The 144179-nt window shown below is 45.7% G+C and overlaps 1 protein-coding gene and 1 long non-coding RNA gene across 4 annotated transcripts; one reads left to right on the top strand and one right to left on the bottom strand.

The window, feature by feature from the left end:
• Positions 1-37248: 37248 nt before the first annotated feature.
• On the bottom strand, positions 37249-132425 carry LOC143934127 (branched-chain-amino-acid aminotransferase, mitochondrial-like). Of its 3 annotated transcripts, none has more exons than XM_077457454.1 (11): positions 132222-132425; positions 83348-83425; positions 79900-80100; positions 69698-69808; positions 67087-67206; positions 64232-64395; positions 62541-62683; positions 61495-61580; positions 54225-54365; positions 41355-41429; positions 37249-37759 (listed from the first exon to the last, which is right to left on the bottom strand). In XM_077457454.1, the coding sequence occupies exons 1-11, from the start codon at positions 132408-132410 to the stop codon at positions 37721-37723; spliced, it is 1347 nt and encodes a 448-aa protein (XP_077313580.1). In that variant the 5' UTR covers positions 132411-132425; the 3' UTR covers positions 37249-37720. The 3 variants fall into 3 exon arrangements, with proteins under 3 accessions (XP_077313580.1, XP_077313581.1, XP_077313582.1); XM_077457455.1 differs by lacking the exon at positions 132222-132425 and adding an exon at positions 131337-131499; XM_077457456.1 differs by lacking the exon at positions 132222-132425 and adding an exon at positions 131343-131499.
• Positions 85638-139636, top strand: LOC143934129 (uncharacterized). The gene is made up of 3 exons (XR_013263216.1): positions 85638-85817; positions 107445-107597; positions 139438-139636. It is a non-coding gene; the product is annotated as an uncharacterized LOC143934129 (long non-coding RNA).
• Positions 139637-144179: the final 4543 nt, after the last annotated feature.

Below are 144179 nucleotides of genomic sequence, written 5' to 3'. Positions count from 1 at the left end.
TCCCCCATGTGTTGCAATCATGCCCACTTCCGGTGTATCCAAGATGGCGGGCGGGCGTGCGTTCCACGCCTCCGTTTTTTGTGCGTTCCACCTATATGTCCAATGTATTTGGACATAAGAGGCATGATTGGGGATAATAGCGGCCCCACTTCCGGTTATAGTAAGATGGCGGCCTGGCGTGCGTTCCACGCCTCAATAACAATGCGTTCCACCCATTCCTACCAATGTAAAGAGGAAAGGGCAAAGGACTGCTGATGTAATAATACAATTACTGTAGAGGGGCCATCCGCCCTATATAAACTTTCGTTCGATAGACTTACCAGATGCATGTAAAAGCACGCCCGTCTCTCCATCAGGTCGCAACCCGAGACCGGAAGTGCGCATCTGCGATGGTACCGGAACCGGAAGTGAACGAACGTCACTTCCGGTACGGAACAGGAATGAGAACGAGGCCTGGGCATAGGATAAACATATTGCCTCCTCTCCAGTACTACCAGAAAGGGTGCTGCAATGACACCTAGTGGCCACAAATAGTGATGGACGAACTTCCGACGGGACGTTTCGCGAACGCGAAATGCGAACGGACCCAAACGTTCGCGAAACCGAACGTTCGCCGCGGGCCCCATTGACTTCAATGGGAGGCGAACTTTGCAAACCTTCATGTCGAATTTGCGGCCACGTGGTAATTATTAGGGGGTAAAACGTAGTCCCACCATCTGGACAATGACATAATACATGTATGAGGTGAATTTGGGATCGATAACTACAAGCATTTTTATTTTATTTGGGAAATTGTTCTAACAATTCAGGACTATGGAGCTAATGAAGGCAATGGAGGAGAGGGAAGGTCAGGGACCAGGGTAGGCAAAGAAGAGGGTGCAGGAGATGATCACCAGCAGCGTGACATACCGGAATGACACATGCACCGTGATAGAGGCATCTGACAGCAGCACCGTAATACAGAGCACTGACAGCAGCACCGTGACATACAGCGCTGACAGCAGCACCGTGACATACAGCGCTGACAGCAGCACCATGACATACAGCGCTGACAGCAGCACCGTGACATACAGCGCTGACAGCAGCACCGTGACATACAGCGCTGACAGCAGCACCGTGACATACAGCGCTGACAGCAGCACCGTGACATACAGCGCTGACAGCAGCACCGTGACATACAGCGCTGACAGCAGCACCGTGACATACAGCGCTGACAGCAGCACCGTGACATACAGCGCTGACAGCAGCACCGTGACATACAGCGCTGACAGCAGCACCGTGACATACAGCACTGACAGCAGCACCGTAAGCAGCCCCAGGAGGAAGTCAGCACAGCACAGGGATGGTGTGATCCCCTCATAATAAGAACCCCCAGGAGGAAGTCAGCACAGCACAGGGATAGTGTGATCCCTTCATAATAAGAACCCCCAGGAGGAAGTCAGCACAGCACAGGGATATCATAAGCAGCCCCAGTAGAAATATGACACCGCTCAACCTCTTCAAAGAGGAGGGTAGGGGCATATAGTACGGTGTGCTTTTTTGGGTCAAGGAAGTGAGCCAAATGAATTAAGAAGGTCTGTGTGCTTGATTAAAAAAATAGTTTATAGACATATACATGGTCTACTGGTCACATGTGTTGAATTCCTCCGAGATCCATGCCTCATTCATTTTTAGAAATGTGAGGTAGTTAACACTGTGGTGAGCTAGGCGAGTACGCTTATCGGTCACAATCCCCCCTGCTGCGCTGAACGTCCTTTCGGACAGGACACTGGATGAGGGGCAAGCCAACAGTTCGATTGCAAATTGGGCAAGCTCTGGCCAGAGGTCAAGCCTGCCCACCCAGTAGTCTAGGGGTTCATCACTCCTCAGAGCGTCCACATCGGCCGTTAACCCAATGTAGTCGGACACCTGACGGTCTAGGCGTTCCCTGATGCTGGATCCGGATGACACCTGTCGATGGGTCGGCTGAAAGAATGACCTCATATCCGAAGTCACCAACACATCTTCAAACCGGCCTCTTCTTGCAGGCGCTGTTGGATTGGTACCCGCAAATCCTTCTCTGGGAGTGGGAATTGCTCCTCTGCCAGCGCACGCAAAAGCAGAATGCAGCATTTCTCGAAGCAAGGCCTGGAAGTGCTGCATTCTGACAGCCCTCTGCGACGGCGGTAACATTTCCGCCATTTTGTGTTTGTACCGGGGGTCTAAGTACGTTGCCACCCAGTACTGGTCCTTGACCCTCATGCTTTTTATACGGGGGTCCCTATTAAAACACTGGAGCATGAAGGCCCCCATTTGCACTAAAGTGGAAGCGGTGTGGTGGCCTGGCTCCTGCTCATCATCCAGGATAATGTCGTCCTCTTCATTCTCCTCTCCCCATCCTCGCACAACAGGGATCCCAGAAAGGTTTAAAGCATGCTCTTCTTGCTCCTGCTCATCCGCCCCGGCACCATCCTCCTCTGACTCCTCATCAGACTCCTGTTGTTGACTTGTCTCAGATAGAGTAGCCCCCCCTGGGAATTCATCCAGCATTGCGACTTCCTCATCTTCCCGCTCCTGCTCCTCCACAGCCTGATCAATGACACGACGCAATGCACGCTCCAGAAAGAAGGCATAAGGTACCATGTCACTGATGGCGCCATGGCTGCGACTGACCAGTTTGGTGATCTCCTCAAATGGCCGCAGAAGTCTGCATGTGTCGCGCATGAGCAGCCACTGGCGCGGTGAAAAAAAACCCAGCTCCCCAGAACCGTTTCTTTCGCAGAGTTCATACAGGTAGACGTTAACTGCACGTTTCTGCTGGAGCAGCCTATCAAGCATATAGAAGGTTGAGTTCCATCGCGTCGGGCAATCGCAAATAAGACGTCTGACCGGCAGATGGTGTCGCCGCTGAATGTCAGCAAGGCGAGCCATGGCCGTGTAAGATCTTCTGAAATGGGCCGAGATTTTCCTTGCCTGCCGCAAGATGTCCTGGACCCCAGGGTATTTGACAAGGAATCGCTGCACGACCAAGTTTAAGACGTGTGCCATGCACGGCACGTGCGTGATTTTGCCCTGTTTCAATGCGCTAAGCAGATTGGCACCGTTGTCACACACCACTTTACCAACTGTCAAATTGAGCGGTGTTAGCCACTCATCTGCCTGTGAACGCAAAGCTGAAAGGAGTGCCGGGCCAGTGTGGCTCTTTGCTTCCAGGCACAACAGACGCAGCACGGCATGGCAACGTCTCACCTGGCATGTGGAATAGGTTCTGGGGAGCTTGGGCGGTGCAGTGGAAGAGACGCTAGCAGCGGAAAAGGAGGAGGCAGCTGAGGAGGAGAGGGAGGAGGATGGAGTAGGAGGAGGAGAAGAAGAGTCAGGCCTGCATGCAATCCGTGGCGGTAAAACCAAATCTACACGGGTGCCACGGGTTACATGCTTGACGGCCGTCAGAAGGTTCACCCAGTGGGCAGTAAAACTGATATACCTTCCCTGCCCGTGTTTGCTAGACCACGTGTCTGTGGTCAGATGTATCTTGGCACCGACACTGTGTGCCAGAGATACATTCACTTGCCGCTGAACATGGCCATATAGCTCTGGGATGCCCTTCTCTGAGAAATACTTCCTTCCTGGGACCTTCCATTGTGGTGTTCCAATGGCCACAAATTTGCGAAAGGCCTCCGAGTCCACCAGTTTATATGGCAGTAGTTGGCGGGCTATGAGTTCTGACAAGCCAGCCGCCAACCGTTGGGCAAGAGGGTTATCCGGCGTCATCATTTTTTTACGCTCAAACATTAGGCCCACGGAAGCCTGCCTTTTTGCAGAAAAATGTGAGCTTGGCGTGATGGAAGGTGGAGTGGAGGACAATTGTGAGGAGAGAGGAGAAGGAGAAGTAGAAGACGAGGCTGGACGGTGAGAGCCTGCAGTGTGGCTTTGTGTGTTCCGTTGCTCCCACTGGGCTCGGTGATGGCTGCTCATGTGCCTTCTTAAGGCGGTCGTCCCTAGGTGAGTATTGGGCTTACCGCGACTAACGCGTTGACTGCAAAGATTGCAGATGGCAACGCTATTGTCAGCAGCGGACACGTTAAAAAAAGCCCACACTGCGGAGCCATGTGCCGGTGTCCTGGGAGCGCCAGATGTGACCGTACATGGTCGATGACTCGCTCCTGATACATTTGCAGTCTGCTTTGTCCCTGCTGTGCAATGTAAGTCATTGCTGCTTCTCCTCCCTATCTGCTGGTCCATATCTCCCTCTGAACTCCCCTCCTCTTCCTCTCTTGTGGGCACCCACGTGACATCACTAGACACGTCATCATCAACGTCACCTTCCCCACCGCTATAAGTAGAGATCTCGGAGTAGGCAGCAACACCGGGGACCAACCTCCTCCTTGGGCTGATCTGGGTACTGGCGTCAGACTGCTGAGTAGCGCTTGTTGCTACCTCCTCTTCCTGATCCAATACCAAGAGTGGCTGCGCATCAGAAATGTCCTCTTGATATGGATCGGAAAATAATTCCAGTGACTCAAGCGGAAGGTATGTGGTGGTGGTGGTGGTGGTCGTGTTGTTGGTGGTAGTGTCTTTGGGGGTGCACATAGCAGAGAGTGAAGAAGAGGGTGCAGATCGAGAGGATGAGGAGGGTGCAGAAGAGTAAGGCTGAGCGAGCCACTCAACCAAGTCTGGTGCATCCTTTAAAGTAATTGAACGCACCTTCTGCAACTTCCCACTTTGGCTCAAGCCTGTTGCTCCTGCCCTACCCCTACCACCCCTGCGGAAGGGCCTGCCTCTTCCTCTGCCTGTCATTTTTTAAATGACCCTGTGACAAAACTCTTAGTCCCTATACCGATGAAGGACTGCTGCAGTATAGGGCAGCGGTCAGCAGTGGTGCACGTCAACCCTATCTATTGTGGACCGATAGCGGTCCTTACAGAACAGCAGACTGTACCGCACTCAAGCCTATGTACCGTAGCACCCTATACCAAGTTACCAGTCCTTATAAGAACTTTTGTGGACCAAGCAGGTTGTGTATTAGTGTTTAGCAGACTGTACGTCAGTCCCTATACCGCTGAAGGACTGCTGCAGTATAGGGCAGCGGTCAGCAGTGGTGCACGTCAACCCTATCTATTGTGGACCGATAGCGGTCCTTACAGAACAGCAGACTGTACCGCACTCAAGCCTATGTACCGTAGCACCCTATACCAAGTTACCAGTCCTTATAAGAACTTTTGTGGAACAAGCAGGTTGTGTATTAGTGTTTAGCAGACTGTACGTCAGTCCCTATACCGCTGAAGGACTGCTGCAGTATAGGGCAGCGGTCAGCAGTGGTGCACGTCAACCCTATCTATTGTGGACCGATAGCGGTCCTTACAGAACAGCAGACTGTACCGCACTCAAGCCTATGTACCGTAGCACCCTATACCAAGTTACCAGTCCTTATAAGAACTTTTGTGGAACAAGCAGGTTGTGTGTTAGTGATTAGCAGACTGTACGTCAGTCCCTATACCGCTGAAGGACTGCTGCAGTATAGGGCAGCGGTCAGCAGTGGTGCACGTCAACCCTATCTATTGTGGACCGATAGCGGTCCTTACAGAACAGCAGACTGTACCGCACTCAAGCCTATGTACCGTAGCACCCTATACCAAGTTACCAGTCCTTATAAGAACTTTTGTGGACCAAGCAGGTTGTGTATTAGTGTTTAGCAGACTGTACGTCAGTCCCTATACCGCTGAAGGACTGCTGCAGTATAGGGCAGCGGTCAGCAGTGGTGCACGTCAACCCTATCTATTGTGGACCGATAGCGGTCCTTACAGAACAGCAGACTGTACCGCACTCAAGCCTATGTACCGTAGCACCCTATACCAAGTTACCAGTCCTTATAAGAACTTTTGTGGACCAAGCAGGTTGTGTATTAGTGTTTAGCAGACTGTACGTCAGTCCCTATACCGCTGAAGGACTGCTGCAGTATAGGGCAGCGGTCAGCAGTGGTGCACGTCAACCCTATCTATTGTGGACCGATAGCGGTCCTTACAGAACAGCAGACTGTACCGCACTCAAGCCTATGTACCGTAGCACCCTATACCAAGTTACCAGTCCTTATAAGAACTTTTGTGGAACAAGCAGGTTGTGTGTTAGTGATTAGCAGACTGTACGTCAGTCCCTATACCGCTGAAGGACTGCTGCAGTATAGGGCAGCGGTCAGCAGTGGTGCACGTCAACCCTATCTATTGTGGACCGATAGCGGTCCTTACAGAACAGCAGACTGTACCGCACTCAAGCCTATGTACCGTAGCACCCTATACCAAGTTACCAGTCCTTATAAGAACTTTTGTGGACCAAGCAGGTTGTGTATTAGTGTTTAGCAGACTGTACGTCAGTCCCTATACCGCTGAAGGACTGCTGCAGTATAGGGCAGCGGTCAGCAGTGGTGCACGTCAACCCTATCTATTGTGGACCGATAGCGGTCCTTACAGAACAGCAGACTGTACCGCACTCAAGCCTATGTACCGTAGCACCCTATACCAAGTTACCAGTCCTTATAAGAACTTTTGTGGAACAAGCAGGTTGTGTGTTAGTGATTAGCAGACTGTACGTCAGTCCCTATACCGCTGAAGGACTGCTGCAGTATAGGGCAGCGGTCAGCAGTGGTGCACGTCAACCCTATCTATTGTGGACCGATAGCGGTCCTTACAGAACAGCAGACTGTACCGCACTCAAGCCTATGTACCGTAGCACCCTATACCAAGTTACCAGTCCTTATAAGAACTTTTGTGGACCAAGCAGGTTGTGTATTAGTGTTTAGCAGACTGTACGTCAGTCCCTATACCGCTGAAGGACTGCTGCAGTATAGGGCAGCGGTCAGCAGTGGTGCACGTCAACCCTATCTATTGTGGACCGATAGCGGTCCTTACAGAACAGCAGACTGTACCGCACTCAAGCCTATGTACCGTAGCACCCTATACCAAGTTACCAGTCCTTATAAGAACTTTTGTGGAACAAGCAGGTTGTGTGTTAGTGATTAGCAGACTGTACGTCAGTCCCTATACCGCTGAAGGACTGCTGCAGTATAGGTGAGCGGTCAGCAGTGGTGCACGTCAACCCTATCTATTGTGGACCTATAGCGGTCCTTACAGAACAGCAGACTGTACCGCACTCAAGCCTATGTACCGTAGCACCCTATACCAAGTTACCAGTCCTTATAAGAACTTTTGTGGACCAAGCAGGTTGTGTATTAGTGTTTAGCAGACTGTACGTCAGTCCCTATACCGCTGAAGGACTGCTGCAGTATAGGGCAGCGGTCAGCAGTGGTGCACGTCAACCCTATCTATTGTGGACCGATAGCGGTCCTTACAGAACAGCAGACTGTACCGCACTCAAGCCTATGTACCGTAGCACCCTATACCAAGTTACCAGTCCTTATAAGAACTTTTGTGGAACAAGCAGGTTGTGTGTTAGTGATTAGCAGACTGTACGTCAGTCCCTATACCGCTGAAGGACTGCTGCAGTATAGGGCAGCGGTCAGCAGTGGTGCACGTCAACCCTATCTATTGTGGACCGATAGCGGTCCTTACAGAACAGCAGACTGTACCGCACTCAAGCCTATGTACCGTAGCACCCTATACCAAGTTACCAGTCCTTATAAGAACTTTTGTGGACCAAGCAGGTTGTGTATTAGTGTTTAGCAGACTGTACGTCAGTCCCTATACCGCTGAAGGACTGCTGCAGTATAGGGCAGCGGTCAGCAGTGGTGCACGTCAACCCTATCTATTGTGGACCGATAGCGGTCCTTACAGAACAGCAGACTGTACCGCACTCAAGCCTATGTACCGTAGCACCCTATACCAAGTTACCAGTCCTTATAAGAACTTTTGTGGAACAAGCAGGTTGTGTGTTAGTGATTAGCAGACTGTACGTCAGTCCCTATACCGCTGAAGGACTGCTGCAGTATAGGTGAGCGGTCAGCAGTGGTGCACGTCAACCCTATCTATTGTGGACCTATAGTGGTCCTTACAGAACAGCAGACTGTACCGCACTCAAGCCTATGTACCGTAGCACCCTATACCAAGTTACCAGTCCTTATAAGAACTTTTGTGGACCAAGCAGGTTGTGTATTAGTGTTTAGCAGACTGTACGTCAGTCCCTATACCGCTGAAGGACTGCTGCAGTATAGGGCAGCGGTCAGCAGTGGTGCACGTCAACCCTATCTATTGTGGACCGATAGCGGTCCTTACAGAACAGCAGACTGTACCGCACTCAAGCCTATGTACCGTAGCACCCTATACCAAGTTACCAGTCCTTATAAGAACTTTTGTGGAACAAGCAGGTTGTGTGTTAGTGATTAGCAGACTGTACGTCAGTCCCTATACCGCTGAAGGACTGCTGCAGTATAGGGCAGCGGTCAGCAGTGGTGCACGTCAACCCTATCTATTGTGGACCGATAGCGGTCCTTACAGAACAGCAGACTGTACCGCACTCAAGCCTATGTACCGTAGCACCCTATACCAAGTTACCAGTCCTTATAAGAACTTTTGTGGACCAAGCAGGTTGTGTATTAGTGTTTAGCAGACTGTACGTCAGTCCCTATACCGCTGAAGGACTGCTGCAGTATAGGGCAGCGGTCAGCAGTGGTGCACGTCAACCCTATCTATTGTGGACCGATAGCGGTCCTTACAGAACAGCAGACTGTACCGCACTCAAGCCTATGTACCGTAGCACCCTATACCAAGTTACCAGTCCTTATAAGAACTTTTGTGGAACAAGCAGGTTGTGTGTTAGTGATTAGCAGACTGTACGTCAGTCCCTATACCGCTGAAGGACTGCTGCAGTATAGGTGAGCGGTCAGCAGTGGTGCACGTCAACCCTATCTATTGTGGACCGATAGCGGTCCTTACAGAACAGCAGACTGTACCGCACTCAAGCCTATGTACCGTAGCACCCTATACCAAGTTACCAGTCCTTATAAGAACTTTTGTGGAACAAGTGAGTTGTGAATGTTTAGCAGACTGCAGCAGAAGGGCAGCAGTCAAGTATAATATCCTTTCTATATTTGGAAGAAAGAATATTATACATGTACAAGCCTATTACTGTACCACTGATACCAGTCCTGAAAAGAACCTTTGTGGAACTAATAATAACAGCAAGTCTTTAAAATTACCCTCACTGCCTGACAACACTGCTTCCTTCCTGTCCCTATACAAATTGGCAAAAAAAGAGAACGATTAGTGGTTACTGGAACAGCTCTTTTGTGGACCTTGATAGTAACAGCTAATGATGATGATGATGATGATGATGATGAAAGACTAATCTGGCTGTCCCTGTAGCATACACCGTCCTTTCCCTTTCTCTAAACTAACAAAAGACACTCAGGCTGCTGCAAGAATCAGCAGCACAGCAAACCTATCAACACCTAACACCTATACCAGTCCTGAAAAGAACTTTTGTGTACCAAATAGCTAGTGGTTTATCTCTCCCTACTCCACACAGGAACCTGTCCCTATCGTAACAGAAGAAAGAATGTAAAATGGCCACCGGATCGGGTGTATTTATAGGTTAGGGGGAATGTACAAGTGTCCATGTGCTGTCATGTCTCAATTGGCTGTCCTGTATCACATGATAAACGTGTCACCAAAGGTTAAAGTTCTTGTATACATTAAACACGTAAGTCCGCCGCGGCGAACGACGGAAAAAGGCGTTCGAACGTGCGGACCGCGAATGTCGGAAATTCGCCGCGAAACGACCGCCGGGCGAACCGTTCGGCCATCACTAGCCACAAATAAGATAGTCTTAATAATAAGAGACAATGCATAAAATATATCATGTTATGGGTAATGTATATCACATAATTTAAAATTATTATTATATAATATAGATAAACTATCTTATTAAATAAAATAAAATAAAATTAGTATCAAAATGGTCATTAAGAACAAGCGTCTACCAGTGAAATAGACCTGCAGATATACTTATATGATACCAAACTACATATTGCAAATATAAAAAAAAAAAAAATCAAAAAAACTTGTCCAAACTTTTATGAATCATCAATGAAAGCATTAATGTCCCACTCCACATTCATACCAAATGGGGAGTGGGACTGAAGCTCATAGATCCAATAAGTCTCCAACCTGGAGACCCCTCGTGTGAGGGGCCCCCCTCTCCAGGGTGGAGTATATCTGTCTATCGCAACGAATTGTGTGCCCCGTAAATCATTATTGTGACATTCCCTATAATGTCTTGGCACCGTGTGTTTAGACAACTTACTTTTGATCAAGGAAATATGTTCACCAACCCTCGTGGAAAACGGTCTAGTGGTACGACCGACGTACTGCTTCCCACAAGGGCAGGTTATTAGATAGACCACGTATTTAGTTTTACAGGTGCAGAAAGATTTGATAGAATATCTTCTCCCTGTCACTGTGGATGTAAATTCCCAAATTTTTCGTTGTGTCAATGTATTGTGCTGACACACACTGCATTTTTTGCACGGGAAATAACCTACCAGGTTGTGAAAAAAAGTAGGCCGAATTGGGGGATTAATGATGTTGGGGGCTATTTTACTTTGCAAGGTTGGAGCGCCTCTAAACAAAACGTTCGCTTTTTCGGGGAGATTTGGACCCAACACAGGGTCTTTTTTTAGAACCCCCCAATATTTACTAAAGATCTTTTTTACTTGCCTATATTGCATGTTAAAGGTAGTTATTAAAGACCACTTGAATTTGTCGTTATCATTCCGGGGGGTTTTAGCCTGTAAAAGAGTACCCCTGTTTGTATGTAAGACCTCTTGTAGTTGTTTCTCTAGGGTAGGCGCATGGTATCCCTTGTCCAAGAACTGTTGCTTTAAATAATTCGCCTGATCTAAAAAGATACGGTCATCAGTACAGTTACGGCGTAATCTAATGAATTGACTACGAGGGACAGAGGTAAGCCAGCTTTTGTGGTGGCAGCTATCGATGGCAATATAGCTGTTGCGATCGGTAGACTTGAAGTGGGTTTTAAAGCTAAAACCCCCTGATGTAATTCCAATTTCCAAATCCAGGAATTGTATTTTATCAGTACTGGTCTGATAGGTTAATGAAATCCCCCTATCGTTGGTATTCAGACCTCTAAAAAATTCACAAAGCGTGTCGGGGGTGCCTCCCCATAGGAGGAGGATGTCGTCTATGTATCGGACCCACAAAATCAATGATGGGCTCCGCTGGGCATAGACGACATCCTCCTCCCATTTGGCCATGAAAAGATTGGCCAGACTGGGCGCAAATTTGGCCCCCATGGCCACACCCCTTTGTTGTGAGTAGTACTGGCCATCAAACCAAAAGTAACTATGGCTAGTAGCAAATTCTAATAGTTCGATGATATAGTCGCGTTGGCAGGAGACTAACGATTGTTCTCTATTCAGAAAACAACGCACCGCTTCGATTCCCTTCTCCTGTGGTATACAGGTGTATAGGGATGCAACATCTGCGGTGGCTATGATACATTGTCCATGAAACTGTATACCTTCCAATTTTTTGATGGTGTCGCCTGTATCCTGTATATATGAAGGCATTTTTCTAACAAGTGGTTGGAGATAGAAATCGATGTACCTGCCTATGCGTGCTGTGACGGAATTAATACCACTCACAATTGGTCTACCGGGGGGGGCCGTCAGACTCTTGTGGATTTTGGGCAGATAGTAAATAGTAGGTATTCTGGGGGATACCGGAACCAAAAATGCTCTTTCTTTTTTGTTCAAAATTTTTTGTTCAAAACCCTTATCAATAAGGGTTTTTAATTGTTTTTTGTAAATACTAGTGGGATTATTAGGTAATTTGCAATACGTGTCTGGCTCACTCAGAATATTCGCCATTTCTTCCTCATATTGTGTTTTATCAAGAATAACTATACCACCTCCCTTGTCCGCAGGGCGTATAATAACTTGTTTCTGGTCACAAAGAGACCTCAATGCTGCTTTTGGCAAGGAAGTAGGATAGTAATTTTTAACTGGTAATTTGGCTAGATCGCTGAGTACTAAATCTCTGAAGATTTTTACTGCAGGAGCAGTGGGTACTGGAGGAGAAAAGAGAGAGGGGTTAGATAACCCCGAATGGACAGTACCTGACGTACTGGCATGATAGTCTGTGCGGTACGGATTGGATGTGAGATATCTCTGGATATTCATCTTCCGTGTGAATTTATGTATATCTATAAATGTGGAAAATGTATTAAGTTTGTTAGGGGGTGCAAACTTCAGGCCCTTATCTAATATGGACATCTCTTCGGGCGTAAAAGATTTAGTGCTCAGGTTGAAAACACCCTGGCCTACCCTGGCCTATCAGAGCCTTCTTCGTTTTCCGCCTTTGTAACACAATGTTGGGTGGGTTAATGAGATGAAATTGATACCAATGTTCACTTTTTGTTGTAACGTGAAAAATAAACCAAAAAAATATTTTATTGAAAAAAATGACGTGCAACCTTTGCAAAATTCAGTATGTTGGACCATTTTTATGACATTACCAAGAAACATTCAATCAATGGAGCTAACCACTTCAATGATTGTCATGCAGGTGACCAGCTGTATCTGTACAGGGTGTAGAAAAAATCATAGTCCCCAGGAGAGCTGGTAATAAGTTCAGACTTCATTGTAAAAAGGAAGTTTTCTGGCTCTTTTGTCTGGGTACATGTAAACCTGTAGGGCCCAACCATGAATGGGATGTGTCACATTTTTACGAATGAATAAAGTGCATCCTAGGTTTTTGCTACTGGTGACGCCGATCGACATTTTTAAAAAACTTTTGTTACTGATGACCAGTGTTGGTCATCTTACTTTAAAAAAGTAATTAGTTAAGTTACAAATTACTTCTCCCAAAAAGTAATTGCGTTAGTAACTCAGTTACTACATTGGAAAAGTAATTAGTTACTCAGCAAAGTAACTGTGACTTTTTTAATATTCTAAGGGGAGGGTCTAGTATTACTGTAAGCAAGGGGCGTGTTCCCCCTGCATGTCTATTTCCCCTTTGTACCCCCCTGCACATCTATTTCCCCTCTGTACCCCCCTGCACGTCTGCCCCCCCCACACATACAGTATATATGTTCCCCCTCTGTACCCCACTACATGTCTTTCATCCCCTTCACACACATATATCTGTTTCCCCTCTGTACATCTGTCCCCCCCAAACTCACAAATCGGATCATTCCTCGGATCAGAGTCACGAATCGGATCATTTTTCGGATCAGCAAATAATAATTGAATTTGCAAAAACCTGTGAAAATTCCACCACCATATAGTCCCCACTGTAATATAAACTGTAATATACATCTTCCCCACTGTAATACTGGCCGAGTATGGCTGGGTATGGCTGAGCATGGCTGGGTACGTCTGGGTATCGCCGAGTATGGCTGGGTATTACCGAGTATTGCAGTGTATGGCTGGGTATTACCAAGTATTGCAGAGTATGGCAGAGTATGGTTGGGTATTACCGAGTATGGCAGAATATTGTCAGGGTATGGCAGAGTGTTGTCAGGTTATGGCAGAGTATTGTCAGGTTATGGCAGAGTATTGTCAGAGTATTGCAGGGTATTGGCAGGGTATTGCAGAGTATTGGTAGCGTATTGCAGAGTATTGAAAAGTATTGGCAGGGTATTGCAGAGTATTGGCAGGGTATTGCAGAGTATTGGCTGGGTATGGCAGAGTATTGGCTGGGAATGGCAGAGTATTGGCTGGGTATTGCAGAGTATTGTCAAGGTATTGCAGAGTATTGGCAGGGTATTGTGGAGTATTGCAGAGTATTGGCAGGGTATTGCAGGGTATTGCAGAGTATTGGCAGGGAATTGCAGAGTATTGGCAGGGTATGGAGGGATGGCTGTGACTGCAATTGTCACAGAGCAGAGCTGTGGACACTACAGATCAAGCCCACAGCGCTGCTGCCATCCGATCTCTCCCCTCCACTGTACAGATAAGTACACAGAGAGGAGAGAGGAACCGGCGTCATCATGACGCCGTTTTTTTTACAAGTGATCGCTCCGTCATTTGGCGGAGCAATCACATTGTAAACGGCCGGCGGGTGCACCAAGATGGCCGCCGCTCAGAAGCTGCGGCCGAAGCCGCGGCCTTTCCTAAGGCCGAGGCCGCGGAGTGCTCCGCGGATTGTGACAGGTGCGCCCCTAGTGGCATTAGATGTAATTGCAGCAACGCCACCCAAGTAATGGGAACGGCGTTACCATGAGGGGAAGAGTAATCAGTTAGATTACTCGTTACCCTCTAAAGTAATGGCGTTAAATAACGCTGTTTACTTTAACTCCGTTACAGTTACATCACTGCTGATGACTCCGATAGCCATTTTTTCAAATTTTTGCTACTAGTGACCCCATAGACATTTTTTCTAACTTTTTCTAAAAATTGGGCTCCATTTTTATTTTGTATTCAGTCTGTTCTTTAGATGATTCTTATTGTGTTTTAAACCTGTTTATATATGTTAGGGTGGTCATCTGACAATTATTGGCAGCTGCAAACCAATTGTTTCACACAGATTGTTTCAATCACAAGTAATTGTTGCATATATGTATATATACTGTATCTCTGTAGTCAACATTTGTATGTAAGCTATGACTCAACACTAAGGAAGTGTGAAACGCGTTAGCAGGTGATGCTGTGTGGTTTTGTAAAAGTTTTTATGGACTTTTATGGCTGAAATAAAGGTATTTTTACTGGATGTGCGGTCAACCAGAATTCTTTTTTGCTTAATGGAATCCGTGATGGATGGGGCCATCGCCTGGTCTGTGTGTTAGTGAAGGCGGAGATGGGGGGCTGACCTAGAGCTGTATTCACACACACACATCTACAGTGGTGTGAAAAAGTGTTTGCCCCCTTCCTCATTTCCTGTTCCTTTGCATGTTTGTCACACTTAAGTGTTTCGGAACATCAAACCAATTTAAACAATAGTCAAGGACAACACAAGTAAACACAAAATGCAATTTGTAAATGAAGGTGTTTATTATTAAAGGTGAAAAAAAATCCAAACCATCATGGCCCTGTGTGAAAAAGTGATTGCCCCCCTTGTTAAAACATACTATAACTGTGGTTGTCCACACCCGAGTTCAATTTCTCTAGCCACACCCAGGCCTGATTATTGCCACACCTGTTCACAATCAAGGCATCACTTAAATAGGAGCTGCTTGACACAGTAAGGTCCACCAGAAGATCCTTAAAAGCTACACATCATGCCGAGACCCAAAGAAATTCAGGAACAATTGAGAAAGAAAGTAATTGAGATCTATCAGTCTGGAAAGGGTTATAAAGCCATTTCCAAAGCTTTGGGAATCCAGCGAACCACAGTGAGAGCCATTATCCACAAATGGCGAAGACATGGAACAGTGGTGAACCTTCCCAGGAGTGGCCGGCCGCCCAAAATTACCCCAAGAGCGCAGCGACGACTCATCCAAGAGGTCACAAAAGACCCCACAACAACGTCCAAGGAACTGCAGGCCTCACTTGGCTCAGTTAAGGTCAGCGTTCATGCCTCCACCATCAGGAAAAGACTGGGCAAAAATGGCCTGCATGGCAGAGTTCCAAGGAGAAAACCACTGCTGAGCAAAAAGAACATCAAAGCTCGTCTCAATTTCTCCACAACACATCTTGATGATCCCCAAGACTTTTGGGACAACATTCTGTGGACCGATGAGACAAAAGTGGAACTCTTTGGAAGGTGTGTGTCCAAGTATATCTGGCGTAGAAGGAACACTGCATTTCATAAAAAGAACATTATACCAACAGTAAAATATGGTGGTGGTAGTGTGATGGTCTGGGGCTGTTTTGCTGCTTCAGGACCTGGAAGACTTGCCGTGATAAAAGGAACTATGAATTCTGCTGTCTACCAAGAGATCCTGAAGGAGAATGTCCGACCATCTGTTCGTGTACTCAAGCTGAAACGAACTTGGGTTCTGCAGCAGGACAATGATCCTAAACACACCAGCAAGTCCACCACCGAATGGCTGAATAAAAACAAAATGAAGACTTTGGAGTGGCCTAGCCAAAGTCCTGACCTGAATCCTATTGAGATGTTGTGGTATGACCTTAAAAAGGCCGTTCATGCTCGAAAACCCTCTAATGTAACTGAATTAGGACAATTCTGCAAAGATGAGTGGGCCAAAATTCCTCCAGGACGCTGTAAAAGCCTCATTGCACGTTATCGCAAACGCTTGGTTGCAGTTGTTGCTGCTAAGGGTGGCCCAACCAGTTATTAGGTTTAGGGGGCAATCACTTTTTCACACAGGGCCATGATGGTTTGGATTTTTTTTCACCTTTAATAATAAACACCTTCATTTACAAATTGCATTTTGTGTTTACTTGTGTTGTCCTTGACTATTGTTTAAATTGGTTTGATGTTCCGAAACACTTAAGTGTGACAAACATGCAAAGGAACAGGAAATGAGGAAGGGGGCAAACACTTTTTCACACCACTGTATGTTGGTGTGTGGTATTGTGCATTAATGCAACACACTAACACATTTTACTTTTGTTCATTTAGAATGGCACCTAAATGTGTAAATACAGTGGGGGGGTTGTAATGTATCATGCCATGTGTTGTGGTGTGCTGCATTCAAAAAGTGGTGCAGGTTCAGTTTTTCCCTCATTGCTGTACAGTGGCAGCTCATGAAGAGGATGCTTTAACACTAATAATTACATTTTTTTTGTAATTTTACAACTAATGTAAAAAATATCGCATTAATGTGCATGCACCCCAACAGATCTGAAGGGCCCACATTCAAATAGTATAATGCAACAGATTTCGTTTTTTTGTTCTTTTTAACCACTTCTAGACCACTGCACGGCGATGTATGTCCTAACTTTGAAGTGGAATATTGTTGTTATGGCAGCAGCTAGCTGCCATAACCCCTGGTATCCTCTTCTTCGGCCGGCGGTCTGGTTTCTGATAATAGTGGTCTCTGTGGCAGATTCACCGCAAGATCACTTTTAGCAGCGGCGGAAGAATTCCCCCTCAGATACCACCCCCCCCCCACCCTGCCACGCTCCAATGACTTTTATTTTTATTTATTTTTTATTGCATATTAGTGTAAATATGGGATTTGAGGTCTTTTTGACCCCAGATCTCATATTTAAGAGGTCCTGTCATTTTTTTTTCTATTACAAGGGATGTTTACATTCCTCATAATAGGAATAAAAGACACACAATTTTTTTTTAAAGAACAGTGTAAAAATAAAAATTAAAAGGTAAAATAAATAATAATAATAAAAAATGTAAACGCCCCGTCCCGCTGAGCTCGCATGCAGAAGCAAAGGTATACTTGAGTAGCGCCCGCATGTGAAAACAGTATTCAAATCACACATGTGAGGTATCGCCGTGATTGGTGGAGCGAGAGCAATAATTCTAGCCCTAGATTGTCACCATGCCACGAGCAGGTGCAATTTTGAAGCGTGACATGTTGGTTATCAATTTACTCAGTGTAACATTATCTTTTACTATATAAAAAACATTGGGCTAACTTTACCGTTGTCTAATTTTTTTAATTAAAAAAAGTGTATTTTTTCCAAAAAAGTGCGCTTGTAAGACAGCTGCGCAAATACAGTGTGACCGAAAGTATTGCAACAACTGCCATTTTATTCTCTAGGGTGTTAGAAAAAAAATGTATAATGTTTGGGGGTTCTAAGTAATTTTCTAGCAAAAAAAAAAAAGTTTTCAACTTGTAAATAACAAATCTCAGAAAGAGGCCTGGTCTTTAAGTGGTTAATTCACATTTGCTATCAAGGATAGCCATGTTATATAACCTATTCATCAAGTTCAACAAGTCAGATGTATGTCAAAAGAGTAAACAAAGCTGATGCAAATAAAGGCATACAGACCATCATCCATAAAACAAACAGAGCCATTGTACTCCTCACTGGAAGTCTACATAATGCTCAGTGATCTTGAATTCCTTGTTTAGAAGTTTAGGAGGAGCTCCGACATGTATAAATAAAAGGCTCTCCTATTGAACACTTTAATACATGATAGATCTGCTGACACACTAACAGAAGAAAGCTATTTATTTTTAAATACAAGTGCCCCATTACAAGGTTATACTGTATATGCTATGGAGAAATGCTGAATAATGCTACTAGATACAGATCCTGGCAAATATATTATACACTCTTTCCCCGGCCATTTCTTTGGCTGAGGTTTACGAGTGGTTATCAAAGGCCCAGGCCTTTAAATTGTGCTTTGCTTGCATTCAACCTTTCTGCTGTCTACAGTTCGCATATGTGCACTTACACATCGGGCTTTGTGGACGAATCCTTGCTATATTCAATGCTATGTACCACGGAATTCTTTATTTACAGCGTGCTTCAGTGTACATTATTTGCAGGACCCAAAAATGAATGAAAGCTCATGAAAGTATATCTACCATGTGAAAATCAATGAACACAGGCATCGATAATTTTACAAAATCACATAGCGAAAAGATACATAAAGTGCACACAGTTGTTAAATACAGTATGTTATTGTTATCTAGGTTCACACCTGTGGATGTGCTTTTTTAGACTTCCATAAAAGTCTACGGACCCAAAAATCTACCTTCCTGCATGGGAAAAAAGTCCCTGCACCTCTTCCAAAAACACACTGCAGGAAACGGCACCCATTCTTCATTGGTGGCGGATGTCAGTGAACATGTGTCTGATCCAAGAAAATCTGCTAAAAACAGATGTATGGCGATACATTTGCTATCCGTCCGGCGGATCAGATGACAATCGGATGGAAACTGACATGCAGTCCATTTTCATCCGACCACCCTATAGAGGAGAGTGGGCTGTGTCCATGTCTGCTTTGCATAGTGGAGTGGACTAGGACCTGTCACCTGCCTGCTCAGTGGGGATCAGAGGAGGGATCCCCCACTGAGCAGGTGGATCCTCTTGGAGGGATCCGCTTCGTTTGAAAGGAGCCTAATATGTTAATAAATATCTGGTATCTGCCTTCTCAGTGCAACACTGTTTTACCTTGTTATTTCACTGCAGCTGTTTTGTTAGAGTATGCACCTTACACAGTTTATTAAGCTTACTGGCCCCTTAATATTACAGGAACCTAGAAAACATTTCACAGAGCGCCGGCACATTTCAGCCTGTAAAGGTTTGGCCATTTTCCAGGCCTCTGGCGTCATTGTCCTTATTAATGTGTCTGGAAGCAGCTGAACCCTGATTCATTTTTTTTTTCCCAGTAAAACACTTGTGTATTCTTTGTAGTTCTACTTATGTGCAACAGCAGTTTTTACTAACGTGAACACGTTTTATAGATAGTGACTATAAATTGTATCACATCAGACATGTACAGTAATAGTGCAGGAATTAGGAATTACATATATCTTATTTGATATTTGTTCGCAGCATGAATGTTGGGCTGCAGGTCAGTCCACTTATCCGTGTCACTACATCTTCTTTTTCATCCCCATACCATGCTCCCTACTGTACCTATGCTTATTGTGCTCTCTTGAACACCTGATGTTGGTCTCTATTTCACCACTGACTCATCCTACATCCCAGTATGTGAATTTACAGTATTAAGGCTTTTGGTCAAGATAACAAATTGATTTTATATTTAAAACAGTGGCTATCAACTTCCAAGTTATAGGAGACCTTAAATGTGCACCCTGATATCACTAAAGGCCCACACATAGGGGCCTAATTATAAAAAAAATACCTCACATATTTCTATCTCCATCACAAATAATCCCCACGATTTGCCTAATACGCTTATTTCATATGATCGTTCTATCTAGTGGCCATAATGCTGCATTTTCCTGATTGCAGTACTTCAGGAAAATACAGTATTATGACCACTAGATGGAGCTGACAACCATAGGAAATACACATATTATACACCCTATAGGGTTAGTCTTGATGGCTGTGCAAATGCTGAGGCATTCACATAGTGAATTTTTTGATAAATATTCTGTCAAGAAAACAAGAGTTTTTGCCCATGCTTAAAGAAATGTACATGCACAAAGAATGGTCCACAGACCATTTGACCTCCAAGCAGTTAATTTTTTGGCATTAGAGGTGGTACCCCCTGATGTCAGGGGAGGCAACCGTGATAGAACGATACTTCAGAGGGAAGCCCTTTGGATTGAAAGAATAAATGCAGCGATACCACCAGGCTTGAATGAGGTTAATTCCAATCTACATTATTCTGTACTCCTCCTCCTGGACCTCTCTGCTGCCTTTGATACGGTTGACCACCCCCTCCTTCTCAAAAAACTCCACACCTGTCACGTACCTAGTTGTAGAGCCTAGAATGCAGGGATCGGCCTCTCGTATCCCCCTGGCTAATGAACCCCTGGAGATGGGGAACAGGTATTCAAAAGTTCAGGGGGCACAAGTGCCTGGCAGATGGAGACTGGTCCAGATGATCAGCTGGGCACCGACAGCGGGTTGGTAGAGCTGGTAGGATTGATCAGTAGCGGGCAGGCACCCGTGGATGGACCGCTGGGCAGGTAGTCGTCAGGAGGCACCAGGAACCCAATGGGTAAACAGGAGCGGGAGTATCGGGTACAGGCCGGGTCAGCAGGAGTCGGTCAGCGAGGTACAAGGGATGAGGCAGAGACGTGGTCAGGCAAGCAGAGGTCGTAGACAGGCAGCAATGGATCGGAGTCAAGGAACAGGCCGGGTATCAGGAAACCAGAGTAACGGGTACAGATTCAGACAACAAGATCACGGACACGCTGTAGACTGGACAGCACGGGTGGAAGGGAGCCAGTGACTAAAGAAGGCCTTAGGGCGCCAAACAGACGTACGACGGGTCAGCGCGTCCCCGCAAGGGAGCGTGTTCCCGTTCGTGACCCACGAGCGCGTGCACGTTCGTCCGGGTCGACGCGAGTGCGTTCGTCGGCTTTAGCGCGCGTCAAAGGGAAACGACGGCCTCTCCACGACGGAACTCTACAGGTAAGTCTCTTACATACGACCGAGGTGCCCGAGCGGTCGTGACATTGCCCCCCCCCAAGGGGCAGCCTCCGGATGCCTAACCGGGCCAACTTATTCGGGTGGTGCTTTTTTGAAGGCACGGATGAGTCTCTTGGCGTGGATATTGGCTTCTGGCTCCCAAGAGTTCTCCTCGGGTCCGTACCCCTTCCACTTGACCAAGAACTGAGTCTGGTTCTGCCTCTTTCTACAGTCCAGAATGGCCTCCACTTCAAACTCGATCTCCCCATCGACCAACACGGGCTCCGGAGGGCTGGAGATTCTGTCAGTGAAGGCGTCCATGACTGTGGGTTTGAGGAGTGATACATGAAAAACTGGATGGATACGGAAGGATCCAGGAAGTTTGAGTTCAAACGCCACATCGTTTAGCTTCCTCTTGATCGGGAAAGGACCTATGAATCTTGGGCCTAACTTCTTAGAAGGGCAGGAGAGCTTAAGATTCAAGGTGGACAGCCAGACCCGATCCCCAACCTTAAGGTCCAGTTCCCCTCTCCTCTTTCGGTCGAAGATTTCTTTACTGCGCTCCTGTGATCTGGTCAGAGTTTCCTGCAGAAGCTTGTTGTTTTCAACAAAGAAATTCAGGTTCTTTTGAACCGCTGGCACTGAGCACTCCGGAAGGTCGCCAGACAGGAACAACGGGTGGAATCCAAAGTTAGCATAGAAAGGAGATTGCTTGGTGGCCGAGTGAATAGTATTATTGTACGCAAACTCTGCCATTGGCAAAAGAGAGACCCAGTCGTCTTGAGAGAAGGACGAAAAACAACGAAGGTATTGTTCCAGTGTTTGATTCGTCCTTTCGGTCTGGCCGTTGGTCTGCGGATGGTAGGCTGAGGATAGGCGAAGGTCAATCTTCAATGCTTCGCAGAGTGCCCTCCAAAACCTTGAGGTGAACTGCACCCCCCTATCGGATGTAATGTTGGCAGGAATGCCATGGAGCCTCACAATTTCCTTTATAAAAACATTAGCTGTCTCCGCGGCTGAAGGGGTGCCCTTCATGGGCAAGAAGTGTGCCATCTTGGTAAGTCGGTCAACTACGACGAAAATCGTGGAGTGATTTTCGGAAGGGGGGAGTTCCACGATAAAGTCCATGGAGATCATCCTCCATGGCCTGTCGGGAACGGGTAATGGTCTTAGTAGACCCCAGGCTTTTAACTTGTTGCTTTTACTTCGGATGCAGGTGGTGCAAGCTTGTACGTAATTCTTGCAGTCGTCCTTCATCTGTGGCCACCAGAAGGTGCGCCTGAGCAATTCCAGGGACTTGAGTATCCCGAAGTGGCCAGCCAAGGGGTGGTCATGACAGGAGGCCAGAACCAGAGTCCGAGCTGCCTGGGGGACGAAAATCCTGTTCTCGTGCCATAGAAGGCCATCCCTGGAGGATAATGGGGTACCGGATGGAGGTATAGCGCCTATGGACGCCTGCTTAAGCTGAGACACCACGTCTCCCTGGAGAAGGAGGAAATTCCCAGCAGAGAGGATGGTATCAGTAGGTGGCAAGTTCTCCGGCTGACTGAACATGTGGGATAGAGCATCCGGCTTGGTATTTTTGGATCCGGGACGGTAGGTGACATGGAATACAAATCTTGAGAAGAAGAGGGCCCACCTGGCCTGACGAGGCTTAAGTCGCTTAGCTGTCTTCAGGTACTCTAAATTTTTGTGGTCTGTATAGACCAAGATTGGGTGGGTAGCCCCCTCCAGTAAGTAGCGCCACTCTTCGAGTGCGGACTTGATGGCTAATAACTCACGGTCTCCGACGTCATAATTTCTTTCGGCCTCTGATAGCTTGCGGGAGAAGAAGGCGACCGGGTGGAGTAAGGACTTGGGTCCCTGCCTCTGGGAGAGTATTGCTCCGACAGCTATTTCTGAGGCGTCAACCTCGAGGGTATATGGGAGAGCAGGATCGGGGTGTTTCAGGACCGAGGCTGAGACAAATAGATTCTTCAGGGACTGGAAGGCCTTTTGTGCTTCTGGAGTCCAATGAAACCTTCGGTTCTGTTTGGTCAGCTCGGTAATAGGAGCGATAATAGCAGAAAAACCCCTTATGAATTTGCGGTAAAAATTTGCAAAGCCTACAAATCGCTGGACTCCCTTTCTATCTGAGGGAGCAGGCCAATCTTGGATTGCCGAGACCTTCTGTGGATCCATCTCTACCCCTCTTACCGAGATGACCAAGCCGAGGAACTGTATGCTCTGCTGTTCAAAAATGCACTTTTCAGGTTTGGCGTACAAGCCGTGGAGACGGAGACGGGTCAGTACCTTCTTCACGTGTTCCCGATGATTGGCTAGGGTGGAAGAGAAAATTAAAATATCATCCAGGTAAATAATTACAAATAAATCTAGATAGTCCCTAAAAATGTCGTTAACAAAGTGCTGGAAAGTGGCCGGGGCATTACACAATCCAAATGGCATCACCAAATATTCGTAATGCCCGAAGCGGGTGCGGAAGGCAGTTTTCCACTCGTCTCCTCTCCTGATACGTACGAGGTTATATGCGCCTCGAAGATCCAACTTAGAGAAGAACTTAGCGGACCCCAGTCTTTGAAACAGTTTAGGTACCAGCGGCAGGGGGTAACGATTTTTAATTGTGATTTTATTCAGGGCCCGATAGTCCACACATGGGCGTAGGGAATGGTCTTTTTTTTCTACAAAGAAAATTCCGGCGCCCGCCGGGGAGGTGGAGGGCCGAATAAATCCCTTTGCTAGACTGTCATCTAGATATGACTTCAGGGCACTCAGTTCGGACTCGGAAAGAGGGAAGATCCTTCCAAAGGGAATTTCTGCCCCCGGGAGCAGTTCTATTGGGCAGTCATATGACCTATGGGGAGGAAGGGTCTCTGCCCCCTTTTTGCTGAAGACATCAAGGAAGGCGTGATATTCCTTGGGTACCGCTTGTCGGGTTTCGTCATCGGACTCTGAACAGAGAAGAACCGAAGAGTCCCCGTCGGGGTTCCGGCTGCAATGCTGGAGGCAGTAATCTGAAGAAAATTCGATGGTTCCAGTGATCCAATCTATCCGCGGGTTGTGTGCCTTCAGCCAAGGCATACCCAGGATGATTGGAAACAGGGGAGACTGAATGACGTCCAGGCACAAGAGTTCTCGGTGAGTTCCGGCAATGACAGCGGGTAGGGGACTAGTCTCCTGAATCACTGGTCCTGATCCCAAGGTAGACCCGTCAGCTAGGTATACTGAGAGTCCCTTCTCTCTTGGTCTGAGGGGAATGCTATTCCTTCGGGCGAAGGACGAGTCGATGAAGCCACTGCAAGCCCCGGAATCAATAACCGCGTGGGTTTGGATAGTCCTTCCTGGGAGCTGCAAAAGGACAGGAACAGCCAGATGAGAAGGGTTATCAGTCCATACAGATGAGGGGACAGGTGGTACAAGGAGACACTTACGTATCTTGGCTGGGCAGGAACGAACAAAGTGCCCTGGCTCCCCGCAGTACAGGCAGAGGTTGTTGACCCGGCGACGCTGGCGTTCTTCTGGGGTCAGAGACGGGCGAAGTAGTCCCAGCTGCATGGGTTCCGAGGTGTCCAATGTGGATGCGGGTGGAGCAGGAGGAGTTGGGTGACTAGGCACCCGTGGTAGCATCCAGATTGGACGAGTAGCTGCGGAAGAACGTTCCTGGCGGCGCTCCCTCAAACGCCTGTCAATTTGGATGGAGGTATCTATCAGGGCTTCTAATGTCTCGGGGATACCCACACGAGCCAACTCGTCTTTCAGGCCCTCGGAGAGACCCAAGCGGAACTGGTAGCGCAGGGCCGCGTTGTTCCACTCTGTGTCCGCGCTCCATCGCCGGAATTCTGATACATAGTCCTCCACAGGTCTACGACCTTGTTGCAGAGCACGTAGGGCTGCTTCTGCGGTTGCAGCGAGTTGGGGGTCCTCGTAGAGTCTGGACATTGCCTGGAAGAAGGTATCCACAGAGTCTAGAGATGGGTCTTTCCGCTCCAACAGACGGTGTGCCCAGGCCTGAGGTTCATCTGTCAGCAAGGAAATGATGAATCCCACCTTCGTCGCTTCAAGGGAGAAGGTCCGGGGTTGCAAAGCAAAGTAAAGTTCGCATGAGTTGCGGAAGGCCCTGAACTTGTTTCGGTCTCCCGAGAATCGTTCCGGGGTTGGAACCCTAGGTTCAGGTGGCAGCATGACTACTGAAGGTGGGGGAAGAGCCCCTGGAGCGGCTGGCGCTGCGGCAGATAGTGCCTGAACTTGTTCTTCCAGTCTTCCGTAGCCCTCCTGCAAACTCTTAACTGCTTGAGTAAGGCCGGCCAGATGATGGCAGAGCTCGTCCATGGGGGAGGCTCCCTGCGCAGGCTCGGACATGGCTGTCAGTACTGTCACGTACCTAGTTGTAGAGCCTGGAATGCAGGGATCGGCCTCTCGTATCCCCCTGGCTAATGAACCCCTGGAGATGGGGAACAGGTATTCAAAAGTTCAGGGGGCACAAGTGCCTGGCAGATGGAGACTGGTCCAGATGATCAGCTGGGCACCGACAGCGGGTTGGTAGAGCTGGTAGGATTGATCAGTAGCGGGCAGGCACCCGTGGATGGACCGCTGGGCAGGTAGTCGTCAGGAGGCACCAGGAACCCAATGGGTAAACAGGAGCGGGAGTATCGGGTACAGGCCGGGTCAGCAGGAGTCGGTCAGCGAGGTACAAGGGATGAGGCAGAGACGTGGTCAGGCAAGCAGAGGTCGTAGACAGGCAGCAATGGATCGGAGTCAAGGAACAGGCCGGGTATCAGGAAACCAGAGTAACGGGTACAGATTCAGACAACAAGATCACGGACACGCTGTAGACTGGACAGCACGGGTGGAAGGGAGCCAGTGACTAAAGAAGGCCTTAGGGCGCCAAACAGACGTACGACGGGTCAGCGCGTCCCCGCAAGGGAGCGTGTTCCCGTTCGTGACCCACGAGCGCGTGCACGTTCGTCCGGGTCGACGCGAGTGCGTTCGTCGGCTTTAGCGCGCGTCAAAGGGAAACGACGGCCTCTCCACGACGGAACTCTACAGGTAAGTCTCTTACATACGACCGAGGTGCCCGAGCGGTCGTGACAACACCTTTGGTCTCCGTGACTTTACTTTACGATGGTTCTCTTCCTACTTATCCAACCGCACCTTTAGCGTTTCTTACAACTCTACTTCCTCCTCTCCTCTTCCTTTCTCTGTTGGGGTCCCCCAAGGTTCTGTTCTTGGACTTCTCCTATTTTCAATCTATACCTCCTCCCTGGGTCAACTGATAGCCTCCCACGGCTTCCAATACCACCTCTATGCTGACGACACCCAAATCTATTTCTCTACCCCTCAGCTCACTCCCTCTGTCTCCTCACTCATCACTAATTTACTATCAGATATATCAGTCTGGATGTCACATCACTTCCTCAAAATCAATCTATCCAAAACGGAACTTATAATTTTTCCTCCCCCATATGCCCCTTCCCCTGATCTCACTGTCAAAACTGTCAAAACCATAAGCCCATCCCCTCACGCCAAGGTTCTAGGTGTAGTCCTGGACTCGGAACTCTCCTTCAAGCAACACATCCAATCACTGTCCAAATCCTGCCGCCTCAACCTCCGCAACATCTCCAAAATACGCCCCTTTCTAACCAATGACACAACAAAGCTCTTAATTCACTCGCTGGTCATCTCCCACCTCGACTACTGCAACTCCCTTCTCATTGGCTTACCTCTACATAGTCTATCACCTCTTCAATCCATCATGAATGCCGCTGCCAGACTCATCCACCTTACCAATCGCTCGGTGTCTGCTACTCCTCTCTGTCAATCCCTCCACTGGCTTCCGCTCAGCCAAAGAATTAAATCCAAAATGCTAACAACTACATACAAAGCCATCCACAACTCTGCCCCCAGCTACATCACTAGCTTAGTCTCTAAATACCAACCTACTCGTTCTCTTCGTTCCTCTCAAGACCTCCTGCTCCCTCATCACCTCCTCCCATACTCGCCTCCAGGACTTTTCCAAAGCCTCTCCAATCCTATGGAATGCCCTACCCCAATCTGTCCGCCTATCTCCTACTTTATTGGCTTTTAGACGATCCCTGAAAACACTTCTCTTCAGAGAAGCCTACCCCACCCACACATAAATGTATTTTAATTTTCTCCATCAGCTCATCCCCCCACAGTTATTACCTTGTGTTTCAACTTGACCCTCCCTTCTAGATTGTAAGCTCTAACGAGCAGGGCCCTCTGATCCCTCCTGTATTGATTTGTATTGTAAGTGTACTGTCTGCCCTCATATTGTAAAGCACTGCGCAAACTGTTGGCGCTATATAAATCCTGAATAATAATAATAATAATAATTCATTTAAATCTTTTTTATGAACTCCTCTGTCTGGCCTCACCCACCATTTTGCTGACAAGTTTTATTTGTAAATTGCTGTATTTTGTTCATGTTTTCTATGAATCAAAGAATACCATCATCAACCTTTGGATTAGTCATTCTCCCTGTATATGTCCAGTTCGCTCATGATTATTGTCCTATTGCTATACCTCATTGTTGAGGAATGTATTATATATATCCTCCATGTTATATTATGTATATAATATGTTTTGATCCATTGATTTAACATCTAATATTTTTTTGTAACACATAGATGTACTTTGTCATTGTTTATCATATGTGTTTGTTGCGGTGGGCCGCCTTCTCCTATCCTGGTAAGTGTCGTGGCCCTGGGCTTCCGGGATCACCTTTACGTGGCGACTGGTTGGGTCCCTGGGGGTTAAAGGGGAATTATCCCCTTTTCCCCTTGCATATGTTTCTAGCTCGCAATTTAGAGGCTATGGGGCATGTGCGCATGCGCCCGGGCATATAGTTGCGCATTGCGGGACCTATGACCCTGTGACATCGATGCCAGCATTTTGGCACCAATTCCATTCACAGGGTTGGAAGGCGCATATAAAATCAAGTATATTCCACTGTTCAGGAGGCTGATGGTGACCTGGAGAAGTCACGGGGTTTGTTGTTGTGGATGGTAAGCTCCCATTTACTTCTTCTTCTATTGTCTGAGATGGTTGTTATTCAACCTCCTTACAATTGTACCATAGGCACTTTATTTATATAGTCCCCTGTGTTTTATTACCCTAGGTATATCTCTTTTTGATTTCTTTGCATTGGGTTTGCACAACTGCCCTGTCTGTCCACCGTAAGATATGGACCTCTTGGTCCATTACCGGTAATGTGGTACCCCAACAATTGTACCCTCCTCTTCCTGGTCTTGTATATTATATGCATACCTTGCTAGGTGGGTAGTTATATGTGCCTATGGCTTTATTAATGCATGTTGAGATGATCTTCATTCACTTCATTATGATGGCTTAAACTCTATTTCATTTGCACTTCCACGTTCACATTCACTTTTTAGCATTGAGTCATTCATATAATTTTTAGCCTGGGGGAATCCCCCTGGCACTATAGTCACAACGGTTAGTGTCTTCCATCCATATTCATTACTTCGTTTATTCTGCTTAGCAATTTTTGTTTGTTGGTGGTTTGTATTCACTTCACCTTGTGTGTCCAAACAATTTTCAATCCTCATTTAAATAAAAACAAAAAAAAAACATTTTGTTTCCATGCACAACTGGTGTATATCATACTCTCTCATTGTCCCATGTGGATCAATTATCTGTTTTTTTTTCTGCCCACTGAGCATATGTTATTTATTTATTCCACCTAGACACCAGCTTCCTTGTTTCTGTGTTTGTGCCTTCCTCAGTAGCCACGGGAGGCTTTGCCGGTTGGCCTTTGGGCCCTGATGATGCCAGACTGGGGGGGGGGGGGGGAGCGGCCCTCAGCGGTAAAAAATACTTTGTCACTTTGTTCCCCACTCATACTGTTATCTAAATATATAAAGTTGTTTTTGTATTATCATGTAATATTTATATTTTTCCAGATGTATATACTGTATTTCCTGAAGAAGCTGTCTACAGCGAAACTAGTTGAAATACTATCTGCAATTTTAGATATCAATGTTGTTGTCTTTAAACTTTAACAATAAACTTTGTTATATATTTTTTTTATACATGTGTTGTACATATATATGTCTGTTTACATGCTTTACCTGTACCGAGATAGTCCACATGCTCCCTTTACTTTTGTTGGGTCTGGTTGGGGACCAGACTCTCAAACCTCTAGTCCACATATTTATGGTAAAAACATCCCAATAAGTGTATATTGATTATTTTACGCAAAAGTTATAGTGCCTACAAACCATGGGATATTTTTATGTATTTATTTTTTTTCTAGTAATGGCGGTGATCAGGACTGCGATATTGCAGCAGAAGATTGGACACTAATTGACACTTCTTGGGCACCCAATGACACTAATACAGTGATCAGTGCTAAAAAAAATATGCACTGCCACTATACTGACACTGGCTGGGAAGGGGTTAACATCAGGGCGATCAAAGGGTTAACTTTGTGCTTAGCCTGTGTTTTACTACAGTGTGGGAGGTGCTTTTACTAGGAGAGGACAGAAGAGCGACCTGCCTTGTTTGCAAACCGCCTTTCTGTCTTTACAGAATGATCGGCAGGTGCCAGTGGACATCGAGCCACAGGACCCGCTAATCGGCTTCCGCTATGTATAGTCACAGCGGGAGCCAGCCGCCGGCGGCACACATTGGCACCCGCTGCCCAGAAGAGCCGGATCACGTGTGTGTGTGTGTGTGTGTGTGTATGTGTATGTGCATGTATGTATGTATGTGTATATATATATATATATATATATATATATATATATATATATATATATATATACACACATACGTCATCTGGTGCACAATTGCGACCAGGTAGCAGTAAAACTGCTTTAGGGCAGTCAGCAAGTTCTGTCAGAGAGGAAGATGAAGATCTTGTGTTTCTGCTAAGCAGGACCACGGATCTCTATCTTCCCCCAGTCAAAGCACCTCCCACACAGTTAGAAAGTACTCACAGGGAAGACTTTTAACCCTTTGATCGCCCTTTCTTAATCCCTTCCCTGCCAGTGTCATTAGTACAGTGACAGAGCATATTTGTTTATCACTGATCAGTGTATTGGTGTCACTGGTCCCCAAAAAAGTGTCAAAAATGTCACTTTGTGTCCGATTTGTCTGCCGCAATCTCGCACTCCTGCTATAAGTCACTGATTGCTGCCATTACTAGTATAAAATAAACAAATAAAAATTCCATCAAAATATCCTATAGTTTGTAGACGCTATAACTTTTTTTGTGCAAACCAATCAATATACACTTATTGTGATATTGGTTTACCAAAGATATGTAGCAGAATACACATTGGCCCAAATTGATGTTAGAAAGAAATTCGATTTTTTTATTGGATATGCTTTATAGCAGAAAGTAAAAAAATACTTTTTTTTTTTCAAAATTGCTGCTTTTTTTGTTTAAAGTGCAAAAAAAGAAAAAAAAAAAAAAAAAAACGCAGAGGTGATCAAATACCACCAAAAGAAAGTCCTTTTTTTGGGACAAAAAAAAAAAAGGCATACAATTTATTTGGGTACAGCGTCACACGACTACACAATTGGCAGTTAAAGTATCGCAAAAAAATTGCCTTGTCGTGAAGGGGGGGGGGGAACCTTCCGGAGCTGAAGTGGTTAAATGAACAAGCTGATGTTAGAAGTTGGCTACCATTCACAGCTGCACCAGATTTTGCACTCTCCAATTTTAGTAACTGAACCCCTTAAAGTTTATTGTACCCTTATAAATCACCCAGATGAATTTAACCACTTGAATACTGGGCACTTATACACCTTCCTGCCCAGACCAATTTTCAGCTTTCAGCGCTGTTGCACTTTTAATGACAATTGCGCAGTCATGCTACACTGTACCCAAACAAGATTTTTATAATTTTGTTCCCACAAATAGAGCTTTCTTTTGGTGGTATTTGATCACCTATGGGGTTTTTTATTTTCTGCTAAACAAAGAAAAAATAGATCAAACTTTTTGAAAAAAAAAAATTTGTTTTTGTTTCTGTAACAAAACTTTGTAAATAAGTAATTTTTCTCCTTCACTGAGAGCCCATTCACACAGGGGCAACACGACTTGTAGGCGACTTGATCAGGCTACTTGGACACGACTTGACAGCGGCGACTTGGGACGACTTCAAAACGACTTGTGATGACTTCAAGCGCGACTTGGGACGACTTACAAGTCGCCCCAGGCCAGGCGACTTTTGCCGCGGCCAAGCAGAGAATGAGCTCAAGGGGAAACTCCACGGCAAATTTCTGAAAAAAAATTGGCGTGGGTTCCCCCTCCGAGAGCATACCAGGCCCTTAGGTCTGGTATGGATTCCAAGGGGAACCCCCTACGCCGAAAAAACGGCGTGGGGGTCCCCCCCAGATCCACACCAGACCCTTATCCGAGCACGCTACCCGGCCGGCCAGGAAAGGGGGTGGGGACGAGCGGGCGGCCCCCCCCCTCCTGAGCCGTACCAGGCCGCGTGCCCTCAACATGGGGGGGTGCCTTGGGGGAGGGGGGGCGTGCGGCCCCCCCACCCCAAAGCACCTTGTCCCCATGTTGATGAGGACAAGGGCCTCTTCCCGACAACCCTGGCTGTTGGTTGTCGGGGTCTGCGGGCGGGGGGCTTATCGGAATCCGGGAGCCCCCTTTAATAAGGGGGCCCCCGGATACCGGCCCCCCACCCTATGTGAATGAGTATGGGGTACAATGTACCCCTACCCATTCACCTGTGAAATAAAGTACAATAAAACACACAACACAGAGAAAAAGTATTTTATTGCACAGCCGGGGGTCTTCCGTCTTCGGGGGTCTTCTCGCCGGACTCCTCCGCTATGTGTGTGTAGCTCTTTTGCCAGCGGAGGAGTCCGGCTTTCTTCCTCCCCGCCGCCGGCCTCTTCTCCCGACTTCGGGGGTCTTGTCCCCCTCTTCGGTTCTTCTGCCGGGCCACCGCGCCTGGTCCGGTGGCCCGGTCTTCTGTCGCCGTCTTCCGTTCTTCTGTCGCCGCCTTCGGTTCTTCTGCCGGGCCACCGCGCCTTCTTATAGCTCTTTTACAGGCGGTGGCCCGGTCTTCCGTCGTCGCCGCCGCCGCCGCCGCCGCCTTCCGTTCTTCTCCTGGAGATGTTGACTCGACGAGCTCTCCGGCCACAATGCCAGGGACGCGCTCCGCTGCCTCTTATATAGGGACAATGGGGCGGTGTCACATGGGTTGATGTCACATGGGTTGGTCACATGGGTTGATGTCACATGGTAAGGGGGCGGGGTCACCATGTGACATCAACCCATGTGACCAACCCATGTGACATCAACCCATGTGACACCGCCCCATTGTCCCTATATAAGAGGCAGCGGAGCGCGTCCCTGGCATTGTGGCCGGAGAGCTCGTCGAGTCAACATCTCCAGGAGAAGAAGAAGGAGAAGAACGGAAGGCGGCGGCGGCGGCGGCGGCGGCGGCGGCGGCGACGGCGGCGGCGGCGACGGAAGACCGGGCCACCGCCTGTAAAAGAGCTATAAGAAGGCGCGGTGGCCCGGCAGAAGAACCGAAGGCGGCGACAGAAGAACGGAAGACGGCGACAGAAGACCGGGCCACCGGACCAGGCGCGGTGGCCCGGCAGAAGAACCGAAGAGGGGGACAAGACCCCCGAAGTCGGGAGAAGAGGCCGGCGGCGGGGAGGAAGAAAGCCGGACTCCTCCGCTGGCAAAAGAGCTACACACACATAGCGGAGGAGTCCGGCGAGAAGACCCCCGAAGACGGAAGACCCCCGGCTGTGCAATAAAATACTTTTTCTCTGTGTTGTGTGTTTTATTGTACTTTATTTCACAGGTGAATGGGTAGGGGTACATTGTACCCCATACTCATTCACATAGGGTGGGGGGCCGGTATCCGGGGGCCCCCTTATTAAAGGGGGCTCCCGGATTCCGATAAGCCCCCCGCCCGCAGACCCCGACAACCAACGGCCAGGGTTGTCGGGAAGAGGCCCTTGTCCTCATCAACATGGGGACAAGGTGCTTTGGGGTGGGGGGGCCGCACGCCCCCCCTCCCCCAAGGCACCCCCCCATGTTGAGGGCACGCGGCCTGGTACGGCTCAGGAGGGGGGGGGGCCGCCCGCTCGTCCCCACCCCCTTTCCTGGCCGGCTGGGTAGCGTGCTCGGATAAGGGTCTGGTGTGGATCTGGGGGGGACCCCCACGCCGTTTTTTCGGCGTAGGGGGTTCCCCTTGGAATCCATACCAGACCTAAGGGCCTGGTATGCTCTCGGAGGGGGAACCCACGCCAATTTTTTTTCAGAAATTTGCCGTGGAGTTCCCTCTTGAGAGCTGATAATTCTGTCAAAGTCGCCTCCGTATAGACGGAGATCCGACTTGGAGGCGACCTCCATTGAAATCAATGGGTACCGGTCGCCTACAAGTCGGATAGAAGTAGTACAGGAACCTTTTTTGAAGTCGGAGCGACTTCAGTAGCGTGCATTAAGACGGCTCTCATTCACTTACATTGCTTTTTAAATGTTGTCCGACCTGAGGCGACCTGAGGCGACTAGGGGCGACCTGAAGTCGGATCAGGAGTTGCCCCTGTGTGAATGGGCTCTGATGGGCACTGATAAGGCAGCACTGATGATGGGCACTAATATGCAGCACTGTACACTAATAAATGTTACTGATGGATGCCAAACAATAATGCCTAGCAATCAGTGATGCCCATTGTGGGCAATGATTGGGATCCATTCTGGGCACTGATTGGCAACCCTGGTGGCATCCCTGGTGGTCCAGTGTGGGCATCCTCCGGAGGACTACGCTAATAGATCAGGGCAGACCCCCCTGTCAGAGGAGCAGCTGATCAGCTCTCCTCTACTCGCGTCTGACAGGCACAAGTGAGGAAAAGTCGATCACTGGCTCTTCCTGTTTACACTGTGATCAGCCGTGATTGGACACAGCTGATCACATGGTAAAGAGTCTTCGTCAGATCGCCGATACACGTGCCCCCGGGGGCGCGCAGCATCTTGATATCCAGCCGGACTTCATACATCCGGTCAGGATACTAAACGGGAAGTGGTTCACTTTTTTTTTTACTCCAATACCTGGAAAATAACAAAATGTTGCAGACATTTCACAATTTCGGGAAGAGGAAGACACTACGGGTTTTACTCATTCCCAATTTCTAGCCTGCATCCTGATTGGCCAATACTGATTAAAAATGGCACCACACCGAGTCTGGTTTCCAATATAAATATTTATTGCTTTTGTGTGTCATTCTGTCTTGCTTTAAAATGACCTTGGTGCTACCTCTACTCATTTGAATTGCTTTAAAACCTGCTTACCTTTGTCCTTCAGCAGGACAGTACAAAACAACCAGGGTCTTTTGGGGACCCAAAGGTACCCCCCTTCATCAGGGCTTGAATATTACATAGAATTGGGAGGACTCAAAATGGCACAATCACCACAACTAATTTGTTTTGCTACTTCTAGGCAAAACTCCGGTCTCCAATGCCTCCCGAAACGGTCAGGCCCAAAGTACTGTCATACTGGAACCTTTTATTTGTTAAAGATAAGCTTCATAGCTGAAGTTAGAGTTGAGTTACACTTGGAGCCAGAGCTACTATTTAGCAGTGGCTCCTGTCAGTAATAATTCGCATGACTGACTTGATTTACAAGGCCGGTATACAATGAGTTTTGTTTTCAGTAATACAAGGAAACCGGAATTAAAAAAAATTCTCAGAGACTTGAATTGAGTTTTATTACAGTGTACTTTTACCTTTTGCCTACAGGTGATGTAATGTTATTGAGCACACAGGATCTCTGCAGAAGGAATGTATAAAAAGTTGACAGATCATGTGATCAAATGCCTAGGCTTTTGGACTCATGCTAACAGCATTTTCTCCAGGATATATCAGCCCTTCTATTACACTTTATTTTTAATAACAGAGGCACTGATAACATCACTACCTATACAATATTGTAGTACACCCCTGTAGGGGCTGCTAATGAACTTGGATCCCCCACTCCTGTACAGCCAGCCCCACAAAATTTTCACAGCACCCCAAAGTCCAGTGTGAAAACGCTCAGGCTCTGATACTGGGGCTGCAGGGGAGGCCTTTTTCAGGCACTATTTTTAGACCTTTAGCGCCTGAAAAACGCCTCAGTGTAAAAGTAGTTTTAGGGCAAACTCACACTGTAAAAACAGAAAATCGCAGAGCAGTCAGAACGATTTACTGCTCTGCTTTGCGGGCTTGCTAGGCAGTGTTGTGGGCGGTCCAGTGCACCACACGGCTACCTTTTTTTTTGCTTTGTTTTTAACAAACTTTACGTGAAGTGTACAAAACGTACACTTCATATACTGCAATGTCAGATGACGCGCTGTCCTGCCTGCTGTCCTGACTGCAGTGTAATTTCGGGCCGGTGTTCTGCAAAAAAAATGCAGCAGGTCTGTATTTTTAGCGTAGCACTATGCTGCATTGCAGTGTAAATGGGACACATAGGAAGCAATTGTTTCCTGCGTGTCCTTGAGGTGAGAAGGTATTACATTACAGTGAAATGTCTGTCACCACACATGGTGTGCATTGGCCCTTACTGTCTGGTGAAATGGTTGTCAGCAGGATAGGAAGTGAGAGTAAAATCTTTCTAATGAGCCCTGGATAGCCGTAACCCCAACAAGGGTTTTAACTTGACCCCACTCTATCCAAAACTAGATAAAAAATAAATTGGGTTGACATAAACATTAGTTTATTACATCCTATTGTGGATATTTTACAGCACACTTCACTGAAAACTAAAATACAGAAATTGTGTTTAAAGGTGCATTCACACTTGTGAATGCACCCTGGCTGCAATTCTATGCGACAAACACAGCGTAATTAGCTGCGAGTGGCTGCCCAATCTCAATTGAAAGCAATAGGAGCCTGGTGGAGGCTGCGTCCAGGACCAATCACTCGCATGAGCGATTACATGCGAGTATGCGCAATTAGCTGCAAGAGCCGGCAGCCTATAATTACCTTCAGTGGGACTGCCGACTTGCAGATAATCGCTGGAACCCCGCTGGGATTCTCGCATATAAATCGCAGCCAGGGTGCATTCACAAGTGTGTCGCTTTAACAGAAAATTGTGCGTTTGTACGACGCTTTACCCAAACAAAATCGAGCCCTTTTTTTCCCCACAAACAGAGCTTTCTTTTGGTGGCATTTGGTCACCTCTGCAGTTTTTATTGTTTGTTCTATAAACAAAGACAAACAATTTAGAAAAAAATTTTTTTTTTACTTTTATTGCTATAATAAATATCCAAAAAACAACAATTTGTTTCCTCAGTTTAGTCCAATATGTATTCTACATATTTTTGGTAAAAAAAAAAAAAATCAGTTAGCGTATATTGATTGCTTTGTGAAAAAGTTATTGCAAACACAGACATACAAAATAGGGGATATATTTATGGCATTTTTATTATTATTATTTTTTACCAGCAATGACAGTAAATTACAATTTTTAGCGGGACTGCGGCATTGTGGCAGACAGATCGGCCGCTTTTGACACTTTTTGGGGACCAGTGACATTTATACAGCGATCAGTGCTATATAAATGCACTGATTACTGTATAAATGACACTGGCGGGGAAGGTGTTAACACTAGGGGGTGATCAAAGGGTTAAATATTCCCTAGGGAGGTGCTTTCTAACTGTGGGGGGAGGGGACTGACAGGGAGTAGAGAAAGATTACTGTTTCTAATCACTAGGAACAGACAATTACTCTGTTCTCCCTTGACAGAACAGGTATCTGTTGGTTTACACTGGCAGATCCCTGTTCTGCCTCTGTGGGGAGTGACCATGGGTGGCCGGCGGACATAGAGTATGCCGGACCCGTTGATATGCTCCCCCGCTAGCGAATGGGCACGTGCTCACAGATCGCCATGTACACGCCCGATGTACAATGATGGTGATTCGCGCAGGAGAGCCAACCTGCCGCAGCACAACTGCGATGGCTGGTCCCTAAGTAGTTAAATACAAATTCTGCATTTTAGTTTTCAATGAATAATAATGTAACGTATCCACAATAAGATCACAGCTATTGTGTGTAAGTTGTCCTCATTTTCCCCATCCAAGTCATATTTGCAGCTGTTTTTTTTAACCAATTGGTATGCAGTTGCATGTGATTTGGGCTCCTTAGATTTCACAGAAGGCTGCAGGAAGGCCACATAATATCACCAGGGCCTGGGTAGTTTATTCCATGTCATTTAACTTATCCATTATAAAAGGAAAGTCACTAGATGTGTGAAATATGATATGAACAATTGCTCCCTCTACTGTTCATTGAGATGTTGCAGCTATCCATCCATGAGTCAAGAAAACACAACTGACACGGGATCATGAACATGTATGACACTGGACACATAAGCAAGTGATTTACACAGTTTAATAGTGGAGTGTCATTGAGAGTAATCTCATTTTGATTCATATTGCTGAGAAGACATGAAGTCTTGTGCAAAGCAGCGGCAGGAAGATCTGTTGGAGTTTCTATAGCACCGTTCAAGCACATAAATGTTCTACATTATTACAGGAGACAACGCCAGAACTACAATCACAGTCTTCACTCATCTACAGCTCTACTGGATTTCTAATCCATCCAAGTTCATAATCTCATTAACCATTCAAATACATTAAAATACAAGAGGCCACTTATCTGTCCTATTTGAGAACTATAAAAAATAACTGAAATAATCTGTTGCAGTATTGGAGGTAGACACTCTTGTTTTACTTTTAATGAGTCCTAAGACTGCACTCCTTGTAAAGTAAAAACGCTTTTAATAAAATCCAAGAGATTGTTGATTGTGATACTTTGGAATGGAAATCTGGACTCGAGTCACTTTACATTCATACCAGGAAGGCCCATTCACTGGGAGTTCGGCCATACTGTAGAAAGATATGGAAATGTTAGGAAGCATACACATAGGTAGATATATAAAAATCAAATTCCTACCAATCACATCTATTATATATCCAAGTAACAAGGGGAGAGTACTCCTTTAACAAATATGTGTGTATAGAAAAGCAGAGTCCGAATGCCTATGTGGGCATCTCTATGCCTACTGAACCGGGTACAGTCAGGTACATAGTACCTTTGTTGCTGGCTTTTCTTGGGCTGGGGAAACAATGGCCTACACCGGGGAAAATTATTATTTCATCTCCTGCAGATTTTGTAAGTTTTCCCACAAATGTTATAAACCGAGTTGCAGTTCAGTGAGTAAAATAAGTATTTGATCCCCAAGCAGAACAGTACTTAGTACTTGGTGGAGGAACCATGCTTGGCAAGCACAGAGGTAAAATGTTTCTTGTAGTTGGTGACCAGGTTTTCACACATCTCAGGAGGGATTTTGGTCCACTCTTCTTTACAGATCTTCTCTAAATCCTAAAATGTCTTGGCTGTCACTTGGAAACTTTTCGTTTCAGCTCCCTCCATAAATTTCCTATAGGATTAAAGGTCTGGAGACTGGCTAGGCCATTCTATGACCCTAATGTGCTTCTTCTTGAGCCACTAATTTGTTGCCTTGGCGGTATATTTGCATCGTTTTCATTCTGCAGGACCCATCTTCAGTGTCCTGGCTGAGGGAAGAAAGTTCTCATCCAAGATTTCACAATACATGGCCCTGTCCACTGACCCCTCAATGTGAGAAAGTCAGTCTGTACCTTTAGCAGAAAAACAGCCCCAAAGCATCACATTTCCACCTCTGTGCTTGACTGTAGGGATGGTGTTTTTGGAGTCATAGTCTGCATTTTTCTTCATCCAAACACGGGTCGAGTTAATGCCAAAGAACTTACATTTTGGTCTTGTCTGAACACAGCACTTTATCCCAATCCTTCTCTGAATCATTTAAATGTTCATTGACAAGCTTCAGATGGGCCTGTACATGTGCCATCTTAAGGAGGGGGACCATGTGGGCACTTCAGAACTTCAATCTGCGGCGACGTATTGTGTTACCAATGGTATGTTTGGAGACTGTGGTCCCAACTGCCTTGAGTTCATTCATAAGCTCCTCCTGTGTAGTTCTGGGCTGATCCCTTACTATTCTCATGATCATCCTTACTCCATGAAATAAAATCTTGCATGGAGCTACAGACCGAGGGTGATTGATGGTTATTTTGTATTTCTTCCATTTGCAAATAATCACTCCAACAGTTGTCTCCTTCTAACCAAGCTTCTTGCTGAAGGTCTTGAAGCCCATTCCAGCCTTGTGCAGGTCTACAATCTTGTCCCTGACTTCCTTCGACAGCTCCTTGGTCTTGCCTATGAGGGTGGGTTTGAATGGAAGAAAGATTCTATGGACAGATTTCTTTTATACACATAATAAGTTGTCATTAGGAGCACTTTTTTAAATTGGCAGGACTAATCTGTGTACCACTCTGTGGGCACCAGAATTACTGTTGGTTGGTAGGGGATCAAATACTTATTTTACTCACTGGACTGCAACTCAATTTATAACATTTGTATCGTGTTTTTTCTGGATTTTTGGTTGATATCCTGTCTCTATCATTTTAAATACCCCTATGATAAAAAAAAAAAAAAAAAAAAAAAAGAAGACAGACCCTTAATTTCTTTGTAAGTGGGCAAACTTACAAAATCTGCAGGGGATCAGATAATTATTTTACCCACTGTATATTATCCAATGCATCTGATTTCTATTTTCTAATAAACAAAGGATTATGTTGATATGAACAAGTAAATATGTGGATTTTGTTCGCCCAATGCTGGCAATGTATCCCGAATTCTTTTAAATGCATTTTACTGTTTTCTTGAAGATTAAAACTTTATCCAAAGCTTCTTTTTGGACAGGCTGATTCGGGGCTGAAATCTGTTAGGCTGTATGATCTTGGGAAGATGTCTCTTCTTTCTCATTCCCAGAAACTACAGAAAGCTGGGGTTGGACTCAATTGGTGTCAGGGAATTTCAAATGTGGCATCCGTATAGCTGAAAATCGAACTAAAGCTACAACTTTTTTTTAACTTCATACACCACATAATTATTACTAACAGATGATTCAACACTGATAATGGAGAAGGCTTTGGCCAGCCCAGGGCATTGTGGCTTGACTTAAAAATGCTTCCCTGTACCAACATAAGGCATGGTTGCCTCAGTTTAAGAGAAGATTATAAAGACATCAGAGCTGACCAAAGTCAAATAAGCTGAAATCCCAGACCCAGAACTGAATCCCAAATGTAGGAACATTGTCAGATTTCCCTAAAATCTTTAACCACTTCAATATCAGGCACTTAAACACCTTCCTGCCCAGACCAATTTTGAGCTTTCAGCGATGTCGCACTTTGAATGACAATTGCGCGGTCATGCTACGCTGTACCCAAATGAAATTTTTATATATATTTTCCCACAAATAGAGCTTTCTTTTGGTGGCATTTGATCACCTCTACGGTTTGTATTTTTTGCTAAACAAATAAAAAAATATACCGAAAATTTTGAAAAAAAAATATGTTTTTTTTTCCATTTCAGTTTCAAAACTTTGTAAATAAGTACGTTTTCTCCTTCACTGATGGGGCTACACTGATGGGCACTGATAAGGCGGCCCCGATGGGCACCAATGAAGTGGCACTGATGGGTGGCACTGATGGGTGGCACAAATTGGCACTGATAGCTGGCACGGATTGGCGGCATGGATAGGCGGCACAGGTGGGCACTGATAGGCGGCACATGTGGGCACTGATAGGCGGCACATGTGGGCACTGATAGGCGGCACATGTGGGCACTGATAGGCGGCACATGTGGGCACTGATAGGCAGCACATGTGGGCACTGATAGGCAGCATTGTATTATGTTACACTGTACTAATGGATGCCAATCAGTGCCAAACAATGCATGCCAGTGATGCCCATTGTGGGCACTGATTGGCATCCATTATGGGCACTGACTGGCATTGATTGTGGTCTAGGGAGGATTACCTTGTGCTGGGCATCCCTGGCGGTCCAGTGTGGGCATCCTCGGGGGGGCTGCGCTGATAATCAATCAGCACAGACCCCCCCTGTCAGAGGAACAGCCGATTGGCTCTCCTCTACTCGCGTCTGACAGACGCGAGTGAAGAAAAGCCGATCACTGGCTTTTCCTATTTACACTGTGATCAGCCATGATTGGACACGGCTGATCACGTGGTAAAGAGTCTCCATCTGAGATTCTTTACCGAGATCGTAGTTGCAGGGTGTCAGACTGACACCCCGCAACAACGATCGCCGCGATGCGTGCCCCCGGGGGCGCGCAGCTACTCAAAATCCTGATCACGTCATATGACGTCCAGTCAGGATTTTGAAACCACTATGCCGCCGTGCATCTGCTATAGGGCGGGCGGCAAGTGGTTAAAATAACAAATTAGGCTTGTTTGGGCCATATGTGATTATATTGTAACACAGGACATATAGGGGTAAATACAAGACAGCAGTCTTGTAAAAGTAATAATATTACTAAGCCTTATTGGAATCACTGGAATGGATAATACAGCTTTCATACCTGGATGTCTGTGAGCTCCTTCAAGAACCGTTTTGCAATCTCAGGTCCATTATCCATAGTGGGTATGTGGTAACTCTAAAAGTGACAAAAACAGCAGATAACCAAAATTATTACAAAAAATGACATGCAGAACATTGACTACTAAGGTATACATATTAAGTTAACATTGGATCAGGGCTTGACAAATTTGCTTGGAATCTAGGAGCCAGCAAAAAAATGTTAGGAGCCAGGGTTTTTTTTTTTTTTTTTTTTAACGACCGACAAAGCTTTATTTTCAATATAAAAATTAACCAATCTTAAACTTAAACAGAAAGATGACTAGAACCAAACATTATAATTCATTACACACACATATATAAATATATACACACATTTAACTTGTGTAGGTAATGATTATATTCTGATGCGACGCCAAGTGTTTAAATCATTAAACACTTGGCGTCACATCAGAATATATTCATTACCTACACAAGTTAAATGCCTATATATAATGTTTGGTTCTAGTCGTCTTTCTGTGGAAATTTAAGACTGGTTAATTTTTATAGGCAGGGGAAGCTCCATTAGCATTGCTGGATGTCATACCAACGGCCACCACAAGAGGGTACCAGATTCCAGAAGGAAGTAGCACTACAGAAGGCCGCAAAGCCGCGGCCTCGATTACCAGCCAGCGTGGCCCGAACGCGCACCGGTGGGGGGTCCGCACGGAGACAGGATACCCCAGCTGTGCCACCCCAGGTGCCAGGTCGCCAATTCTAGTTGCGAATGCGACCAGGCACTCAGGGTTTGTCGAGCCCTGCATTAGACTGTACATTAGATACTGTACTTGGTTCCCTCAGTAATGGTTTTAGTGTATTTTGAAAGGGTTGTATTTAAAGTGAATCACTACCCTTCTCTCCAATTTTCTTCTTTTTTGTTTTTTACCACTTAAGGACCGAGCCTCTTTATTGTTTACAAATCCTTTTAGTTCTTTAGAATGACGTCACTGAGCATGCCCAGATCTCCCCTGATTTACGGCACACTCTCTATGTGCTTGTCTATCTGTTATCAGGACTTCCTACGACACAACACAGATATCCCAGGAGGCTGCAGAATAATTCAGAGCTCCCTCCTACAAACCATGTGACATTACATGCAGTGTAAACCTGACCATTACTGCAGTCTTATCAGTTGAAACTGATAAGACTGACAAAAGGCAAACATTAGACAATCAGCACAAGTAAATACTATGAAATAAAACAAGTCAGCTATGAACAGGGAAGCAGGGTTGCCATAGAAACGTTGGATTGAGAAGGAGGCTTGGTTAACAGTACAGGAAGTGCTGTAAGGGCAGAAATACACTCCACTGCGGACTCAGAAAACAATACTTAAGATGACGCTGCCTAACCCCTGGAAACAAGTTTTATAAAGTTTCTTTAAACAGTAAGTAATATGTGATTTGGGCTGGATTACAGTGGCTATAGTTTGATAATTACTTATTATAATGGACTAAATGAAAAGAAGCATCAGAGCGAGAGAGTTTACTTCCTCTTTAAATATGAGATCTGGGGTCAAAAAGACCTCAGATCTCATATATTATATATATATATATATATATATATATATATATATATATATATATATATATATATATATATATATATATATATATATATATATATATATTTATGGTCCAGAGCCCTCAGACCGATACGGATAAGGATGACAAACAAGGTTAACATAAACTCGCTTCCTTGAAATGGACCTGAAAGTGTGCCCTGGTCTAACGTACGGTATGCCAAAATAAGGGGGCATACCTTAAAATGAAATGAATATGAAATGGGTGAAATGAGTACTCACTTGAGGAGTATGCTTAGAGAAATGCCCTGATAAAGGGGATGGGTGGGTGGGTATCGCGCACCGGAACCGACGAGGAAGACGGGCGGACGGCTGGTTAAATACTCCACCGGGCTCCTCCCATAATTTCAGGCCACCATACTGGCCTTTCTATTTATGGTCCAGAGCCCTCAGACCGATACGGATAAGGATGACAAACAAGGTTAACATAAACTCGCTTCCTTGAAATGGACCTGAAAGTGTGCCCTGGTCTAACGTACGGTATGCCAAAATAAGGGGGCAAAACATCCAGGTAGGGGTTGCACTTTATTGAGACAAGACTGTCACTGGGTGAGTTTGACAAAGGCCTGGGCCATCTCTATTTGCAGTTTGGGTATGTAACGGGCAAAACAGGAGGACTTCCATCTACCCAATTTCTTGATAACATGGACCGGGACCCCTTGGCGGGAGGCAGTAGAAGCTGCTTCGATACGGAATAAATGTCCGGAGTAGTGAGCAGGATTGATGTGAAGGATGCCCAGGAGTATCCTGACATGCTCCATGAACTGGGCTGCGTCGAGAGGTTTCGTGTGAAAAGGCAGAAGCGGGCCAGTTCCTGGTTGGTTGGCCAAAAGGGTCAACAAGCGGATGAGAACAGTGACCGGGCACCAGCGGTTGTTGGTTTTATAGAAGTGTATGTCCATACCCGAGCCAAGCTGCTGCGTCTTGGAGACTGCTAAGTGTAAGATGAAATGGTCTTCGTATCGGACCAGGTGGTGCTTGTACAGCATGCGTGCTGTGAGGCTACTACAAGTAAACTGGCTTGGCCGTAAGAAGCCGTAGAAGGCCAGGTGTATGGCTGCTTGTAAATGCCACTCATGTGGAGACCGAAAGGTGAAGTGGCCAGGATATCTGACATAGTTCTAGAACGTCTCCTGTGAAAGGCGGTGGTTTGGTGCCGGCCATCGGCTGGCGCTTCTGGACACTGCGCATAACAGCCCGAACGGTGTGGTAAGAAAATAAGGAGGGTATGGTAGGGTCCTGGAGGGACGTGAAATGTTGTACACCGGTCAGGTATAGCCGGATCGTATTAACGGATAACACCAACTGCGAGTGGCAGTAGGAAATGAAGGCTACGACTCGCTTGACACGGGACGTCACTGTGCTGTGATACGTGATGAAGCGGTTAAAGGCCCTCCAGGCTGACTGATAGGCCTTGAGGGTATTGCGGGAAAGGGAGTGATCGATAAGTTGGGTAGCCGCTAGGAGGTGAGGGGCTAATCCAGGGTTAGTTGAGACCAGTCCGGGATAGCTGCTGATGTTGGTCCGGCTCCGGGTACCTGATCGAAAAGAGACAAGGTTACAGCGGGAGAGGGCGTCCGCTGCCTGATTGAACTTACCGTGGATAAAGGAACAATAGATGTTGAACTGAAACAACAACAAGAGCTGGACCAGTTGACGTAGGAAGGACATAATCAACCGAGAGGACTCCTTGGCGCAGCCAGGAATTGCCAGTAACTGGGGAGGCCAGGGAGCTGCGAGCCGGAGGTGGCCAAAAAACAGCCGCAAGCCCGTGGAGGCCGCTGCGTCGGTCATCACCTGGGGCGAAAGGGAAGACACGGAGGGAATGAACAGGGAGACGCCATTCCCAGACGATAGGAATTCCTCCCGCATAGCAAGGACTGCTATTGCCGCGGGATCCAGGCTGAGGACTTGCTCTGGATCCTGTGAGAGGGACAGTAAAACCACTAAGTGTGACACAAGGCGCGACCCTGAGGGATGATGCGCATAGCGACTCAACATGCCGTGTAGGGACTGTAGGTGTCTTTTGGACGACTAGACTGGAGAATATGCGAGGATATAATATGCCCCTAAAGATGGCAGTTGTGATGGCGAGCGTTTGCCGTTGGCTATGGGCTGATGCCTCTGGATGCCCCGAGGTGGGGATCTTGCTGTATGGGCCGTAACGACAGATGGCTCTCCGTGCACTGTAAGGATAAGAAATGTTGAACGCTGGCTAGAAATAGCCTGGGCGTGCTACAGGAAGAAGCCAGTTGCGTGTGACAACATGATCCTGGTGCGGGACGGAAGCTGAACTCAACTGTCCTAAGGAAGAGACGGATAGACAGACAACAGTGAATGGTTTGTAAGAAAGCCACGGGAGACGAGAGGCCAATTAAGTGCTGCTGAAAATGACGTGTAGCCAGTTTGTGTGCCACTGAGAACGTGCTTGCCAATGAATGATTGCAAGAAGTTATGCTAAGTCATGAGCCTTGGCATGACTAAAGTAGTGTTTAAACATGTGCTTGCGACAATTGCCCGGGAGTTTGTCACTGGAGATGTATACGTAGTGACTGTGAGCCATTCGTGTTACCGCATGTGCACTGCGAAGACTACAGGAGTTGTGCTTGAACGCATGTTTGGATGCGTGCTTGTGATGATTGCAAGATGTTACCCAGGATGCGTGCTTGCCATGACTGCAAGATGTAATGCTAGGATGCGTGCCTGCAACTAATGCAAGGAGTTGTGCCAGGACTCGTGCCTGCAACGACTGCAAGGAATTATGGTAGGCTTCATGGGTAGCCAGGCCGGAAAAGACAGAAGTCCATCCGGTCCAACCAAATCAAAATAAATAAGGTATCACACAACCCGACACCCAATTCTACGCCCGCAGCTGATCCAGAGGAAGGCAAAAAAAACCCCAACAGAGCATAGGCCAATTTGCTACAGCCGGGGAAAATTCCTTCCTGACCCCTCGAGAGGCAATCGGATTTTTCCCTGGATCAACTACACCTATAAATATAAGTACCCCGTAATACAACGTACATTTAGGAAGGTATCCAGGTCTTCCCTAAAGCAATCTATTGAGCAAGCCAGAAGTGCCTGCCAGCAATGATTGCAACAAGTTGTGCCTGGACACCTGCTTGCAACGATTGCAAGAGGTCTATGCTCAAATGCGTGCTTGCCATGATTGCAAGAGAACTATGCTCGAATGCGTGCTTGTAATGAGTGCAAGAGGTCTATGCTCGAATGCGTGCTTGCAATGATCGCCAGAGGTCTATGCTCGAATGCCTGCATGCAACGATTGCAAGAGGTCTATGCTTGAATGCATGCTTGTAATGAGTGTAAGAGGTCTAAGCTCGAATGCGTAATTGTAATGACCGCGAGAGGTCTATGCTCGAATGCGTGCTTGCAGCGATTGCAAGAGGTCTATGCCCGAATGCGTGCTTGTAATGAATGCAAAAAGGTCTATGCTCGAATGCGTGCTTGCAACGATTGCAAGAGGTCTATGCTCGAATGCGTGCTTGTAATGACCGCGAGAGGTCTATGCTCGAATGCGTGCTTGCAGCGATTGCAAGAGGTCTATGCCCGAATGCGTGCTTGTAATGAATGCAAAAGGTCTATGCTCGACTGCGTGCTTGCAACGATTGCAAGAGGTCTATGCTCGAATGCGTGCTTGTAATGACCGCGAGAGGTCTATGCTCGAATGCGTGCTTGCAGCGATTGCAAGAGGTCTATGCCCGAATGCGTGCTTGCAACGATTGCAAGAGGTCTATGCTCGAATGCGTGCTAGTAATAAGTGCAAGAGATCAATGCTCGAATGCGTGCTTGTAACGATTGCGAGAAGTCTATGTCTGGATGCGTGCTTGCAACGATTGCAAGAAGTCTACGCTTGGATGTGTGTTTGCAACGATTGCAAGAAGTCTGCGCTTGTATGTGGAGAAAACAGCGAGACACGCCTAAACGAAGCTGTGTTTCCCTTTTGAAGGCAATCTATAATGAAATGAGGCCGAGGAGCAAGGCCCCCCGGCAGGCATCCAAACATTGAAGAATCAACTGGACCCAAGCCGGGAAGCGGTATGTGACAGTGAAATGAGAGAACCTGCCATGACAGAGATCCGGATCGCCATGCCACAACTTGCGACCGAGCACGAAACGGATTCTGGAGCATGTACTGAAATGAGGCCATTCCTGGGGCACGCCGAGACGAATTTGGTACACCGATGTGACTATTCGTACCGGAACGTGATAGGTGAAATGAAATGAAAAACCCATGACAAAGACAAGAATCAGAGGACGAGCCCTTGAACCAAACAGATGAATCCTGTCTTTGGAGCATGTACTGAAATGAGGCGTAGCAGCTGGGCACACCAGAACGAATCGGTGCATAAGGAATGCGACAGGATTCGAATTGGCGCGTAATAAGTGACAGAAATGATATGCCATGACAGAGACAAGATTCAACGACTGGACTGATGGTTACAACAAAGAATCCGTCTCTGGAGCATGTACTGAAATGAGGCGTAGCAGCTGGGCACACCGGGACGAATCGGAGCATAAATAAACGCAACAGGATTCGAATCGGAGCGTAATAAGTGACAGAAATGATATCCCATGACAGAGACAAGATTCAACGACTGGACTGATGGTAGCAATAAAGAACCCGTCTCTGGAGCATGTACTGAAATGAGGCGTAGCAGCTGGGCACACCAGAACGAATCGGTGCATAAAAAATGCGACAGGATTTGAATTGGAGTGTAATAAGTGACAGAAATGATGTCCCATGACAGAGACAGGATTCAACGACTGGACTGTAGGTTACAAAGAATCCGTCTCTGGAGCATGTACCGAAATGAGGCGTAGCCGCTGGGCACACCAGGACGAATCGGTGCATAGAGGAATGCGACAGGATTCGAATTGGAGCGTAATAAGTGACAGAAATTGTATGCCATGACAGAGACGAGAATCAGGGACCGTGCGTGAACCTGCGAGTGATTCAGTCTCTGGAGCATGTACAGAAATGAGGCCGAACCCTGGGGCACTTCAAAGCGAATCGGTGCACCAGAGGTGCGACAAGATTCGCGCCGGAGCGCGACTAGTGACAGAAATGATTTGAAACGGTAGAAATGACTGGGAGTGAAATGATTTGACATGAGATAAAATAAGATACATAACATAACTGCATGAATGAAGAGACATATATTCGAACTGGAGCAGACAAAGCGAAACGTGTGGACTGCTTGCCTTGTCGTAACAAGCAGTCGGCTGTGAGTCGAACGATTCGACCGATACTAATAGAAATGCTCGGGCAGACGAATGGTTTCGAATGCCGTACCTGCGAATGAATCGCCTGACGTGGCGTAATCGAACGTTTTGAAAAGTGATAACGACTACATCGAAAATAGAAAATAGTGACATGCGTACGAGGGCCACAGTAAAACATTCGATTTAAAAGAAGCGAGCGGGTCGAGAGTACAGGGAATGACGATGGTACATCGAAATACATAATTGAAAAGGGGATGCCGAAGCCAAACCTGCGACAGCCGGCCCAACGTGAAACGACAAATTCGATGGGTACGACGACACTCCGACGGCGAAACCCACGGACGCTGATGTACGGGAAGACGAGTTGTCAAGACGGAAACAAATAACGCGGGAACTCACGAACAGGCTCACTGCATCTGGTCTGGATAGTCGGCCCTTGATGTCTGACGTATCAGATATCGCGCACCGGAACCGACGAGGAAGACGGGCGGACGGCTGGTTAAATACTCCACCGGGCTCCTCCCATAATTTCAGGCCACCATACTGGCCTTATATATATATATATATATATATATTATATATTATATATTATATATACACACACACACACACTAAAATGCAAAAAAATAAAAATAAAATAAAAATAAAAAATTGTCATTTAAAAAAGGTCCTCTCCCTCTGCTGATAAAAGTGATCTTGCAGCAAATCCGCCGTAGAGACCACTTTTATCTGAAACCGGACCGCTCACTGAAGAAGAGGATACCGGGGCTATGGCAGCTAGCTGCTGCCATAACAACGATATCCCTCTTCAAACAGCTGACGTAAAACGCTGACGGTGGGCAGTCCGGAAGTGGTTAAACCCTGCTTACCGGGTGGTGTGTTCTGCACATTTCAGATACTCACCCAGCAGGTCCAACGTTTTCCTGCCGAGATCCTCTTCTCTTCTGCCATAGCTTGATCCCATACCACCATCTTACTGTGTGATGTTTTTGGGAGGCTGTTGGCTCTTCTGGGTTCAGCCGGTGGGAATTTCGATGATGCGCTGCTAGGCCCTTTACTGATTGAGAGACTATGTATGTGACATGCATATCCCAGGAGGCATAGGGAGCACAGTGCACATCAGTCGCCTAGGCGGGTGACCTGCGGGGGGGGGGGGTGCAGCCCAAAGACTTAAAAAAAAAAAAAAAAAAAAAAAAAAAGAGCACTGTCTGTGTGAAGGAAAGGAGGAGGGGTGGAGAGGACAGGTGATGGGTTTAAAGGTGAAGATCCACTTTAAAGCAACCTTGTTGCTATAATATTTAAGCCAAGGTATTTCTGTAAATACTTTGTTGCTGCCTGTGTCACTGGACTCCACCGCGATCCCAAATAATCCTGTAAGAAGTGAAGGTCGAAGGCAGGAAAACAGGGAGATTGCCCCTCCTAGAAATCTGAAAACTGTATTAAATACTTACTCATAATTTTTGTTTCCTAGTGCCAATCCATGGCAGCATACTACCACTGCATGTATGCTGCCATGTTGGCATCATGAAAAATGGAAAATTGTATCAAATACTTACCGTAATCTATTCTGGGCACCAATCCATGGCAGCATACATGTGGTGGTAGTATGGTGCCATGTTGGTGCCAGGAAATGTTAGTTTAGCAGCAGTGGAGGCAGCAGGAAAGGAAAGCCTTCTTTAACAAATATGTATTGGCTTGTTATATTTACTATAGCAATAGGGTTTCTATAAAATCCACTCTAGTGTATCCTGATGGTCTCATACCATGGTTGTACTAGAAGATTGGACTGAAGGAGGAGAGAGATGCAACACAGACTCAACCACTACTCGATTACCTTAGAAGGGCCATGGAAACATATATACTGTATAAAGCAGTGCACCTTAAAGCAGTATTAAACCCAAAGGTAAACATTTATTATACTGAAGCTTATGTGATTGCTGCATTCATTTTATTTTTTTATTTATTTGTTTTATTTCCTGAAAACTCATTTATTCAGGGAAGCCTATCCCATACCCACCCCCATCAAATCATTCTCTGCAGCTATTACCTTTTGTACCACCACCCCCTCCCTTTAGAATGTAAGCTCTACGAGCAGGGCTCTCCTGTACCTTTTGTATTGTACTGTAATTGTGTTGTCCCCCCCATACATTGTAAAGCAATGTGTAAACTGTTGGCGCTATATAAATTGTGTATGATAATAATAATATTTTTGAGGCTTTTATTTTTACCTGGTGATCCGGACAGTAACTTGTTTTTTTAAAAGAACAAGCTCTATGGCAGATTGTATCAGTCACAGGTATGAGAAACCATTTAAGACTGACAGGGGTGCTTACAATGATCAGCTTTTATGTAAAACCTTTATCCCAAAAAAGGTGAAAAAAACTGTTTGCTGTAAGACCCCTTTCACACCAGGGCGCTTTGCAGGCGCTATAGCGTTAGAAATAGCACCTGCAATCCGCCCTAAAAAAGCTGCACCATTGTTTGTAGTGTGAAAGCCCGAGGGCTTTCACACTACAGCGGTGCGCTGGCAGGACGTCAGGGAAAAGTCCTGCCAGCAGCTTCTTTGGAGCGGTGAGTTTACCGCTCCTCCACTGCTGCTCCCTATTGAAATCAATGGTGCAGCGCTGCAATACCGCCGGCAAAACGCCGCTATTGCAGGGAATTGCCGACGGTTTTAACCATTTCTCGTCCGCTAGCGGTAAAACGCCGCTATAAATATCAGCACGGGTCTAACTGATTATAAAGCATTAGCAGGAGTTTGGATTCAAGTTGTTAGTGTATTTAATTATTTTAAATATTACATCCATCACAACCCCCCCCCCCCATCCCAGAATAAGAATTCTGCTGTCCAAAGGTGCCCCCATGCTCCTTCATCCAGAGTTGGGGTACCTTAAAACAGGAGGTGTGTTAATGGCCAGATCACCAAATAAAAAACAGAGGGAAGAAAGCCCCAAAAAAAGGAAAACGAATGAAGCCATCACAGCGGTGATGCATTTTTGAGTTTATTGCTGCTTATGGGCTCATGCACACAGGACATTTTAAAAATGGCAGCATTACAGCAAAAACGCGTTTAGCCGTGTTTTTACATTAGCGTTATTGCTCATTTTGCCCACGTTTTCCGGCGTTAGCGTTTTTTCCATTTAAAAAACACTCCCTATAATGTAAAAATGGCTAAAAACCATCAAGCTTAAAAAAAAAAAAAAAAAAAAAACGCCCCTTTTGTTTCTACTGCTCCAGGAAGCACATGCTGTCATTTTTTTTCTACTGCCCTTAAACGCACATGCCTCCGAACCCCTCTGACAATTTATGGATACATAACATGGAAAAAAAAAAAAACGTTGAATGCTCCTAACAGCAGCCGTAAAAATCTCCAGTGTGCATGAGCCCTTAATGGTCCCAGAGGCAGGGCTTAAAGTAAACCTAAACCCAAAGTTTATCTGAGCAATACACAACTAGGGAGGCATTAGACAGGGTGGAAGCGAATTGATAGGGGGGTCCAGATTAAAAACAACTCTCACTGTCTGCCATTTACAAATACTGTGGTCTTCAAGAGCATTGTGTAAACTGCATTCATGCCATTGGAGTCGGTTGAGCCCAAACAGCGTTTTTAATATGAGTTTTTGATGATATGATACAAAGAGCTCCTACTCCAATGCTTTTTCCTCTTTCTCCCCCTTTTGCAGTTTCAAGCATATAAGAGTGTATTTATATATTTATAGATGTATTCATAACTGGCATTAGCAGGGTTTTGTACCTTGAGGCATCCTTATTTTTAGTTCTCTCTATTCACAGTCTCTAAAGAGTCTACTGAGGGTAGCACTCCGGGGCATGGCTGCCATGGCATTGCATGATGCAACCTGGAACTGGGGCTCTGTATCATATTTTCTTACTCCCAAAGCACACGTTTCTGCACAAATGGCTGCATCTTAGATTGGGTGCTGAAAGGACCAACGGCTAGAACCAACTGCAATCATGAGAAGGAAGTGTCATCAGCATAGCAGGATCTTCAAAATTGGGTCCAAAACTTTAATCACATAGTATCAAAAAATAAAAGCGACGTTTCGGAGCCACGCAGGACCCCTTCTTCTGGCATGTGCCTGAGGAAGGGGTCCTGCTCCGAAACTTTGCTTTTATTTTTTGATACTAATCTGATTAAAGTATTGGACCCAATTTTGGAGATCCTGGTGTGCTGGTGACACTACAGTCTCATCTTTTCTTATGATGGGCAAGTTTAAGTTGAGTCTAATCCCCTTACCCACCTTTCCTATTGAGTTTAAGTCTCATTTAACAAACACCTTTCAAAATGCATCTAAACCTTCAGAAGTGAAAAACCACAGGAGAGCAGGACTCAAATCATATTTTTGGTTATACTGGTTAAGGGTTAGAACCTATTTTATCTTTTCTTGCCCTCGGCTCCCACTGGGGAGTTTTTAATTCCTGCCTCAATGAAAAAAACAAAGACCTAACAGAAGCTATAATTTCTTCATTAATAAAAGTAGTTGTAGCGTGTGCACATTGTTCAAGAGATACTCCTCTTTCCCTGCTATCTCAATAACAGAAAAATAAATAAGGCAAAATATCCCCAGCAGAGACAAAAACCCAACAGAGGATCTATCCTTTGCTCAATAACAAAAGTAAAGCTCTCCTTGCAGTGCGAGGTTTATATTGAAGAAGATGATGCGACTTCAAAATCTTTTAGAGCACAAGCTTTGTATACAAAACCTAAATCGTAATTTAAAGTCCAAAGAACAGGAGCACAGACAGGGTTTCCCTTCCGTTCATAGCTACTGCATATTTCACTTGCGCCACCTGCTGGGAGATACTGCACATGTATTTCAGTTGCTGGACCTCACTCTGCAAGTACTGTAGAAACAAAAAGCTGGTGTTCCTACATCCTAAATAAGTTTCCTATACGGTACTTAAAGAGCTTGAGCCGTAATAAAGAGCCAGATACTACATCTTTAATAAGTTCCCTATACTTAATAAAGAGCTTGTTCCTACATCCTTAATAAGTTTCATATCCTTATTCTTGACAGGGGCTTTTCATGTTTCTTTGAAATGCCCTGTAAGTGGATCTATTATTTTATAATAAAAACGATACTGGAAAACAGTAGGTAAAGTAGACCTGGGTGCTTGTTTTTTTCAGCAATTACATAATTTTGTTTGCAAATTTAACCACTTGACCTCCAAGTTTACCCCCCTTCCTGACAAGGCCATTTTTTGCGATATGGCACTGCGTTAACTAACAATTGCACGGTCATGTGACACTGTACCCAAATAAAATGTATGTTCTTTTTTTCACACAAATAAAAATATGCACCGTCACTGTACTAATGACACAGCAGGGAAGGGGGCAATCAAAGTTAACTGTGTGCCTAGCTAGTTTTACAGTGTAGTGGGGGGGGGGGGTGCTTTTACTAGTGGACGACGTGGATCGGTGCTCCTGCTTTACAGAAACACAGGATCCATGTCTTCTGTACTGACAGAATGACAGTCAGCCTTGTTTACATAGGCAGACTGGTATTCTGTCAGTGTAATGAATGATTAGAGGGTGGTGGTGGAGCTGCCCTGTAGCAGTAAATCTGCTATGGGGCAGTCGGCAAGTGGTTAAGGTACAATAGCTAGTTTTGACCTCAATATCTTGTCTCATTACAGCAACTTTTCAAACCACAAATGTTGGTCAAGCCTTAGGTTTTTCTTGCATTGCCATGGTAAAAAAAATAAAAATCCACTGCAGTCAGAAACCAAAAAACACCTCACATGGTCAGTGGGCATGTACCTACTGAAGCTTGTGCTGTGTAACACCCTTGCTCTACATATTTTAACAGGCTGTTTGAATGTAAAAGATGAGGAGTCTGCAGTGTATTAACAGCCCATCGTTTGAGAAATAATAGGTTAGGAGTTTTTGAAGACATCTGAAAATCTGTCGCCACCTGATCTGCTCAGACAATTTAATATCAATATAAGAGTGATTCACTTTATGTTTTTGATTTGTTGTGACACGGTACTCACTTTGTCATTGTAGAGTATCCGGCTTACTGGGCTTACAACACAGGCTGTCCCTGCCCCAAAGACCTCATATACCCGGTTTTCCCGAAGCCCTTTAATCAGATCATTCATGGTAACTGTGCTCTCTGACACTTTGAAGTCTCCCTGCAAAACATTAAAACACAAAAATTAGATGATTTTAAAGAAGCACTTTGAGAATTGCTTTTTCCACAATTTAAACAGGCCACACCAAAAAGAAAAACCCCAGTCCAATTTCAGAAAGCTATAGTGGAGGGATTAACGTGCAGCTTTTCGCTGTCATGCATTGATCTTCCATTGAAAAGGAGCAAAAATGAACTTTACTCAGATTTTGGGCACTGTTCATTTTCCTATTCTATTGCAGAGATTTTTTTTTTTTTAAAAAGGATAACTTTACCTTTAGTACAGTTAGCCTATATATAATCCCCATTTAGAAACTGCCACCACCCTCTTTCCCAATACTTCACTTCTTTTAAATGACCCTACTCTAAACATCCACTGGGATCTGCACAGCTGCTTCAAATTGAATCTCACCTGACAGAGCTCTGCTTCATGAACAATCTCCATTTCTTCCTATAAACTGACCATCTCTTATAAATCCCAACGGTAGATGACCTTTCCATAAGAATAAATGGAGATTATGGTACAAACGTATAGAAGAAGCAGAACCCAGCCAGTGAAGATGTTGTGCAGCTACCAGTGGCTTGCATAAGATGGGCAAGTATGAGTTATAAAACTTTGGGGGGGAGTGTGATATTTAAAGTACTAAAATCACAATTCTCCTTTTTTTAAATATGAGCTCCCATCATAAAAATTACTCACAACCTCTTAAAGCAGAAACCCAAATGTAAAATAGTCAAGAGATATTCTATCCCTCACCTACCTCTCTTTCTTTATTGGTGAATTACAGGGTAATAAAATTGATGATTTTAGCTGGGACGGTGGGACCTAAAGAAGCGTGAGCCTGGACACATTTTCCTCAATCATTGAAGGAGACACAAGAATTCAGAGATTGTAAGGTTATAGCTCCATCTACAGGAAGATTTGGACAATGGCAAGCAAAAAACTGTCCAGCCAGGTATAACCCTCCTATTCCTAGCATGCCTCTGTGGTTTACTTGGTGCCCAGGAGGATGGACATCTTTTCTCTGCTGTGCTGAGAAAAGTCTAACCTTTTGTTTTAGCTATTTTTTATTCAATGAAGATTACCCATCAGCTTTGGGTGCAGGCGTCGGCATTGCAACTAAGGGAAACTGTCAGGGAAGCCTTCAGACTTTACTGCCGGTTTGCTACTGTGCTTTCTAAATGGCCCTGTCATCTTCTGGGACACACACAGGTCTCAGAAGGCAGTGGGGGGGGGGGGGGGGGGGAAGGGGGGGGGTTAAGGTGCTCAATTGTTCTAGAGCTACTTTCATTTTAGCCTGGACCTCAGCTTTAAGGACACTTGGCTCTGCTTTGTGGTGCATTCCACATCTGAGCCCAAGGCATTAGCCATAGAGCTTTTTCAGGTCAAGAGCCATGGAGCAGCCCCAGGCGTGACTGCCATCTCTGGTGACTCTCTTTGTGGGTAGGCCATGCAGGTTGAGCACCAGAAGCTACTTTGTTACTTGGACCCTGGTTTAGAATGGAAGGGGTTAATGCTGAGGGACTGAATATTGGGGTCATCTGCTTGGTGCAGTGTTGTGCCCATGTGCCACACTTTCTTTCATGGCATTCAGCGTCAGGGAAGCACCTTCATGTCCCTGCTCATCTTTGCTGCCTGCCTACTTACAGCTGCCTGAACATCTTCTGCTACTAGCAGCTGGTGAGTATTCAAGGCTTGAATGAATGAATGAATGAATGAATGAAATACTTGTATAGCGCAAAATGCAAACTGAATCGCCTCTAGGCGCTGTGACGAGCTTTGATCATCAGCTAAAAGAGGAAGGTCTTAAGTTTTTTCCTAAAAGCCAGGTGATTTTCTTCCAGACGGATGTCGATTGGTAGAGCATTCCATAGCCGAGGCCCTTGGACAGCGAATCTCCGATCCCCCTTGGATTTATACCGGGCTTTGGGCACGGGGAGGAGGTTTTTGTTGGCTGATCGAAGACTGCGGTTTGGTGTGTAATGATTTATTTTGTCCATTAGGTATTGCGGAGCTTCTCAATGCACGCATTTGTGGGTGAGGCAAAGGGTTTTGAACGTGATCCGATTTTTTACGGTTAGCCAATGTAAGCTCCTCAGCGAAGGAGAGATGGATTCCCATGGTTTTTTTCCTGTTATCAGCCTTGCCGATCAGTTGTAATCGCGCAAGTTGACACTGAGGTAATCCTATGTAAAGCGAGTTTGCGTAGTCCAATCGCGAATTAATGATTGTTCCAACTACCATTGCCTTGTCATTCTTTGAGATAAAAGGGATGAGTCTGCGAAGCATGCGCAGCAGATGGTGAGATCCACTGACTACTGCTCCTATTTGCGCATCCATTGACATTTGTGCATCTAAAATAACCCAGAGACTCTTGGCTTTGGTTTTTGGGGGGGGGGGGGTAGCCTGCCCAAAGACGGTTAGTGGAGACCAGGAGGTTTTGGTTACGGGATTATGATTTGGGTGTAAGATAAGAAGCTCTGTTTTTGATTCGTTCAGTTGGAGGGAGTTAGTGGTCATCCAGTCCTCTATTGATTTGAGGCAATTTTCAAGTTGTTGTTGGTGATCTTTTTTTCCCCATTGATCCTTAAATAAAGTTGCGTGTCGTCAGCGTAAGAGTGAAAGCAGAGATCTGAGCATCTGATGATCTGGAGGAGTGGGCGGATGTAAATGTTGAAGAGAACGGGTGACAAAGGAGAGCCTTGAGGGACTCCGCAGATGGCTGCCCGAGATTCGGAAAATAATTTTCCTAGTTTTACTGTCTGTGACCGATTTCCTAGGAAGGACGCGAACCATTGGAGATCTATGTCTTGGGCTCCGGCTACTTCTGTGAGGCGGACGAGTAGAGTATTGTGATCTACTGTATCAAACGCTGCACTTAGGTCTAACAGTACGAGGAGACACGGCTCTCCGTCATCTGCTGCTTCGAGGGCGTCGTCCCAAATCTTCAGGAGTGCCGTTTCTGTTCCATGACCCGGGCGGAAGCCTGATTGCAGCAGGTCCAGGAGTTTGTTAGTATCCAGGTGGAGTTGTATCTGATGTACTACTGCTTTCTCCATGATCTTGGAAATGGTGTTAAGGCTTGTAATTGGCCTACGGTCGTTTGGGTCCTGAGGGTCCAGGTTTGGTTTTTTGAGTAGAGGTTTGACAATGCCTTGTTTGAGGAAGCTGGGAACAATCCCTTTGTGGAATGATCGGTTTATGAGGTGGGTTATGGTTGGAGCCACGATGTCGGAGCATTCTTTCAGTAGTTTTGTGGGGACGATGTCCATTGATGAGGTACTGTCACGCAGTTTATTAATGATGTTTTTTTGCGGTGTCTGCGGTAATTGGGGATAGTGAAAATTTCGGCGGTTGCGGAGTGTTGGTGCAGACATCCTCTTTATGTATTTGCTGGCTGAGGTCTGATGTTTTCTTCTGACAAATTGTTTCCCTGATGGTTTTGACTTTATTGATGAAAAAATCCGACAGTTTGTCACAGTAATCCTGGGATTCACTTTCTGGGGGTTCTAGGCACACTCGATTCATTGATAGATTGCCTAGATTAAACAGTTCCCCTGGTTGGTTTGCGGCCGTTGAGATTGTATATGAGAAGTGGTCCTTTTTAGCTTTGAAGATTGATTTCCTATAATTCTCTGTGATACCTTTGTAGTTAAAGTGGTTTTCCTCGGTGGGATTTTTTCTCCATGTTCTTTCCGCTCTTCTACGTTCTTGCTTTAGTACGGAGAGTGAGCTATTAAACCATCTAGAGTTTTTCTTCCTGATGAGAGCCCTGAGTTTTGGTGCTACTGAGTCTGCTGATTGCAGTAATACCCTGTTCAGGGAGTTGAGCGTTTCCTCCGTAGAGTGGTTTAAGGTTATTGTAGATATCTTGTTGGACAGAGTGGTTTTGAAGGCTTTGGAGTACAGTTTTTTATGCGATCTGGTCCAGTGCATTGTTGTTACAGGTTTCTGTTTTGTGTTGGTAATATTGGTAGGGATTTTGAATTTGATGGTGTGGTGATCCGTCCATGGCAGTGTTATGTTGTCGAGTATGTTGACGTCAATGTTCTGTTTGAAAATGAGGTCCAGGGTGTGTCCTGACCCATGCGTGGGAGTCTTTATCAGTTGCTGGAGACCCAATTCTTCTAGTTGATTGATGCAGGCAGTCGCGATGGGGTCTTTGGGCTCGTTTGCCCAAAAGGTTGAAATCTCAGAGTGCCAGGAAATTTTAGAATTTTAGGGTGTGCATTGCGAAGGATTCCGTGAGGGGTGAAAGATCGGACTTTGGTCCCGGTGGTCTGTAGCACAGTAGAATATGAGTGGTGTCATGGGGTGTTGATTGAAGATGTAGCATCAGGGTTTCCATAAAAGGCACTGGGTTCTGTGATGATGGTTTAGTGAGATCCAGGTGATCTTTAAAGATCACTGCTAGGCCTCCTCCTTTTTTCCCTATCCGGTGTTCGGTTAGGATCCTGACGTTTTCCGGCACCAATTCGGTGAGGATGGTGTTGCAGTCAGAGGTTAACCAGCTTTCGGTGATGAAGAGGCAGTCTAAATTGTTCTTGATGATGAAGTCGTGTACTTCCAGTCTATGTTTGACTGCAGACCTGGCGTTAATCAAGGCGCACTCTAATTGTGGTGGTTGAGTAGATCTCTTCCTGAGGTTGGGAGTTGCTTGTCGTCCAGTTTTTAATAGTTGTTCTCTTTGAAGTATTTTTTGTATGGAAGATGGCAATGTGGTGTTGAAGTTCCTTAGTCTGTGCAGACAGAACTTCAGCTAAGTATTTGAAGTGGCACATGGTTTGTGGATGCGGTTGATGATACTATGGGCCTAAAGATGCTGATCCTGATCAGGGTCTTGACCCTGAGGAGGGGCTAGGTATCAGACTTGCCGCCGTGCTTGAGGCTATTAGCGCGCAAGTTGATCAGGGGATGCCTATACGGCTGCGGAAGGAGTTGTTGTATTCGGTTGCTGGCTGTTCCGGCTACCTTTACTTGAGGTGAAGGTCCCTGCTCAGAAAATAAGTCTGGCTGTGATCTGGAGTAGTCGTCCTAGGGTAGAGTGAAAAATGGAGGCCGGAGATGGGGGTATGCTAACCTACAGTTGTTCCTGATTGTTCCAGAGGAAGGGGAAAAAAAAACCCTGGCAGTAGCAGCCAAACGCACCAGTGAGGCAAAAATTCCTTCCTGACCCCCGTAGGTGGTCGGACGGAGTCCCTGGAACAATCACTGGGGGGGGGGGGGGGGGTTGGAGTGGAGGTGCGAGCTTACCTGGTCACGGTGATCCCCGTTAACAGTCTGATTCCGGTGAATCTGGCTTGCTGTCAGCCTGACGTTTCTGGAGAGTGGTCAGGTTGCCCTTTGCAGTGGGGTCTTTAAAATGGGGGGGGGGGGGGGGATGGTGGTAGGATACCTGGCGGAGAATAAAAGTTTTTTTTTTTGTAGTTCTGCCGCAGCCACCAGTCTATGTGTGGCTAAATGCTTAGCCTCTTTGGGGTGATGACAGGGTGGCTGCAGTGTGGCCACTTTAAGAGTTCTTGAAGATTGCTGGAGAGTTAGGGGAAATTAATGATTTTCCACCGAGAATGGGTGGACCAAGATGGCTGCCGACTAGGCCGGAGCCCTGGGCTTTCCTAATTCCCGTCCCGGGGGCCCGGTCCTAATGACCGTAAGGGGCCGCGCGGCGTGCGAGCCCTGAAGTGCCGAGCTTTTGTAACGGTAAGGCGGCTGCCTGGTAGTGACTAGGCCGGAGCCGCGGTGTAGCGTACTGCCTACCCAAGCGGGTGGCAGGCAGTCCGCGGCGGAAGGTGAGGAGGTGGAAGGTGACTGGGGGGGGGGGGGGGTTGTTCCCAGCCCCTGTGTCACTGTACTAACTAGCCAGGTGGGATACCGGTAGAATTGTGGTTGGTGGGAGCCCGGGGGAGAGCGGGGAGAGCCGAGGGAAGGGGAGGGGGGGGACGGGACTGGCTGAGCTAAGCTGGCGCTGGGACGGAGCCTCTCATGCACGTCTGCTCTGGATGAAGCTGCCTTATTATAAATGCAACAATGCTTCTTGTAGCCTGGTATCCAAAACTATATTGCCCCTATCATGTAGTGCAAAATATTGGATCTCAGACACATGTAGAACAGTCCTGCTGTCCCAGGTACCTCCAGCTCACAATCCACTAAATGTAATGGTGCTGCCTGCAGTGCAGCCCTCCAAAGGGTGTGAGACTGACAATCTGGAATTTCATCCTTTGCTTGAGTCTATGAGGTTGATTTACTAAAACTGGAGTGCAAAATCTGGTGCAGCTATGTCTGGTAGCCAATCAGCTTCTAACTTAAAAACTGGAAGCCGATTGATATCTACGCAAAGCTTCACCAGATTTTGATTTTAGTAAATCACCCTCTATGTCTCTTCCTTGTTCAGACAGCTGGTGCCCTGGTGACATGCTGCTGAGTCCACCCTCCTCCAGCCACTGTATTGAAGCTCATGTCTCCTGGGATGTGTGACATGCCTATTTCAGAAGGCTTCAGGAGCAGAGCAAATATTCTCACCTAGGTCTCTGCCATTACTCCCAGACTCACTTTAAAGCTTAAGGATCAGCCTGCAGATTTAACCAGTGTGGCCTCCTATCTAGGCTCTCTTATGGTCCCCAATACAGCCAAGACCTTTCTGGTGCACCTACTTTATGGAGACTGGAAGAACCCTGGTGAGCTGTTCTCTCATCCCAAACGTCATTGTTTATCCATCAAGAGTGACTTTAAATGCCCAGCACTTCTGGTTATAGAAAGCTTGCAAAATCACTTGTCTACTTTTCTCAATGCAGTTCTAGGTGTAAGAGAGACCCAGGAACCTGTGCTGTTATGTGCCAGTAGGTAGATAGTCTTAGACCAGAGGGAGTTGGAACTTACACAGGGTTTCCTCTTTTTTTCAATGGGTGAAAAAAACAAGTATAGGGAGCTGTAGTAAAGTTAACCTGTTGCTTTGCTCTGCATGTGCACATCACAGGTTCACTTTGAGGTGTGACTCCCATATCCTGCATTGTAAGTCCAAGAAAATGGCCTGTCAAGATCTCTAGTAACCAGTAATGCTAATTTGGCTATAGAAGAAACAATAAAATAAGAACTCTGGACAAACAGTCAATCACACCATTTATTTAAAGCTTACCCACTGCCGTGCCAGATCCAGTAAACTCTGTCTTGTTATCCCAGGGAGGATTAAACCACTTAATGGGGGAGTTATTAGCTCTTTCTCTGCAAGAACACACAGTAGACAATGAGAAAAATGAGCACTAACATCACCTGGATAAAGTTACAAATTATGATGGCCATAAACAGGCACTGAAGACAGTTATTACCACTTGTCTGTTACCCCCATATAGCCCAAGTATCTCAAGCAGTAGTTAAAACTGATGCATTGTTTGACTTAACTGGGCCATGCATGACCACCCTCAGAAACCGCAGTATTGCATCCAAAGCCAAAACTTTAGATTTTTGAATGAAGTAGATAATGAGGTCAGGGTTTTTTTTTTTTGTCTGTTACATTTAATTCTTCCCCTGTAGACACAACGTAAATTAAGCATTTGCGTGGGGGGAGGGGGGGGGTGTCTGTTTTTTTTATTTTTTTCAATGCTCTGGATCTGGAGGTATTAATTGGCCTCTTTATATAAGCTAAGGCAAAATGGCATCTCCTTAGCTTCCTTAAGATGCCTGAATGAATACAATGGAGTAGATAATGACCTGGCCAGGTTTTTTGTCTGTTACATTTAATTCCTCCTGCCTGTAGGCACAACATAAAGTAAAAGGAAATATATCTAAATTATCTAAATCCCATCTTAGACAGTTCTCACCAAACAAGTATCATCACCTTTGCAAGGTTTCCTCTCTACTATTCTTGCTCAAACCACAATTAAACATTTGGGATGTTCCTATGACTTTTCTGGTGGGTTTTGGATGCAGAAAGATATATTTAGGAAAAAATGTCTAGGCGAGAAGCAATGAGCAATAACCAATAGCAAGCAAGAAGCAATGAGCAGCAACCAATAGCAAGCAAGAAGCAATGAGCAGCAACCAATAGCAAGCAAGAAGCAATGAGCAGCAACCAATAGCTAGCAATCATCTTGTACTGAAGTGTGATTCTGGTTTAAACTTTTTGAATAATGTGGAGAGGTTAGAACTTCAGTAAGATTGTGAAAGCTTCCCGATTTGACTTACCTCCTTGTTCATTAGTCCAGAACATGAAAAAGTTCATTGTTCCAGCTTCAGTCACTTCATGGTTATCTCCATACAGCCACAACACTTGCTGACATCCTAACTGGGATGCTTCACTCTGTACATATATGGTAGGACCATAGTTTCTGTGTGGACATTGAGTAATTTATACAACAACTCATCTAACAGCCATTTATTTGTATTTTATAAGCATCTGCACAAATATGCAACATAAAAAATTGCAACTGCTAACATTTTGTTCTACAGGGTCTCTGTTTTCATAATAATATTATTATTAAAATATAGCTTGTTTAAAGTGACAATCAGAGTTGCCATTAAAATCTGGGGTTAACATGACCAAACTTCAGCTGAATGGTACTTATAAGCTGCTAAAAGCTTGTTCAAATCTGCACAAAAGCTTACTCTACACACTGCTCTTAAAGTGGATGTAAACTGGAAAATGTTTTATTTTTTTTGTCTGGCACAATATAGAGTATGGGATTTCAGATCAGTTGTGCCCAGTCTTGCCACAAAGTTAATCCAGCTCTGAGCAATCCTCATATCTTTTTTTCAGTGAAATAAAAGGACAAACTGAAATCTTTGTCTGTTCTTCCCCCTTGCTGTGATCGACAGGTGATTTACATATCTCATGCACTAGCCCAAGACAGGCATCATTTTTTAATTCCCTCCCATTCCTTTCTTCAGCAGCTCTGCAAGGATTGGCTGTTCCACACCTCAGCATGATTTGGCATGCTGAAGTCATGTGGGGACTTTTCTGGGTTTTGACTGGATGTTAGTGATCATAGCAGAAGTTCAGTGTAAGAAATACACAGAAGAAAATGCATGTTGATAAGGGGAGTGTAGAGGTGGGCAGGGAGTCTACTGACATCACGACTCTACCCACTGAGCCCTGGAAAAACAGACCCACCCACAAAATCTGCAGTTTTTTGAGTCTCATAGAAGACAGAGGGGAGACATTTGACAGATAAGTATACATGCAGGAGGCATGTATATCCTTCTAGATAACCAACATTGCAGTAATGAAGTTTATCCCACATTGCGCAGGTAGCTGGATCCTGGAGAAATCTTCACTGCAGGGATGCCCTATTCTCTTCCCGTCTGAATTTCTGGCACTGCACTGGTTAATAACTTTGGGCTTGGGGCAGAGCTGCAGTGTAGTGAGTTGTACAGTTTATAGGTCACATTAAAGGTGGAAAAAGTTCTGAAATGATTTATATCTTTGTCTCATTTTTTTACATCACAGAAACCTGACATTTTACCAGAGGTGTGCAGAATTTTTATATCTGCTATACATTCGCCATAATGTTGATTTGTGGCAGAACACCTGGGGACCACCAAAAATGTTCTCGTGGACCATCAGTGGTCCATGGGCCACTGGTTGGAGATGTTGATTTAGTCCACATTAAACACAGGTAAAAATATCAGGAATGGCTTCTTTAAAGCTCCTCTAGTGCTTGTTAGAAATATGTAAATATTTTAATATCTATGGTATGGACATAGGTGCACTTTTGAAATGATATAACAGGGGAACTAAAGTTTCCCAGCATTGGTGTGTGACAAAAACAAACATTTGTACTCGAATTATCGCCACATTTCTCAGTATTGTATATTTTGTATACATATAAAATCTCCTAGAACCATAAATCTTTACATTATAAGATGTAAAAACTTACCCCCCTAGTTTATAGTTTCCTACACCCCCCATCCAGGCACGCACGTATTTTGGATCAGCCAACAGTGAGATAGGGTTAAATCCTCCACTGGGAAAGTATGGTCCCACTGGCCCAATAATGACATATAATAATGCATGATTGGCTTTTGAGACACCGAGAGATGGCTGTGAGGGGGAGAAAAACAATGTAACATACAAGTAGATGCGATAAGGAGTACACAATAGGGAAACATTATAAAAAAGAAATTCAGCCCAACTCTGCTAATTAAAGAACATGGTTAACATTCTATGAGGAAGTAAGCGGCCATCTAGATAAAGGAAGGCCCGTAGACATGGCAAAAGCATTTGATACAGTTCCCGATAAATGCTTAATCTGCCAACTGAGGTCTGTAGGCATAGACCATAGAGTTTTCATGGACAGAAAACTGGTTACAGGGGCGTTTAGAAAGAGTGGTGATGAATAACGTGTACCCAGACTGGTGTGGATTAGTAAGTGGGGTATCCCAAGGCTCTGTCTTGGGACCAATTCTGTTTAAAGCGGAGGTCCGCCAAAATCTTTTTTTGTAAAAGTCAGCAGCTACAAATACTGCAGCTGCTGACTTTTAAAATATGGATACTTACTTGTCCAGGGCGCCTGCGATGTCGGCACTCGAAGCCGATCTGTTGCTCGGCTCTCGGGTGCTGACGCCGCCATCTTCGGTAAGGCAATCAGGAAATGTAGCCTTGCGGCTTCACTTCCTGGTTCCCTACTGTACATGCACGAGTCACGCTGCGCAATTTGGATGGTCCCTGCTGTCCCTGGGATCCGTGTGTTTCCCAGCAGACAGTGGGGGGCGGGGTGGAGGGGGTGTAGACTCCAGCGAGTCTATGCCCAGGAGTGGGTACAAATACCTGTATTATACAGGTATTTGAGACCCCCTCCCCCCTGAAAAGGTGCCATAGGGTTCCGAAAAGCAGGAGGTTCCATTTTTGTTTGAACCTCCTCTTTAAGTTCATAAATTATATAGAGGATGGGATAAAATAGCGCAATCTCAGGTTAAGTGGACGACACAAAAATAAGCAGGGCAATAACTTCACATCAAGATATAGAAATTTTACAGGAAGACTTGACTAAAATAATGGGGGATAAAAATATAAAACATAACTACTCACTAGGGGGAGAACCTCTGGGGGAATCAAGGATGGAGAAAGATCTGGAGGTCCTAGCAGAAGGCAGACTGAGCAATAGCATACACTGTCAAGCTGCCGCAAGCAAAGCCAGTGGACTATTAGCTTGCATAAAAAAGGGAATTTACTCCAGAGATAAAACTCTTTATAAAACCCTGGATCAGCCACATCTGGAGTAGTCTGTCCAGTTCTGGTCACCAGACCTCTGGAAGGATGTGCTGGAACTGGAGAGAGTCCAGAGAAGGGCAATTAAAGCGGGAGTCCGCCGGGACTCCGCGTTTTTTTTTTTTTAAAAGCCAGCAGCTACAAATACTGCAGCTGCTGACTTTTAAAATAGTGACACTTACCTGTCCAGCGCGCCTGCGATGTCGGCACCCGAAGCCGATCTCCTGATCGTCTCTCGGGTGCTGCCGCCGCCATCTTGGGTATGGGAATCAGGAAGTGGAGCCTTTTGGCGTCATTTCCCAGCTCCCTACTGCGCATGCGCGAGTCGCGCTGCACAATAAGGACGGTCCCCGCTGCCTCTGGGATCTGTGTGTTTCCCAGCAGGCAGCGGGGGACTTTCGGAAAGGGGCGTAGATCTACGCCCCTTTCCGCAGAGAGCTATCCCGGAAGTGGGTGCAGATACCTGTACTGTACAGGTACCTGCACCCCCCTCCCCCCTGAAAGGTGCCAATTGTGGCGCCGGAGGGGGGGAGGATTCCATTGAGCGGAAGGTCCACTTTAGGGTGGACCTCCGCTTTAAATGAATATGGGGACTGCAGGGCCTCAATTACGAGGAACAACTACAATCGCTAATCTTATTCTCCCTGGAGAAGAGACGCTTGAGAGGAGATATGATAGCAGTATACAAATACCTCAATGGTGATCCCAGTGTAGGAAGAAAACCTTTCAGTCTCAGGGAGTGTAAGAGGATACCGGCCTCACAATGAGATTGAAGGAGAAGCAGTTAAACTTTAAAGTGTTACTATATCTGGTCCCCACAGTAAACGGAAATGCAATTATTTTAGCAAATATAAACTGCTAAATACCTTTTCTCATCAGCAGTATATAGCAGTCTTGTGACATCTCTGTTCCTGATTAAGCTTGTAGGAGGAGTTTTCACACTGCACTGAGCAGTCCCATCAGGATGCAGAACCTCTGACCCTCTGTCTGGACAGTACTGACCATGTGCTGATCACATGTACTCTCCCAAAAAAACCAAAAAAACAAAAACAAATACCAAACTGAGCATGTGCAGCCTGACTCCAAAGGCTCCGTCTTATCCAGACATGTCCTGGAATCAGTGGAAAAAGTGGAGGATGTGTGCACACAAGATCAAGCGCCATTTTACCCAATGCAGAGGATTAACCCCCTTAGGCTCCACAGTGAGTATAACGAGCCTGCTTTACTGCATATACAGACTGATTTTACTGTTGTGGGTTTAGTAACACTTTAAGCTGCGTAGGGGTTTTTTCACTGTCAGGGCGGTAAGGATGTGGAACTCCGTTTCACAATTGGTGGCGTCAGTGGGGAGTATTGATATTTTTAAAAGACTCTTGGACATGCATCCTAGTGAACACAACATACATGGATATTGGAATGATTATCGACATTGGCACACATACACCTATACAGATTGACCTGGATGGACTATTTTCTTTACTCAACCTTACCTACTATGAAAAGAAATATAAGATCTGAACTTACCTCTGTGCCAATAAATGTTGGTCGAACATAGAGACTGGCAGTATTAGACTTAGGGACCCAATCTCTGTCAATGTCAATGAATCTTCTCATACACTCGAGGAGCTCTGCCTTGTCAAAAGACTGAAAAGAAATAACTTTTAGGAGACACCCACTTTAAGAGAGAAATATGGGTAGAGAGCAAAAGAGGGACATAATTGTGCCTTTGTACAGAGCATTAGACCTTTTCTGAACAGTTTAGGACACAGATTCACAAAAAAAAGTCCTGGAACTGAAGAGATGGAAGAGAAGGGCTACTAAATAAAGAGGACATCCACTATAAGGAAAAATGAACTGACTTTAAAAGATAATCGTTCTAAATAAGAGGTGATTATTGGGGGACATGAACACCTTGTATAAAGGGACCCTGTTGACAGACCATTCATTCCACCAGAAATCTTCCCATAAGAGAATACAGTATCTGTAGAAAATTCTGCTGGGTGTCGCCACCTTGGATGTGACTTCAGCAGCCTCAGAGCTGTCACTCAAATTACATTCTATAGTATTCCCCTTCGCTCTTCCTCCTCCTTCTGGCAGCTACATAAATAGGTAATGCAGGGAGCTGAAGGGAGGAGCAGAGGAGCTAGGTCAGCACAGACCCCAATTACACTCCCAGAAGAGGAGAGGGCTATGTCATGCAAGGAGGGAAGAGGATTGGTCCTTAAATAGTCCCATTTTCTAGCAAGTTTAAAGGCACATTGCATGTTGGTTAATGAATGCATGACAAGGAAGGTGGGTTACATTTCATGTCCCAGGTAAATGAAAAATGTTCAATAAAATGTATTTCATTCAATGCAAGGCACACTGCAAGCGGAAAAAAATATTTATAGAAAAGGAAATACACTACAAGGAGGCATTTAAATACAGTACCTGGTTTTAATGTTTACCTGAAATGTCTTACCAAAAAACCTCTGTATACATAAAAAGTTCTTTACAGTAAGTGCTGTGAAAATGTGGAACATGGGCACTAGTTCTAGCCAATTTAGAAGAACGCTTAAAAAAAAAAAAAAAAAAAAAAAAAAAAAAGAAAAGAAAAAGAAGATGGATGGGTTTCCAAATGCATAATTATAACTGCCTATTAATATTAATAAAAAATTACACTGTATACTGTTGGTACCAGGGGTACTAGAGATTGGGAAGAAATTTCCCCTCTGGTAGAGCAAATTGGGCTATGCATTATAAGGGTTTTGTGGCTTCTTCTGGGTCAACTGGGGGTTTAAGTTTCTTTTGAGGTTTTTGATTTAATTTTACATTTTGAAATCAATGTACACTTATTATTTCAACCCAGTTATAGAACATATTCTGTGCACAGCTCTAATGACAGCATGCATTTATGAACCATTTCTGTGCCTGCCAAAAAATTAACACCTCCTTCCCCACCCTTCACTGTCCATAAAAAGAAAAAAAAAAAATTGGGTGGCAGGGAGTTTACAGACTTTACTTTTTTAATAGAAGCTGTACAAGAGAAAAACAACTTCTGCACACAAACTCCTAATCAGTATATGAAGTCACAACAGGAGACTTCAAAATCTTCATTGATCATTTTATAGATTTTCAATATATTTTCCCTATTATGTTCAGGAGTAAAAAATAAAATGATTGGGTAAAAAAAAATGTTTATAGAGTACAGCAGCTCAAATGTGCGCCAACCACTGAATGGTCAGCGGAGTGACTCCTTCCCCCTCCTGCACTCTCCTTTATAACAACCCTAATGCCCTGAGACAATGATGTCATGGGTGCTTCCATTATGAGATGTTTAATTTTAAAATAAAGATTCTATTGAAATAGTAAAACAAAGATACTGATCATTAGTTTGAAATAATTGTTCCCCAAACCATTATAGTCTCACTTTATGAGGGGTTTTCTATTGATGGGCACTGCTATTTTCATGCAGGGAAATTCCATGCAAGAACTGAAAACTTTTTTCTTGATAATATATATTTTTAACCTAATTTTATCAGGCAGCCATACATATAGTCCTTCCATTGTACTATACAGTATAATAATGCTGAATGATGACATTAGCGGTAGGTCCAATAAAAATAAAATTAAAAGGCCAAGTTCACTTTTTGAAAATAAAGAATGAATGCACCTTTTTTGCATAAAAAAAATAAAAAATAAATAAAATCTGCATGTATTTTTTTTTTCTACGGAGCCTGCAGAGCATTGCACCTGTGATCATCAGACTGTGGGTGCAATGCCTGACTCCTACAGACTCTCAGGATAGCAGTCTGCCCGTACCTCCGGGCAGTTACTTGAGAGCAGGAAGATCAATGAACTACGTGAGCTGCAATGGCTGAGAGTACTTGTAGTCTATTCAATCACAAGAAACTGAAAAAATGACAAGCAGCGTGGGTGGAGCGCTGTGCAGCCACGCTCTTTTCAAATTGTGACAGCGGGTGGGGGGACAGGATCCCCCACCCACTGTCAAAGGGAGGGGGGGGGGGAAAGGTGCATGCTGAACATGTTACACCTTAAATACAGATGTAACATGTTCAGAAAGGTGAACTTACCCTTTAAACTAAATGTTAGCATTTGTTTAGTAATTGTTTTCAAATATAAAAATTTTACATACAGGCAAACTAGCTCTCAGTGCCGTTTTGTGCATTCTTTCCATGTTCATCATTGGTCGGAAAAGGCGGACTTGATTGTCTTCCCCTTTGTAGGCTTTCATACCCTCAAAGAGCTGAAACACAAAGATCAGGTAATATACACTGTTTATTATAGGAATGCTTTTTTGTGCTGTATATGCGCAACATTGCACTCTGCTAGTTTCACCACCTTTGATCACCTACTATATAACTACCTTCATTTGTACATCAGAATTTACTCAAAACTAAACAGAAAGCTTTTCGTGGACTTTTTTAAATGTTAAATCTAAAATGTTGTGCAATTTACATCCCATAAAAACGTTACTTACAGTACAACAAAATTATTAAATGAGGTGAAGGTGTTATCTTGGCAAGCTATGGTTTTCCTACTACAACAGAACCACAAATTTATGTCACCTCCAAAGAAAACGAAATTTCAGTTCTGAATGCTCACTTCCTAGATCTTTCAAGGAGAATCCCCAACAAGGCCAAACGACAGTGGCAGATAAATAATGAAACCTATGCCTTGGAGCATGGGTGCTCAAACAATTGCCCTCCAACTGTTAAAGAACTACAAGTCCCATAAGGCATTGCAAGGCTGACAGTTACAAGCATGATGGGACTTTGCAAACAGGGCCACAGGTTGAGCACCCATGGGGAGACTTAAAGTGGTTGTAAACCCTTACATATACCCAGTGAAGTGACTGGACTCAGGGGAAACAGAGATGAAAGAAATCATCTGACTTAAGTTGTACCCATTTAAAGCCATCTTTCCCCTTCATCCATTCAAAGTGCAGAATTTACATGGAATCGCTCAGCTCTGAAAAGAAGGGAGTGGGCAGCTAAACTTACATCACTGAGAAGAGCTCTGGGAACTGACTGGAGGGAAGAAACACACCCCCATCACACAGGAACAGAGCTGAGGCTGTCAATCTGCTGGTGCTCCCTCCCTGTCACCTTTTTTCTCTTGGTGTCAGGAAAATTAGTCAGAAATTACTAATGCAGATAACAGAGGAAAGAGACAACGGACAGAAATTATACTTAGTGCTCTAGATTGAGACAAGTACACACTATAGAAGGATATGCTTTGTTCATATTTCATGTCTGAAGTTTACAGCCACTTTAAAGCAAACTCTGTAGAGCGAAAAAGCTTGTTTGTGATTTCCTGCCTTCTGCACATTTCTATTTGGTAGTGAGGCAGTCCTTCACTGTGCTGGGTCAGAAAGTCTATGTAGCATTCTAGGTTGCCACACTGACACTACCTGTTGGATCTTTACCTGCCAGAACAGCCCCAACTTATCACATAATGGCCAGGCACTGGAAGCTGGTCCTAGCATGTTTTTCTTGCAATGACATAGTTCCTTTAAGAAATTTTGTAAGCCAACCATAAACTCGACACACACCAGTAGAATTTCAGTAGACAATTTTAATTGTTCAAATTTGCGTTGGATTTTCTATTGGTTAGTAATATCAAATTGGTTGTTTATTTTTGACATCAAACATCGGCATCTCCCCGTTCAGCCTCCTCGTGAGACGATCGCGGCGATCGAGTCTGCGGGACCCGCGACCGGACTCACAGGGTCCCGACCGGAACGCGCGTGCGCTGCCACAGGCGTGCACTAGATGGCAGGGCGGAAATTTCAAATGGATGTACCCGTATGCCAGTTTGCCTGCCCGTGCCATTCTGCCGACGTACATAGTCGTGCGCTGGTCGGGAAGTGGTTAAAGAATATCTGTGGGAGTGCTATAGGCACTGTATGTAAAGCGTAAATAATTCTAGGAATTATAGTAATTTTAAGAGCATTTACCCTGCCAACCCATGTCACAGTATAACTTTTCCATCTCTGCAAGTCCTTTAATATAGATACCACCAATGGTCCATAGTTTAGGTCATATAGGCATTTTGGATCCGGAGAGATATAAATCCCCAAATAGGATATAGAAGCAAAATGCCAAACAAAAGGGAAGGATTGTGGCATCACCCAATCCATGATCTGTTCTCTCAGGCCCATCTCCCTCAAAACTCCGACCATAAACTCCCACCCTACCCTATCTAATGCTTTTTCAGCATCCATTGAAATTACTACACTTGGGGTCTGATTCATTATGCATCCAGTGCAACACATCCAAGGCTCGGATAGTGTTATCTCTAGCCTCTCGACCTTTCATAAAGCCTGTTTGGTCTGGGTGAATCAGTTTTATTATATGATCTTGTAATCTAAGGGCAAGAATCTTAGCCAGGAGCTTAGAGTAAGAGTTAAGGAGGGAGATGGGTCTATAACTGGCACAAAGCTGAGGGTCCTTCCCAGGTTCTGGAGAACCATCACATGGGAAACCACTGTTTGTCACCTGCCTTTAAAGTGGTTGTAAACCCTTACAAACCACTTAGACTTACAGGTAAGCCTAGATTAAGGCTTACCTGTAGGTCCAAGAAAAATCTCCTAAACGGTGTAGGTATTTGCCAAAAGACAGGCACCGCTGTCTAAGGCGCATGCACCGTAGACAGCGGCGCGCAGGCGCACTGAGCTTGCTGCAGTTAATCGGCGATATGCCGCGAGTGGCGGCTCCCGTGCAAATGCAAGGGAGTGACGTCATCGCGGCTCCATCAAATGACAGCGCCGGAGCAGCGAGACCCAACAACAAGATGAAGGCTCCATACACAAGGGGACAGCGGTGACTTCGCTGGCTCCTGTGTCAGGTAAGTGACACATAATGGACTACTATGCGATGCATAATAGTCCATTATGCTTTACCTTTGCAGGGAATCAAAGAGGAAGTAAAACCATCAGGGTTTACTTCCTCTTTAAAGTGTGAACATGGTGTAAATCTTGTTGTTTCTTTAAATATCTGGACAGTAACTTCCCACCCTTATTCCCCTGTTCATAAAAGCAGTGGACAAAATACCTACACTTATTTTGAACTTTCCAATCAAGAAACTGCTTCAGGTCGACCCACAATTTCTCCAAGTTCTGCACATCCGCCGGGATTTAAATGGGCCTTATGTTTAATTTCAAGTTTATGTATTTTTCTCCAAAAGCTCTACCATTTTCCTCTGTCTCTCTTTTCTAATATGCGTACTCATTGAAATCAATTCCCCTTTAAATAATTGCCTTATGGGCTTCCCATACCACTTGATTGGATACCTATTCAGATGTATTAATTTCAAAATAGAACGCCAATGTGCGAGACAGGGACTCCGTATTCTGCTTATCATCCAAAAATAGATTCATTCAAACGCCATATTCGTTCCATACTACCAACAGATGTCAAACAAATCGTTAACTTATTGGAGCATGGTCTGATATAGTGATTGACTAGATAGTTGATGAGCACACATAATTCATGTAATACTGATCTACCATCAACAAGTCAATCCTTGAATACGAGTTGTGGGTTTTGGAATAATAACTGAAATCCCTGTCTCGCTCATGCGGCACCCTCCGAATGTCCACCAAATGCAGAGAGAGAAGGCACTGCTTGATATGCCTTAAAGCTCTATGGGATAAAAAAGGTTTTCCCCATAGAAACTGGGATCCAAAGTAATATTAAAGTCCCCTCCCACAACCAAAAAACCTTCCCTAAACTTCTTCAAAATATCTAAAGTTATCGATTGAAATTTAACAGTATGATTATTGGGGGCATATAGAGTAGCAAAGGTATAACACTGGCCTTGGATCTTACCCTTAAAGAGAAAACGACCCTCAGGGTCTACTCATATTTCTGTGGGTACCAATGGGCATGATTTATGGATGGCTATTGTAACTCCTCTAGCCCTTGGAACTGGTGATGGCGCATGGAATCATTGATTATATGGAAAAAGAGGTATACAGAGAGCCAACCCTGTCACAAAGTGCGTCTCCTGCTGAAACACTATCTCTGCCTTCATATGACTCAGTTCGTGCCAGACGGCCCCATTTAAGAGATGAACAAAGCCCTCTCACATTATATGATACAATCTTTATTCTACCTGTCATTATCTCTATACATATAGTACCATGAGTCTCTTATTGTGCTGTTGAACTCGGTCGATGTTTGTACCAACCCTCTGAGTTTTCTCCCTTGGGTGCATCTGATGAAAGGGAAAGAGAAAAAAAAAAAAAAAAAAACCCACAAACCACAACAAGACTTCCACAACAAATAACATAGTATACCACTGTGTATGACACCCCCTAAGGGGAAGACGGGTCCAGGCAGGGGTTGTCCCCCCTCCCTTCTGCCCCTTGGCAGAAAGCAAAGTCCCTTGTCTCGGGACCAACCTATTGGGGGGAGAAATTATTAAAAACATGAACAGAGCACCTCATGCTCTCCAGACTTCCATTTATAAACCTATAGCATTATTAATTTACAGTGCTTCAAAATTTTGTATCGGATTCAAAAAGATTAAGGGGGGGGGGGGGGGAAATCCCTCACTTTCCCCCCTCCCCATCCATATCTTTACAATCTACATAATTCCTTCTTCCCATTCTTATTCTAGGCAGTTAGCCCAGAGGTTTAATCATTCTTCATTGCATAAGTGTTCTATGTGATAGATCTGGGAACAATGCTATTTGTGCACCCTCAAAAATCAACCATGGATCTATTATGGGCTGCTTTCATAATAGCTTATTTTATTGTATATTGGGACATTTTACAAAATTACATCTCTTGATCCCTATGCATGTTGGCGGGTTGGGAGAAGAGCACGGTGCACTCTATCTATTCCAATTTTATCTGGTCCAGATGTCCCCAGAGTTGACTGGAAAAGACTGATCACTTTAGGGAGCAGTTCAGTTTGTTGTTTTATTTCAGACAGGCCCCTTATACAGTATCTCACAAAAATTAGAACACCCCTCATATTTTTGTAAATATTTTTTTAACTTTTCATGTGACAACACTGAAAAAATTACACTTTGCTACAATGTAAAGTAGTGAGTGTACAGCTTGTATAACAGTGTAAATTTGCCATCCCCTCAAAATAACTCAACACACAGCCATTAATGTCTAAACCACTGGCAACAAAAGTGAGTACACTCCTAAGTGAAAATGTCCAAATTGGACCCAATTAACCATTTTCCCTCCCCGGTGTCATGTGACTCAGTGTTACAAGGTCTCAGGCATAAATGGGGAGTAGGTGTGTTTCAAACTTTCAAACTGGTCACTGAAAGTTCAACCTGGCACCTCATATCGTCCCAGAAGGAAGCCTCTATTAAAGATGATACACAAGAAAGCCCTCAGTTTGCTGGAGACAAGCAGAGGGCATGCATTAGGCCGCGTACACACGCGCGGACTGTTTGCCCAACCTTGTTCGTCAAACAGTTTCGGCAAACAGTCCGCTCAAAATTTGCATGAGCGGACTTGCCCACACACGAGCGGACTGTTTCAGCGAACTGTTTGCCTAACAGTCCGCTCAACTTTTGAAATGAACGGACTCGCCCACGTAAGGCAGAGGCAAATCCGCCCATTTCGAGCGCGTGTACAGGTAGGCGGGGCCCGCGAAGGAGACGTCGCGGGCTCCGCCGCCTGGAATGGGCTTAAAGGGGAACCCAACGCCGAAAAAAATCGGCGTGGGGGTTCCCCCAAAGTCCACACCAGACCCTTGTCCGAGCGCGCTACCCGGCCGGCCAGGAAAGGGGGGCGAGCGAGCGCGCCCCCCCTCCTGAGCTGTACCAGGCCGCGTGCCCTCAACATGGGGGGTGCCTTGGGGAAGGGGGGGCCGCGCGGCCCCCCCACCCCAAAGCACCTTGTCCCCATGTTGATGAGGACAAGGGCCTCTTCCCGACAACCCTGGCCGTTGGTTGTTGGGGTCTGCGGGCGGGGGGCTTATCGGAATCCGGGAGCCCCCTTTAAGAAGGGGGCCCCCGGATACCGGCCCCCCACCCTATGTGAATGAGTATGGGGTACAATGTACCCCTACCCATTCACCTGTGAAATAAAGTACAAAAAAAAAACACAACACAGGGAAAAAATATTTTATTGCACAGCTCCGGGGGTCTTCCGTCTTCGGGGGTCTTCTCGCCGGACTCCTCCGCTATCTGTGTGTAGCTCTTTTACTAGCGGAGGAGTCCGGCTTTCTTCCTCCCCGCCGCCGGCCTCTTCTCCCGACTTCGGGGGTCTTGTCCCCCTCTTCGGTTCTTCTGCCGGGCCACCGCGCCTTCTTGTAGCTCTTTTACAGGCGGTGGCCCGGTCTTCTGTCGCCGCTGTCGTCGTCGTCGCCGCCGCCGCCGCCGCCTTCCGTTCTTGTTCTTCTTCTTGTTCTTGTTCTTCTTCTTCTTCTCCTGGAGATGTTGACTCGACGAGCTCTCCGGCCGGAATGCCAGGGACACGCTCCGCTGCCACTTATATAGTGACAATGGGGCGGTGTCACATGGTATATGTCACATGGGTTGGTCACATGGTGACCCCGCCCCCTTACGATGTCATAGTCCCCATGTGACATCAACCCATGTGACCAACCCATGTGACATATACCATGTGACACCGCCCCATTGTCACTATATAAGTGACCGCACAGCACGGCTCTGGCATTCCGGCCGGAGAGAGCGACGTGTCAACATCTCCTGGAGAAGAACAAGAAGAACAAGAAGAAGAACAAGAACGGAAGGCGGCGACAGCGGCAAAAGAAGACCGGGCCACCGCCTGTAAAAGAGCTACAAGAAGGGGCGGTGGCCCGGCAGAAGAACCGAAGAGGGGGACAAGACCCCCGAAGTCGGGAGAAGAGGCCGGCGGCGGGGAGGAAGAAAGCCGGACTCCTCCGCTAGTAAAAGAGCTACACACAGATAGCGGAGGAGTCCGGCGAGAAGACCCCCGAAGACGGAAGACCCCCGGAGCTGTGCAATAAAATATTTTTTCCCTGTGTTGTGTTTTTTTTTGTACTTTATTTCACAGGTGAATGGGTAGGGGTACATTGTACCCCATACTCATTCACATAGGGTGGGGGGCCGGTATCCGGGGGCCCCCTTCTTAAAGGGGGCTCCCGGATTCCGATAAGCCCCCCGCCCGCAGACCCCGACAACCAACGGCCAGGGTTGTCGGGAAGAGGCCCTTGTCCTCATCAACATGGGGACAAGGTGCTTTGGGGTGGGGGGGCCGCGCGGCCCCCCCTTCCCCAAGGCACCCCCCATGTTGAGGGCACGCGGCCTGGTACGGCTCAGGAGGGGGGGCGCGCTCGCTCGCCCCCCTTTCCTGGCCGGCCGGGTAGCGTGCTCGGACAAGGGCCTGGTGTGGACTTTGGGGGAACCCCCACGCCGATTTTTTTCGGCGTTGGGGTTCCCCTTTAAGCCCATTCCAGGCGGCGGAGCCCGCGACATCTCCTTCGCGGGCCCCGCCTACCTGTACACGCGCTCGAAATGGGCGGACTTTCCGAGCGGGAACAGTTTGCTCATTTCGAAAGTAGCCTACACACGGGCGGACTGTTTGCTCAAACACAGTTTCAGCGGACAGTTTTTCGGAATTTCCGAAAGACTTTGTCCGTCCAACTGTCCGCTGAAACTGTCTGCTGAAAGCCCACACACGGGCGGACTGTCCGCCCAAACACTGTTCAGCGGACAAGGTTGGGCGAACAGTCCGCCCGTGTGTACGCGGCCTTACTGGAACCATGTCTGATGAGACCAAGATATACTTATTTGGTTCAGATGGCGTGACAGCAACCAAGTGAGGAGTACAAAGACAAGTGTGTTTTGCCTACAGTTAAGCATGGTGGTGGGAGTGTCATGGACTGGGGCTGCATGCGTGACACTTGGGAGCTACAGTTTATCAAGGGAACCATGAATGCCAACATGTACTGCGACATACTGAAGCAGAGCATGACTCCCTTCCCTTTAGGGACTGGGCTGCAGGGCAGTATTCCAACATAACGACCCCAAACACACCTCCAAGATGACCACTGCCTTGCTTAAGTAGCTGAGGTTAAAGGTGATGGACTGGCCAAGCATTTCTCTAGACCTAAACCATATTGAACATCTGTGGGGCATCCTCAAACAGAATGTGGAGGAGTGCAAGGTCTCTAACATCCACCAGCTCCGTGATGTCACCATGAAAGAGTGGAAGAGGACTCCAGAGGCAACCTGTAAAACTCTGGTGAACTCCATGCCGTAGAGGGTTGAGGCACTGCTGGAAAATAATGGTGGCCACACAAAATAGACACGTTGGGCCCAATTTGGACATTTTCACTTAGGGGTGTACTCACTTTTGTTGCCAGCAGTTTAGACAATGGATGTGTGTGGAGTCATTTTGTGGGGACAGCAAATTGACACTGTTATACAAGCTGCACACTCACTACTTTACATTGTAGCAAAGTGTAATTTCTTCAGTGTTGTCGCATGAAAAGATATAATAAAATGGTAACAAAAATGTGAGGGGTGTACTCACTTTTGTGAGATACTGTACATATATTCTGCCTACGGTCTCTATTTTCATGATTACCCATCTGATCCAATGGAGGAGTTCAATACTTCTTCATGATTGTTTGTCATATCTTCAATATCAACCACTGTCTGTCGAATATCCTCCTGACACGCCTCCATTTCTTCCACGTGTCCCAGTGCCCCTATGGCCTCCCTTAACCCCTCCATAGCCCTGTTTACATGATGTTTCAGCTGCAGTTATAAGTAACTGAATATCATTCTTTGTTGGGAGTGCGCTTAAGTGTTCTCTTAAATTCCAATCCACTATAAACTCTAGTTGAAATATAATTGGGTCAGTATTAGGGTCACAATTCAAAGAGCATACTTTGAATTGTGACATACTGCACCTTCCCCACAGAGGCTGTCCCTGATTTAGTCACTGCTGGGCTCTGTAGTACCATTTTTTTCCTCCCAGACACAAACTTTCCACAGATTCAGCTACCCCTCCTGGGGTTCTTTCCACCTCATGAAGACCCAGATCTGCTCCTGCATGTTCCCCATCCAAATCAGCAACCTCGCAAGCGTGGGCCATGGGACCCCCGCCCTCTCCCAGTAGATCCACCTCCGGGATTGTAAAGCTTAGCTTTAGGCTTAGGGGTGAATGGCCATGACCAGCTGTTATATTACCTCTCCCTAGGCTCTGTGCGGGGGGATCGTATCCGGCCATCCTCGGTCCTCCCTTAAGCTCAGGGAAGCCGTGCTTCTTTCCCTCCTGGACCGGTGTCCTTTTTGCCGTACACCCGGGGTCTATGCTCTGCGCAGTGAGGTAAGCTTGGAGCCCGTTTACCTTGCTCTTTCCATCGCCAAGCAGATGTGCAGCTGTTCGGTGGCGTGTGGACACCACGCTACTGCTGCCTGTCTTGCTGGAGCCTGGGAATCGTGGAGCGCTCAGTTAGCGTGTCTGTTCATGTCACGCCCCCGACACCAGCGGCTTGTTCAGCAACCAATGAACACATTTCTAACAGGGAATGTGAATTTCTTACCTGAGCCTGATCTCAAGCTAGCTACGTGCACAAGAGCTGAGGATCTCTCGGCTCTCTCTCTCCTCATTGGCTCAGGCACAGCAATTGGAGCTATTGGCTTCTACTGCTGTCAATCACATCAGTAAAAAAGGAGTAGGGGGAGCAGGGGCAAGCCACACTCTGTGTGTCTTATAGGCACAAAGAGCCAGCTTGAGAGTGAGCATGCACAGGTGCCCCCATAGCAAATGGCTAGCTATGGGGGCACTCCGTATGTGGGAGCCCAGAGTGCCAGTGGGGAAGCCTAGAAGAGGGGCATTGGTGCTGCTCTGTATAAAACCACTGCACAGAGCAGGTAAGTATAACATCTTTGTTATTTTAATAGAAAAATTGTGCCTTTACAATCACTTTAAATGCAAACCATTTTTTGAGGTGATTTCAAACAACATTCTTCAAGTTATCGCATTATCGCATATACTGATGAAAATTTTGTACGAAAGTTCATTTAAAAAGCTACTAGTGTATGACCAGCTTTAGATACATATAAATAATTAGCAAAACTCTCCACAAACCTATTAGTACCAGCTGCAGAAGCAGTGTATTGCAAGCAAGTAACTGCACTACAATATGCAACTTAAACCCAACTCAACCCTTCTAATTTACTACTGTAAAGCAGTCAGGCTACATATAGAGTAAATATTATGCTTTTTTTTTTTAAGAGCCTATTACATTGGTGCATTATGATGTGTTAAAACTTGTATTACCCTAACTGTATATGTATACACACACACACACACACACAGTAACACTTTAAAATTGCTTTCTCTCTCAGTTACACAGACTTACCTCTATAGAGTAGTGCAGAGCAGAACTGGCAGGGTGCAGGGAAAGGTTCTGAAATGGTTTAATGTGTGGCTTGCCCCAACCCTTGTCATTGGACCATTCGATTGTAAGCATATGATCAGTAAAAGTCTTCCCGAATACCAAGGTCGAAACATGAGGCTTCTCTTTGGGGTGTTTGTTCAACTCTATTTGCAGGTCTGAAGCCTGTGGGTGGAAAAAACAAGGGTGTAGATTCTGTAGTGTCTACCAATATAGGGCATATTGTGGTATTATAGTAATGTACAGTCAAATGGCCAGGATAGTGTACATCAGAGAGAAAAAAAAAAAAAAAAAAAAAAAATAGCCACATATCTGCCAGGCTCATTGTAAAAAGAAGAATTCAGCTCTGGATCCAGGTAGTCAATATGCCCAAAACTACAACTGTCTTCATTTACAATGAATAACGTGATTCATGGGCTTTACAGTGGGGAAATAATTATTTAATCCCCTTAAGTTTTTTGCATGATAAGCTGTGGGCTCATGCAGGGTCAGACTGAGCCGCTCAAGGGGCCCCACTGACCCTGGGCCCTCAGTCATTGCCCGAGTGGTCAGTCTGCCCCTGGTCAGCATTTTTTCTTCCCCCAAATACAGCAAGTACCCCTCCCCAAGAAGGCACATGTACAGTAATGCCAATGAACATCTAAATGATTCAGAGAAGGATTGGGAGAAAGTGCTATGGTCAGATGAGACCAAAATTTAGCTCTTTGGCATTAACTCGACCTGCCATGTTTGACAGAAGAAAAATACTGACTATGACCCTAAGAACACCATCCCTACATTCAAGAACAGAGGTGGAAATATGATGCCTTGGGGCTGTTTCTCTGCTAATGATACTGGCCAACTTTGCCACATTGAGGGGTTAATGGACAGGGCCATGTATTGCGACATCTTGGATGAGAATCTTGTTCCCTTAGCCAGAACACTGAAGATGGGCCATGGATAAGTCTTCCAGCATGACAATGACCCAAAACATAATGCCAAGGCAACAAAGAAGTGGCTCAAGAAGAAGCGCATTAAGGTCATGGAGTGGCCTAGTCACTTTCCAGACCCTAATCCTATCAAAAAAACAAAAAATAAAAAAACAAAAAATGTATGGCGGGAGCTGAAACTTTGAGTTGCCAACAGACAGCCAAGAAAAGTTAAGGATTTAGAGAGGATCTGTAAAGAAGAGTGGACCAGAATCCCTCCTGACATGTGTGCAAACCTTGTCACCAACTACAAGAAATGCCTTACCTCTGTGCTTGCCAAAGGGTTTCTCCACCAAGTACTAGGTCATGTTTTGCTTGGGGATCAAAAACCTATATTACTCACTGAACTGCAACTTCATTTATAGCATTTTATAGCAATTGTTTAATGTGTTTTTTTCTGGATTTTTGGTTTGATATTCTGTCTCTATCATTTAAAATACACCTATGATAAAAAAAATCTAGACCCTTCATTTATTTCTTTCAAATTGAAAAGAGATCTGCATAAAACCTCTGGCCCTTGGCACACCTGTGGTCCCTGTGCATCACTTAGCAGTGTGCTGGGCCAGGAAATCCCAACTGACATCTATGGAACTGCAAGAATCTACTAAGGGACTAGAAATGTAATGAGACTAGGCACATGTATATGTATGTTGCCACAGTGGAAAGTATATCTTGACATAAATATCTCTTACCTCTAAAGCCCCATACACACCATTAGATTTTCTGCTGATTTTTTTCTTCAGATTTACCAAAACCATGTAGTGCAAAGGCCTGCCTGATTGCATACAAATTGAAACTCCTAAGGTTTGACCTCATATTACATGGTTTTGGTAAATCTGAAGGAAAAAAAAAAAATCAGCAGAAAATCTGATAGTGTGTATGGGGCTTAACCTATCTTTTAGGCTGGCCATAGATTACATAATTCTCTTTCATTCACCACAGGTGGCAGAAAAGGAATTCACTAGATTCCCTCCCCATCAATACTGACTGTGAATGCCTACCGCTGCACTGTTATATTCTGCCAGCTGGGGGTGCGGTAAGCATTCCCAGATGACAGTATACAATGGTTACTGCTAGCAGCTATAGCTGCTGGCAGTAACCCTATGTAGAGAAATACTGGCTGTAAGCTGATCGATCAACTTGGGTACAAACAGCCTGCCCATACATGGATCAGTCCCCATTGAACTGGCCAAACTTTGATCCATGTATGGCCAGCTTAACCCTTGAATTAAGACAGATGTGTGTTACTGGCTGGATCACCAGGCATACATAAAAGGAAAAAAAAAAAAAAAAAAAAAAAAGAGATAGAGATATCTCCATGACATATGCAAAAGGTGTTTTGTGGTCCAACGGACTAATTGGGCAGAGCCGATAACACAGCAAAAGATAAAAAATCATCAGACAACATGACAGCAATGCAGACCCGGCAGAGATTAATCATAATCATGGGATTGCTCTCCCCTGGAGAGGCTTGGCTTTGCTTTCTACTGCACTGTGTTGTCAGCTCACACAGGACCTTTGGAGCATACTGGATTTTTGGGGGATAAACAAGTATTTTTCTGTACTTGTAGTGTAATTAAAGAGAAAAAACAGGGGGAAATGTGCATACATTGCTCCCTGCTGATTGGAGAGCTCCATCTGAAACAGTAGGGGATGAGCTAGACCATATAGAGAGCAAGAGTCCTTCACTGCAGGATTCTGGTTGGGGACAGGCTTTTCTACTCTAGCTGAGGCTGCTTTACAGCGAAAGAAAGTAAAGTGTAAACACAGGCGCATAGGCCCATACATCTGCGCAGAGGGTCTTGTTTATGTCCCTGAGGAGTGACAGGTGTTCTGTGTAATAATATAATATCCAGCAATTTTCTTCCACCCAAGTGAAACAGTATTGAGGAGTGATCTTCAAGCAAAGAAATCAATAAAATCCTGATTACAACAATTGTGTCTTGGTTTTTGTATTCCACCACCCGGGAAATATGCAGCACCAGCACCCCTTTGCACTCACCAACCTTTAAGCTGCACGATGGATGCAGCAAGCAATGCATGTACACAGATAGTAGCTCAGCTCCACTGGTGTTATGATGTTTTCAGGCTGCAAAGCCTCATCACACCAGGAATCACCAAAGGCAATGAATGTCAAAAGATGGCCACTGGTTCCGTAACCGGAAGTGGTGGCGTGATGTCAGCACATAGCTCCGCCCTGACATGTTTTGTGAGAAGGCACGTCCTAAGGGGATTGACTGAGCAATCTGTATCTGAGTGCCTTTGTACATGGCTTGGCACACACATACAGTTTAGTTCTGCTTTAATCAACCCTTTGGAAACTTTGTGTACATTTCAGATTAAAATCCACTGACTGAACATTCATTCTTTATCTTGTTTATGGTGCCAGCGTTTCCTGGAATGCATTGTCAGGACAATATATTGTCTGGATAGAAGTTGCTCACCTTGAATGTTGTGCTTGCTGCTCTCCTTGTGATAATAGACCAACTGCGCTGTGCAGATACCAGCTGTCTGCCAAAAGCCTAGGAAAGAAAATTTGAAAGATGGTTAAATTATTTCTCAAATGTAATGTTAAGGTCACTGGCAATTTAGAATAGATTTTTGTACTTTGAGCAAGCTTCTCTTGCTTGATGAATGCAGAAGAGAAGTTCATCAGACAAGATTAATGCAGCAGTTTTCAGCTTGCTGGGGCAAAGTCATGACTATCAAATCTAAAAGATACCCAAGGAGCTCAAAGCTGGCACTGTGTACGGGTCCTGCACACAACTCTGATACTCCTGATTGCCACAGGACTGGGGCCTGCAGATCAACATGCTCAATATACGAGTTCTGCGACAACACCCTGCATCTCCTATAGTAGACATGCATGGCCTTCAACTGATACTAGATTTTTTTTAACCACCTCCAGTCCAGACCTTTTCTGACACTTTTTGTTCACATGTAACAAACAGTATTTTTTGCTAGAACATTACTTAGAACTAGGGCTGGGGGAAAAAAAAAAAATTTAAATCAAGATTTAAATCTTGAATTGAGTTCAGGGGTCAAATCGATTTTTTTAGATTTTTTTTTTCACCAGGACCGGCGCTGACGAGCTGCGGGCAGGAGTTTATAGGCGAGGCCGCGGCTTTAGCCTAGTCCACGAGGCCAGACACTGCAGACTATGCCAAAGCCTAAAAACTCCTGCCCGCTGCTCCTCAGTGCGGTGCCCATCAAAAAAACAAAAAACAAACAAACTTGATTCGAAAAGTGAATGGAGTTTTTTTTTTTTTTAAATCGCAATTTTTGTCTTTTTGAGAAAATCACCCAGCTCTACTTAGAACCCCCAAAATGATATATTTTAAAGCAGAGGCAGTGGAGAATAAATTGGTGGATTTTGCAATTTTTTTATGTCATACGGTTTTTGTAAAAAAATACAATACATAACCGTTTTTTTTGTAATATATAAAAGATGATGCTATGCCGATAAAATAGATACCAAACATGTCACGCTTTGAAATTGCGCACACCTGTGCAGCGCCGACTAATGACATACATTTCTACTATCCTAGGCGATGATTTACAAGCTTTAACAGATTAACAGGATGGGAGAGCCTGAGAGAGATGTGGAAGGCGAGCGGGGGGGGGGGGGGGGGGAGGGGGGTATGTATCCCCTTATGCTGCTTGTAATAGCAATCGAGTCGCTAGAGAGCGACCGCCAGCTCTGAAAAATCTACAGTAGCAGGCATCATCCCAGTATAACTCCCCATACGGGGACATCGCTGGACGGGAAGTGGCTACTATAAAACGAACATGTTATACTTACTGCCTCTGTGTAATGGTTTTGCACATGATTTTGTAGATATTCACTAATTTGTTGCACATAAACATTACTACTGCCTCCAAAAGTGTAACTTCCGCTTTATGTACTCCTCACCCCCTGACATGGCACAATTGGCATATCATTTTTGTGGGTGGAGGGAGTGGGTACCTGGTTTGGACTTCCTGTCCCACTTCCTAAGCGACTCCTAGGCGGCCCTTCCCTTCCAGCAATGTTCTGGGACATGTCACAGGTCCCAGAACATTGCCTGGCCGTTGATGGAGCACAGAGCGGCTTGCGCATGCGCAGTGCGCACACGACTGTGAAGCTGCAAACTCTCACAGCCGGGCGCCCACACTCACAATGTCGGTGCCGCAAAGGGGAGGGGGAGAGAATGAAGGCTTCAGGACAGGTCAGTGTCTGTTTATTAAAAGTCAGCAGCTCCAAAAAAGTATAGCTGCTGACTTTTAATAAACTAAAAAGCAAGTGGAACTCCGCTTTAACTTGGCCAATTGAAAAGTATCTTATTCTTAAAATGTATCTAAGCCATGTCAAATATTTTTCTTTTACATTTAAAAATGGAGTTCTACTTTAGATTTAAAAACCGTACAAGGACAGCACAACTTAGCAACAGGGAGCCTCACAATACTCTTTTACCGCTGATGCCAATTTAACTTCTAGAAGGATTTGCCCTGGTTTTCCACAAAGGGATTAAGAGCAACGCATTAATTATCATTCTGGCAGCACTCAGGAGGGAATGCCCCCCTGGCAGACACGGGACAAAAGGCGAATGGCTGATTTGCATTTGTGCACAGCTCAGCAAGATTAGTGGCGTGAGAAGCAAGTACTGACACCCAGTCCCCTCCCCAAGGTGGGCGAGAAGGGGACTGTCCCCTGGGCTGGGCCAATCAGCTAGCAGCCTGTCATTATAGTGGATACTGGACTCTGAACTCTTGGAGCTGACAGATAAACACTATCTGTGTCTAAATAAAGTGCTATGTCTGCCTAACAGATCCAACCACTCCACATGGAATTATAATAAAGAGAAAAAGGAAAAAAAGTACTCCATGATCAGTGAAGAGGACATGTCTACTGACTCCAGACTATGGATGCATACAGTGAGTACTAATTACATATCTATGGACAGGACCTGGGGGATCTTTTATGCCATATGGTACATTGGGGTCTCCTAGAGATGAAAGGCATCTTGTGAACAAACAATAGGGGTCCATATACTGATCTGTACTGATAGAATTTAACTACGGCACAGTTCCAAGTTTTGTTTGAAGCATCCGATTGCTTGACTAATAATTAAGAAGCATAAAAAAAATATATATATTGACAAGCTATGCTATTTGCTGACTGCATTCAGCATGCTGGAAAATGTATGAGGCTCACATGTAAACTGCAAAAAAATGACAACGAGAAAAAGGGAATGATCATTCTTAGAAGATGGAGGTGCTCTACTAACAGAAGAGGTCTTTAAATGCATTAGGCTGAAAAACCTTGACACTTTACAACACCTTAAAGAGGAAGTAAACCCTGGTGAGTTTTATTTCCTCTTTATTTCCCTGCAAAGGTAAAACATAATGGGCTAGTATGCACCGCATACTAGCCCATTATGCGTCACTTACCTGAAACCGAAGCCCGCAATGTCACTGTTGTCTCCACTAGCATGGAGTGTCCATCTTCACCCCTCTTCCTTCCAGGGCCACAAACTCCGGCTATGCGACTGGCCAGAATTGTGTGACAATCACAACATGACCCCTATTAGAACCGGCACGATGTGCGTTGATGTATATTAAATATATATTATATATATATATATATATATTTTCCAGCACCTACAGGTAAGCCTTAATATAGGCTTACCTGTAGGTAAAAGTGGCTGTACAGGGTACACAACCACTGTAGGTGCAAGAAATATCTCCTAAACCTACACAGTTTAGGAGATATTTGCAAAAGACAGGCACCGCTGTCTACAGCGCATGCACCATAGACAGCGGCGCGCAGGCGCACTGAGCGTGCCGTTAATGGCGATTATGCTGTTACCAGCGGCTCCCGCATGCATGCACGAGAGTGACGTCATCGTGGCTCCGGCCAATCACTGCACCAGAGCTGCGATACCCGGAAGGAAGATGGACACTTCATGGAAGAGGGGACAGTGGTGACATCGCTGGCTCCTGTGTCAGGCAAGGGACACATAATGGGCTACTATGCATCTATGCTTTACCTTTGCAGGGAAACAAAGAGGAAGTAAAACCCATCTCTGCTGACGTGACAGTTCCTGTTCACTTCAGTGTGCAGAGCAGACACGGACACAGTCCTGCTCTCCTCTATAGGAAAATCAGGTGAATGCGGACCGCATGTCCTTTTTCATCCGATCCGCCAGGCAGATGAAAAATAGGACCACCACCCATCTGAATTTTGTAGGCAGGATCGAATAGTGGCTGATGTCAGCGGACATCTGCGCTTCATTGGGGAGACTGCCAGATGCGGTCAAGTCCACCTGAAAAATTGACAGGCGGACCCAATCGGACAGTCTGTGTGAAACGGCCCTAAGGGTCCTTTGACACATGCGGACTGTCCAGGTCCGTCTGAAAAACTGACAGACGGACCTGGACTGGCTCTCCATGCACCTCTATGGATTGACGGATGTCAGCGGTGACATGTCCGCTGACATCTGATCCGCTAAATCCAGATGGATGAAAACCCTATTTTCCATCCATCTGGCGGATCGGATTAAAACAGACAGGTGGATCAGTTTTTATCTGATCCCCCCTAGAGGACAGTGGGGTTCCGGTAGGTCCGTCCCTGCACAGTCAGCAGAGACAGACCTCTCATCCGCCGGCTCAGCGGGAATAAACAGAGCGATCCCTACTGAGCAAGTGAAGTCCGTGAAAATGGACAAGCGTGTTAAAGAGCCCTAAAACAGACCGTTTATTAGATACATATTTCTGCCCGTAGTAAAAGCACCCCATCCTGACTCCTGACAAATGCTTGCTCCAGGTTTAGTTACTCACTTAATAAAGAGCATGACAGCCCTGGAACATGCACACTAGAATATAAGCAATGGCTGCTCAAATATCTGTGTCTTCACAGATTCCATTTAGGCTCCATTGACACTTGTGCTACTCAAGAGTACAACTTTGATGCAACTTTGGATGGGTGCAACTTTCATGCGACTCTGGCTGTGCCCAGTGATAATGGACAACTGTTGCATTTATAACATTCAGATGAGATCTTTGAGGGTTTACATTGAAAGTCGGACCAAATGAATCTTTACTGGGACCTTAAAGTGATTGTAAAGGCAGAAGGATTATTATCTTAATACATTCTATGCATTAAGATAAAAAGCCATCTGCGTGCAGCACCCCTCTCAGCCCTTCCAATACTTACCTGAGCTCCATCTCGATCCAGCGATGTGCACAAGAGACTCGGCTGTCTGGGACTCTCCCTCCTCATTGGCTGAGACAGCAGAGGGGCACCATTGGCTCCTGAGGCTGTCAATCAAAGCCAGCGAGAAAAAAATTAAAAAAAGGAAAAAAGAGGGGGGGGGGGGCCCCAAGCCGTGGCTCTGTCTGAATGGACACACAGAGCAGCAACTCGGCTCAGGTGCCCCCCATAGCAAGCTGCTTACTATAGGGGCGCTCGGCAGGAGGGAGGGGCCAGGAGCACCGATGGGGAACCTGAGAAGAGGAGGATCTCAGCTGCTCTGTGTAAAACCACTTCACAGAGCAGGTAAGTATAACATGTTTATTATTTTTAAACAAAAACACCCCAAGACTTTAAGTGATACTAAAGTCGCACATATTTAAACGGTTGTCATTGAAAAACATGGGGTGCAATTTGTCATGCAACTTTAACCCATGCAATGCTGGTGTGGGGAACAAAAAAGGTTCCTGCACCATTTTGGTGCCAATGCAATGCGATTTTGGCTGTACAAAATGTATGGCTGAAATTGCACCGCACAGACATTGCATGTGATGTGCCCAGGAATGCCGTGCGATTTCTCTGCGAATCGCATGCAATTTTTTCCACGCAACCGGTGTGAACCTAGGCTAAAGCCTTGTACACACGATCAGATTGTTGGCCAACAAAGCATCAGACTTTTGTCTAAAGGGCGTGTGCCTGGATTTTGTCTTGCATACTAACGGCCCACAAATTTCAGCCAACAAACACGAATGTAGTGAAGTACTATGTGGAATTTCAGCTTTTGAGCGCCACCCTTTGGGCCCCTCCTGCTAATGGCGTATTTGGTGAGCACCGATTCCGAGCATGAGTGTTTGTAGTTTGGACTTTTGTGTGATGGACTTGTGTACTCACAATACAAAATTTGACAACAGACCGTTGTCAGCCTAAAATTTACTAGCCTGCCATCCAACATTTGTTGGTGGAAAGTTGGCCAACAATTGTCTGATGGAGTGTATTAACGGTAAGATTTTAGGACAACAGTCTGTCATCACACAATTCCCTGCCGAAAATCTGATCGTGTGTACGAGGCTTAAGTGTCCAAAGTCGCATGACAAGTCGCACAAGTGTGAATGGAACCTAAGTGCTACAATACAGGTGAGCAGATGGGATCACCTGAACAGGATCCAACTAGCATGAGGCGGATTAATAGTCAACAGATCCATTGTTTCTTAAAGAACCCGGGTAATGGGGTATATGGAATATGGAAATCAATATGTAAGAGATCAGTTGACCACCATTGCTTTCTCACTTTAGGGCAGTAGATCCAGAATCCACAAAATTGGGTCAGATATGTTGGTTTACCAGTAGAATGTATTTTTATTTGCTGATCCACCATCTGTAAGCCCTTGTACACACGGTCGGAGAATCCGTCGGAATGTGTCCTATCGGACCGTTTTGTCGGATAATTCGACTGTGTGTGGTCTGCATCGGACTGTTTCCGTCTGAATATCTGTCGGACCAAATTTTCCAACTTGCTGGAAATATTTTCCGACAAACTGCTCCAATCATGTGTAGAAAAGTCAGATCGGACCAAGTGCCACGCATGCTCAGATCAAATTCCTACATCAAAGCTATTGGCTACTAGCCTGAACGTAGTCCCATAATAACGAAATTACGTCATCACGTTCTGAAAGATCGGATTTTCCGACAACTTTGTCCGACCGTGTGTATGCAACAGTTTCGGACAAGATCCGTCAGACAAAATCCGACGGATTTGGTTGTCGGAATGTCCGACCGTGTGTACAAGGGCTTACGGTAAATTCACTGCAGGCACGGTCATATTAATATTATAATCATATTATATTATAATCACATAGTCATATTAATTATAATCATTGTCTGTCTGGCAGCAGAACAATGTCCACACATCCTGATTGCATGCTGCTTTCTGCATTTCTGCCAGTATTTAGCTGTAGTAATCATTGATTTTCCACTGCTGATTACTTGGCAATAGTAACACTAACCCAAAAAAAGCTATTCTTTTATTAGTACAATCTGCTGCTGATCCCACAGATCCTGTACTAAGCATTCATTTTAGGGTGATGCAATACAACACAAAGAGAAGTATAAATGTTTCAACAACTGCTGATTCTTATTGAGCCATCTGGAGCACCAGGCTCTGAGATCCAGGGTGTCGGCAGGTCCTGGAAATGCCTGCGACTTACAGCAAGCCCTGCTTCACACTGGACCGTTTTGACATGCAATTTGACATGTCAAATCGCATGTCAGATCAGCGGCAATTGCCATTTATGGCACCGTCCCAATTGGTGCAGCGCGGCACCAGTGTCAAAAAGTCGTTTCTGTACTACTTTTTGCGATTTCAGGCTGAGATTTATATTGATATCTGTGCAGAAACCTGCACAGATGTCTCTGAAATCACGGCCGAAATCACGGCGTTGGCGGTAAAGTGCTGCTAGTTTTAGAGGCGCTTTTCAGCCGCTAGTGGGGGTTAAAAGTGCCGGAAAATCGCCGCTGACTAATTGCTTTGTAGGCGCCTGTAAACTGCCTCTTCTGCTGTCCCAGTGTGAGAGCCTGAGTGCTGACGTTAAAAAATGTCCCGCAAGCAGCATCTTTGGGGCACTGTCCGCTCCTGCCCATTAAAATGAATGGGCACCACTCAGCTGCACTACACAGTTGCATTTAACCCTTTATTCGCCCACTAGCGGGGTTAAAAAAAATAAATAAAAATATCGCCCCGCTAGCGGCTGAATATCGCCGTTAAAACTAGTGGCGTTTTACCGCCAACACCCGCCCCAGTGTGAAAGCTGTCCAATCGCATGAAAAATCTGACAGGCTGCTTGTACCCAAGTCTGTCAATGAATCAATTTGGGTACAATCAGCCTATGGCCTATAAACGTTCATCCTATGGCCGGCTTAACATTTCACCCAATGCGGGTTTTATCATACAGGTGAAATGGTAAGGGGGTAGCCCTCAGTGTGGCCTCTGTGTGCTAAGTCTAGGTTAATAAAGTTGCATGCGATCAGACGTCATCTGTGTGCGACTTCTGGCTTTCCTATGGAGTTCATTTGATACACTGGAGCTTGCCAATACTGTGGAGGCTGCATTCGTTTTCTTCTTTCATTTTTTTTTCCCCCCCTTTTCCTTTATTTTCACCTGGTAATCCTTGTAGTAACACACTTTCTGTCCTAGGGTGATGCCCTGGGCTGCTTTCAAGATTTAGACTACACACCCTTTTCCTCAACTTCACACAGGGAGGTGTATTATAGTTCATAGAAGAGTGTCATTGTCTGAGATTTCAGATTAGCGCACAGAAAGTTACAAGCACACTGGATTTCTGGCATATTTAACAGGTATTTTCCTTTACCTGCAGAAAACATACTTAGCCTGTACAAAGAAAACGAATTCTGCCACCATATCCAAAGAATGGTGAGCTGCAATATAGTTATTGTCCTTGGGCTTTGACCAGGGTGGATAAAAATCAAATGATTTTTTTTCTCTCAATTTGATTTTTTTTTATTATAAAAAATAAATAAAAAATATGGGATTTTTTAAATTTTTATCAATTATTCAAATCTAAAAAGGTAGATTTTCTTTATTTTTTATTTTTTCCCCCCTTCAAGGTAGTTTTCAATTTAACCACTTTAATGCTGACCATTTTCACCCCTTTCCTGCCCAGGTCAAATTTTCAGCTTTCAGAGCTGTAACATTTTGAATGACGATTGCGCGATCATGCAACACTGTACCCAAATGACATTTTTATCATCCCCCCCCCCCCAAATAGAGCTTTCTTTTGGTGGTATTTGATCACCTCTGCGGTTTTTATTTTTTGCGCCATTAATAAAAAATAAATAAATAAATGGGGGATCGTCAATTTTGAGACCGAAAAAAAAAAAAAAAAAAAAAAACAAAAAAAAAAAAAAAAAAAAAAAGCCCACAACATACAATATTTTTTACTATAATAAATAAAAAAATGTAGAACATTAAAAAAATATATTATATATATATTATATATATATATATATATATATATATATATATATATATATATCATTTTCCTCAGTTTAGAAAAAAAAAAAAAATAATAATAATAATATACACACAAATACATTAAAATTCTAAATTATAAATATATATATATATATACACACACACATACATACATACATACACACACACACACAGTGATAGGTTTGCGCAAAAGTTATAGTGCCTACAAAATAGGTTATGGATTTACGGCATATTTTTTCACTAGTAATGGCGGTGATCTGCGATTTTTATCGTGACTGATATTGCGGTGGACAGATCGAACACTTTTTTATTTTTTTTAAATCAGATAATTTTTATACATTTTTAAACATTGAAACGTTAAAAACAACAAACACAAATAACATCCCATATTACACAACAAATAATAATTTAAAAAAATAAATAAATAAAAGGCTCCGAACAACCCACGCGAAATCTTGGAGCATAAAGAATAGACTAATGCCGTGTACACACGACCAGACTTTGACGGACTAGGTCAGAAGGAACGAATCCGCCGGACAATTCGATCATGTGTGGGCTTCATCGGACCTTTGCTGTCTAAAAATCAGACAGGCTTTAGATTTAAAAACGCATTTTTAAATCTTTCCGACTGACTTGAGTCCAGACGAAAAAAATCAGTTTGTCTGTATGCTAGTCCGACGGACGAAAACCGATGCTAGGGCAGCTATTGGCTACTGGCTATGAACTTCCTTATTCTAGTCCGGTCGTACGTCATCACATTCAAATCCATCGAACTTTGGTGTGCTTGTGTGTGGCCAAGTCCGGTCGAAAAGTCTGGTCATGTGTACGCGGCATAAGTGTGTCAAAGGGCCCACCTAAAAGTAAAAAAGGACATGTGCAGTTTCCCAGAAAATAAGCCCGGGTCTTTTGTTTAATTTTGTCAGTAAAAGACACAGTAGGGCTTATTTTCGGGGTAGGTCTTGCCATGTAATGTGCTGTCTTCTCTCCCCCTCTCTCTCCCTGCCTGGCAGGAATCCCCAATGTGAACAGCGTTAAAATGCTTGTAAAATCCTATAATCCAGTCTATTACAGTAGTATATAATGTACAATGTGTGCGTTTCTGTAATATAATTGTGCCAAATACCTTTGTTATATTGCCGCTCTGCACTTCTGTGACTTGCCAGAGCTCTCTTCCCCGCATTTATATTACAGAATTAGATTACAGAAAACACACACAATGTACATTATATTCTACTGTAATAGAGTGGATTATAGGATTTTACAAGCATTTTAAACTAGGGTTTATATTCTAGTCCTGCTGGAAAATAACGCTAGGTCTTATTTTTGGGGTAGGTCTTATTTTCGGGGGGAACACGGTACTTGGTCACTCACAGCCGTACATTAATTTAGACCCCTTTCACACTGAGGCACTTTGCAGGCGCTAGAAGGCTAAAAATAGCACCTGCAAAGCGCCCTGAAAGAGCCGCTGCTGTCTCTCCAATGTAAAAGCCCCGAGGCTCACACTGGAGCAGGGCGCTGGCAGGACGCTAAAAAAAGTCCTGGTAGCAGCTTATTTGGAGCAGTGAAGGAGCGGTGTGTATAACCTAACCCCCCCCCCCCAGAGATTTTAACCCTTTCTCGGCCACGAAAATTATGGCAAAGCACCCCTAGAAATAGCTTTACCGCCGATGCGCCCACTATCCCAGTGAGAAAGGGGCCTAAGGGCCATATTTATGGTGCAGAGTGATCTATACTTATGGCATAGACTCAAGCCATTGAGACCAGATAACATAAAATATCCTCATTGAGTTCCTTAAGAAAATAGGTATGTTTTTCAAAAGGAGATAGTTCTAGCCTCGGCTGCCGACATCGCTGGACTCCGGGAAAGGTAAGTGTCCATTTATTAAAAGTCAGCAGCGGCAGTATTTGTAGCTGCTGACTTTAAAAAAAAAAAAAAAAAAAAACATTTCGCCGGACTCCCTCTTTAACTGAAGAGTGGGCATAGCAGTAAGCGAAACACACCCCCCCCCCCCCCCCCCCCGAGTACATGCAATGGTAGGCGACCATCAAACACATATGAGATTAGACTCCGAGCAGGAGAATTTACCCACTCAGAATCCCATCCCCCATAGTGCTGTATTTGAGATCCAAGGAAATGTATCCTTGGGTTAGGAACTGCTAGTCCCCCTGATTTTTTTGGAATGCTGCAGTACTTCCAGTTTAATGCGAGGAGTTTTATTTTTCCATATTAAGCAACTAAATATACTGTTAAACGTATTAAAGATCCGTAGGGGTAGCCAAATAGGAGCATTATGTAAGAAATACAGAAGTTGAGGCATCCTAATCATCTTAATTAAAATGAAAACGGCCTACTATCGATACAGGCAACTTATTCCAGGGTTTACTTTGGGCTTGAAATCTAGAAAATATTGGAAGAATATTTGTCTCGGATATAAGACTGAGGGGGACGCAGAAATAATAAATACACAAAATATTTTTATAGAGGACACTACCCTGAGATATGAGACTACAGGTGCTATAGAGTCCAATAGAGGATCTAGAGTCCGGACATTTTTTACACTATTTTGGGACCAGTGACATTTATACAGCGAACATTATAACTACTAGCAAGGATGAGTCCTTACATTTAAAGAGCACCTGTCATTTCAGACCCATCATGGCAGTGCCCGTTAGCGGGCATCCACTTATCTGCTGCCGCCATACCTCTCACCCTGTTGTGTCACTGCCGTATCACCAGCCATCCCATTAAAGTGAATGGGACTGTCGGGGAGGTCAGAGGAAGAGCCGCTGCGGGACAGAGATGACAATTGCTCTTTAACCACTTCAATAGAAGGCACTTATGCCCCCATCCTGCCCAGACCAAATTTTTAACTTTTAGCGCTCTCACACTTTGAATGACAATTACTCAGTCATGCAACACTGTATCCAAACAAAATTTTTATCATTTTCTTTCACATATTTAATTACCACTGGGTTTTTCATTTTTTTGCGATACAAGTAAAAAATAAAAAAAGCACAATTTTTGAAAAAAATAAATACCTTTTGTTTAGTTTCTATTATGAAATTTTGCAAATAAGTAATTTTTGTCCATAAACTTGGGCCAAAATTTATACTGCTACGTATAAAAATAACCAAATCAGTGGATATTATTTGGTCTGTGTGAAAGTTAGAGAGTCCATAAGCTATGGTACAAATCATTAAAAATTTATCCCACCTGATGTACCGACTGCCTATCTAATTTCTTGAGGCCCTGCAATGTCAGGAAAGTACAAATACCTCCCAAATGACCTCTTTTTGCAAAGTAAATAGTCCAAGATAATTAGTAAGAGGCATAGTGAGTTTTTTATAAAGTTGTAATTTTTTTCCCACAATTCTTGGAAAAATTAAGAAAATAGGATTTTTGTACTCATTGTAAAATCCTTTTCTCTGTAATTCACCGACCGACACAGCTCCTCTCTGTAACTAAATGGGTTTGTTAGCCTGCCATTAGGAGAACTAGGCAAAAATTGTAACACAATACACAGAACTTGAGCCCAGCCCCAGGGGGCGGACCCTGTGCTAACAACCCTCCCTGCTCCGAGGCAGAACTCAGTACTTCAACAAGCAGTACAACGTAGAGAAAATGAGGGGTGGGTGCTGTGTCGGTCGGTGAATTACAGAGAAAAGGATTTTACGGTGAGTACAAAAATCCTATATTCTCTTATATTCACCGACCGACACAGCTCCTCTCTGTAACTAAATGGGACGTCCCCAAGCAGTGCCAAACAAGGGGTGGGAAAAAAACAGCATTAAAACTTCATCCACCATGGCAAGTGGGAACTAGTGAAACTAAACCCACATAAACACAGCAGTGTGTGGAAAAACACACCGCCATATAACCGGCATTCTCAACATTAGAGATCCAACACCGCAACCTTTATGCGGACGTAATGCAACAGTGAATTAACAACAGTACTGCGTTTTTATCGAAAAACCAGGAAAAAAAATTTCAATTGCAACTACACGGCCACCTGCAAAAATTTGCGGCCAAAACAGGCATCAGCCGATGCACTGACGTCTACCTTGTAGAACTTGGTAAACGTATGGACAGACGACCAGGTTGCCGCCTTACACACCTGAGCGACAGACGCTTGGTGTCGAAAGGCCCAAGACGTTCCGATTGCACTTGTAGAGTGGGCCGTGACTGGAAATGGGGGCACCTGCCCCTTCAAGGCATAGGCTTTGACTGCAATCTGTCTGATCCACCTGGAAATGGTGGCCGACAAGACCGCCATACCCTTCTTTGGACCAGCCACCGAAACAAACAGTGAGTCTGACTTCTGAAAGGGAGCCGTGGCAGACAAGTACACCTTCAGAGCCCTAACCACATCAAGAGCGTGAAAGGCCACCTCCTTCGGGTGCTTCAGCTTAGGACACAATGATGGTAATACAATGTCCTCATTGATATGAAAAGCCGAAACCACCTTCAGTAGAAAGGACGGTTGCGGACGCAACACCACCTTATCCCTGTGAATGACCAGATAAGGCAACTTGCCTGACAAGGCCACCAATTCCAAAACCTTCCTGGCCGATGTGATGGCCACTAGAAAGACCACCTTCTGTGAAAGGGTCAACAGGGGAATCTCCCTTAGGTTGTCAAACAGCGGCTTCTGAAGCACCGACAACACCAGATTCAAATCCCATGGGGGTAACGGTGGACGCACCGGAGGGACTACACGTCGCACCCCCTGAACAAAAGGTACTCACCAAGGAGTGAGACGCCAGGGGTCACAAAAAAAAAAAAAAAAAAAGACAGCTAGGGCTGAAATTTGCTCCTTATGGTGCTCAACGCCAATTTCTGGTCTACTCCTTGCTGGAGAAACAGCAGGATCCTGGATATAGAAAAGGAGCGCGGATGCCACCCTTTCTCCTCACACATGGAGATGTAGGCCTTCCATGTACGATGGTATATCTTCCGTGAAGAAGATTTCCACGCCCTCAGCACAGTTGGAATCACAGAGTCTGACAGACCCCGGTTCCTCAGCACCTGGTTCTCAATAGCCATGCCGTTAAAGCCATCGATGGTAAAGCAAGGTGAAAGATAGGACCTTGAGATAAGAGGTCCTCTCGCAGCGGCAGTCGTCAGGGAGCGTCTGCCACCAGATGCATCAGGTCTGCGTACCAGGGCCGCTGAGGCCAATCTGGGGCAACCAGGATTACTGGAATCCCCTCGGCTTCCACTTTGCAAAGCAGACATGGCAACAGTTTCAGTGGAGGAAAGGCGTAGATCAGCTGGTACTGATCCCAGGGAGCCACCAGCGTGTCCGATGCGTCTGCATACGGATCTCTTCTCCTGGACACGAATCTCGGCACCTTCCGATTGAGACGGGAGGCCACATCTGGTGTGCCCCATTTCAGGTACAGCAGCTTGAATATCTCTGGATGCAACGCCCATTCTCCTGGGTCCAGCATCTGACGACTCAGATAGTCCGTTTGCCAATTTTCCACCCCCGGTATGTAAATGGCTGACAGGGCCGGAACGTGTCGCTCTGCCCACCGAAGTATGCGAGCGACCTCCCGAGCAGCAGCTGAGCTTCTTGTCCCCACCTTGGTGATTTATGTACGCCACAGCCGTGGCGTTGTCGGATTCTATCCTAGTCGGACGTCCTTGAAGACACGTCGACCACGTGTGGAGGCACAGCCTGATCGCTCTCAATTCAAGCAGAATGATCTGCAACTTGGATTCATCCGTCGACCAGAGGCCCTGAGCTGACTGAATCCTCATCACTCCACCCCAGCCTGAGAGACTGGTGTCCGTAGTGATCACCGTCCATTTCAGAGGAAGGAACGATTTCCCAGGGACCTCAACCACCAGATCAGAGAGCCCTGACTGGCTGGCTCACCTGGACCTGTCGATCCAGGGACAACGGAGATTTGTGCCATTTCGTCAAAATCTCCTTCTGCAGGACTCTGGTGTGGAACTGGGCATAAGGTACTGCCTCAAAGTAGGCTATCATGAGCCACAGTACTCGCATGCAAAAGCAGAGCGACGACCACTTGCGGTTCATCAGTAGTTTGACCGCAGATCTGAGAGTCTGAAATTTGTCTGAGGGGAGAAAGACCCTCGCTTCCCTGGAGTCCAATAGTAAACCCAGGTACTCCAGGTGCTGGGTTGGTACAACCACCGACTTCTTCAAAAGGGAGAGCCACAAACTGGTAATGGGCTTCCCCGACTGCCAAACGCAGAAATTTTTGATGCCAAAGGCATATGGGTATGTGCAGGTACGCATTCTGGATGTCTAAAGACGCCAGGGAGTTCCCTTGATGGAGTGCAGTGACTACTGAGCGAACTGATTCCATTCTGAACCTCTGCACTTTTACAAAGTGATTGAGGGCTTTTAAGTCCAAGATTGGACATACCCCTTCCTTCTTGGGAACCACAAACAGATTTGAGTAGAACCCCTGGAAGCGTTCTGATTCCGGAACTGGTACAATCACCCCCTGATTCAGCAAGTCCCTTACTGCCCCTAGCAGGGCCTCCCGGCGAACCGGGGACGCGGGTATGCTGGAGGGAAAGAATCTGTTTGGTGGCCAAGAGAGAAACTATCTTGTAGCCTGTGGAAATCAGGTCGCAGACCCATTGGTCGGATAACCGGGAGGACCCCCGGGCTGCAAACTCCCGAAGGCGACCCCCCCACCCGAGATGTGGGTGGGAGCAAACCTTCATGCAGTAGCACTTTTGTTCGCAGGCTTGAGGTTCCAGGGATGGGTCTGACCATCTGGGGACGTCTTGTCGGGCTGGGAACGTTTTGTCGAAGCACCGGGCGGATGAAAAAGCCGCTTGTGAGCAGAAAAAAAAAAAAAAAAAAAAAAGGAGGGCCCTTGCCTGCGGCGTGGCTCCTTAGCTCTCCTGGCCTGTGGGAGTAGTGTACTTTTACCACCCGTGGCATTTTTAAGAATGTCATCCAATGAAGCTCCAAAGAGCCGGTCGCCAAGGAAGGGAAGACCCGTCAGGGCTTTTTTGGATGCCTGGTCAGCAGACCAGCATTTAAGCCAAATCAGGCGCCTCAGCACCACAGCTGACACTGAAGCCCTTCATAACAGAGGGAGAGTATCCAGGGCCACGTCACAAACGTACTTAAGGCCTTGCACTAGTTGGTCTGCTAGTTCCACGCAGACAGGGAAGGCGTTTTGCTCTCCCAATTTGTGGTGCAAAAGTTTTGCTCACTCAGTCAGTGTCTGCGACACCAGTGCGGATGCCAGTACTGGTCGCACGGATGACCCCACAACCGTAGCCAAGGAACGAGCCACTGCCTCGGCCTTCCTGTCCGTGGGATCCTTGAATACAGGAGTCCCCTCTACCGGGATCGTTGTTACTTTATTTAACCTGGATACTGGGGGGGTCCATGACCGGAGGAGCTGACCATTTTTTGAGAAGGCTTTCCTCAAAGGGGCAACACACCGCCATGCTTTTGGGAACCCCATTCCCTGTAGATGAACGTGTCAAAATAAGCCAAATACGGGAACACCTTAGGTGAACGTGGTGGCTTGCGGGACCCAAAAGGGACCGCTACCTCAGCAGAGGGATCCGCTGGCTCTTGTATCTTCAGGGTATCACGCACAGCTGTGATAAGTGCTCCAACAAGCGCTTTGTCGCACCCGGACCCGGACGGGGAATCATCCTCACTGTCCGAATGGTCCTGTTCAGCCTCGTCTGATAGGTCAGAACAGGGGTCAGCAGCCGCAGCAGGGCCCGAGTCTGCATCAGAGCTCTCCCCAGAGGACGGGGGGGGTAGGGGCCGTTTACGCACACCTTTCCTTCCATGCACCGCCTCCATTTTTGCAACAAAAGAGTTAAGGACCGCGGTCAGGGTGTCCATGGGCACAGAGCTATCCGCAGGTGACCCAGTTGCAATAGCCTGAATTTCAGGGGAAGAAATACCAATTTCTGAAGCCATGCTGACCCAACCCTGTCTGCCACCTGCAAGGGGACTTAGGACAGTGAAGGTCCCACCCTCCTGCTGCCGCCGCGTGGGGGGGGGGGGGGGGGGGTAGGGGTACCTAGTGCCAGGCTCACCACCCTGGGGCATTCTGTGAATGTTACCAGCCGTGCATGTAGTCCCTAGGGAGGTTATCCAGTTGCAGAGTGAAGAAACTGTCGGCAGCAGCTGTATAGGATAGCTGTGAAACGTTCTGCAGAGCTTGCACCAGCATTCAGGGAAGAGACATCCAGTGTCCTGTATACACAGTGGACACAGGAAACAGCATGTGAGAGCACATGTGAAGCTGTCACAAGAGAACTGCGGTGAAAAGAGCGCTAAGGCTTCAAGAAAACGGCCGCCAATGCAACCAACAGGAAAATCCTATAGAAGATAGCTGCTGAGGTTCACAAGGGGAACCTGCTTTGCCCACAGCCAAGATGGCCACCGGACAGCGCCATGCAGCGACAGGAAAATCACAGAACAGTACTGCCTGCCAACAGTCAAAACACCCCCACAGACACCTTTTGGGACCCCCCAGACCGGGACCAGGACCAAACGCTAGCCGCACAGAGTCCCCTACAGGTGAGAGACCCAGCGCGCACACACACAACATTGGGGGGGGGGGGGGGGAGGAGGGGAGATAAGGATGTGGGAGAGAAGAGAAGGAGGTGAGGTGGTCCCCAAATCGACCTCCCAGGGAATGCCCAGCTGCTCACCCCACCGAAGCAGGGAGAGCCGTACTTACCAGTCCTGAAGAGCTAGGAGACATTCCATCACAGACCTACTCCTGCGCAGTTACAGGGTAGCTGCTGGCCCAGTATACTGTGATCCAGACATCAGTAGCCCAGTCATATGTATACCCCGGAGCACTGAAGCTCACCGACCACCTCTGGAGCTGAGGCATGTCATAGCCTGCCAAGCCTTAGCTGCGACCTGCACACGCTCGATGGCCGGACTGGGGAGATTACAAGGATAATTTACCCAGCCTGTCACCCAGCCGGCAGTTGATGGAAGATCCCAGGATCTTTAATCTTGCGCAAAAAACATCAAACCTGCATCACAAAAATGGACCAAAGGGCCCGCAGGGTTCCTAGGTCATTCTCCTTCGCTAGGCAAAATAAAAGTTCTGCCTGGGAGCAGGGAGGGTTGTTAGCATAGGGACCGCCCCCCGGGGCGGGACTGAAGTTCTGTGTATTGTGTTACAATTTTTGCCTAGTTTTCCTAATGGCAGGCTAACAAACCCATTTAGTTACAGAGAGGAGCTGTGTCGGTCGCTGAATATAAGAGAAATACATTTTTTTTTTTAAGACAAAAAAAATTGTCATAATAACAAGTTATTTCTCTCACACAGCATATGCATACTTCCAATAACACCCTAAAATACATTCTGCTACTCCTCTCAAGTATGGGGATACCATGTGTGTGAGACAGCTTGCATATAGAGGCCCAACATGTAGGGAGTGCCATCAGGCATTCTAGGAGCATAAATTACACATCCAATTTCATTCCTACATATCACACTTTTGAAGGTCCTGGAGCACCAGGACAATGGAATTACCCACAGAATTACCCCATTTTGGAAAGCCAACACCCCAACGTATAGCCTATGTGAGATTATGAGTCAATTAAACATGTAATTTATTTCCACAAGTTTTTGGAAAGAAAACAGAAACTTATTTTTTCTAACAGAGCAAAAATTACCCCCCAAAATACATTCCGCTACTGGTCCAGAGTATGGCAATACCACAAGTGTGAGACTTTTTCACTGCCTGGCCACATAAAGGAGGCCCAACATGCAGGGAGCACCATCAGGCATTCTAGGAGCATAAATTACATATTTTATTTCCTGACAACCTATCACAATTTTGAAGGTCCTGGGGCACCAGAACAATGAAAACACCCACAAAATTAGCCCATTTTGAAAAGCAAACACCCCAATGTATATTCTATGGGGCATGGGCTGGTGACAGGTACTCGGGTACCATGATAGGCTGGTGACAGGAACTCTGTTGAACTGGCGACAGGCACTCGGGGTACTCTCATGGGCCGGCGGCAGGCACTCGGGGTACTCTCATGGGCCGGCGGCAGGCACTCGGGGTACTCTGATGGACCAAGTTGATTTAAAGCAAGCCTTTTAACTAGCCATTTAAAATTGTGATTTAAATCTTGATTTAATTGAAATCCACCCTGGTTTTGACACGTCATTTTAAATTATTGAGGAGCTTTACAGTTCTGTTTCTTAGAAAGATAGTGTTATTGATACCCTAAAAAAGAAAGAAAACCGAGCGCTCAGCCCAGGTATGGTAATGTATAAAGAAGAAAAAGGAGGATTGGGTTATGTGCATATTAAAGTGGTGTTGCCACAAGGAAAAAAATTAATAAAAATCAAAATAAAATTATTGAAAAAAAAAAAAAAAAAAAAAAAAAAAGGTCCTCACCTCTAAATGCCTGTTGCGAGGGGGTCCCTCGTAGACTGCCTTCTTCAATGCCCAGGCTGGTGACATGACTTCCCCTCATGCCGCACAGTCATCTGGGACCTGTCACGTGTCCCAGATCACAGACTGTGCGGTGTATCATGGCGCCCTGCTCCGATCGCGCATGCGCAGTGGGTGCCCGGCTGTGAAGCCACAGCCGGGTGCCCACAGTAAGAATGCCGGTGTCCTATCACATAATGTCCCCCATCGGGTTAATGTCCACTGTGTACTGCACATGCGCAGTTTTGCTGTCAGCTTCATCAGGAATATATACTACTTGTAAACAATATCCCATCCACTCAGGGTTAATTACAAGACACCCATTGTTCTCCGCAAAAGCAGGCTCCCCCACTACCCAAATCCAGAGAAGAGGGGAAAAAACCTGGGCTTGCAGGTGTAGTGACACTTAAAGGAGAAGTACAGCCAAAACTTGAGCCTGAGAGGGCCATTCCTGCTGCCCCTCTACAGCCCAGCGCTTCAATGAGTGGGGGAGGGCAGAGGAGAGAACTGTTGACTGTTCCCATTTTTTTTTTTAATCCTACTTACCTAGGTGGAAGCAGCATCAGTCCCCCATGGCTCTAAGCCCTTGTACACGGGGGTCGGACATTCCGACAACAAAATCTTTCGGATTTTGTCTGAAACTGGTGTTGCATACACACAGTCGGACAAAGTTGTCGGAAAATCCGATCGTTCAAGCTAGTAGCCAATAGCTTTGGTCTCGTAATTTGATCCGAACACGCGTGGCACTTTGTTCGATTTGAATTCTCTGCAAACGATCTGGCAAAGTCCGATCGGATCATGTTGTCAGAAAATTTTATATCCAGCTCTCAAACTTTGTTGGTCAGACATTCCGACATAAAGTCTGATGGAGCCCACACACAGTCGGATTATCTGACATCACGGTCCGATCGGAATTTCCGACCATGTGTACAAAAGGGCTAACACTAAGAATCGAGCAAGCAAACATCAACAATCATTTGATTCTCAGAGCTCCCTGAGCAGAGAGCTGGTGACTGTCATGGGAGCTCTGAGAACCGAGCGATTGGTGGTGTAACAAAAAAAAAAAAAAAAAAAAAAAAAAAGATTCCCATACTTCTCTTTTAAAGCGGAACTAAAGGGTGAATACTTATCTGTCCAACGGTCCCTCATCATCTTCTTGAGTACTAGCCCTTGGGCTTTTTCATTAGCTTGCAGGGAATGACATTACGCATGCACAGGAGCTATTCATCCTGGCACTGTAAGCTGAACTGTGCATGACAGCAAGTAGGCAGATGGGGGCATTTTACTGTAGTAAAGTCTGCCTGCTCGCTGCTTCCTACAGCAGAACTTCAGTTCCGCTTTAATAAAATCAAATAATAAGAGTAAGCACAAGAGGGCGCCCAAGCACTGCAGCTTTTAGACGTCAAATGACTACACAAAAATCCCCATGATTTAATTTCACTCTGGCTGCACAGAAGTACGAGTGGACTCTGGCCTATATATCAGAAGTATTTAATATCGAATGTATCAGAAATTCAGAAACACTTATAGCCTGTACACACGATCCGAAAATCGGACGACAGATCATCCTTTTTTTCTTTTTTTTTATGCATGCTAGCCGTATATCGAAAATGGAGGTTACTAAAGTTGCGAAAATTCTCATACAACACAAAAAAAAAACAATCGGACGTGATGTCATGTGTTGTAGTGAATCTCTATCGTATTTTCAGATGACATCCGTACTGATTAAACGAAAAATCGTACGATTTGGTATACTGAGAAAAATTTTCGTGTTTGTCTGTTCGGAAAATATTGGATGAACTGTCGTGATCAGCTCTGTACTAATGATCAGATTATCGAACGATTGCTTCAAAAGCGGTATTTTTTCGTTTGATTTTCGGATCATGTGTATGGGACATTGGCTACCATTTTATATTATTGGCTGCCTTTTTAGATTATTAAAAGGAGTTACAATAGCAAATAGAATGGCCATTCCCAAAGAAGCCACTCTGGCTCCTGCTTGCTGATCAGGATGTCAGCTGTGGTAACGGACATACACTTTTAAGCAACCTGGTGCCTTAATACAGCACTATGTCAAAAATATTAAAATCTAATAACTGTACATCTTTAATACATTATGCTGGACATCTTGGTCCAAACGTAACAAAGACGTAAAATAAAAAAGGAAGTCATCTACTGACTACTAGAATTACAAGTACTAATCTCATAGTTATCGGAATACAACCATAATCAGTGGTCCTCCAGGATACTTGTATGATGTAGCGCAGGGATCCTCAAATTACGGCCCTCCAGCTGTTGCGAAACTACACATCCCATGAGGCATTGTAAAACTCTGACATTCACAGACATGACTAGGCATGATGGGAATTGTAGTTCCTGAACAACTGGAGGGCCATAGTTTGAAGACCCATGATGTAGCGGCTCCCCAGCTAGGTAACAAACGGGTGAATAAAGGATCCAATTGCATTCTGATGTTGCTAAACTCAGCATCTAGATGCAGCAGCACTCAATAAGCTGTAACTGGGTCTGTATGCGGCCAAAAACACTGGTCCTGGATGCAGATGGAGTCAGAGCCCCTAATCTCATGAAACTGCATAAATTGAGCGGTTACATGTGAACACTAGCCACACCGCTCATTGATTAGTACGAGATACATAACTAGGCGCAGACAATGCGAGCCTGAGCTGAGTTTCAAGGACCAGCAGGAATCGCAGGTTCTCACTGGTGAATGGCCATCTGAATGAGCACCAAGGCTGCATTCACAATTTGAATAGTGGGAAGAAGCATTCCCGCTCATGATTTTGACTGAGCAATTTGCATGCAATTTCACATCACACATAGGGCAGCCCATTCACTTCATGGGCTGCCTTATGTGAGAGTCACCCAAAAAGAAGCTCGTGCTCCTTTTCCAGCGAGAAGTGTAGCATGTTTTTAAAGTTGCGTTTTGCTGTAATTGTCACATGATCACGTCACTCAATGAACATGGCAGAATCGCATCGCCTCTGGTGTGCCGATAAAAGAATGGTGGCACCAAAAAGCCCGTCATGTGTTCTGCCATTATTTGGGAATGTGGGCAGAATTGGCGATTCTGTCCGTGATCCAAAATCATGAGGTATGAACAGGGCTTAAGGGACTGAGCTGCAGGATTAAGGCCCTGTTCACATCTTGTGATTTGGGATCGCAGACAGAACCGCCACGATTCTGCCCGCGATCTCAAATTGCAGCAAAACCGCATGATGCCCTTGTGGGTGCCCACTATACCAAATACCGTGTATTGTGCCACTCAAGGTGCTCTGATAGATCCGGTGTCTCCCAGAAATATAAGGGAACAGGCTTGTCTGCTTATTCCATAGAGCAGCACAGTGAGGGGATGAGAGACACCGCACACCACTAGCACAACAGGTGAAAAGAAAGGTGACCAGCCTCAGCCATGAGCTCCTCCTGAGCCCCATCTCCGATGCATTTCCCCCAACCATTGGGGCTTAATCATACCTTTTAGAGTGCCATTATTATTTAATGGTGTCCCAAATGTGATTCTGCTGAGATTTTGCCTGCTTGTCACAGAAAAAGTAGGAGCTTCTTTTCAGGCAACAAATGTGCATAGGGCAGCCATGAAGTGGAATTGTATGCAGTGGCGTAACTAGAACCTTCAGGGCCCCGATGCAAGAAACCATGAAGGGCCCCCCTGAACCCCAGCCAGGGCCCTTCCCTCTGAGTCCGGCGGTGGAACTCCAGGGTGTGGTCACGGGTAAGACCTTTGTGAGCCCTGTAGTTCCACCACTGGTATCAGTAGTTTTTTTTATTATTTTATTTTTTTATTTTTAGGTGCCCCATTGGGGGACTGTCCCTAGGCAGGGTGGGGTCCCCGTCCCCAGAAGAGATGAGGTCCTTTTCTCCAGGTCAGATGAAGTTACTGCCCCCAGGTGAGAAGGGGTCCCTGTCCCCAGGGCAGGTGGGGGTCCCTGTCCCCAGAGGGAGATGGAGGGGTATGTAATGGTGTGTGGGGGATGGGGTCCTCTCACTCACCATGACCAAGCTGCAGGCCGCGCACTCATCCATGTTGGCCTGGGCTCCATCCAGTGTGCTGGACGGGTGATCAGCATATCTCCCAGAAAGACCTTTCATCATCTGTGTATGACGGGGGAGTAGGGGGGCTGGCAGACAAGCCTGCAGTGTCCTCCGGGGAACCGTCTCTCATAGGGCTGCACTGCATCTGTGTGCTTAAATTTTGTTTACCCGGGAGAAGTAGGCAGTGCAGTGTGGGCCAGACTCAGGGGGGGCGGGACTCTGGCTGGGGAGAACAGACATTGGACTGAGTGGCAATGCATGGAGCAGGAAAGGGGTACTCTGAGGAGCTGGCCAAAGACACAGGTCATGCGGGGAATGCACAACTAAAGAGCAGCCAGTGCGATAGTCGAACATGGAGCTCTGCTAGTCACCCTCCACCTCCAGCCACCCGTGTGCATGGTGCACTGGTACCCCTAGCTGCCTTTGTCGCTGCCGGCCATATGTAGAGGGGGCTGCATGGGCCCCCTGAATCACAGGGCCCAGTTGCGGTCGCAACTGCTGCACCCCCTATAGTTACGCCCCTGATTGTATGCAAATCTCTCAACCAAAGTGTGAATGCAGCATCATTTACTACTATTCCCTGGTTCAGCATTACTGTGTGTGGGCTCATTGGACATGTGTGGTAGAGTTTACTGCCCCTCTGAAAAGCAATCCGTGGTGGATCACTTTTCAGAATCAGTTGACAGGCGGTTCAGAGGTGATATGTTGCCTCCTAAACGCCTGCAGAATCACACCACATGCATTACATGCAGTCGTCATTTTTGGTTGAAACTTACCATTTCCCTTTGGTTTTTACAGAGAATGGACTGTCTGGAGATGAGACCTGGGCTCACAAGAATTGGAAATCACAGTTTTCCTTATCAGCAATTCCCTTGGGACCATTTACAATGCACTTAGTGCAAAGATACTAGTGTGAAGTTGCATTTGCATATGCAAGTATAGCAAAATAAGGTAAATAGATGGAATTATTGTTTAACTTATTATTTTATCTTCCTCATTGGGATAATTATAAAAAAAATAAAAAAAAGGGACAGTAAGATTAAAGAAAACCTGTGTTTACTGCTTACTATGGAAAGGTTTGGCTTGGTTTGCTTCCCAGCGTCTCCAGTTTGCTACCAGAGAAATGGATACCCCGTCTATCCTGGTATGTGACACTCCTACCTACCGCCCCACTATTTCCATGCCAACAATCACAAGGCCTCAGTGCTGCTACATGGGGCCGGAAGGGTCTTGCTGAGCAAATTGTGACATTCAGAGAATAAAACCTTGTGTGAGATTTCTGGGGCTCTGGCTGTAGGAGAGACATGCAGTGTATGCTGTGCAGCAAACCTCCTCAGGCTCATGGGCACCAGATGCTGAATTCAGATCCATACCATGTATAGTTTTTAAAGAGCTGAGTGCAGCAGTATTGTATATCCAGATCAGGCCTTTTCTGATACTTTTTGTTTAGCACTCAGTATTTTTTGCTAGAAAATTTCTTAGAACCCCCAAATATATATGTATAAGTAGAGGCCCTAGAAAATAAAGTGGTGGGTTTTGCAAATTTTTTATGTCACACGGTATTTGTGCAGCAGTTTTTCAAACACAAATTTTGTAGGAAAGAATATACTTTTTTGAATTTTAATGAAAAAAAAAACAAACAATACATAACCCAATTTTTTGTAAAATATAAAAGATGTTGCTAAGCCGAGTAAATAGATACCAAACACGTTATGTTGTGCACGCCCGTACAAAGGTGACAAAACGTAAATTTTACTATCCACAGGTTACCACTTTAGATGTACATAGGAGATCTGTTGCTAGAATTACCGCCCATGATCTGGACATTCGCGGTGAGGTCTCACATGTGTCGGACGCCATTTATGTGTGTGCGCAGTCGCCTTTGCATTTTTTGAAATTATTAATTTTAATTTTTACACTGTTGCTCTAATTTTTTAGATTACATTCCTTGTGACAGCAATAAAAGTGAACATCCTTGTGACAGCAATAGGCACACGACAGGTACTCTTTATAGAGAGATCTGGGGTCTATAAGACCCCCAAATCCCTCCTCTGCCCTTAAATACAATTGATCACACCAAGATTGGAGTTTTTGAATGCTTTTGATTTTCTTAAAATGGTACTATTGACATCCTGGTTATAGCCGATAAAAGCCGATCCCGGCTTTGTTCCACTTTCCAACCAGCCGGCGATTGCGCAGCCTGGTTGATCAGGTCTCCCAGTGGGATAGGAGAGCCTGAGCAAGCCGTGGAAAGCCCCCTCTTATTATTTAATCAATCCAGTGGCTAGGTACAGTATGGTTAGGGATGAATGAGTGACCCTGGATGTAGGCGGATGCATCCAGACTCAGACATCTGTCCCCAGCCACATGTAACCACGTGTTGCGTGGATATATGTGAAGAGCGACTGCTCCTCTCTGCCTGTCATTACTCGATATAGCCTGGGCTACACCCCAGCCATAAGACTGCTGATTCTTGCTGCTGGAATCCGGTGTATGCATGTAATCCCCATGTGACAGAGGCCCAATTGGTGCAAACTAAAGCACTTTACGGACCATTATATGCATTTCTTATGCAGGATCTTTCTGCCACCAAGACATAGATATGTCTATGTGCAGGAGTCCTTACTTTGCTTAGTATGTACAGGATAAAGTACACTTTACAGTTTGCCCCTCTATAAAAGAGCCACTAATACTATTCATATTTGTGTATTTAAAAGCAACATAGCCTGACAATATCGGACACTGTATTTGGAGTTGATGTGACATCGAAGTAGAACTACTGTATAGGCAAAACATCTTTTTCATTTTGGATAGTGCAAAGGAGGGTTATAACACTTGCCCGAGCCTGGATCGGGATTGTGGCTTCAGCCCGCTGTCACAGGAGTGCACAATGAACTGGACTCCTGTGATCCATAGGAGAAGCACAGACAAAAGAGCTTTAGCTATACTTCTCCTTTAACATGGCCACTGTCAGATTCAAAAGATACTTATCAGGGAAATACCCTTCCCTGGACAGGAAATCAGCTTTGTGGAGAAAAAGATCATTACTTCAATTTTCATCAAGGGAACCTTTCCCAATATAGAAGCTGCCACTAACAAATTAGGTAGACATCTCATGTGGCAAAATCTACCACTACTGGGCTCCCAGCGACTGAACAACATAACACATGTATATGGATAGATTGGGCTACTGAAGTAGAACTATAAGCAAAATGTTTGTCTCATTTTGGATAGTTAGGCCCCTTTCACACATGTGGACCGTTCATTTTATCAGTTCAGTCACGTCAAAATAGATGAAGTTTTAATCTGTTTTTCTTTTTTTTACATTCACTACCAATGCAAAAACGGATTAAAAACTGACCATTTGTCAGTTTACATCAGTTTTTCGTCCGATCCATTTTTTTTAAACGGAAGAAAAATAGGCTTTTGATCAGTTTCAAAAAACGGATGATGATAGATTTACATCCATTTTTCCCATAGAGATGCATTGATGTCTAATTTTCATCCGTCAACGGATGGATGACAAATGGACAGCATGTGTGAAAGGGGCCTAAAAGGGAGGGTTATAACTAGGGTTGCACTGATACCACTTATATCGATTACTGATACTTTTTTTTATTTCATGTCGTTTTTTTTTTTTACAATACTTTCTTCTGGGGAGGGGGGAGCAGGGTTGGGGGAGTGGATGATGTCAGTGTTTTTTTAATTACATTTTTTGTTATTTTTACAATTTAACCTTTAAATATGTATTACAAGTCTTTTTTTTTATTTTTTATTTTTATCAGCCCTGTGGGGGGGGGGGGGGGGGGGGCTTTAGTGAGCTATAAGGGGTCTAAACAGACCCCTGACATCACTCTTGAGACAGGGAAAGGGATTGAGGACACAGATTCCCCAGTCCCTTTCTCTGCAGCCTCAGATGCACTGAAGACGAATGAACAGAAGATGGAGGCTCCTGTTCATTCATAAATTGAAACATCGGAAATGATGCCCAGTTATGAATGGAAAGTCACTGATCACCGACTCTGTTCATTCAGAAAAGGAAGGCACTGGTAAATGACATATTTACTGGCTCCTTCCTCCGCTCTCCATCTTGACAAATCTGGGACAGGGGGGGGGGGACCGGAAGAGGACCCAGAGAGCTGGAGGAGCATAAGGAGGAACACACCGGGAGTTGGAGGAGGACAGTCGGGGGTCATCGTGCAGTGGTGGGGACAGTTAGGCCCCTTTCACACGGGATGGATCCGTGATGATCCATCCCGTGAACATCCGCTTGCTCAGCGGGGATCGCTCCATTGATCCCCGCTGAGCCAGTGGATGACAGGGTGGTCCCGGCACACTGTGCCGGGACCGCCCCGTCAGATCTCCGCTTTCCTCTATGGGGGATCAGATGAACACGGACCGTCTGTCCGTGTTCATACGATCCGCTCTGCAGATGGATAGAAAAATAGGATTTCTTCCATCTGCAAAATCGGACCATAGCGGAGACAGATGATATCAGGTGTCAGAGGATGTTCATCCGCCGACAACCCCTATCCCATAGGGATGCATGCATGTCTGTATTTCATCCAGATGGATGAAATGCCTTATAAGCACCAATAAAGCAGCCAACACCCATGGGAGGGAGAGGAGAAGCAGCTGTCAGTTGCTTTATTTACAGCTATACAGGGAGATTGATGCCTTGTAACTAACTGCCCCCACCGCCGCACCAATCATCTGTGAGGTTGCCCAGCCCCCCTTGCTACACTGACAACTACGGCCCAGTACAACAGGAGAGGAAGGTATCGGATTAAGCATTGTTGCATTTGCACAAGTGCTGCTCAGTAAATGCTCGGTATCTGCACCAATACCGATACTAGTATTGGTATCAGTGCAACCCTAGTTATAACCCATCAGTTTTTTTTTTGTTTTTTTTTAATCTGTGTCCCATTGCAGAGATTTCCCTTCACTTCCTATTCCATAGCCAAACATGACGTCCATGCAAATTAAAGTGGGGTGCCCCAAAAAAAAAAAAGTCAACAGCTACAAATACTGCAGCTGCTGACTTTTAATTATCGGACCCTTACCTGTCCCAGGGTCCAGCGATGCGATGCGAAGCCCCCCTCGTTCCCCGCTCCGCTCGCGGTGCCGTCATTTGTACTATGGGCACCCGGCTGTGAAGCCACAGCCGGGCACCCACTGCGCATGCGCGAGCGGTGCAGGATGCCGTGATACGCCGCACAGTCACCTGGGACACGTGGCAGGTCCCAGATGACTGTGCGGCGCGAGGGGAAGTGATGTCACCAGCCCAGGCAAGGAAGAAGGCAGACTACGAGAGACCCCCTAGCAACAGGTATTTAGAGGTGAGTAAAAAAAAAAAAAAAAATGGTTTCCAATTATTTTTTTTAAAGAATTTTAAACAATTATTTTTTTTGGTGGCAACACCACTTTAAGGGAATTCCTTGGGACCCCCAGGTCACCAGAACTAGTGTCCTCATTGGAAGATTTCACCTCTATTACTTTTCTGGGGACAACCCAAAATTTGGGATTTTCTTTCAAACTTTCACTTCCAATGATAATGGCAAACAGGACAATTAGAGGTGAATCTCACTAAACGGGGGCACAGACAACAATAAAAACCAGATGGTATTCTAATCCCCCTTGACTCTAAAGGTTCTGCCTTTGATTCTACTTTAAGGCCTCAATACTCACCTAATGCTTGGTGAAAGCATCTACAGACAATGGGTATTTGATGTGATAAGCAATACACAGAAAGAAAAAATGATCTGTCAGGGTGTATGGCCATCATATGCACTTTTTTGTTTGCCAAGTGATCCAAATTTGGCTACGTTACCACAGCCAGATCAATGTTTGCATATCAATGTCACATTATCTGGAGGAGTGACTACTATGCAGATTGTTCACCTGTGCAGACCTCCCAATCCTGAGCCTGCTTACTACTATGAATGGGCTTCATGATACAGCATGTTATTATAAAAGGAAGTTAGTAAAAAAAAACAGCTTTCAGTTAATTATAAGTAAACATATATTTCTGTTTAAATAAATACACAGGCACTCCTAGGTCTTGGATTCCCTGTACTGATTGAGCATTGTTAAAAAAAAATAAAAAAAAAAAATAAAAAGAAGAAAAGAAAACTGGTAAAACCGGCTTTAGGAGACTGGAAGCAGTTGGTGTAGACGGGATCAGTGCTGTAGGTCGCATAAGTTTTATACATTTCATATATTAGCCAATTACATACCATTCCCCGCCGTGATTGTTCTGTTAAGCCTATTGGTGAAAAAGCTCAGAGCGGACATGTGACACATTCACAATACTTAATAAGCCTCCTATAAGCATGCTACACTATTAAACCAGCTATTTTATAGCAAGACGGCACCACTCTTCAAACTCTGCAGCTCTGTATGTTACCCCCACTTTGCTCATTTTACTATAAATCAATCTCGCTACACAGGTGAAGTCCTCATAGTGCCCCCTCTCATGTAGGTCTCCAACCCACAGAAGCATGTTGCCTGGGTCCTCCCTCACCCCTTCATCAACATTCTAATTACATGTTTAACCACTTGCTTACTGGGCACTTAAACCCCCCTCAGTCCCAGACCAATTTTCAGCTTTCAGCGCTGATGCACTTTGAGTGACAATTACGCGGTCATACAACACTGTACCCAAATGAATTTTTTATCATTTTTTTCCCACAAATAGAGCTTTCTTTTGGTGGTATTTAGTTACAGCTCGGAGTTTTATTTTTTGCTAAACAAACAAAAAAAGATGCAAAAAAAAAAAAATCATGTTTTAATAGTTTGTTATAAAATTTTGCAAACGGGTCATTTTTCTCCTTCATTGAAGTGCGCTGATTAGGCGGCACTGATAGGCTGCATTGGTGGGCACTGATGGGCTGCATTGGTGGGCACTGATGGGCTGCATTGGTGGGCACTGATGGGCTGCACTGGTGGGCACTGATGGGCTGCACTGGTGGGCACTGATAGGCATAGTTAAGGCGGCACTAATAGGCACAGATAAGGCGGCACCGATGGGCACAGATAAGGCGGCACTGATGGGCAAAGATGGGCACAGATAAGATGGCACGGATGGGTGGCACGGATAAGTGGCACGGATGGGCACTGATAGGTACCACAGATAGATGGGACTGATGGGCACTGATAGGTGGCACTGATAGGTGGCTCTGATAGGCGGCACTGCTGGGCACTGATGGGCGGCACTGCTGGGCACTGATGGGCGGCACTGGGGTGCAGCACCTGAGGCAGATTTTGGGTGGCACTGTGGGTGGCACTGTGGGTGGCACTGTGGGCACTGCTGGGTGGCACTGTGGGCACTGCTGGGTGGCACTGTGGGCACTATGGGCACTGCTGGGTGGCACTGACAGGGGGGCACTTACTTTATTTCAGGATGGCACTGCGGGTGGCAGGTGGGCACTGGCAGGGGGCAGGTGTCCTTTTAAATTGCTGGCCGTGATCGGGACTGATGTCCCGAACACGGCCGCCGGCGATCGGCTTTTTTTTTTTCTCCTCGCGCTGTCAGCGCGAGGAGGAATACTAGCCGATTACCGGCTCCGTTTTATCACATGATCAGCTGTCATTGGCTGACAGCTGATCACGTGATAAGGGGTCGGGATCGACCCCTTACACGGATCGGTGATCAGGCGAGTCTCACGGACTCGCCGATCACAGAGCGCGCCGCGCGCGCCCCTCAGGGAGCGCGCCGCGCGCGCCCCTCAGGGGGCGCGCAGGCCGCTCGTAACCGGGACTACGTCAATAGACGTAGTCCCGAAAATGTGGGTCCGCGCTATTGCCGTCATTTTGCAATAGCGCGGATCCCAAGTGGTTAATTAACACCATTTCGTTTTCATTTAATACTTAATTTTAGGGTCAGTGGGTCTCTGTGCTTCTCTATGCAACGCAGGCAGATCGGGGCTGGTGGGAGGGGCCAACAGGGTGGTTTACATAACTTTCTAAAAACATCACATCACCCTGCTTAGGTATTCCTCTCAAAGCGGTATTATATGTTGAAAAAAAATAAAAAATTCTCTAATCTTACAGCGCTTGGTTAGCTCAACAAAAATGTTGGCCTCAGATTTACTTTAACCACTTGCCCACTGGGCACTTAACCCCCCTTCCTAACCAGACCAATTTTCAGCTTTCGGTGCTCTCACACTTTGAATGACAATTACTCAGTTATGCAACACTGTACCCATGTGAATTTTTTTTTTCCTTTTTTCCACACAAATAGAGCTTTCTTTTGGTGGTATTTAATCGCCGCTGGGTTTTTTATTTTTTGGGCTATAAATCAAATATGAAAATTCGCAAAAAAAATATTCTTTGTTTCTGTTAAAATTTATTGCAGAGTATTACACAGTATTGGCACTGAGCAGCGCTGTGGGCACTAAACATCCAGCCCACAGCACTGCTGCCATCTCTCCACCTCTCACTGTACCGATCGGTACAGAGAGGGGAGGGAGGAACTGGCGTCATAACATGACGCTGGTTTGTTTACATGCAATCACTCCGTCATTTGACGGAGCGATCACATGGTAAACGGCTGCTACCAGCGGCTGTTTACCGCGATCCTTGATCACGGATGTTTGCAGGAGCGTGCCCCAGGGGGTGCGCGAGAGCAACATTCTGGGAGGACGTCCATGGACATCCACCCAGAAAAACACGACTGCGCTGTAGCCGCCTTTCGGCTATGGCACGGTCGGCAAGTGGTTATCTGTGCAGGGTCATTAAATAAAGAAAAGTTTACATTTGGATGAGCCATGGAAACTGCTGAGTTCTTTTATAAGAAAATGGGGGGAGGGGGGGATTGATCAAATAATAACATCTATATTATTAATCAACACCCACTCTTCCCATCGTTTCATATAGGCAAGTCAACTTTGAAATATCACACATTGTAGGTGAAAAAAATAGTGTACAAATAAGCCCCGATCCTCCTCTTTCTGGGACCCAGCGGTCCTGGCTCCTCCCCCCTGCCGAGTGCCCCCCCAATAGCAAGCTGCTTCCTATATGGAATCATGCGGGCTCACTCCCAAGCTGCGCTCTGTGTGTGAATGGACACACAGAGCTCCCCTCCACATTGGCTCAATGATTGACATCCACTGCTGTGTGAGCCAATGAGGAGAGAGGGACCTGGGAGAACCGCTGCTCTCATGCACATCGCTGGATCAAAATGAGGCTCAGGCAAGTACAGGAGGGGGCTGTGGGGAAAGCTGCATCCAGAGTTTTTTTTTTTCTTAATGCATAAAATGCATTGAGGTAAAAAAAACAAAAAAAAATTCTTGAGCCTTTGGAACCAATTTAAGGCTGGGTTCACACCAATTTAGTCTACCACATTGCATTTTGGCGATTCCTATACAAATGACATGCAAACTCAGTGTGGTGCCAATTTGTATGGCTCAATTGGCACTGGACCCGCACCAAAAATGTGCAGGACCTGATTTTTTTTCTGTACTGGAATTGAATCACGTGAGTGTTCAGACCCATGTGATCCGATTCCACAGTTCACACTGCATTCTGCGAACCGATTTGGGGGCGTTATTAAATTTATATTGACACCCACAGCAGTTCGCAGAGTGCAGTCTGAACTGCCTGCGATTCTGATGCGGGAGAATCGCTGTGGTTCCTGCACCTCACCAGTGTGAAAACACCATAAGCCCTAATAATAGTTTAGGTGCTATAAGTATGATGTTTGACATGTAACAGTACTCTAGAATGATGGTTCTCATTAGGGCCCATGAAGCAACTATCTGCAAGGATCTGCAATTAGCTGCAGGAGAAATCAGCCTCCCATTACTTTCAATTACTCTCATTAGCCTGCAGCTAATCACCAGGAACCCTGCTGGGTCTCCTGCATGTCATTGGTTATGACCCCCATTTGCAAGTGTGAATGGAGCCTAAAGAATGAATGTCCCCTATGCTTCTGTCTTTGTACAGCTGGGAGAGAAAAGAAGATGACTACATCTGTCTCTGTGAAATGTGTCCTGACACCGCTGAATATGTGTGATGTGTACACATTTACACAGTCCTAATTTTTTTAAATGCCAAGAAAAAAAGTACCCTGGCTAGTTCTTGTAGATGTTGGCATTCCTATGTATGTTATATGCACAAATCAGGGTCATTCCTTATACATGCAGTAGAAGGACAAAATGTGCCACACAGCAACTGTACAAACCCACTGAATGCACTGTGTATACATAACTTAAAGCAGTTGTATACCCGCTGAATTTTATTTTTTTTAATCACCTGCAAAGGAAAAGGCATAATGAGCTAGTATGCACTGCATACTAGCTCATTATGAAATACTTACCTTAGAACGAGACCCCGACATCTGGCCCGATCCATGCAGAGGGACATGTTCCCTCTGCATTACTTCTGGGTATCGCAGCTCCGGCGTGGCGAGTGACCGGAGCCACAATATCATCACTCCTGCGCGTGGGAGATTTCTAACCTGCAGGGTTCGGCGTCTGCCAGACTTTCGGCCGAGAATTCCCTGTGTGCATGCGCCGCTGCAGTCAGTGGCGCATTGCAAGAGGAATATCTCCTAAACCGTACAGGTTTAGGAGATTTTTTTTTTACCTACAGGTAAGTCTTATTATAGGTCTCCTGTAGGTAAAAGTCCCAAAATCGACTGTACAACCACTTTAAGGCCCCTTTCACATGGACGATCCGTTCAGCTCCGCCTGTCAGTTTTTCAGGCGGACCTGAACGGATGCTCCATAGAGCTCTATGGAGCGTCGGATGTCAGCTGTGACAAGTCCGCTGACATCCGACCCGTTCCGATCTGAAAAAGTATGACGGAGGAAAAAGCTATTTTTCATTCCGTCATCGGATCGGGTGACGACGGACACTGCGGTCCATCGTCACCCGATCTCCCATAGGGGAGAGCGGCGCTGTGACAGGTCCATCCCTGCGCAGTGTGCAGAGACAGACCTGTCATCTTCCTGCTCCGGCGATCCCCGCTGAGCAAGCGGATATCCATGGAGCGGATCAGCACTGATCCGCCCCGTGTGAAAGGACCCTTAGGCTGCTTTCAGTCTTCATCTTGTATAAGAGCAGTATGAACAGCAAGCTTCGAGAAAGCATTTGCAGAGCTTTCAGCAAGCTTTGTTGAGGCTTTTAACCACTGAGCACTTAAACACCCTTAATAACCAGACCAATATTTTCAGCTTTCGGTGCTCTCACATTTTGAATGACAATTAGTCATGCAACACTGGACCTATATGAAATTTTTGTCCTTTTTTTCCACACAAATGGAGCTCTCTTTTGGTGGTATTTAATCACCGCTCGTTTTTTTTTTTTCGTGCTATAAAAGAAAAAATACAGAAAATTCTGTAAAAAAATGAATTTTTCTTTGTTTCCGTTATAAAATTTAGCAGATTAGTAATTTTTTGTTCATAAATTTTGGTTTCAAATTCAAGGTATTTGCGCAGCAATTTTTCGAATGCTTTTTTTTTGAAAAAAAAAACAGTTTTGTGCTTAAAAAAAAAAACAAAAAAAAAAACACAGTAAAGTTAGCCCAATTTTTGCATAATGTGAAAGATGAAGTTACGCTGAGTAAATAGATACCGAACATGTCACTCTTCAAAATTGCACATGCTCATGGAATGGCGCCAAACGTCGCTACTTAAAAATCCCCATAGGCGATGATTTAAAAAATTTTTTTACTGGTTATATGTTTTGAGTTACAGAGGAGGTCTAGGGCTAGAATTATTGCTCTCGCTCCAACGTTCGCAGCGATACCTCACATGTGTGGTTTGAACACCGTTTTCATATGTGGGCGGGACTTACGTATGCGTTCGCTTCTGCATGCGAGCACATGGGGACAGGGGCACTTTAAAAAAAAATATAAATTTTATTGTTCATTTTACTTTAATTTTAGTTTGACATTTTTTTCCCCCCCAAAAATTTTTTTGAGCACTTTTATTCCTATTACAAGGAATGTAAATATCCCTTGTAATAGGAATATGGCATGACAGGTCCTCTTTACAGTGAGATATGGGGTCAATAAGACCCCGCTTCTCACCTCTAAGCTGGGAAGCCTGAAAAAAAAAAATTAAAAAAATTAAAATAAAATAAAGATTCTGGCTTTGATCGTATTGGCGAGTCGGTAGAATCACCGGAGGGCAGTGGGAGGGATGTCTATGGCTGGGTATTGCAGGGTATCACCGAGTATGGCTGGGTATCTCCGAGTATGGCATTGCAGAGAATTGCGTTGCAGAGCATTGCAGGGTATTGGCGGGTGTTGCAAAGCATTGCAGGGTATTGGCGGGTGTTGCAGAGCATTGCAGAGTTGCAGGGTATTGCAGTGTGTTGGCGGGTGTTGCAGAGTGTTGCAGGGTATTGGCGGGTGTTGCAGAGCATTGCAGAGTGTTGCAGGGTATTGGCAGGTGTTGCAGAGCATTGCAGGGTATTGGCGGGTGTTGCAGAGCGTTGCAGAGTGTTTCAGGGTATTGGCGGGTGTTGCAGAGCATTGCAGGGTGTTGCAGGGTATTGGCGGGTGTTGTTGCATGGTGTTGCAGGGTATTGCTGCAGAGTATTGCTGCAGAGCATTGCAGCAGAGCATTGCAGCGTAATGGCAGGGTATGATGGGGTTAATTTTCGGTGAGCAGCGATGTGGGCACTGCAGATGCAGCCCACAGCGCTGCTGACACCGATCTCTTCCCCCTCCGCTGTACCGATCGGTGCAGAGAGGGGGAGGGAGGAGCCGGCGTCATAACATGACGCCGATTTGTTTACAAGTGATCACTCAGTCATTTGACGGAGCGATCACGTGGTAAACGGCCCCGATGAGCGGCCGTTTACCGTGATCCGTGATGCGCCGGGTCCTGTGGATGCTCTCGAGTGCGCGCGAGAGCGGAATTCTGGGAGAATGTCATATGACGGCTTCCCAGAGTTAAACAACCGCCCTGTAGCCGTCATTCGGCTATCGGGCGGTTGTTAAAGTGGAGGGCCACCCTGAAAACAAAAAAAAAATATTAAAAATTACAAAAAAATATAAAAAAAAAAAAAAATGAAAAAAAATTTTTTTTTTTTACTTACCAGAAATGCCTGTTGCTAGGCACTTTCTTCTAATCTTCCTCTTCCTCCTCCGCGGAGATCTTCTGTCTTCTGTCTTCGTCGCGGCGTCTTCTGGGTAATGAGTCACGCTGTGTTCTGGGAACTGTGTGTTCCAGAACACAGCGCGTCCCATTCAGAAAGCGCTGCGGGACTCGCGCATGCGCAGTAGGAAACGGGCAGTGAAGCCGTAAGACTCCACTGCCTGTTTCCCTTACAAGGAATGGCAGCACCGGGACCCGAGAGACGGGTCGGCCTCGGGCGGCCGACATCGCGGGCACCCTGGACAGGTGAGTGTGTTGATTAAGTCAGCAGCTGCAGTGTTTGCAGCTGCTGACTTTTTTTTTTTTTTTTTTTGTATAACCGGCCCTCCTCTTTAACCGCTTCCTGCCCGCCCTATAGCCGAATGCCGGCCTTAGGGCGGGCGGCTTCCCGTGCCTGGCCGTCCCTGGACGGCCTGGTGTTTACTTCCGCAATGCGCGCCGCCGCGGGCGCGCATCGCGGAAGTTCTGTGTTTGCCGTGTCCCCCGGGGACAGGCAAACACAGATCGCTGTAAACGGCCAATCACAGCGGCCGTTTACAGCGTGATCGGCGTGTCCAATGGGAGATGATCTCATATGTAAACATATGAGATCATCTCTCAGCGCCGCTCTCCCTCCTCACACAGACAGCGTGTGAGAGGGGAGAGAAGAACGGCTGCAGCAGCCGTCAGTGTAAAAAAGAAAAAAAAAAAAAAAAAAAGTAAAAAAAAAGTTTAATAAAAAGTGCCATCCTCCCCCAGAGCCATCCTCCCCCAGTGCCACCCCCCCCCCCCAGTGCCATGCCCCCCCCCCCAGTGCCATCCTGCCCCAGTGCCATCCTGCCCCAGTGCCATCCTGCCCCAGTGCCATCCTGCCCCAGTGCAATCCACCCCACCCCAGTGCCACCTGCCCGCAGTGCTATCTGTCCCCAGTGCCACCTGTTGTCAGTGCCATTTGTCCCCAGTGCCATCTGTCATCAGTGCCACGTATAAGTGGCATCTGTCATCAGTGCCACGTGTTATTAGTGCCACATAGTGCCATCTGTCATCAGTGCCACGTATTAGTGCCATCTGTCATCAGTGCCACGTATCAGTGCCATTTGTCATCAGTGCCACCTGTCAGTGTCACGTGCCATCTGTTGTCAGTGTCACGTGTCATCAATGCCACTTATCAGTGCCATCTGTCATCAGTGTCACGTGTCATTGGTGCCACGTATTAGTGCCATCTGTCACCGGTGGCACGTATTAGTGCCACGTATTAGTGCCACATGTCATCAGTGCCACGTATTAGTGCCACGTGTCATCAGTGCCACATATTAGTGCCACGTGTCATCAGTGCCACATATTAGTGCCACGTGTCATCAGTGCCACGTATTAGTGCCTGGTGTCATCAGTGCCACGTATTAGTGCCACGTGTCATCAGTGCCACATATTAGTGTCATCTGTCATCAGTGCCACGTGTCATCAGTGCCACGTATAAGTGTCATCATTGCCACGTATCAGTGCCATCTGTCATCAGTGTCACGTGTCATTGTCCTGGTATTTCAAAAGTGTAATAAGTAGTCAACAAGTTAGATGTGTAATTTATGCTCCTAGAACACGTGATGGCGCTCCCTGCATGTTGGGCCTCTCTATGTGGCCAGGCTGCGAAAAAGTCCCACACATGTGGTATTGTAATACTCAGGAGGAGTAGCAGAATTTTTTGGGGGGTGTCATTTGTGGTATACACATGCCACGTGAGAGAAATAACCTATTACAATGACAATTTTGTGGAGAAAAATAAAGAAAATGAAAAATCTTCATTTTGCAAAGAATTGTGGGAAAAAAATGACAACATCAAAAAGCTCACCATGCCTCTTACTAAATACCTTGGAATGTCTACTTTCCAAAAAGGGGTCATTTGGGGGGTATTTGTACTTTCCTGACTTGTTTGGGTCACAAGAAGCGAGATAGGCCACCAGTACATCAGATGTGATCAATTTTGTGCGATTCGCACCACAGCTTGTAGACTCTCTAACTTTCACAAAGACCAAATAATATCCACTAATTTGGGTTATTTTTACCAAAGATATGTAGCAGTATAAATTGTGGCCAAAATTTATGAAGAAAAATTAATAATTTGCATAATTCTGTCACAGAAACAAAGAAATATGCGTTTTTTTTCAAAATTTTCGGTCTTTTTTCATTTATAGCGCAAAAAATAAAAACCCCAGAGGTGATCAAATACCACCAAAAGAAAGCTCTATTTGTGGGAAAAAAAGGACACAAAATTCATTTGGGTACAGTGTTGCATGACTGAGTAATTGTCATTCAAAGTGTGAGAGCACCGAAAGCTGAAAATTGGTCTGGGCAGGAAGGGTGTTTAAGTGCCCAGTAAGCAAGTGGTTAAGTGGTTAAAGGACCATTCAGCTCCAGTTTGTAAATGCTGAGAACAGATCCAAATAGGAGTGTTGATTGCTACTTTAAAAACAAGCTGCTGGCAGGCTTTAGCATGCTTTCAACAAGCTTCAAGAAGTTCTGAAGCCTGCCAGCAGCTTGTTTAAAGTGGCAAGCAACACTCCTATGAAGTTCTGTGTTCAACATTTACAAACTGGAGCTGAATGGTACTTTAAAAGCTTGCTGAAAGCTCTTCAAATGCTTTGTCAAAGCTTGCTGTTCCCACTGCTCTTATGCAAGCTGAAAGCCATGTGAAACAGGCATTATGGGAAGGTTCCGTGGGGCAGCAGACTCTAACAAACCTGCATGACAACACAGTCTGCACCCTAACCCTAAGCTATGGCACCCAGGTGCCTAGGCATATGCAAATGTTGACTTTCTGAAAGTCATTATTTGCAGTGGATATAGCAACACTTAGAAGCTATTTACAGAAACACTGAAGGGATGACCTAGTACCTATTATGCAACGTACTATAACAGCACCCCTCTACTGTGAGATTAATGAATTGCTGATTTTAACCACTTGCCGCCCACCCTATAACAAAATGACGGCAGCAAAGTGGTTTCAAAATCCTGACCGGACGTCATATGACGTGACCAGGATTTTGAGCCACTGCGCGCCCCCGGGGTGGCATTGCGGCGTTTGTTGTTGCGGGGTGCCAGTCTGACACCCTGCAACTACGATCTCCGATGGAGACTCTTTACCACGTGATCAGCCATGTCCAATCACGGCTGATCACAGTGTAAATAGGAAGACCCGGTGATCGGCTTTTCCTCACTCGCGTCTGTCAGACACAAGTAGAGGAGAGCCGATCGGCTGCTCCTCTGACAGGGGGGGGTCTGTGCTGATCGATTATCAGTGCAGCCCCCCCCGAGGATACTCACACTGTACCACCAGGGACGCCACCAGACCACCAGGGATGCCCAGGACAAGGTATGCCACCCTAGACCACCAGGGATTCCAGTCAGTGCCCACAATGGACATCACTGATTGGCATCCATTAGTACAGTATATTATAATACAATGCCTATCAGTGCCCATCTATGCCATCTATCAGTGCCCATCCATGCCCATCTGTGCCGCCTACCCATGCCCATCTGTGCCGCCTACCCATGCCCATCCGTGCTGCCCATCTGTGCCAGCTATCAGCGCCAATTTGTGCCGCCCATCAGTGCCACCTAATCGGTGCCCATCATTGCCCATCAGTGTAACCCCATCAGTGAAGGAGAAAAACTTACTTACAAAGTTTTGAAACAAACAAAAAAAAAAAAAAAAAAAAAAAAAAAAAAAACCCACAGAGTTGATCAAATACCACCAAAAGAAAGCTCTATTTGTGGGAAAAAAATGATAAAAATTTAATTTGGGTACAGTGTAGCATGACCGCGCAATTGTCACTCAAAGTGCGACATCGCTGAAAGCTCAAAATTGGTCTGGGCAGGAAGGTGTTTAAGTGCCCGGTATTGAAGTGGTTAAGATATCAGATGTCATTCCTCCTCATGCATTAAAAAATGAAGCCTGCATTCTGGATGAATGGTTTGGAAAACGCCTCTTTCTTCGCACTGGTCTCCAGTTTTGCCTCCAGCGTCAGTAGAATGAACACAGCGTGTATGTGACAAAGCTGGCAAGAACTCTGCTGAACATGATACAACTTGTGCTCCAGCAACGAGCTGATAAGAGCATTTATTTATTTATTTATTTATTTATTTATATCTCTATATCTTATCACACTCTTTACTCCTTGCACCTAAGATGCCAAAATTACAAATACATGTCTGTAAATTGTCCTAAATACCCAATTAAAAAATAAATAAAATTAATGAATGTCACTTGTGTCACGCATCTTATTTTAAAGCACAATTATCCAATATGAAATTTGTCCTGCCTACTTCTCCGAGATATAAAGTAGAACTACACTGCATCTGAGCAGCACAAACCAAACACTCCATTTAACTCATTTTAAATAATCAAAGCAAACGCACCCATCCATGCTTTATTTTGCTAAAAAATGAAAAAAAAAATTATCTTAATGAGGATTAAGAATAGTCAAAGTTGATGGATTGCATGTGTGTTTTTAATGCATTCCAGTGTATTTGTATATGTATTTCTGGATGCATTCCAGATGTTTTTTTCCTTGTTCCCCCCCCCCCCCCCACTGTACTGGGGTTCAGTGCTTTGATGCTTTTTAGGGTTTTCCACTAAAGTTCTGTGCAGGAAAAAAACAGCATGTTTTACTTTTTTCCCCGGAAGTGAAAAAGCACTGGAATGCACTATGCTAGTGTGAGCTATGCCATTGGAATCCATATAACCACGCTATTTGGATGCACTACATGTAGTGTAAAATGGCCCAGAGTGTGAAATTACACTTAAAGGAAACCTGTGCTCTGAGAAATACGGTGGCTACCATTGCGGACCGCCATCAAAAAAAATGATCTTTTAACCTGGCTGTATCTGGTGGAGTCACTGCCCAGGACTGAGCTTGCGGATCAGTAAAGTTCTTTTCAGAATGCTGGTTCCGGGTTAGTAGCTCAGGAAGTACTAAAGCCAGAGGATCAGCATGACAGTCAGGAAAGTGGCATTTTAATTTCAGGAGCAGCCTCCATTTTGTCATGACAGATTGCCCACTGCTGGCCATGCATGGTTTGTTTCCTATGGGCTCAGTGTTACATTGTGATCTGTAACCCCTGTATACTAACTACATTTACTGCCATGTTGTCTACTATAAGCTCTAGTAATAAAAACATAGGTGTTTAAAATAATAAAAAAAAAAAAAAAAAAAAAAAAAAAAAGAGTAGAGGAATTATAAGGACTTGCAGTTCTGTACTGTCCCTATTATGGTACAGCAGCCAGCGAGCCTTGATTTCAGAACTGGAAAAAACAGCTTTGCATGTCGTCCCATCCATGGCCAACAGCAAGCTTGAGCGGTCTCCACTAGTCAGGCGGCATTGTTATTTTAGTAATAAAACTTGTTGCACATGGAGTATAAATGAGACCTGTTATAACTGTGGAAAGGTTGACAATTATGTGCATGTATGGGGGGGGGGGGGGGGTATCCTTAACCCCTTTACAACCACCCAGCACATTTGTGCAGTGGCAAAAGGGTGGTCTTTAACATCCATGCGCTGAACATATGAGTCGCTGGCAGCTGATTTTTTTTTTTTTACAGCATCTCACAGAAGTGAGTACACCCCTCACATTTTTGTAAATATTTTATTGTAGCTTTTCATGTGACAACACTGACACTTTGCTACAATGTAAAAGTAGTGAGTGTACAGCTTGTATAACAGTGTAACTTTACTGTCCCCTTAAAATAACTCACACAGCCATTAATGTCTAAGCCGCTGGCAACAAAAGCGAGTACACCCCTAAGAGAAAATTTTCAAATTGAGCCCAAAGTGTCAATATTTTGTGTGGCCACCATTATTTTCCAGCACTGCCTTAACCCTCTTGGGCATGGAGTTCACCAGAGCTTCACAAGTTGCCACTGGAGTCCTCTTCCACTCCTCCATGATGACATCACTGGGCTGGTGGATGTTGGAGACCTTGCACTCCTCCACTTTTAGTTTGAGGATGTCCCATAGGGTTTAGGTCTGGAGACATGCTTGGCCAGGCCATCACCTTTACCCTTAGCTTCTTTAGCAAGGCAGTGGTCATCTTGGAGGTGTGTTTGGGGTCGTTATGTTGGAATACTGCCCTGCTGCCCAGTCTCCAAAAGGAGGGGGGATCATGCTCTGCTTCAGTATGTCACAGTACATGTTGGCATTCAGGTTTCTCTCAATGAACTGTAGCTCACCAGTGTGGGCAGCACTCATCCAGCCCCAGATCATGACACCACACACGCTTGACACCATCTGAACCAAATAAGTTTATCTTGGTCTCATCAGACCACAGGACATGGTTCCAGTAATCCATGTCCTTAGTCTGCTTGTCTTTAGCAAACTATTTGTGGGCTTTCTTGTGCATCCTCTTTAGAAGAGGCTTCCTTCTGGGAAGACAGCCATGGAGACCAATTTAATGCAGTGTGCAGCGTATGGTCTAAGTACTGACAGGCTGACCCCCTACCCCTTCAACCTCTGCAGCAATGCTGGCAGCACTCAAACGTCTATTTCCCAAAGACAACCTCTGGATATGACGCTGAGCACATGCACTCAACTTCTTTGGTCGACCATGGCAAGGCCTGCTCTGAGTCAAACCACTGTATGGTCTTGGTCACAGTGCTGTAGCTCAGTTTCAGGGTCTTGGCAATCTTCTTACAGCCTAGGTACCATCTTTATGTAGAGCAACAATTCTTTTTTTTTTTTTAGATCCTCTGAGAGTTCTTTGCCATGAGGTGCCATGTTGAACTTCCAATGACCAGTATGAGAGAGTGAGAGCGATAACACCAAATTTAACACACCTGAGACCTTGCAACACTAACGAGTCACATGACACCGGGGAGGGAAAATGGCTAACTGGACCCAATTTTGGCATTTTCACTTAAGGGTGCACTCACTTTTGTTGCCAGCAGTTTAGACATTAATGGCTGTGTGTCGAGTTATTTTGAGGGGACAGCAAATTTACGTTATACAAGCTGTACACCCACTACTTTACATTGTAGCAAAGTGTCATTTCTTCAGTGTTGTCACAAGAAAAGATAATAAAATATTTACAAAAATGTGAGAAATGTACTCACTTTTGTGATACTGTATGCTGAGAGTGCGCTCACAGCCCAAAACCAGATGGGTATCTGACAAGACTGGCATCCGATCATGTGACCATTGTCACACAATCGCTGATCCTTCTCTACCCGAGTGTTCTGCTCACACAGGATGGCCGATTCAGAAAAGTTTTGAAAAAGCATTGTGGGAAGGATATCTATTCGGAAGGCAATGGATGGCCTTTAAAAATAATCTCAAAGCAGAACTAAACTCGCCATTCAGACTGCTGCATTACTGCAATGCACGTCAGCACACACCATGTGCACTGGTCCCATTCTTTCTGAAACGCACCCCCAAACTGCCTTGTCCACAGATGTGCAGTGCAACACACAACTACGCCGTACAGTGCCAGGCATAGTGAATTCACCATTTTTGTGTGATGGCAACCAATTCATTTTGAATGAGCTGTCTTGATACAACTCACATTGACAAATTACAAAATGCGCATTAACATGCCACTATAGTGAGAATGGTCATCACATTTAAGCCCTTGTACACATGGCTGGACATTCCGACCACAAAATCGGTCTGATTTTTTCCAACGGATTTTGTCCAAAACTGGTGTTGCATACACACGGTCGGACAAAGTTGTCAGGAAATCCGGACGTGGAGACGTACGTTCGTTCGTTACGACGGGACTAGGTTCAGGCTAGTAGCCAATAGCTTTGGTTTCGTAATTTGATCTGAGCTTGCGTTGCACTTTGTCTGATCGGAATTCTCTACAAACGATTGGACAAAGTCCGATCGGATCATTTTGTTGGAAAATTTAATATCCAGCTCTCAAACTTTGATGGTCGGACATTCCAGTGGAAAAAGTCAGATGGAGCCCACACATGATCGGACATTTTCCGTTGGAATATCCGACAGTGTGTACAAGGGCTAAGGCATATCTCTAGTGATGACTGTCAAGGTTGCCTGTGTGCTTATATCAGCACCAGTCCAAACTTTCAAGCCCTCAAATGGTTGGCGTCAAAGCTGGTCACATGTGCAGCACCAAAGAGAGCACAGGCCAAGATGGCACCTTCCTTGACGGTAAAAGATAGGTGGTTTTAGTTCCACTTTAAATTTGCTTTAAAGCCCCATACACACTATCAGTTTTTCCTTCAGGTTTACCAAAACCATGTAGTGCAAGGGCCTGCCCGATTGCATACAAGTTGAAACTCCTAAGGTTTGACCTCATATTATATGGTTTTGGTAAATCGGAAGGAAAAACAATAAATAAAAAATTTGCAGAAAATCTGATAGTGTGTATGGGGCTTAAGAGTCCATCTGCATATGTTGTATGTTAGGAGTATGTAGTGCCATGACAATGAGCACTATACATTGTTGTCTGAAAGCTGTGACATCACCTGACTCTTCAGAGGGTGACCTTGGGGAAGTCTCTCACTGTGTAGAATGACAAGCTTTGATTTACAACAATGGCAGGTAGTGTGGCCTGAAGTTTTACACTGGAATGTATATCATCTGCGGTGTGTTCGCAGAGAAAAGATAAGAGAGGAGTGAAATCACCAGCTAAGAAGCCCATAGATTATGCAATTTTCTTTTCTTCCTCCACATGTTGAAGGAAAGAAGATCACTCTGCTATTGTGTTTTACCAGCGAGGGGGGGGGGGGGGGGGAATGGCACGGGTAGCCTTCCTTGCCATCAGAATATACTGATCAGGAAAAAAAAAGAAACAGGCAGGTTGTATAGAAGTCAATCGGTAGATCAACTTCTGTACAACCAGCCTGCCCATACATGGATCAAAATTTGTCTGGTCCCTGCTTAACCAGCAGACATTCAATACATGTATGGTTGCCTTAACCCCTTGTTATGGCATATTGTATTTAAATCCAGTTGATAAATGATCATGAGATCTGCCAGCACAGTACAGACAGGTATAATTAGGGTAAACATTACCTCCCCAGCCCCTTCTGCATAGCAGAGAAAAACTTCCATTTTCAAGAAAGAGCAAGTAAAATCTAATAGCAATTAAAAAATAATAATAATATGATGCTATGTGACTGGGGGCACAAAACAAACATAAATTGGCGTTATGCCAATCTGGCTGAAAAAGTAGAAATACACTTTTAAAAAAATTCTGTTAATGTGACAACTTTTATTTTACTTCAGAGTTCCTTTAAATCCAGGAAACGATCAGTCTAAGCTACAGTGTGATGGGCACATTTGAGGTGGTCATACCACTCTGACCAATAATCTGGCAGTAGAATGTACATTGATGATTAGACATACTGACTATGTTGGTTTGGGTTAAACTGTAGCCTGTGAAGACAAGTTGTAAGGTATAGAACACCAGGAATATAATATATTCATAAGATAAAAAACGTGCATGTAATTGCATTGAGGCCTGCAGAGCGTCCTTACCAATTATGTAACACTGCAACCCCAATCAGTGCGCTGTGGATATAATGTAACGGCTCTTACATTGTTTTATTGCAGCCCCAGTTGTGCACAGAGGTTCGGACCTCCTGATACTGGGCTGGGGGGAGTCAAGACTACAGCCCAATGATCTCATCACACTTGTGATCCTTTGAGATCTGTCTGCAAATTCAACTTGATTCTCTCTTTCTTTCCACCACGGGTGGAAGGAAAAAAACAAAAAAAATGCTTGAATTGGGGAAAGCCGCCCGCAGTGCTATTGTGTTCTGCTGGCTGGTTGTACTCAAGTCGATGGATGGATGGACTATTTGGGTATAATTAGCCTGCCTATACATAGATCAAATCTTGGCTGGTCCCTGCTGAACTTTGTTGCATGTATGACTGGCTTTAGATGTGATGTGCACATATACCGTGGTGTCAGGTGGAGTATAATATACACTACTAATAAAGTAAAAGTGTATAAAGCAAACTGTACTCAGCCAACCAGCAGTCTGCGTAATAAGCATACCCAACCAGCACTCTCCTGTGACACTCCGCCCACAATGAATGGGCAGTCACATGGGAGGGGGTCACAAGGTACGACTGGCACAATTCACAATGTTGATATGAAGGCTGGGGGCCGATCAGGTGTGATGAGGGGACTACACAGGCTGGCAGTTGCTTTCACCTGTACATAAGAGGGATGGGGCACAGCTTTTACCGTGGAGCCAACATGTTCCAATGTGTGAGGATGTACACCAACACCACATTACAGAGTCCGACTACTACAGTGTATGGACAGCTTCACTTTACAATCTGATTGTACAATCTCCTTTACATCTACTAACAATTATGTAACGTAGGGGCCTGCCTGATTGGATACAGAGTGCTAGGATAGTTTCTATAGGTTCCTAATATAACGATTTTCGTGAATCTAAAGACTGCAATGTGTGTGATGATCCCACAGTACACCATACACTGACCAATCTCTATACAATCCACTTCAGACTGACCTAAACTACACAATTTCCAATCAAGCAAATCGGGGCACTACATAGTTGTTGGTGGAATTAACAGAGATTGTAAATTGTGTGGGGAGTGTCATGGTGGCCAGGCACACTTTGATCTTATTATCCAATTGATGGGCGATTCAACTGAATTGGCAAACGATTAGATGGCTAGAACTCCCGTTCTGATTGGATTCCGGAGTGAGAAGACTAGCCGGGGGAAAATATTATGAACTACTCCACAATATCAGATAGTTTGTTTATGAATATGATTATATACTGATCAATCAGGATATGAGATCTGATCAATTGTATCCTTACTAGAAATCAAAATCCAACTGATAGAATCGTATGTCAACTATAGATCAATTATTCTGATCAGTAGAAATCAAACATTTATAAAAGTGTGCACAGCTGCCATTATTTAGGTGGGCAGGGTTGTGACCTCTGGTAGGTGTCACCGTTGTGTCCCCATTCAGTAGATTAAGGTGGGGTCACAGGTGAGGAATGAGGACTATCAGACTAAAATACTGACAGAGCATCTCCTCCTCACCCCATCCATGGGAAACCATTTGTAGAGACATGACCATCACATGATCACATGATCACTTGTATCCTAAATACCCCACAATACCCCGGGATCATCTCCACAACCAGAGCACCCTTTTCTACATCCCAGACCCTGCCAGTCTCACCCCTCCTGCTGCATTCTACACACCACAATGCATGGACCTTCCCCCAGGCTGTCATTGGCACAGCAGTCAGGATCTGACAACCCCAATACATCGAGCTGGTGAGAGAGATAAACCTGGATGATCCACCTGGACTCCGACCATCCCAGGGTGGGCTGTCCCTTTAAGTTTACAAATATACAAAAAGAAAACAAACAGAGAGGAAGTGAGGCTCATCTATACATAGGGACAGATCCATCCATACACTGGGAGAGATGCATACATACGTCCATACTTAGGGACACATCCGTCCATACATACATAGGGAGATAGAGAGACACAAACGGGTAGAGATGTATAGATAAAGAGGAAGATAGCAGTGTGTGCTGATGGGTTCCTCTCTCTACATCCTCCTCCTCCCCGGGTCCGCACACTCACCCTCACCCCGGATAAAGCCGCCCCAGCTGCCATGCTCAGTGTGTACCCTCCGAATGACTTCTCGTTCCGCCGCTCCGAAGGTTCCTACCCGTCTGATAGAGGAGAGGGAGAAAGCGGGCGGAGCCTGAGCGACCCAACCATACAAGTCTACCGACCTCTCCTCCTCACTGCTCATCACACCGAGCCTGAGGAGACCTCACTACACACACCCATTCTCTATATACTGACAGATACTTACCTCTAATATACTACACACCCCCCACCCCCTTATCCTATACTAATACCAGACGCTACCCTACCTCTAATATCATCTGCTACTATACCTCCAGTGCCATATACTACAATACCAGACACCACTATACCTCCAGTATTCTATACTACTACACTCACTCACTGGCCACTTTATTATAACCAGCATAACATACACTACTATACCTCCAATACCATACACCACTATACCTCCAATACCATACACCACTATACCTCCAATACCATACACCACTATACCTCCAATGTGATACACCACTATACCTCCAATACCATACACCACTATACCTCCAATGTGATACACCACTATACCTCCAATACCATGCGCCACTATACCTCCAATACCATACTCTACTATACTTCCAATATCATACACTAATTTACCTCCAATATCATACACCACTATACCTCCAATATCATATACTACTATACTTCCAATATAATACACTACTATATCTCCAATGACATAAACTACTATACTTCCAAAATAATACACTACCATACCTCCACTGTCATACACTACTATACTTCCAATATAATACACTACTATACCTCCAATACCATACACTATTATACATCCAATACCATACACTACTATACGTCCAACATCTGACTTACATGCTTATTATGTGGCTTGAATATATTTTGGGTCATTAACATGCAGATCAGGAGTTGTGATCTCACTTCATGGACTGGACGTATTAAATCTGGAGCCCAACATTTAGGATGTTTAGACAAGCGATAGTTCCTATAGATGGTTTTCTGTAGACAGGGAAGCAGCCCCTCGCCCATTGCATGGTGCCCCATGTCCTCAGGGCTCTCTATTCAGATGGAAACCTCCAATCAGGACACAGATCTACATACACCCCCCTGCATTGTGCACAGATCCCAGCTATGTATACAGGGGGCCCAGAGCCCACACTGGGGACTGCTGGAGGCCACTGATGTGCACAATGGGGATTTATCAGAGTAGTACATGCCTTCTACTAGTACATAATCACCCCTCCCCCATTCACCTCCATAGTGCCACATGCACTACACAGGCCGGGCATTGTGTGTCATTGTAGCCCATGGTGATTCTGGGAGAACACACAGGAACAGCGCCTGTATGTCTGTATATAAGTAACCTGCTGTGTGTATCCACATCACCCCTCCACCGCTGCAGTATTGTGACAGCTCATGTGTGATGGGCTCGGTGTGCTGACACAGGTCTAGACACTTGTTTACAAAGAAAGCAGAAGCCATAGCACACCGGTGTTACATTGTTTTGGTTCCCCGCGGTGAGATTGGTTCCGGTGTCACACTATTCTGGTTCCCCGCAACCAACAATAAAAACAATAAGCCAGCCACGTGTCTCACTCCCCCAACCACGACGTTCTCACCGCCGCCCAATCAGAGAGCGATCCCACACCCGCCGCCCTCTGTTAGATTACACCCATACAAGGGCGGCGAGGGCAGCCAATCACGGGGAGTCCCGCTGCCACACCTCCGTACAGGTGATCAGCTGATGGGAATAGAAGGCGGGAGAAGTAGGTCACGTGGCGGGGTTACTGGCGGTTGTATGTGGAGGAGAGAGATGTGTGCTGTGCAATGTCAGTGCAAGGAGAGGGCGGGGCGTCGCCTGACACGTTCTACGAATACCTCACAGCGTGTTCTTCGGGGAATCTTCACTGACTGGAAAGTCAGCTGATATAAGTCGGTGTTCAGGGGCTTGTCACATCTCTGTGGAGATATTATACATTCATATACACTGTATGTGTGGATGTGCAAAGCAGGGATAAGAAACAAATAGATCATTAGTGAAAAGCAGCACTCATTGTTAGGGCACACCTTCCCTGCCAGTGTCATTACCAGTGTTCTGACACAAAGTGTCCACCTATCAAATAGTGTCCGGGCTGTACAGCGCAGGAGCAGCGCTTGCACAGTACGGAGGACAAGGAGACTCCGAACATCTCAGAAGAACGGCGCCTGCGCACTGAGTCCAGGTTGAAGCCCCACCATCCAAGTGAACATAGGGTTGCTCAAGGAAACAGGGACCCTTGGGGGCTCGCCTCGCTCTCCACGCTTAGGGCACGGCCTCGCCTCGCTCTCCACGCTTAGGGCACGGCCTCGCCTCGCTCTCCACGCTTAGGGCACGGCCTCGCCTCGCTCTCCACGCTTGGGGCACGGCCTCGCCTCGCTCTCCACGCTTGGGGCACGGCCTCGCCATGCTTGGGGCACGGCCTCGCTCGCCACGCTTAGGGCACGGCCCGCCTCGCTCGCCACGCTTAGGGCACGGCCTTGCCTCCCTCTCCACACTTGGGGCACGGCATCACTTCACTCACCACGCTTCGGGCACGGCCTCGCCTCGCTCTCCACGCTTGGGGCACGGCCTCGCCTCGCTCTCCACGCTTGGGGCACGGCCTCGCCTCGCTCTCCACGCTTGGGGCACGGCCTCGCCTCGCTCTCCACGCTTGGGGCACGGCCTCGCCTCGCTCTCCACGCTTGGGGCACGGCCTCGCCTCGCTCTCCACGCTTGGGGCACGGCCTCGCCATGCTTGGGGCACGGCCTCGCTCGCCACGCTTAGGGCACGGCCCGCCTCGCTCGCCACGCTTAGGGCACGGCCTTGCCTCCCTCTCCACACTTGGGGCACGGCATCACTTCACTCACCACGCTTCGGGCACGGCCTCGCCTCGCTCTCCACGCTTGGGGCACGGCCTCGCCTCGCTCTCCACGCTTGGGGCACGGCCTCGCCTCGCTCTCCACGCTTGGGGCACGGCCTCGCCTCGCTCTCCACGCTTGGGGCACGGCCTCGCCTCGCTCTCCACGCTTGGGGCACGGCCTCGCCTCGCTCTCCACGCTTGGGGCACGGCCTCGCCTCGCTCTCCACGCTTGGGGCACGGCCTCGCCTCGCTCTCCACGCTTGGGGCACGGCCTCGCCTCGCTCTCCACGCTTGGGGCACGGCCCCGCCTCGCTCGCCACGCTTAGGGCACGGCCCCGCCATGCTTAGGGCACGGCCCCGCCTCCCTCTCCACACTTGGGGCAAGGCATCACTTCACTCACCACGCTTAGGGCACGGCCTCGCCTCGCTCTCCACGCTTGGGGCACGGCCTCGCCTCGCTCTCCACGCTTGGGGCACGGCCTCGCCTCGCTCTCCACGCTTGGGGCACGGCCTCGCCTCGCTCTCCACGCTTGGGGCACGGCCTCGCCTCGCTCTCCACGCTTGGGGCACGGCCCCGCCTCACTCGCCACGCTTAGGGCACGGCCCCGCCTCACTCGCCACGCTTAGGGCACGGCCCCGCCTCGCTCGCCACGCTTAGGGCACGGCCCCGCCTCGCTCGCCACGCTTGGGGCATGGCCTCGCCTCCCTCTCCACACTTGGGGCACGGCATCACTTCACTCGCCACGCTTGGGGCACGGCCTCGCTCGCCACGCTTGGGGCACGGCCTCGCTCGCCACGCTTGGGGCACGGCCTCTCCACGTTTGGGGCACGGCCCCGCCACGCTTGGGGCACGGCCCCGCCACGCTTAGGGCACGGCCCCGCCTCCCTCTCCACACTTGGGGCACGGCATCGCTTCACTCACCACGCTTAGGGCACGGCCTCGCCTCGCTCGCCACGCTTGGGGCGCGGCCTCGCCTCGCTCTCCACGCTTGGGGCGCGGCCTCGCCTCGCTCTCCACGCTTGGGGCGCGGCCTCGCCTCGCTCTCCACGCTTGGGGCGCGGCCTCGCCTCGCTCTCCACGCTTGGGGCGCGGCCCCGGCCCGCTCTCCACGCTTGGGGCGCGGCCCCGCCTCGCTCTCCACGCTTGGGGCGCGGCCTCGCCTCGCTCTCCACGCTTGGGGCGCGGCCTCGCCTCGCTCTCCACGCTTGGGGCGCGGCCTCGCCTCGCTCTCCACGCTTGGGGCGCGGCCTCGCCTCGCTCTCCACGCTTGGGGCGCGGCCTCGCCTCGCTCTCCACGCTTGGGGCGCGGCCTCGCCTCGCTCTCCACGCTTGGGGCGCGGCCCCGGCCCGCTCTCCACGCTTGGGGCGCGGCCCCGCCTCGCTCTCCACGCTTAGGGCGCGGCCCCGCCTCGCTCTCCACGCTTAGGGCACGGCCCCGCCTCGCTCGCCACGCTTAGGGCACGGCCTCGTTTTGCTCACCACGCTTCGGGCACGGCCTTGCTTCGCTCTTTTATATTCTAACTATGTCCACTTGGATGGTGGGGCTTGAACCTGGACTAACTGCACAGGCGCCGTTTATCTTCAGAGATGTTCGGTTTCTCCTTGTCCCCTGTACTGCGGACACTATGTGATGGGGGACACGATCTGATCGGACACCGGAAACATCTGACTTCCATAGGACTGAGAGTTACCAACAGAGGGAAACAGGAAGTGAGAGGAAATCTCCCCTAGGAAGGGAAATTCTTGTCTCTTCATTTAAAAACTGGAATCCCAGCTGGAATGAATTGCAGGTATGTTGTGGATCTGTTTATACATTAAAGTATAACTAAAGGCAATGTTTTATTTTATGTTGGATAGAGTGGGGAGAGATAAGAACATCTGTCAGCCTTTATTACTGCCTGTGCCCCTGGCAAAGAGACCCCCCCCCCTCTCTCTATTTCCCCTGTTTATCATTGAAAGTAAAAGAAAATCCCACATTTTGGGTTGTTCCCAATAAAGTAATAGAAAGGAAATCCCTTAATTTGCAGGGATTTCCTCTCACTTCCTGTTTGGCTATGGGACAGGAAGTGAAAGGAAATCTCTGCAATGGAACACAGATGGCAAAAAAATAATAATCTGACAGGGGTTATAACCCTCCCTTGTTCTATCCAAAATAAAAAAAAACAAGTTTCGCCTACAGTTCTAATTTAACTTTATAACACAAGGTATTATATCTGTCAATTTGCAGACTGAAGTTCCTTTATTCATTCCTATCTCTAATCATTTTTGCAATGCCATTTTTCCTTGTATTGAAATCCTGGTCTAGGTCCTCGCTTATTAAATGGTTTTAATTGAAATGTTATAACATTCTCTTTTGATATATATTAGTGTTTGTGTATCACATATGTTTTGTGTGACAAATATCCTTTTCCAGAGAATCTTTTTGGCAGCAGGTGATTCTCATTTACTACAAATGACATCAATGAATGTGAGTGCTTCCAGTCACTTTGTTTTTCACATATACAGTAGAGCTGCACGATTCTGGGGAAAAATTAGATCATAATTTTGTTTGCTTAAAGTGGGGTGCCCCCTAAAAAAAAAAAAAGGCAGCAGCTACAAATACTGCAGCTGCTGACTTTTAATAATCGGACACTTACCTGTCCCAGCGTCCAGCGATGTGGGAGTACGAAGCCCCCCTCGTTCCCCCGCTCCACTCGTGGCACTGGCATTCTTACTGTGGGCACCTGGCTGTGGCTTCACAGCCGGGCACCCACTGTGCATGCGCGAGCGGCACCGCACGCTGTGATACGCCGCACAGTCATCTGGGACACATGACGGGTCCCAGTTGACTGTGCGGCGCCGAGGGGAAGTGATGTCACCAGCCCGGGCCATGAAGGAGGCAGACTACAAGGGACCCCCTAGCAACAGGCATTTAGAGGTGAGTAAAAATGTATTTATTTTTCCAATTATTTCCATCTAAGCATAGAAAATCTGCAGATAATCTATAGGTGTATGACCAGCTTTAGAATAAAAAGATCACGAGTCTCGCGGTGTAAAATCTTTCACATTATACATAAAAAAAAATTGGGCTAACTTTAATGTTTTTTATTTTTATTTCATTAAGGCTGGGTTCACATTGCAGCACTACGGGAACGCAGCGAATCCGCGGCGGGTTCCCGCATCGCATGCCTCCCAGCAGCAGTTCACACTGCCCTATGCAAACTGCTGGGAGTGTCAGTGAAATGTTAATGACACCCCCAGATCAGTTCGCATATCGCAGTGCGATCTGCAAACTCGGACAGGAATCGGATCGCATGGTGTGAACACCCATGCGATCCGATTCTGCTGCGGACCAAAAAAAGGGTCCTGTGCGAGTTTGGGGCGGGTGCGATGCGAATTCAGCCATACTATCTGTATGGCTGAACTTGCATCGCACAGAGATCGGATGTGATTTGCACTGCAGTGCGGCGCGAATCGCATCCGGTTCTTGTAGCCGCAGCGGTGTGAACCCAGCCTAAGACCCCTTTCACACTGAGGCACTTTTCAGGTGCTTTCATGTTAAAAAAGCACCTAAAAAGCTCACAAAAAAATATTTCCATTAAAATCAATGAAACAAGCGCTCAGTGTTTTACTGGCAGTTTAGAAGCGCCTCAGAGCCAGTTCATACTGGGACAACTTGTCAGGTGCCCGTTCTGTACAATAGAACCGTTCTATGAGTCGCTCCGGCTTAGAAAAAGGTTCCTATATGACTTTGGGGGCGACTTGCATTGATTTCTATAGAGAAGTAGTTTTGCAAGTCACTGCTGCTGTCGTGCCCAGGTCGCCTGAGGCAGTCGCGCTGCAAGTCGTGCTGCCTCAGTGTGAACCGACAGTGTAAAAGGGGCCTAAGGTGTATTTTTTTTTTTTCCCCAAAAAATTGCATTTGAACGACTGCTGCGCAAATACAGTGTGACATAATATATATATATATATTTCTATAAATAAAATGTTTGGGGATTCTAGGTAATTTTCTAGCAAAAAAATGATTTTAACTTGAAACCAACAAATGTCAGAAAAAGGTTTAGGCCCCTTTCACACATGCGGACATTATGTCCGTATTTCATCCAGCCGTTTGGCATACTGGGTGTCTGCGGATGTTCATATCGTCCGCCTCCGCTACTGTCCGATTCTACAGACGGAGAAAAATCCTATTTTTCTATCCGTCTGTAGAGCCGATCGGATGAACACGGACAGACGGTCCGTGTTCGTCCGATCCCCCATAGAGGTGAATGGAGAGCTGACAGGGTGGTCCCTGCACAGTGTGCCGGGACCACCCTGTCATCTGTCGGCTCAGCCGGATCAATGGAGCGATAACCGCTGAGCATGATCCGTCCCGTGGGAAAGGGGCCTAACTGTCCCCACCACCGCACCGATCACCCCAGACTGTCCTCTGACTCCCGGTGTGTTCCTCCTCACAGTGTGCAGGGACCGCCCTGTTATCCGCCAGCTCAGCGGGCACAACGGAGCGATCCCCGCTGAGCAAGCGGATTATCACAGGGGGGATCATTAGTGATCCGTCCCATGTGAAAGGGGCCTTAGTGTTTAAGTGGTTAAACTTCCTTCGTTTACACACCAAAGTATTTCTTTGCTCTAAAGGACAAATCATTATAATGTTTATACTTAAGTTCCACTGCTAAAGAATGTTGTGATTCTTGGCATACTGCCCCCTTTTTTTCCCCTTTCTTTTGACAGCTGTTGGCTTTAGCAGAGCAGAGAGAATTCTCTGCATAGAAAGAATCTGGAAATATTTAGTGAAGATCGCAATGGGAAAAAAATTGCGATAACAGTAATAACTTAGTTTGCAAGATTATATATATATATATATATATATATATATATATATATATATATATATATATATATATATATACACTTTCTCTCTTTTTTAAAATAGTGTTTTACACATCTTTATCGTTCCTGGTTCCCACATTTGCCCGGGAGATTGCCTTTACAGGCTTTGCGATGCCTGAGCATTTTGGTGCTAGCCATTTGGGTGAGTTTTCTCCTGCTCCTATAATTACATTCCTATTGGGTCCTATCTATACTACTGGGGGGGTTTACCATGATTTGTATGTACATTTGAGGTCATGGATATGGCGTCTCACTATGTTGGTTGGTGACCCGTTCTTTTTTTTTTTATATGATGGTTTATTTTATATGTTTTTCTTGTAGATCATTCTCTGATATGTATACTCCTGAGGAAGCGGGTCACCGCGAAACATGTAGAGTTCGCAACTGGAGAATTGTTTCTTTTGAAAATATTGCGGAATTTGTTTGATCTTTCTGTTTCCAGATTGCGTCAGAGAATTGGCTGCTTCTCTGTTTTTTAACTAAAAATATTTTCTATATAATAAATTTATATCTTTCTAAATTCATTGTGTAAGTCCATACTTTACCATGAGACTCCATTTGCCTCCACTTTTTTTCAATTTCTCTATTTAGTTTCAGGACAAAGGTACTTTATTCATTTTTTATTTTTTTATTTTTATTTTTTTATCAAGTAGCATTTCATATGCCATTAGTACTATATTAAAGCAAACAAAAAAAAATCCAGTATATATCCCATAGTTTGGCACTTTAAAGGGGTTGTAAAGGTTTGTGTTTCACCTTAATATATCCTATGCATTAAGGTGAAAAAATACCTGGCAATGATGGCCCCCCGTTTACTTACCTGAGCCCGTTCGCCTGCTGTGCACGTCCCCCGGTGTCCTCTTCTCCACGGAGTCTGGCTGTTGATTGGATAGATTGATAGCAGCGCAGCCATTGGCTGGCGCTGCTGTCAATCACATCCATTGATGCGGCCACGGGGGGGGGGGGGGTATGTGGGACCGACGCATACACTCTGTCTATGGACGTAGCATGTATGACAGGGAGCGTGCCCACAAGCTAACCCCCTCGGGATAGAGCTTCCCAGAGGGGGGTTAGCTATTGCGGGGAGGAGCCGAGACAGCCTCAGAGGGACCCCAGAACAGGAGGATTGGGACTACTCTGTGCAAAATGAACTGCACAGTGGAGGTAAGTATAACATGTTTGTTATTTAAAAAAAAAAACCCGTACAAACCAATCAATATACACTTATTGGGATTTTATTTTTATCAAAGACTTGTAGAATACATTTTGGCCTAACTTCATGAAGAAATTATTTATTTATTTATTTTTTTTTATACATAAATTCTGTTTGGGTATAGTGTTGCATGGCTGCACAATTACCAGTTAAAATAGTGCAGTGCTAAGTAACAAAAAATGACCTGGTCATGAAGGGGATAAAATGTTCCGAGAGCTCAAGTGGTTAAACCTTTTTATTGTATACAATCATGATCTAAACATAAAGTGCCCTGTACAATAAAAATCACCAAGTCTTCCACATAGTGATAATGATACTAAAAGATTACAGTGTTACTAAACCCATGACCCTGCATTCACTATATCTGGTCTCCCACAGTACACAGAACATGGACATGCAAATTGTTTTAGTAAATATAAACTGCTAAATACCTTTTCTCGTCAGCAGTATATAGCAGTCTTGTGACTTCTCTCAGTGCCTGGTTAAAGCTTGTAGGAAGTGTTTTTTCCTACTGCACTGGCTGTCCTATCAGGACGCAGGACCCCTGACTCCATGACTGGACAGTGCTGATTGGCCCTGTGCTGATCACAGGCACCCTCCCAAGAAAGAAAAAATAGCCCTAGGAATACATACCAAACTGAGCATCTGCAGCCTGACTCCACTAATGCTGTCTTATCGGAACATGTTATGGTGACAATGCGAGAAGGGGAGGATCAGAGAAGACAGAACCAAACAGCCTTTTTACACAATGCAGAGGATTATGCCCACAGTGAGTATAACAAATGTGCTTTACTGTATATACAGACTGATTTTACTGTTGTGTGTTAAGTAACACTTTAACCACTAGGCATCTGCGCTGTAGCCAATTGCCGGGAGGGCGTCCCTGGACGTCCTGTTTAATTCCTCTCTGCTCACCGAGGCGGGCTCGCATCGGGGAAATTCTTTGTTGGCCGTGCCCCTAGGATGCAGCCAATCACAGATCATGCTAAATGGCCAATCACAGCGGCCATTTAGCACTCGATCGGAGTGTCTAATGAGAGATGATCTCATATGTAAATATATAAGATCATTTCTCATTGCCAGCTCTCCCTCCTCACACAGAGACCATGTGTGAGGAGGGAGAGCTTCCCGATGCAGCGTGAGTGTACGCAAAAAAAAAAAATTTGAAAGTACAGTGCCCACAGTACCTATCAGTGCCATCTGTCCCCGGTGCCACGTGTCACTGTCCTGGTGCTCCAGGGCCAAAGCCGTCTTTAAGGCAGGGCAAAAGGGGCAGCTGCCCTGGGCCCTGTCATTGTTGTGGGGCCCAAAGCAGCTGTCTCATACTTGCCAACTATCCCAGTTTACATTCCCTTGTCCCTTGAAGTTTTAGTCCTGTGCTGCTACTAATGCTGCCCAGCTCTGCCCTATTGTTGTGTACAGATGACTCACCTGCAGACCTGTGTTTACATGTAAATACCGGCATTCATATGTAAATAGCACTGACATGCATATGTAAATAGCTGAGGCCAACTGAATTGATATGTAAATAAAGGCAGCATTCATAGGTATATCATGCTCCCCTGCAGTGAGGAGAAGATGTGCTGTAACCTATAGCAACCAGTGAGCAGTATTACTGTACAGCAATCCCTAGCAGCCAATCAACAAGCAGAAATGTGCTGTAACCTCTAGCAACTAATCAGTGAGCCTTAAGGAGTGCTGTAACCTCTAGCAACCAGTCAGTAAGCAGTAATGATATGCTGTAACCTCTGGCAACCAATCGCAATCGCTGCCTGATCTGATACAGTAAACTGATTTTAAGTCTAGCTGCTATTTATTGTATGTCTCAGAGAAGGTGGAGAGGGAAATTGCATGGGGGGGGGCCTAAAAATTTTTTTGCCCAGGGTCCAATCAATATTAAAGACGGCCCTGGACCAGGGCCTTCAAAAGTGTAATAGGTAGTCAACAAGTTAGATGTGTAATTTATGCTCCTAGAACATGTGACGGTGCTTTCTGCATGTTGGGCCTCCCTAAGTGTCTAGGCTTTGAAACACATGTGGTATTGTAATACTCAGGAGTTGCAGAATGTATTTTGGGGTGTCATGTGTGGTATACACATGCCGTGACAATTTTGTGGAAACAAACAAAAAAGAATCGTAATTTTGCAAAGAATTGTGGGGAAAAAATTACAACATCAAAAATCTCACCATGCCTCTTACTAAATACCTTGGAATGTCTACTTTCAAAAAAGGGGTCATTTTGGGGGGTATTTGTACTTTCCTGGCTTGTTCAGGTCGCAAGAAATGAGATAGGCCACCAGTACATCAGATCTGATAAATTTTTTATGATTTGCACCACAGCTTGTGGACTCTCTAACTTTCACAAAGACCAAATAATATCCACTAATTTGGGTTATTTTTACCAAAGATATGTAGCAGTATAAATTGTGGCCAAAATGTATGAAGAAAAATTTATAATTTGCAAAATTGTATCACAGAAACAAAGAAAAATGTGTTTTGTTTTTTTTCAAAAATGTTTGGTCTTACCACCAAAAGAAAGGTATTTGTATGAAAAAAAGACAAAAAAATCATTTGGGTACATTATTACATGATGAGTAATGAGTAATTGTCATTCAAAGTGTGAGAGCACTGAAAGCTGAAAATTGGTCTGGTCACAAGGGGGGTTTAAAGAGAAAGTAAACCCTGATGGGTTTACTTCCTCTTTCATTCCCTGCAAAGGCAAAGCATAATGGACTACTATGTAGGTCAAAGTTGGTTGTAAGGGTTTACAACCACTTTAAGTGCCCAGTAGGCAAGTGGTTATGTCACCTTTTACAAAAAAAAAAAAAAGAAAACTGCCTATGTAGATGAGGGATTTCTGTGATAAAAAAAACAAACTGTGCAGTTCTGCCTAAAGTTGAATAATGCCCTTGCTATAGGTGAAGGCCATATTCCTAAATCTCGAAGCCTGACCTGAAAACTCGCAGTACGTTGCTTAGTGAGGCCAAGTCATTACTGCTCACCTTATAAAAAGCTCACCAGATATTTTGCCCCTTTGTAGAATGTTACTCGATTTGTACTCTATTCACCCAAGGGGGTTTCCACTACACCTCCACTGTTCATCCTAGTATGTAAACCAAAAGGAAAAAACAAAAGGGGTGCTACAGCATTTAATCCTTTTAATTGTTAAAATTCTTAAAATCACTTTCAAACTTGCTTATATAAATAAGTAGCATAGAGAATGACACTAGAATCCTCCAAAGACATACTATTGCACGTAATGCATAGGGGTGGAGCTACATGCTGACGTCAAGCCAACACTTTTGGTGGCCATCTTAGTGACTGCACGTACAAGTATTGTTTGCTTTTAATGTTTTATTATTGCCCGGAATCCATTACCCTTGGATTTATATGCAATTTGAATGTGAATGAGCTTTCTGGGTTGTTCTACCAATAAAATACTATACTATAGACACCTTTTCATATAGCGAGTGCTTCTTTTACTTAGTGCTGAGATCTGGATGACTATTGCCCTCTGGTGGTGAGGAATGTTATTGCTTACTAAGGCCTAGATGTCCATTGCCCTCTGGTGGTGAGAAGCGTCATGGCCCACTAACAGAGAAGTGGTGGAGGTGAATTGACCATCTATAATACGAGCGCTGCTTGCTTTTTTTTTTTTTTTTTTTTTTTCTTGCAGCTTAGAAGTCAGTGAGTGTACAGTATAGAGGTGAGGTGTGAAAGATGTGATGTAATAATTTCCAGGCTGGTGGAAGACCAAGAACATGTTTTTCTATATCCTTCTTTTTTTTTTTTTTTTTTTCAAATATATTATTTCATCCAACAAGGGTGAGTCCAGGTTCTCACAACAGTGT

This window comes from Lithobates pipiens, unplaced genomic scaffold, assembly GCF_037356315.1.
Source record: "Lithobates pipiens isolate NorthernLeopardFrog02 unplaced genomic scaffold, aLitPip1_a1.2 Scaffold_27, whole genome shotgun sequence".
In the NCBI taxonomy this organism is placed as follows: Eukaryota; Metazoa; Chordata; class Amphibia; order Anura; family Ranidae; genus Lithobates; species Lithobates pipiens.
Note: the sequence above shows the minus strand (reverse complement) of the source record. Positions and strands in the feature narration are given on the sequence as shown.

What these genes read in the sequence shown, in the direction of transcription:
- LOC143934127 (XM_077457454.1), bottom strand. Translation starts at nt 132,410, where the DNA reads ATGGGGCACCATGCAATGGGCGAGGGGCTGCTTCCCTGTCTACAGAAA. An exon ending in TCAAGCCACATAATAAGCAT is followed by an intron (nt 83,426 to 132,221) that starts GTAAGTCAGATG and finishes TTTCTTTCCTAG; the next exon opens with GCTTTTGGCAGACAGCTGGT. An exon ending in AGGAGCTCACAGACATCCAG is followed by an intron (nt 37,760 to 41,354) that starts GTATGAAAGCTG and finishes ATCTTTCTACAG; the next exon opens with TATGGCCGAACTCCCAGTGA.